The sequence below is a fragment of the Microchirus variegatus genome, assembly GCF_963457635.1.
Source record: "Microchirus variegatus genome assembly, chromosome: 20".
Classification (NCBI taxonomy): Eukaryota; Metazoa; Chordata; class Actinopteri; order Pleuronectiformes; family Soleidae; genus Microchirus; species Microchirus variegatus.
The window spans coordinates 9,309,898-9,452,521 of record NC_139821.1 but is presented as its reverse complement, the minus strand read 5'-3'; the positions used below and the strand labels follow the sequence as shown (position 1 = coordinate 9,452,521).

Below are 142,624 nucleotides of genomic sequence, written 5' to 3'. Positions count from 1 at the left end.
AGTCATTTGCAAACCTCAGAGCCCGCCTCCTGCTTCCCTATTGGTCGTTGGTTTTCTCCAACTCGCTTGCTAATTGGCTGATTCAAATAAAGAGTTTACTTTCAATTATTTTCAATGAACATAAAGAAAGAATTAAGCAACATCAAGAATAACAGTGGGATCTAAATGAAAATATTTTTATTTTCAGTGACAGGAGCTTGCTTTGCTTTCTTTTGAGCTTTTAGTGTTCAAAGCTTTACCTTGAATGTAAAAGTTGGTAAATAATAAAATGCCACGCTGAAAAACAAACTATAGACTCAAATTGATCCTAAATAACTCCAAAAGACTGTTTTCCAAAGGCCCAGTGTGTTCAAAGGTCAGGAGTTTACTTCTAAAGTAGGAGGAAATGTTTCCTCCATCTCTTAAAGGGACACTGCGTAGTATTTATGGGTTTATATAACCCAAAATCCACTTTTGTATACATATTATGTGCTCCTGCATTGTCTAGTCGCTGTATAATATTTTTTGTTTCATTTTCGTAGTGTTTCAAAAAGTCATGTAAAATAACCTGGTTGCGGGCCGCTGTTGCATTGCCACGACGCCATGTTTCTATGGGAGCCTGTATAGACAAACCCGAGAGAACAAATCGAGCGCCGAGACGAGGCTGAGAGCGGATCTTTTTACGCGTTTTGAATGGCGGTGCACGCATATTTTACAGCGGATAAAGGAACACCAGTACCTGACCGTACGCCCGCACACCACGGAGAAAGGCGACGAGGACGACATTTGACCGGCTGAGGATACCGTAGCGCTCAGGGAAGGGAGGGGGTGAGCAGAGGAGCAGTTCGTTGTTGCAAATTTCAGCCTCTCCTCTAGATGTCACTATAAACTACTTACTTCACCTTTAAGTGAAAGACGCAAAACTAAGATTTTCCCCAGCTGTAGTTCAGAGAGCTGTCTTGAGTCCGGTGTGTAGTTGGAGTTGAGATCCTTACATGGCAAATACAGTAGTTAAAAATCACTGAAAAAGCTGAAATAATGTATAATAATCAGTTTGGTAGCAGAGATTAACCCTGAAATGCACAAATCATTTCCTCAGCTTTGGACATTATCCAATCATGTCTGTTTCCCATTTGGACAGATAAAAATATACAATAACCCAACTTCATGGATGTCCACTATCTTCTTTCTAAAAATGTTTTGTGTATTTTGGAGGGGATGTCACATACGTTGCACAGTGTGATTAGATCTCAGTATGATCTCAGTGAGGACACTGGAGACAAACTAATACCAGGGGAGAACAATAAATATTCCACTTAGTGGAATAGTATTAGTGGTCTGACAATGTTTGACTCACGGTAAAGTGTAAATAGTGTTGCATTACTGCCTTCTTCTTATTCCTTATTGTTGTCTTTTATGATATCCTTGTTATACCAGGCTTTGTATTTACTACGTCACTTCTACATTCAGTCCCCCCACCCCCACCCCCCGCTCTATCCATGTATGCTTATTTGTTTCTAATGTGTGCTTTGCTGCCCACTGTACCTTGTAAATGCCACAGTGTGCCTGTGCGGAGAAGAAAAAAAGGCTCTGGGGCAATCGGCAAAAGTGCGGGGGCAGAGCAAATGTGCTTCAAAGGCTGTCAAAACTATATTATATGGTTGATCCCTGTCCAATTCACTTTCACAGTTCAACAGTTACTGTATGTTAAAGCTGGAAAAAAACAAAGGGACTCAAAGGCATATCCTCCTGCCCATGTTAGCTCGCACAAGAGCTCTTGTCTTTGTTTGTGTGTGTGTGTGTGTGTGTGTGTGTGTGTGTGTGTGTGTGTGTGTGTGTGTGAGTGTGTGTGTGTGTGTGTGTGTGTGTGTGTGTGTGTGTGTGTGTGTGTGTGTGTGTGTGTGAGTGTGTGTGTGTGTGTGTGTGTGTGTGTGTGTGTGTGTGTGTGTGTGTGTGTGTGTGTGTGTGTGTGTGTGTGTGCGTGTGTGTAGGTTGGGGCAGTGGTCGGGTCATACAAGGGAACAGCTAAATACACTGACCACATAGGTCAGATTTGACACACTTTATTATTCATTCACTGTCTGTCCTCAGCTGCGCTCAGCTCATCTGTACTCACACACACACACACACACACACACCGTCCCCTAGGTGCAGTTTTTACTGTGCATATGCGCCTGTGTGATGCACAAATGTCAAGAGCAATAACTGGGATGTCAATCCAAATTCACCCTCTTCTCCTCGGTGTTTAGCAGCTCGGGAGCTCCGGGAACAGACTCTCTCTCTCTCGCTCTCTCTCTCTCTCTCTCTCTCTCTCTCTCTCTCTCTCTCTCTCTCTCTCTCTCTCTCTCTCTCTCTCTCTCTCTCTCTCTCCACTGAGTTTATATGTGCTTCTTAACTTCTGAAAGTCCACCTGTGTGATTCTTGCCCTCAGCATAAAAATGTTCCAACCCAGTATTTGATTCAGCAAAGTCCAACTCAGTTTAAATCAAAATTCTGTTTAATTTCAACACTAAAATCTTAATCACTTAAAATATTAATGGTTAATAGCCTTGTGGTAAAAATGGTAAAATGATGGGATGACGCAGTTGTCAATCCAGAATGTAAATTGTTGTCCCTTCATTTTATGCCATTATTTAATCTCCTTCCTTTAATCCTAGTCCTCATAGTTATTCAAATCCATTCTCAACTACTTACTTACTTTTACTTTTGACAGTGTAGTTACATTTAAAAAAAATGATTTTGTTATAATGTATATGAGGTGATAATCACGGGCTGAAACAATTAAGTCTTTACAGTAATAAACACATTTTAAAACTAAATAGAATCAATAATAATTACTTCTGAGATCAGATTTGTTATATTTTTATTTTATTCTTACTGTATTTAAGTGTATGTAGGCTAATAAATTTAATTAATTAATTAATAATCAGATACATAAAATCCAGTGCAGCCTGAAGACTTTGTTTTTGGGAACAAACTCTTTCTCTCTTTGTCTGATATGTACAACAAAGACATACATGTTGTTTGTGCTAATATGACACACTAATCTGTTTTTCTTTTTATAAAGCAACTGAGTTATAGTTTTCATGTTTCGGTGATTTTGGGAATGTTTCCAAAATCACTGCTGGGCTTCTTACTTCAAAACTGGGCATACGCAATGCCCCAATTTATTTAAAGCTGTTCCAAATCAACATCACGTGCAGCCTCTTCTCTCTAAAGCTGCCCTCTCTGTACAGTTTCATGGGTGTTTGTGTGTGTGTTTATGTGTCAGGAAGTCAGCGCTATGATACGAAAAGGCCTTGTAATGCTCGAGCTGAGAAAATTGCCAATTTCCTCAGTGTTCACTGTAGACAAAGCTTCTCTTGGGCCTTGAGCTAACACATATACATCACATAATAACCCCAAGTTACATTATCCTTTACAGAACAAAAATATTGAGTTTAATTTATGAATTTCTGTGTTAAATGACAAATAACTGTATTGACGTCCATTAATTTAGACCAGTGTTTTTTAATCTTTTTTGAGCCAAGGTACTTTTTTTTTTCATTGAAAAAATCACGAGGCACACCACCAAACAAAAATCTTTAAAAAATGATACTTTGTAACCTATATTAACAATTTAGTAATTCTTATCAAAGTGTCTTGAATATTTATATCCATATTATTTGCAGATAATTCATTATTTGTTTTCAAAAAATGTTTTTAGACCAATTAGGTGAAATTGGATAATTTCCCACGGCACACCTGATGATCTTTCAAAAAAAACCCACTGATTTAGACAGCCTAAACCAAGTGTTATCACTAATCTTATACCCAGATAATGCCTAACCCTAACATCAATCTAACCACAATTCAAACCTCAGCCCTAAATTTAAACAGTTCCTCAAAAATGAGGTTCTGACCAGGTTTTGGTCTTCATACTAGAAAAGATCATAAAAAGGTAACCACCTCTTTAACACACACACACATGCACACGCACACGCACACGCACACACACACACACACAAACACACACACACGGACAATATGTATAATTACATGTTTGTTTGCTTTACAACTTTGCTGATTATTTAATCAACACAAATCTGAAGAAGTATTAAGATGTTTTATGATTAATATATATAAATTCTACTCTTCGTTTTCCAAACTTCTGCAAACTTGTAGCCTAAACGCCAGAAACATTTCACACTGCGAGGAGATCACTTTGTAGGATGTGTCAATAATCTTACCTCCTGTTATGTACTGTATCTCCACAGATGGATCTTGCTCACAAAGCTCAGGCTTATCCACCCTCTAGTGACTGCAGACCAACATTGCAATTACACCACGGCAACGTAGTTCTTTGGAGGCAGCGCTCCCTCCAGCTCACACTGACATTCCTACGTGTATATCCTCCAGACAAACGCTAGACAAATATATCATGATATATCCATTCACCAGCCACACTATTCCAAGCCTGAGAAATGACAGAGAAATGCAGGAAGTCATTGGAACATAAACAAGGCACAATGGAGGAAGCAAGGGTCAAGGCAGCACTTCCTGTTCCAAAACTACCTCTGTGTGTCTTCAGGCAGAACTGAGGCAGCAGCAGTGACGCAGTGGAACTATTGTAATAATCAAGCATCTTGTGTTATATATTTACTTCATCGCAAAAGGCTTCTGTGTAACTTCTGTTTAAGAATAGATCAACTGTGGTACTATTCCCTGCTTTATCTTTATCAGTTATTAATCACACACATTTTATAAAATGCCAAAACAAAGTCCTTATCACCCAAAAAGCATTTAAATTAAATACTCATATTACAATTTGACATTGTCAATAAAGTGTATATTTCACACAGAACCACAAATGTATTCTTATTAAACGTGTGAAGCAAAAGCTTTATATCTTTACTTTATTGGAGAAAATGGCACAAATGATATGAGCAAAGCACAGACGTTATTGCCGACATGACACCATCACGCTGCAGCCAGCTTTCATTCCCTGTGTCTTCTTTTAATTAGTGTTTTTGCAGATTAATTCGACCTGAAAGCATTAAGGGGAAAATAAAAGTCATTTAGGGGTTATGAAAAACCCTCCATTGTCAGATGTCCAGTTGGGATTTGATTCACGTGTGGATCGCAGCATCTGGCATCATTATTATACCATATCATAATGAATTCATAATCTGGTATTACTGAAGCATTTGGTATTATTCTCAACTTCAATTACAGTAATAGGAGTGTAATGTAATTTTTGAAGGGTTTATTATTTTTGGGATGCAAACTCATCTCATTGTCATTTTCACACGGTGGCAGCTTAGCTCCAAAACTCCATAAAATCCACTTCTCGTTTCATTTTGTTTGTAATATGCTTCCATAAATAACCTTTATATATATATATATGTGTAAATAAAATCAGTATGTCTCTTTCGTTTTCCTGTTTCTTTGCAGTCAGTGCATCAGTGAAGCCCACACAATGCTTACTGGTCCAGTCAAATGTCCTACCAGCTATTCAGAGAAGATACAGTATACATCAACATTTAGGAGATGAAAGTGTACATGAGAATCATCTCAACAGACTTAGTGTAGTGTAAACAGCAACAGCATATGTATCTTAATAGTCTATCAGCAGTGGTGAAGGGAGAAAAAGCTCGTAGGGATTTAGGAGAGAGGATATGATTGCATTTATGTCCCATCAAGCAGCTTGCTGAATCCAGGGGGAAGCCTAATATATTTCTGTATTTGGTCTCCAGCTTACATCTGTCTGCTTATGGATTTATGACTTCAAAACTATTTGGGGAAAAAGACGCCTCTCGACAAAGCCAGTGACTAATGACTAAAGCCGACAGGGATGGCAGGCAAACACACACACACACACACACACACACACACACACACACACACACACACACACACACACACACACACACACACACGGATAGACATCGTGACAAGGCTCCACGACAAGGAACAAAGGAGAAAAAAAAATCTGACACATTCTCTCTGACAGTAGGATAAAACTCACTCACCCCTCAAGCCACGCTCGCACCAACACACTCGGATAAAATTGACTTCTTTTTCTGTCACACACTTTTTCTCCACAAAAATGCACATGATGTTTTCCTCACGTTACAATAAATATCTTCTGTCCACATGGAGAAAAAAAACGAAATATTAAAATCTAACACTAAGTATGTTCATCAATGCTAAACATGGAGGTGTGGGTAAACTTACATCTCTGTTGGAGCCAGTGACTGTGATGGATTTGTGACAGGGTTAACGCAGAGAGCAGTTTGGCTCCAAACACGGTTTCTGAGTCCATAAAAATGTAACGCCTCAGATTTATTTCAGTCATAGTGTTGGATTCACGGAGTCATTTTCAACAAATCCTTCCACCTTCACCTTCCTTTAGCAGCCGTGGTACCAAATATTCAAGTATCCATTTATGTGTCACACTAAGTTTCTGAATGTATCAAGTTGTCAATAAATTTAAGTTTAAGCTCTTATTAATTTAATGACGACATATGTCATTTTTTAAATTGAGAGAGAATCACAGTTTAGGACTGGAAAGGATTTTATACACTGGATTGAGATTTGATGAAAGGTTAAGCCCAAGCTCATTTAGACATGGTAGGTTAATGGCATTTGTACGGTGGCCCTGAGGTGCAAAACACAAAGGCAAATCACAAAACACAAACACAAATCACAAACACAACAGAAATCAAAAACACAACACAAATTACACAACACAAATGCAAATCACAAACATAAATCAAAAACACAACACAAATCAAAAACACAAACACAAATCACAAATACAACACAAATCAAAAACACAACACAAATTTAAAAACGCAAATCACACAACACAAACGCAAATCACAAACACAACACAAATCAAAAACACAACACAAATCACACAACACAAATGCAAATCACAAACGCAAATCAAAAACAAAACACAAATCAAAAACACAAACACAAATCACAAACACAACACAAATCAAAAACACAACACAAATCACTCAACGCAAATCACAAAACACAAAAAAAACACTTATTAGAGCTGCTGTCCCATGTTAAAGTGCTCACTACAGTTAGCCCCAGTTCAAATCCCACCTCAAGCAAAAGACATTAACATTAAAGCAGTTTTCTACTTTTGTGTTTGTGTTGTGTGATTTGGGTTTCCGTTTTGAGTTAATGTTTTTTTTTGATTTGCGTTTGTGTTTTTTGATTTGCGTTTGTGATTTGTGTTTTGTGATTTGTGATTTGTGTTTTGCACCTCAGGGCCACCGTAAATTTGTAAGTAAATATGTTTTAAAGTGGTAAAAATAGCGTTGCAAGCACTTATAACACTAATATGTGTCACGTTGTTACATTTGACACATAAGCAGAAGTATCACATTTGTTCCACTGAAACATAATGATTAGTAGCTTTTAAGGTTGACTGATTGCGAGTCGAGTTCATCCATAATACAAATAAACATAACACCGTACTGTACATGGAATATCGATCCTGGGCAGAGAACATACATACTGCACAAGTATTAGGGAGGGAGACTGATGAGAGAAAAAAAAAAAAGATAAACAGTAGGAGGTGGAAAGGTAAAGAAGATGTGGATTGGTGGTGGTGGAGGGCAGATCATGTTCGAGTGGGACGTTTAATCCCTAGAAGCCTTGTGACAGCAGCTGTTCTCTACAGAAGGGGACAAAGGGATGCTGAACGACACGCACACACAATTATACATATACACATGCTTATACACATGCTCTGTGTCACCCCGGGGAAGTGTGTGTGTGTGTGTGGGGGGGGGTGGGGGTAGGGGGGGGGGGGGGGCACTGCCAAATGTTGGACCCATTTTCTAACACCCTGGACGATTGCACCAAGCATAAGGTAAATGTGTGAGAATGTTGTTCGTCACTCTATTGTGGCCACTGAAGCTGTGTCGTCAGCTGATTAATGAACAGAAAGACACACTTTTTATTTATCCATTTCATGCTGCAACACAGAAGTCCCTGGATGGTCTGGGGGAGTGAATGTTATGTCTGGTTTGTCGTGCGGTGTGGCTACATGTGCATATATACACATACTCCACTATGATCCCCCTCCCCAAAAGTCGCAGTTCGTCACTGCATCACATGGCAGGGAAGTATAAGCTGACTTCAGCCCCACTAGTTCGAGCTACACTATTTTTTATGAAGACTAAAACTGTTTTTGAAGTCTTGTCCCTTTTGAAGCCTTTAAAAGTCTAGTGCAGAGGTCTGCCAACTTCAATATGAAAGGACCCTTGTTTTTGTTGCCTCTACACCGAAATAAAATGAATCTGGAAAATCCGCAAAATTAAGATAATAACACTGATAACTATTTTTATACCGGTATACTATATCTCAAAGAATGAGATTTTGTTGCATTCATGAAATTTAAAAACAACAAAAGAAAACTGTTGACATTTCGTTGCTGTTTATACCAACATCTTATAAAGTGGTTGTTGCTTTGCAGAATTATGTAGACATAGTCCGTCAATTGTTTGTGTAAAATGAATGAAATCAAAAGTCTTTGAAATAAACAAAACAATATTTGGATTTTATGTAGTCCATTCTTGAGGAAAAACCTGCCTGGCATAAGTCTTTGGATCCAAAGGCAGACAGGACTCCAAATGTGTATTTTCTCATGTGCACATTACTTAATATACCCAAATGTCCCAATCGGGGTACCCTGAGTGATTTCACGTAAACACGTTAAACGAAAAGTGAAACTCAAATAACTATATAACTAATTTACATATTACATATCATATGTCGTACGGAACCGCTGCATAACTCACTCGCCGCATTTCTTGATCCAACACACTTCATACAGCTCGAATGAAACCTGAGACGCCGCTGTTTATGAGATAAAAGCCAAAGAATAAAGACAACAGAAATCGGTTAGCCGCAACTGTAAAATTAATCTTACCACTGATGTTTATCCGTGAAAAGTACTTCCTGTGTTACACTCAAAACATTCCGGGCATCTCTAGCTGAAGTACCGACTCAAGGGAAGCATTACCCTATACAAAGGCAGCAACGAGTCGCGTTACATCCGGGCTTTCTGCTGCTTCTCATTGGATAACAAATCTGTCAATCAAAATTTCTATTGGCTGTAAGGCAGCCAATGAGCTGTCAATCATTCATATATACCCATCCCTCGCTGAGATACAGACCAACAAAGAGAGACACAGCTCAATCGAGCTATCTAGTGTTCATCTTTGGAATGGAAAATATAAAGAATTCTGCAGGAACTTTGAAACAAAGTCATAAACTATTTTATTGAACACTAATAGTGATACAAAGGCGAAAAAAGTAGTTTAATACATGAACAAATACAAAAGGCACAGATGTTTCTAAATTGTGACAAATGAGACCTCGCCTGTACTATCTGTACTAAAACCTCTCTAATTTTGTTCTGCTTCTTTGCAGACTTGATGTTCACATGTTGTACTTTGATTTGATTGCATGATGCATTCATCTGTATCATTCAAAAGAGATACTCATCCTGAAATGACCTCTTTTTTTTTCAGGCAAGTCTGAATTCTTGCCTGAAGGAGCCACAGGTTGCAGACCCCTGGTCTAATGTGTGAGAATCAGTGACATCTAATGGTGGGTTAAGGTTTCAGATTTACAACAAACCACCAAAGAACTGACTGGAACTGACTGAAAGGATTTATGTTATTTACGCCTTCTTTTTAATTGATTTATGCATCAGATTTCATTCTGATGCATTTCTTTTGTTGCATAGTAAGTTTCCATTTTGACAAATGCATATCTGTTCAGGCTGCTGTAAAGACATGTCGGCCTCCATAAGCAAGGCCCCTGCACTAACTGACAATAAACAAAAGGGGCTTTAGGCTGGGTCAAACTTTTTTATGTCCATGCGTCTGCAGAAGCCTTTCCACATTGGTCCACATGGACCCTACATGGACGAATCTGCACACAACTCCACTTTGATTCCATACAGACCAGCAAAATATCTAGTTTGTCTAAAAATCTAGTTTGTGTATTTTATATTATGACTGATTATAACTCTCTTGATGCAGAAAATGAATAAAATAGCAAAGTTGAATTAGAATTCACTAATAGGTTGTGTTCATTCGTTTAATTTGATTTCTGGGGTAAATAAAAATGTGTTAAAACACAGCTGTTTTAGCCATTTACATATCATAAACTGGGAAACTGGAGTTCATACAATAAATGAACGAAGCAAATATAAAGCTTAAAAGTGGGTCTAAAAGAGAGAAATGTCAGAGAAGCACACATGAAACTAGACACACCCATTCTCTGTCTGGCTGTACACAGTATATTTATATCTTGAGCACTTATTTGATCGGACAATAATCAAATAAATAAACTGCTGAAATGGAGACATTTCCAGCTTCCGATGATGTATGTTTGAACCTGAGAGGATAGATGAGTACAACTGCAGTTTGTTGAGAAAAAATATCCACCACATGATGAGTATAAGCAAAACAATAACTTGTGAAGTCGCATGGTGTTGCTGTTGTGTGAGTTGTGTGACTCAGTGTAAAGACCATGGTTGTCTCACACTTGTCGGCAGGAATGTGGAGCACCTGGAGCAGATCTCTCTGAAGCTCTTGTTATAAGTATATGAGAGTTATGTGAAACATTTCACCTCGCTGAGTAAATTTCGAGTGATGTCGTTGCCCGTCTGCCTCGGCACCAGGAATGCGGCTAAAGTGACTTGAGATTCTGAGGACAAACAATCACAAAACACGGGTTAGAAAAAAGGCAAACAAACCACCTTTTTTATATCCAGCCTTTTTTTGCATCACCATATTTATTTATTTTTAACCGAAATGCATTATTTTTATAACCTTTGTGCACCATGACTAATCTGTCATCGCTTGTTCCCTTTAAAGGTGAGGGATTTATTGTCAGCTGAGACATGGAGGTGAGGTCATGGCATATCAGAATGGCGCACTTTGTGACAATAGCCATTGTTCCTGGGACCGACAGGAAGTGTCTGCATGGGACTTCCTGCAGCAGATAGAGTACCGCTGTCTGCCGGGCAGAGAGGTGTGTGTTTGTAAGCTGGCTGTATGTGTAACTCTGATAAATAAATGTTTTGTTGCTTTAGCTGATATCACCTTCTGTTTTGTTGTGAGTGTATGACGTGCAAAATTCCGCTCTTTTACTTGTTTTTTTCTTTAATTAGTCTGAACCAACTGTAGGTAAACAATAGCAGCAAAGTTAAGAATTTTCAATAATTTTTTTTGTATATTTCCAGCTTCCAAATTTTACTACATATGGTTTTGCAAGAATAGGATGTTGTTTCCCCTCCTTCACTCCTAAGCCTGAGTGGGTTTTATTTAGATTTTTTTTCAAATTTGATTCAATCTAATCTAATACATAAGAATGTATTATCAGATATTGGCAAACACGCCAAAGCCCCCTGATATGAGTAAAACAGTGGGCTGTATAAGCTGCTACCTCCTTGAATTCTATGCTTGCAGCCTCTTTTTTATGTTTATTTATTTTGCACAATGAAGAATGACATATCTTCATCTGCTGATGAGTAATATGATGTTAATTTCACGACAAAAGAGACTAAATGACCTCTGCAGTTGGGCACAGGGAAAAAAAACATTTATATTGGTTTTAGTAATCAGCTAATCACTCCCGAAATATCAGCATATCGGCTCAAAGTCCAGTATTGTATGTCCGTAATATATATTTTGTGTCTGGTGAATTATTTGCCTTGTTTTTGAGAGGTTAAAACAACATATATGAAGGCACACATTGGTGACTTTCTCAGTAATGAGATACATTTGGCAGAGAACATTTTCTGATATAAAATTAGTTTTGAACACTAATTAAAGAGCTACCATCTCTATTTTAATGATCATTTTAATTATAATCATCGATTTGCCAGATGGTAGGACAGAACACATCTCTGCAGCAAACATGATTTCACTTTGGGTCTTATTGGCAGTCTGCATGTGTTGCAAATCCATCTCCAGTATAGGTGCATATTAATAATGCACCCTTAAAATGACAATTTAATCACCCTTTGTGTTGAACGGTTGAATGACAGCGACAGTTAAATCGTGCTTTGATCAGGGTGTGAAATATGGCCGAAGAGGAGATCATTAAGAGATCTAACAGGCCGATGCAGAGAGGGTTGCTGTGATTCTGATCAGGTCCATAAACCCTGTACGCCAAGCTGAAAAGTTAATAGAAAAACACAATCTGCATGACAAAAAAAAAAACCTTCTTGTGTCTAAAAATGTTTCCATTTAACAGCTACAATATCATAGTGTTTGATACTTTTCTGGCTGACAATAAGGCCTTCCCTATCTCTTTTATTCTCACTATCGCCACCCGTAAAATCATAAGCACAATCAATTTTGATAATGCTAGGGAACAGCAGTGGAAAAATAACCATCTTGATTATTCCTTCCTCTCTTTTTTTTATTTTTGCTATTCTGTACTTTCTATGCCTTTCCAAGGTAATGGTTACAATTTTCTCTTTTCAGTCTGACTCAAGGCCTCTTTTTCTCAGTCATTGGTGAAATGTGGAGCTGTTGTTGTTTTGTTTTTTTTCCCCTTCTGTCGTTTGGTGCGGTGCTGAAAGCCTTTTGACCCACAAAGTAGGGTTTTGTTGACAGATTGATGCTTTCACACAGTGACATTAGCTGAATCGCTGGTGTTCAGAGGCCCATGGTGCCACTCTGGAACAAATGCCCTGGAATTTTCTCAAATAATCCCCCTATGTACCTGCCTGTGTGTGGTAGAAAATGGAAAGCATCTATCTTTATATCTTTCTGTCAGTCTGTCAGCCTACCTTTTACTAATTGTTATCTTTAGCAAAGGGGACAGAGGGATGGAGGTGCAGTAACCTTTGACGTGAGCTGCAAACGCGAGATACAGATGAATATAGGGTGGAGACAGGAGATTTTGCAATGACAGCTGTTTTATTAACACTTGGGGACATGGCATTACACAATGACAAGTTAGAGAAGTAGAATGGGGGAAAAAACTGTTCAGAATAATAATATGTTACATTTATAACCACAAAGGTCCAGATTGGTAAACTTGCAAACAGCCACACCAAGAGGAAGTTAGAATTCAGCCATTGTTTATTTTTCTGTATAACTTCAAAGACCTGTGAAAAGCTGTAAACCACAACCCTTATATAGTATCACCTTATAAAGTTTTAAAAGCCATGGTGTTAGCTGTTAGTTGCCTATTTTAAAGTACCATTCATTCAGAGTTTGCAGTCTGAGTAGACATTTTGTGACAACAAGATGTCTGACTTTTTAAAGTGCCAAAAGTAATAAGTCCTCCAATATGTTCATCAGGTAGTTGCTAATTCTGCCAAGGTGCCGTTTGGTGTTGGACAGAGTCGAAGTGTAAAAAAAACAAACAACCTTCTGCTGTGAGAGAGTCAACAACATTTAATTTAAGTTGTAGGTTAAACCAAAACAAAACAGGCTCCAATAGACGTATTATAATTTAATTGGAATAGCGTTGATCATCACCTGCTTTTTCAGTGATCAGCACTTTTTTTTTTTTTTTTTTTTTAAAGATGGATGCACTTCCTGACGAAGCCCTCCCATTTTTCCAGGCTTGGGACCAGCACTAGGAACACTAGCGGTCTATTTAGAGTGTCCAATTTAAGGTTAATTGGACAGACCGGGATAAACTGACAGAGAGGAAATCAGAGACATAGACCTTTTATTGAGACCTGCAGTTAAATATTCATTCATAAAAATGTCTACCTGTGTGCGCTGAAATACATGACGGCAGGCTTTTGATGGCATACTGTATTTGTGCTCTATTATTGATTTGGACATTTTCAGGTCAAAGTGCATTAAGAAATGTAATTAAACATTTTGTTTGATCGACATTCAAACAGCTATCCTCTCTATTTTAATTATCATTAATGCACATTAATAGTTGATTTCCCTGGTAGTTGGACAAAACAAATGCATGCAAATTCACCTTGCACTTGAGAAGACTGCTTTTATGTTTCATATTATGCAGTTTACATTGTGAATTCACATACAGTTTTGGCATATTAATAATGCATTGTTTTTTATTTTGTATTATACATTCTAAATACTAAGGATCCAGAACATCTCTGTGGATTTTTTTAAAAATTATTTTATCCATTCATTTATTGTTTTGAGGATCAAGACTTTGAGTCTGACTTACTGCTCCACACTTAGAAATAAGGGTTCTAAAAGGGCTGAGGTTCTACCTTGAACCATTTGCTTCTGAAAAACCCTTTCTTCAGGAAAGGTTTTTGTTTTTTTCAAGGGTTCTTGGTAGCACTAATGGTTCCAATCAGAACCATTTTGATCCAGAGAACCCTTTAAAACCCCTTTCCTGAATAAAGGGTTTTTCAAGTGTTCTTGGTAGCACTAATGGTTCCAATAAGAACCATTTTGATCCAGAGAACCCTTTAAAACCCCTTACCTGAATAAAGGGTTTTTCAAGGGTTCTTGGTAACACTAATGGTTCCAGTAAGAACCATTTTGATTGAGGGAACCCTTTAAAACCCTTTAAAAGGGTTCTCCTATGAGGACAATTCGAATGGTTCTACTTAGCACTTTTATTTCCAAAGAGTGCACTACAGGAGATACTACACAAGCATTTTGTAGCGTTGGGATACATTTTTGCCCCAAAAGCAGCAGCTTTCACATGACACTTGATTCACTCAACAACATTTATTTGTGCAGCTTTATGTCCTCATAATCTGATTGTCAGGTTATGTGTTTTGGCCTTTTCACCTCGTATGAAAACCTTCTAGGTGTGAAATGTCAGAAGTGAAACAGGAGCAGGATCATCGGCTCCAAACATCATGGACACAGTGACCTCAAACTGCATCATCAGTGTGTCATTACAGTACAAAGCAGTGAGGGGACAGACTTGTGTTTTCAGGTTCTGACTGCAGCCAGAGCAGCCAGACTAATGTTTTCTTTACGTACACATGCAAGGTATTGTCAAGCCTCACTGGCAGTCGGTCACAGCTGAGGGGAGTTCACAGGGTCCAAGACCTGCACCGCCAACCAACCCCCCTCTGCCCAAACATGCACGCACACACACACACACACACACACACATACACACACACACATACACAACCTTGTCAAAGAACCCTTTGTGTGCTGTTGTTTTTTCAGGGGGAATACGCTCTTTATTCCTCTCTGGGGAATATAAAGCAGCGATCACCCAATAGCATACACGGAGAATTTCAGTCAAGCCCGCCACACACACACACACACACACACACACACACACACACACACACACACACACACACACACACACACACACACCTATGCTGTACAACAACAATAGTACATACTATATGCTTCAACACACATCTGTGTTTGATTTGTATGCTTGCGTGTAAAAAACACTTCCGTGCACATTTAGAGACAGGAACAAAAGCAAACACACACACACAGACAGACACACACACACACACACACACACACACACACACACACACACACACACACACACACACACACACACACACACAACAGGTCAATGTGTTTCTCTGTGTCGTACATTCATACTTGGCAAGTGGGTGATGGCTCTGTTGTTTAAGTGACCTGCAGGAGAAGTTATGTGTGCTTAATTTATACATCAGGAAACACAGCTCACTTTCTCAGCCCCCCACCCCCCGTTTTCTCTCTCTCTCTCTGTCACACACACACACACAGTCTGTGTGTGTGTGTGTGTGTGTGTGTGTGTGTGTGTGTGTGTGTGTGTGTGTGTGTGTGTGTGTGTGTGTGTGTGTGTGTGTGTGTGTGTGTGTGTGTGTGTGTGTGTGGGGCACCCGTTGAGTGCTGTGCTCTCAAGGGAATGGGAACACAGCTGAGAGTAAATGGCAATTACTGTGTTCAACTGTTTTATCCACGCTCAGAAGCAACTATACATTTCCAATTGCACAGAACATCATTAAAAAACACTTAAACACACACACACCAATACAGAGGCACGTGTACGTACACATACACACACACACACACACACACACACAGACAGAGCGAGAGACAAACACGTCATGCCTGTCATATCGTCATTTACTCAACTACGATAGAGTGATACAAATACTGGCAGACATATTTCAATATTCCGCTGGAGCATTTTATGATATCTGATTAGCAAATGATGGGAAAGGCTTTCTCTCTCTCTCTCTCTCTCTCTCTCTCTCTCTCTCTCTCTCTCTCTCTCTCTCTCTCTCTCTCTCTCTCTCTCTCTCTCACACACACACACACACACACACACACACACACACACACACACACAGTTGATACACTCATCATGGTCACGGAACTCTGATGATTTGTGAAGTCTGCTCTGTCAAGGAGGAAGAGAAATTAACTTGTTACCTGCAAGGCTTCAGTTTAAAAAAAAAAAAAAACTCACATGCATTGGATGACAAATAATAAATAATAAATCATCAGAAAATATAAAATGATATATGAAGTATGAAGTGTAAAAAAGGAAGGAAGAAAGAAGGAAAGTTTGCAACAGAGACTGAGAGAAGCGGAGGCTGTGGTTGGCTACGTCTTCACTTTCCCCCTCAAGTGAAAAAGCATTTATGCATACGACAGCCATGCAAAAGTCTCAAAATTGACAAATAATGACACAGAGGTCAACACTTTCAATTGAGGATAACAATAAGAGCAAAATATGATGAAGGTACAAGAAGTGGGCCTATTTGAAATCATTAAAAACTCAATTTCGGAACATTTTTTTATCCACGTGTGCAAACAGTCACGATGTACTGCTGTTTGTTGTGTTTATGGTGTGTGTGAGAGGATTTGAAATTTGAGAAGAAGACAGCGACGGAGAGAGGGAGAGTAAACAGACAGAGAGGAGAGGAAAGGTACCTTCCCTCCACCTTAATGTGAGCTGGCATTTGACAGGAATGTGTCAGACTTGTGTGAGTAATGAGAGAGAATGACTCTGTTTGTGTGTGTGTGAGTGTGAGTGTGTGTGTGCGTGTGTGTAGCTGCTGCTGTGGTAGTATGTGTGTTGTTACTCCGCAGACAGACAGACAGTTGTTCCTGGGCCAGTTGGCTGCCATGATCGTTGGGCAGAAACACTAAAGTGGTCAGTGTGAACTGGGTGGCACTGTGTATTAGCATGCATGTATACACATATTATACGTGCGTGTGTGTGTGTGTGTGCGTGCGTGTGTGTGTGTGTGTGTGTGTGTGTGTGTGTGTGTGTGTGTGTGTGACTCACTCCCACCTGCAGGGGAGACAGAGCAGTGCCAGCCGCCCGGCCTGGAGAACATTACTCACCGTCAGGACAGACGTCTCCTTTTGATACATACATACACACACGCACACACACACACAACATTCATACATACAAACATCCAGCACTACTGAATAATAAAATGTCCTGTATTTCAAGACAGAATGTGCCCACCTAAGTTGGTACTTCATCCACAGGGACTGTAACTCAGGTTTCAACTTTTAGTCTTATTTGTATTTCTGTCTCTTATTATCAATGCTTATTTTGTGTTGTTTCAAATAGGAGTGACTGGCAAGGTAAGAATTTCTTAGCATGGTCTAAACCACTGTGTTTGTTTTATTTTATTGTTATTTTTACTGTGCACAAGACAATGTCATTTTTGCAATAATTTTGTAATCTAGTATAGTATCAAAACCATGTGTTGATGGCATTGCAGTGGCAAATTAAAATCAATTTGTTTATAATCATTTTTTTAAAAAGAAATAATTCTAGACATTGCTTCACTGATTGTGACACAATAATCAACAAATAACATTGCATTTTATGTGAGTTATTCTGTAAAATCTATATAAAAATATATATATTATGCTTTACTTCCTTGTCTGGATTCAGATTTTGCAATATGAAACGGTTATTTTAATGAGAAATTATCAAGATTGTAGTATGTGCATAAAATTCCCATTCACTCCGTTACAAACACAGATGGTCTCTCTTTTTTACCTGGCAAATCTGTCATCGACCAATCTCTGCCCGTACAAGAGATGCACTCTGATTGATTTATTAAGCTTCAGAACATATGCTTACATCAGTGAGTGAACTCACTCTCCCGTATTGTGAGTTTGAATTATTTTTTCATAAATCACATTTAAATTTAGATTCCTTTAATTATAAAGAAAAATAAATAAAGAAATTGTAATGGTACCACAATTTCTTCTTTTTTTAAAAAAAATCCTCCTTTGCCTCACTAAAATCAATCACAAAACCCATACGACCATCAGGGAAATGAGGTATAATAACAGATGTGATTAATTCAGTGTGAAGAGAAAACCCGAGCAGCAAAATGGCTGATTTTCAAAATGAGACTTCAAACACTGTGTGACAGCAGAGCATCTCCATTACAACACGGATGAGAAATAAAACAGCTTTTACCACAAAGCAAATCAGGCTTTGGTGCTGAAGCTGAAACTGTGTGAGTGACACTGATCTCTCTGTGCTGTGCTGTGTGTGTGTGTGTGTGTGTGATCACCATCCATCCATCTATCCATCCGTCCATCCATTTACTCTAAGCTCTTAAGCAGTGCTGCTGTTTAAAAAAAGTCAACCTAAAACTCTGAGCCAAGAGCGATAACATGAGAGGCAGGAGGATAATGTTGATGTAATGTCAGACGCACACAAATGACACCCAGTGTTGCTCTCGTGTTAACAAAACCCATCACGTGTCTGTCTGTCTGTCTGTCTGTCTGTCTGAAGTTATGCGCTAATCTGCTCTTAATCACGAGCCCTTATTTACAAAAAAAAAATATTATACTTTTTGTATTAATGCAGCAGAGGGGGAGGTATGAGGAATGAGGCAGAGGAGGATGATGGTGATAGTGGTGCTGGTGATGATGATTTTGTGATTAAATGATGCCATCGTTGTGTTGGTGGATTAGGACCGGCATGGAAATAGATTAGTTATGCAGAGGTTTTTCATCATGATTGGCATGTCTCCAAAAACTCACTCCACACACTCTCCTCTTTCTTTCATTCCCTCCATCTAACTACCCCTCTCTGAAGCAGGGCAGGCGTTCAGCGCTGTTGTTTGTTGGCAACTAGCACCACCTGCTGGTAAGCAAAGACACGCCATCTATATTTCCCTTACTGTCCTACACACCTTCTTCACGTCAGCTTAAATTGAGAGAAGGATTGTGTATATTGGGACATGGCTGACCAAGAAACAGACTCCCTCTTGGTGTCAATATAGATTAAAACATTTTACTCGGATTAAAAATTTAACTGTCAGCAGCAAACGTGAGTTCCTGTTAGAGAGTTCTTCCTGTTAAAAGGTTTTTCTCTCCACTGATGACGAGCACTCGCTCATTGTGTGAGACTCCTCTCTCTATAATATTGTAAAGGTTTCTGCTTTACTATGTACTGTGCCTTGAGATAATGTGTGTTGTGAATAGGCGCCATTCAAATAAAATTGAATTGAATCGAATGAATTACTCAATGCAATCCTATGTGCAGTATCTGTCTACTTCCATCTAATTCAAGGATGGGATTAATTGCACATTCAGGTAAAAATAAGCACATGGCCTTAAAGCCATTAAAGAGTCCTTCATTTGTTTCTGAATCACTCTTATTATGTCATGTGCCAGGTGTTGCTGGGATCTGTGCATGTTGTTTTTAAGTATAACTAAACCCTTAAACTCCTTTCTTTTTGCAGGAGAAAACCAGTGAACATTGGTATATGTTATAGTTATTTGCTGATCCAGGTGCAAAGTATATGAAATTATACTGCAAAGGGACACACACACACGCACATACGCACACACACACACACACACACACGCACACACACACGCACGCACACACGCACACACGCACACACGCACACACGCACCTGATATTTATTTCCCCCCTGTTTTAAACCAGACAGCTCTATATAGATTGAAGTCTATCAGGAAGTGAAGAGAGTAATGAGAATAACAACGAAGATAACAACGTGTTTTAGAAACCCATTTAGCAGCATAAAAGCATGGAAAGCACTCTCCACCATATCGTATATGGTTTTTAAATCTTTGTAACCACTGGGCTGCATGATGGAGCAATGGTTAGCACTAGATAGTGTGGGTTTTTGATCTAAGCATTTAGTCATTGTGACCAGACAGTTAAATGAGATTCTACTCTCGACGTTTCAGCACTTGCCTTGATCCTCAGTTATGTACTGTGGCCTCATTGTAGAGTTTAGATTCTCTGCCCGAGCCGATATTTGCGGCATCATTTAATGAACGCATCATTTAAAATGGGAGGAGGTGTACATTTACGGCTCACGTATTAAAAAAATTGTTGGGTTTAAATAGGGCTCGTGCTCGTAATTACAGTTAATGTGTTGGGCCGGGCCGGATTCGGACACAACGTGCACGGGCTCGGATCGGGTCTGGCTTGATTTTTTGGGCACGATCTAAGCTCTACCTCATTGGGTGTCTCAACCCAGTGAGACAGGTCCATTCCAGTTGATCAGCCCTGGGTTTGTGTCTTATGGTGACAAAGAGATGTTAGACCCTGGTCAAATTTGGTGGCCCATTTACTATATCCTGTTACTTCAGCTACAGCCACTGGCTGCTTCTCTCAGTGACAATGGGAGCCCCTTAAACCCGAACACCCAATTGGGGGATGGAGAGATTCTTCTCACTGCGTAACCCATTCACTGCATTTCTGGATCGAACACTCCGACACTCCATGTGGCTCCAATACAGCCCATATGGCTCAAATGAAAGCTGAGACTCTGCTGTTTCTGCCGGTCAAAGCAGTCTACGACAAAGCATTACGGAGCTAAACCAAACAATAAAGACAATAGAAATCTTTTTGCCGAAAGATAACTGTAAAATTAATCTTACCTTTGATGTCTATCCGTGAAAAGTATTTTTTTCAGTCTAAACAAAACAAAAAAGTCAGATGGACTTCTCTAGTTGACGTAATGACCCTCAGCCAGTCGCGTCACATCCGGGCGTTCTGCAGCTTCTCATTGGCTAACAAAGCTGTCAATCAAAATTTCTATTGGCTGTAAGGTAGCCAACGAGCTGTCACTAATCCCTCACTGAGATACAGGCCAACAAAGAGAGACACAGCTCAATCAAACCACCTGGTGTTCGTTTTTGGAATGAAAAAACATAGAATTCTGCAGAAACTTTGAAACAAAGCCATAAACTGTTTTAATTGAACAATAATAGTGAAGTAAAAGTGAAAAAAGTAGGTTAATACATGAAAAAATACAAAAGGCACAGATGTTTCAAAAATGTGTCAAATGAGACCTTACCTCTACTTTCTCTACTAAAACCTCTCTAATTTTGTTCTGCTTCACTTAATGATGTTCACATGTTTTACTTTGATTTGTTTGGAGTTTAGAGATTCTTCTGCATCATTTCAAAGAGATACTCGTCCTGAAATGCCTTTTTTTTCAGGCGAGCTTGATGCACTGCACTGATATTTACACATTTTAGTCAATCCCACAAGTGTTCCATTGATTATGACACCCAAAGTATTCAAATCGACCTTGTGGTTACAGAGATGTACTCATTTCATTATGAGTGTGCAATTTTCGAGCAGAGACCTACAAAATAGGCTTACGCCTCAAAGGGTTAATTGCCCTTTGCTGGCCCTGCCCGCTGATTTCCACTTCTTTCAGCAACCTTGAAGTACAACTGGCTCCACAGCACCTACAGTATACAACCCTCATCAACTGGATGAGATTACAGATTAGCATACCGTAGCTTGTTTCTTTCACATGCCTCATTAATTGAATCCTCCAACAGGATTATCAGCTCAACAATGAAGACACACAGAATAAAGATGGCTTTCTGGATTACTAGTTCTGTTACATGATGTTGTTTTATTTGTGCCGTTAAGACTCGGTGACTCAGTGACATTATTGTTCACCAGCAGAACCCTGAGGACGGCAGCAGTCATTAGTTCACAGACAGACAGACAGCAGTCCATCGTGTGGTTACATTGCGTTGTCTCTTCAGTGTTGTATTTCTCTTTGTATAATAGATGCACATGAGTTTGCATCGCACTGAAGCAAATATAAACAAAAATATAAACACACAAACTTGAAATGGGGAACAAAAATAGAATGTCATAACATTTGCTCAGATTCTTGGTGGATTTGTTTATGGAATGATTTGTTTTGCGCAAACCCAGTAGTCCAGTGTCACTTGGCCACTCCTGTTGACTACAATCTCAGATTGAGTATTTCAACTCACGAGAGTCATGGAGCATGGCAGAGTGGTGAATACAAAAGGTGTTTCAAAAACATCATTCCACGATGATGAAAACCTGGTGTTGTCCATGCGTCGCCGGTGTACCACTCTGAGTGAGGCTAATGGTGGACACACACATTATGGAAGTTTGTGAACTTGGATCATCGACCCCCATTGTGCTCTTCCTGCCATTACTCCAGGACTTTTGTTTTGAAATTGATCCCAATGCTCGCAAATTAAAGCCTCTTTATTGATAAAGTTTACTTTTATTTTTGGATAGTTACTCTGTTTTGTCACATAACAATAACTGCAAGTTTTTCTTTGTACGTTTATATTTTTGTTGAGTGTATTTGGTGTTTGTTTGACAGCTATAAAAAAGCAAAGATTCCAATGATGTATGAACATAGTTGTACGTTTGACTTTTCCTCAGAAAGTGTGAAGTTCTGGGACTCCTCAGACCCTCAAAATCAGTGATCAGCAGCATCCTCATCCTCATATGATTATGGGATAAAAACAGAACAGAGACACACATACAGTATAACACTCAGAGTCAACACACACACACATGGTTTGACTCTAATTGGGTGACCTAAAGCCACTGATATCATCTGCTGTGGTGTGAGACCACAATCTCACCCAGAGCTACCGGCGGCCTCCACAGTCGCACTGCCGACAACAGAAGACAAGAGGAAAGAGGAGACGAGGAGAAGAGGAAGGGTAGAGACAAGACAAACGGAAAACAAAAAGCCTGAGAGCAGGAAGGGGAAGAAGAGTCATCAACAACAACAACAAAAACACAAAGTGGCGAGTTCATTAATTAGAATTTCAAATTGGACAAATTCAAGATGACAGCATTGCACTTGTCAAATCAGATCATGCCCGAGCAGGATGAGAGAGAGAAAGAGGCGCACAGCTCAGAGCCAAATAGCACTCTTAGTGGCTGAATGGATGCCATCTCTCTCTCCTTCTCCTTCTCCCGCTCTCCCTCTCTTTACTTCGACTGATAATGCCTACATCCCTCCATCCCCACATGAATGTCACAGCAGCCTTAACAAGAAATGACAATTAAAACATCATTGACGTCTCAAGGCTGAGTGGGAGCGGCCTGCCTGGGTCCCCGCATCCTGTCAGGGAGGGTGTGATGGATGGAGAGAGGGACAGAGAGACAGAGGGATGGAGAAAATAGAGACAATACAGGAGATGGAGGAGCTGCATGGGAAAAAATAAACCACAAGCGGTTTTAATAGAGAGAAAGATGCTTTGGCATCAAATCTGAACTCTTTAACAAAGCCAACGGAGCTCAATAAAGTGAGCTATGAGGATTGATATGTGTATTTATAATAAAATGCACATAGGTTATCAGGGACATAACAAAGTAAACAACCAGGAAGCATATAGTTCACATAATAAACACTCAAAAATAACTGTATTATCAGATCCCTATGTAATTCTGCGCTCAGGAATCAGATTAGAATGTGTGTGTGTGAATGCACTGTAATGATTAAAAGGTTTTGTTATTATGCAAAAACACATTTTCCCAGCTCTCCTAATGGTGTCACATCCCTGCAATAATTCTGATCTCTGTGAGGCATTTAATTGCACAATATTGTTGTTGACATCATTTTTTAAGCTGCATACTTAATAATAACAAGTCGATCTCATACAGTATACATTTTTACCACACACGGTGTGCTCAAGGACTGTCTTTGCTTATTCAGACTCGACCAGTTGTAGGCAGGTTTTAAAGAACAGGGGAATATAAGAATAAAGAAAAAAAAAAGACATGCCTTTATTCAAACATGGTAATAAAACACAGACAGTCCAAAATGGTGAACAATAATCAAAAAACTTGGCAAGGGGTGTCAAACAATCCTGATAGAGTAAAATGATTTGAGTATTTGACAGTTTGTTCCACAGGCTGGGAGCGGCTACCTGCTCAGACTTTTCTCACCACCACCTCCACAACTCACTCTACAGTTGGAGAAAGTAGAATATAAAGATCCAATCTCACACCATAATGATACTTGATAGTTGCTGTTTTGTTCTTTGGAGCGTTTTATTTGCATGCCGGTAAACCAGGATCATCTGCAAGTCCTACCTGCTGTAAATATGAAATATTAATAGAATTTAGCGAAACCCTTGTTTGTTTCGCTTCAGTCGAGTCATTCTTTAAACCGACCGTGTGCATTGTTGTAAACGGCGGGTGGACAATTATTTGTCCAATCTTCACTATTAAATATCTATGAAGCAATAATGAATGTGAGGAAAAGGCTGCCCTCTGCATGCATCATTGTGTTGCGCTGTTTGAAAGATGGGGTTGTCTGCGCAGAAGTGAATCTGAAATCACACTCAACACTGAAGTCAGTCAATAGAAAATAATTCATTGATGAAAAACGAACCAAATATGAGCAAATGACTGTGGAAGGGTGACAAAAACATTGTTTATTTGACATTTTTTATTTCTCAAATGTGTTTGTACAAACCACATTGGTTACAAAAATGATTTAAAAGGGTCTTAAACATGAAATCTGTATTTATCCGTAAAACATTCACTACCGTTCAAAAGTTTGGGGTCACTTAGAAATGTCCTTATTTTTGAAGGAAAAGCACTTTTTTTCATTGACTAGAAGATTAAATGAATCATAAATACACTCTATGCATTGTTAATTTGGCTATTAATGACTATTCTAGCTGCAAACGTCTGGTTTTTAATGGAATATGTACATAGGTGTATAGAGGCCAATTTCCAGTGTTCTAATGGTACATTGTGTTTGTTAGGCTATTGGATGATTTGAAAACCCTTGAAAACCCTTGTGCAATGATGTTAGCACAGCTGAAAACAGCTTAGCTGGTTCTTTGACAAAAGTGCAAAATAAAATTTGAATAAAAATTATTATTTCTAATCTTGTCAATGTTTTGACTATATTTTCTATTCATTTTTGCAACTCTTTTGATAAATAAAAGTGTGACTTTTAATGGGAAACAATTGTATAGATGACCCCAAATCTTTGAACGTTAGTGTAGTAGTTTAACTCAACAACTAAAACTATATTGATCATAGTATACTGTTCAATGCCTCAGTATTAATAAAGGGATCTTTTCATTAATTTTAAAGCAATATAGAACATTTTGGGAATCACATTCATAATCATAAGACCAGAGACAGGTAGAAACATCTTGTGTGGATGTATCCAAGTCCCCTTATAGTTGCTTGGAAACTCTGACACAATCAACACAAAAATTATATGTAACTTTTAAAAACTTATGTTTCTTTTGGGTTTTTTTATGTTGCATTACAACTTAAGTTGAAAGATGCAGTCACAGTGGCTGAGACACTGTAAGTTATTGTGCAGTATTGCATGAGATGAGACGACTCCTGACTCCCTTGCCTACTTTTGTTAATTATTTTGGATATTTGTGTTTTGTCATTAATTAAAGTCTAAAAAGAGCTAAAACTATAAGACGGGTTCACCACCGAGCCATTCTGGCTCTCCGTCACTTTGTGATTACACAAATATTGCACACACATTGTTTACAAGTGAAATATGGCCTCGGTCGTTGCGTGATTATGGTGCACGAGTGTGCACTGGGCTCCTTTGTCACTGCTACACCACGAAAGTCCAGTCACCGACTGTCCGGCCGTACTACAAGAGAGCAAAGGTTGCGAAAAGATCACATGAAGAATCTTTGGTCGTCTAAGGCCTGAGGAGTCGAAATAAATAATTAAAAAACAAATTGTCTACATACGCACTAAAGTTCGCTCGCCTGCTGCTGCTTAATTGTGAGCAAAACACAAATCAAAGATGAAATCAAATATCCCCGAGCAAATCTGCAAACTCAGCCACCAACAGAACACAACGCAAGAGAGAAAAGGCACGGAAATAATAATAAAAAAAAATCAAAACAAAATGTTCCCAATCTATGACAGCTGCAGAGACAAATCCAATTATTTGCGTCTCATGTTGTAAATTTGTTCTAATAGTCGAAGTGAGAAAGTAAATAAATGCCTGCAAAGGGGAAACAAAAGAATGTGATTTCTAATTAACTTGAAAGAGGAACAGCAGGGCGACTTAGTAAACCCATCTTTCATCTGCTGCCTCAGTCCACTCATTTGTTTGCTGCACGTTGTTGTCTTGAAGAAGGGCGGGTGTGTGTGTGTGTGTGTGTGTGTGTGTGTGTTGCTTCCCTCCAAATGAAATGTCAACAGATTTAACAACGCTGCAGACGGAGCACAGCGTTTTCCAGCGTTTTGTCGATTTTATTGTTCATTAAGCTTTGCTGCCGCCCATCAACCCCCTCCTCCCCTCCTCCCCTCCTAAATCTTCTTCCTCCTCCTCCTCTCCCACTTGTTCGAGGCTTCATTTGCAGCATCTTGGCTTTGAAGATCACAAAAGGCTGAGGCAATAATTAGGTTTGTGCAATTACAGCAAGCTTAATGAGAGAATCCAGGAGTTTGTCTTGGCCCTATCTCCAACTCTCCACACTCAGTGTCATTAGGCTGGCAACTATCTCTCTCTCTCACTCTCTCTTCTGCTTCTCCTCTCTCTCTGAGGAGGAGGATGTTGTACAGATAAAGAGGTTGTGGTGGTGGTGGTGGTGGTGGTCAACACACTTGTAAACACACTTCATATGCATACAAGGCATGAATGACGGAGAGCAGATTGGAGTCGACAACCAGAAAGGAAAAAAAGTTCAACGAGAAAAGAAAGAAAGAGGGAAAAAGTTTCAATAGAGGACACACAAAACCAATCCAAATGTACATCTCATTCTTTAATTCTTAAAACCAGTCAACAATATTGGTAAGAATAGTTGGGAATAGCCTTGTGATTAGTGGCGATAGGCAGGGTACACCCTGTTAGCCATTCACTCTCACATTCACACCTACATTTACACAGTGTCCAATTTACCTAATCCTCATATTTAACGATTTCGGACTGTGTGAGGAAGCCGGAGAAACTGGAGAGAACCCACACACACACACACGGAGAACACGCAAACTCCATGCAGAAAGGCCCTCGTTCCGACCTTTGCTGCAAAAGCAAGAGTGTTAACTACTACACCAACCGTGCAGCACCAAGCTTTATCTATCAAGTCCATTTTTTTTTTTTTGAACAGGAACGTAACTTACTTACAATGTGCATACAATGAGCAATAGGTTATATAAGTTGGGTTAAAAATGCTAGCTATGCCAACTAAAGCACTATTGTTCCATCACAACTTTTTTGTCGGGTTAGACTTCGTTTCTAATATCTTGAAAAAAGAAAGAACATAATCATATTTTGTCTAAAATGCTATATCATAGGCTACCGTACCTGGTCTCAAGACATGGCCGATTGTACATTAGACATCCTGCTTCTGAGTTCAACAAATGCACACGTTAACATATATATTTTACAACAGTTGCTAATAACAAAGAATGGCCCTACGATGGCCTGGTGACCTTTTCAGGTTGTACCCTGTCTTTTACCCTAGGGTGTACTCTGCCTATACAGTCTATGATGGCGACAAAATGATGATACCTACATGCTTCTGACACAGCGTCAAGAGCTTTCAAATCCACATTGTTCTGGTAGATGTGAATAGATTTGACTTTGGTGGATGATAGAATAATGATGAGCTTTTATGTTTGTTCAACTGGACAGATAAAAAAAAACTAAACCTATAAAATCCATTTTGGGAACTTAGTAGATCATTTTTAACACAGTTAAAGCATCAGAATGTTCTCTATGTGCCTCCTTTCTTTCCACTAAGCTTTGAACCAGGAAGACACATTATATAAATGGAGCACAGATAAAAAAGGACACTGATTCATCCTGGGCCTTTCTGTTGGGAGTTTGCTTGTTCTCCCTGTGTTTGCGTGGGTTTTTCTCCACGATGGCCTTTTGTCTCTATGTGGCCCTGTGATGGACCGGTGACCTGTCCATGGTGTAGCCCGCCTTTCACCGTGACCCTCGTGTGGAGGTAGAAGACGGCTGTATCTACAGTATCTCAGCTTGATTGTGATCTCAAAACAATAAGAGGCCTGTGTTTACTGTGCACGTCAAAGCAAGCATCACAAACAAATCCATATTCGCAGCTAATAATTGCCTCATTACACGGCACAATAACAGAGAAAAGTGCTCATTAACGCAAATCAAGCTCTCAGCAAAATGTTTTATGAAACCTGCAGTGCTGTGTGCACTGAAGGGCTGGTGCTTTTGAGACCATCTTACCAAATCATTACTCATTACCTAATAAGATATTTCACTTAAAGCACTGTATGTACTTGCAGGGGAAATAATACATGTAATGGGTGTACAATGAACAAGGCCCAATGGGGTTTGCTAAAAAGATCTAATTGTGTTATGTAATATAACCACACAGATAATAGTCCTACCCTCAAAGGATAGACAGTATAGAGAGTGTATAGATAATGTAATGAAACTGGAGATGAGCTCAGTTGAAGTGAATGTTGGTTTTAGGTAGGTAGTCATCAAACTAAGCTCATTTTTGATTCGACTGACGTGACAAAGTTTTCACACTCCAGGTTTTGTCATTTAGACCTGCACCTGCTGCCACCGACACCCCAACTGCTATTTTCTCTGCTGCTTTTCGTTCACAATCGCAGCATTAAAGGCTTTATTTAAAGTCTTTCTCAAAACAGAATCTTCAGGGTGACAAGTGTGTGAAGAACACAGGTGTTCAACCAGCTGTTGCTGAGCTTCAGTAAACATTTGTGTGTGCGTGCATCCATCCACCAACCTGTATATCTGTTAGTTCCTTTGCTATCCGTGAAGTCAACATTGAGTTTTTTCCTTGACATGGGATTTTCAAACTCTAAAACACACACACACAAACACACAGTTTTTTTAATTGATTGATTAAAGCTGTGTTTCTGTTGCCATATGACGCGCTGCTCTGACGTACCTTTCCCTGGTGAGTAATGTGTCCTATCGGGCAGATAACACAGGCAGTGCCAGAGCCAAATATTACTTTGACCTGCTGCTGTTTCAGAGCAGAACACAGCTGCTCCGTCACCTTAAACTCATCCTGGAATCAGAGGAAATGGAAAGCTTTATTTAAAAAAAATTGTATTCATGCAAACTGATTAACTATGTAACTTTCTTTGTTTTGCATGGACTTGTTTTTTTCTGTGTAAATCTGCTCCACTTCTCTTCTTTGTGACTGTTTTTTTTTTACCTGTGTTAGTTAGTTTTTGCCACTTTTATGTGGTTTCTTCATTGTCTCATTAAAGATTCTTTTTGTTTAAATTATCGTGCAGTTGGCACCTATTTAGCAATCTGTGACGAACAGAAAGAAACAACTGTCAGTCATCGATGGTGTTGCTCACTTTCAGAGCCTCCATGCCAACACTCATAACTGAACCAGACTTAAGATTCATTTGTTGGCGTCTAAATTAGTTTTTCTTGATTTCATTTACACATGCATACACTCTCTCTCTCTCTCTCTCTCTCTCTCTCTCTCTCTCTCTCTCTCTCTCTCTCTCTCTCTCTCTCTCTCTCTCTGTGTGTGTGTGTGTGTGCGTGAGTGTGTGTGTGTGTGTGTGTGTGTGTGTGTGTGTGTGTGTGTGTGTGTGTGTGTGTGTGTGTGTGTGTGTGTGTGTGTGTGTGTGTGTGTGTCTCACCCATTTCCTGGTTAGTTCCAGGATGCTCTGTCGAGTTATACCTGGGAGAATGAGACCATCCAGTGGGGGAGTTAAGATAAGATAAGATAAGATAGTCCTTTATTAGTCCCGCAGTGGGGAAATTTCCAGTGTTACAGCAGCAAGACATATAGATAGATATATAAGATGATGTCCTGTAGTTGTAACGTGGCTGTTCTGCCACTAGAGGTCACACAGATGTCTTTGGATAGCTCATACATTATTATTTACACAACATACTTTTTTGATTAACCTACATAAAAAAAACAGACTGGCAGAAAAACAGGATATTGATGTCTACGAACCACCATCTTCATTGATCCAGTGAAGGAAGATGTTCATGGTTCCTGCTTCAGTGATCTGGTCGTCTCCATAAAACCACAGCACTTGCTGACACCCATAATCCACTGCTTCATACTGTGCAAACAGAGCAGATCCATAATTCTTGCAAATATCCACATAACCAATAGTTGTTACTATACCGTCACTTGCTGTTACTTAAAGGTCCAACATGTCCAATGTGTAAGAATTTGTGAGAGTGCAGATTGTAAAAAATGCAATAAGAAAAACATGACAGTGCAGATGGCAGCCCTTGCCTTAAAGCTTCGGTGTGTAACTTTTTGTGTGTTTTTTTTAATTGTTGTTGTTATTATTATTCTGCCTCTGCTTGGTCTTTGTGAACAGAAACACTGTTATATATTATATAATGTTTATGCTGCATCCTTCACCTGAAAACGGGCTCTTTCAAGCAATATTACTGGATTTGAGGGAGCCTTTGTGTTCATACAGCAGCAGCACAGCATTAATCACTTCTGAAACCTGGTGGTACCTTGCTCAGGGGTAGGCCCTTTTACCGGATGGGGACTCGAACCGATTACAAGCCAAGTTCCCTTTCCACTTGGGAAATTATAATCCTTTCAAATATACTCCAACCTATTTGCAGCTGTCTCACTTTACTAGTGCAAAGTTGCTGTTGCCTCTGTCGTAAATTATAAAATTAGTTATATATAAAAGGTGTATTCTAAGGCTATGTAATCTAAATACTTGGACAAACATTCTGATGGGTGATTCAATTTCTACCAATAAACCCTCCTGAATTTGACATGTTTACAGTGCGTGTCCTCCTTTCCAGGCCCGTGTGTACTTTGAGTCAGCCCACAGCGAGATAGCCTCTGCCTCATTGTCAAAGTAAGAGCCCACTTGAGACAGGATCACATACAGCAAGGCATGGCTAGGCTTCTTCACACCCAGAGTGGGCTACCATGGATCGATACGAGACATGTATTGTTTAAATGTACCACCTTCAGCCTCCATAAACCATTAGCACACCTCACAGGCCTCCTTACCTCAGTGCTAATAAGTGTTGGTCTGATGTAGAGACTGGCTGTGTCTGAGCAAGGAACCCAGTCCTGGTCGATCTCTATCAGTCGCCTGATGCACTCCAGCAGCTCCAACTGATCAAAAGCCTGAGGGAGGAAGACAGACATTGTCTGTCCCTCACGCACTCGCCTTTTATCCGGGCATCCATTCATTCCATTCCACTCATCGTACAGGTAGACAAGCTCTTTTAGCGGCGGCCCTGCGGTTCATGTTGAGCATTGGTCTAAAGAGGCGCAGTCGGTTGTCATCCCCACGGTACGCCTTTAACCCTTCGAACAGCTGGTGAGGAGAGAAAATACAAGACAGAGGACGACAGAAATGCATACATTCAAATAAAGACAATTGTAAAAATAACATCTTTATAATCCTGTAACCTGCATTATATCACACTGACATTTCTTCAAATTATGGCTCAGACTCTCCTCTCAGGTCTGATAAATATTCCCCAATAATAACCTGTATGCCATAGTGCAGGGATGAACAGTCAGGTCACCAAAGGGTTTGATGAGTGGAGCCTGCCAGCCTTCACTCTCGCTCCACTCTATGGTCAGCATGTGGTCAGTGAACACAGTTCCCGAAACCAAAACTCCCTCCATCCGGCTTGGTCTTTGGACAGCTGGACAGCTGGATAACCAGGTCAGCTGCCTGGTTACAGCAACAGCAGAGGAGAAAGTGACATTTTAGTATAATATAGAGGGTCTTCATGTGTGTAATGTAAAGCCAAATAACATCCTGCTCTTTATGATCTATAATCTATTATAGCATACGTTGTACTTTTAACCTACGTAAACAATTAATAATTAATGATGTTTAAGCAACACTGACTAACATGATCCCTTTCTGAAAGAGATGCCTCTGACTGGTCCATCATTCACTAGGTTATAAATTCCATTCAGCTGGGATTAGAGTGTCCCTTTATCCTATGCCTTCATGTGCAGAAGGTTGTTTGCGCCATAATCCCAGATTACAGTACTGGGAAGTGGCGAGTGACCACAGTGCAGCACTTTGTGCAAGTGATCTCATAGTCATTTTGTTTCTCACCATCTTTTCAATGTAACATCAAATGTGGAGATTGTTATTGAGATTATCTGCGGAAGATTGCCTGCAAGTATAAATAAAGTTAAAAAATATATATTTTCAACTTGGATGACCTTTGATATCCTAACCAAACCATTTTAGGCTATGGATATTGGCACATGAGCAATAATCCTTTGTTAGCTCACACATAGTCCAATCAGTGTCTGGTCGGGATTAAATGGCGATACAGACATTCAACATCCTTCTGGTGCACATAAGAGCAGTGAAACACGTAAGAAGGTCCAGAGAATTGTTTGTCTTTAAAACGGACATGGTACAGGCTAGAAAGTTGTGTCAAGGTCTAATAAATTTACAATAACTTGAAATTTAATTGTGCAATTGTGTAACAGTGGAGACAAGAGTCGGTACAAAACCTAAAACATCATCCTGATGAGAGCATCTGCATGTGTGTGTGTGTGTGTGTGTGTGTGTGTGTGTGTGTGTGTGTGTGTGTGTGTGTGTGTGTGTGTGTGTGTGTGTGTACTGTTTATATGCGTGTGCACATGTCCACCTTAATCTCCCTGTGAGCCTGCGTTCTACTGCTCAGTCGTCCTGGTAGAAAAACAAGCAAAGCTCCAGCTACTTAACGTGAGCTGGGAAAGTGGATTCTGTTGAGCAGGCTGCACCAGGAGTGGACGCCCTGTCCTTCACCCAAGAAATGACCACAAAATGGAACATCACACTTCACTGACAGAACGTGGGCTTTTACAATTGCTGGGATTTCTTTTGGTGTTTCATCACCGGGAGAACACTGCTGAACAACACAAGGCCGTCCCGTGTGTCGCTCTCGCCAGCATGAGGACAACAGGCAGCCCTGAAATATCTTCTCGGTTGAGTAACAGAGGTGGGATTTAAGTGTCAGGAAGCTGAGGAGTGATGAAAATGCTGCAGCGAGAGCAGCAGCTGAGGGTAGGTGCTGCTCTGTGCCTTTACGTCAATGCTACACATTCAACACACTATAAAATAACTTGCTTTACTACCTTGAAGCTGGGAATTCTGTGATTTGCCATTGGTGTCGTGGACAGGTAGATTCTTCCCTGAAAGCAAGCCAATTTAATTTAAGTATTTGCCAACACTAAATAAGAAAGGAATCACTGGCTTGTCACAACAACAAACTGATGGAAACACATTTATGTGAAACAAATCATATATTCATCTTTATTATGGTTGAAACAAATCTATGTATGAATATATAACTGACAAACTTACTTATATTTACACAACTTATAGACAAACGTATTCCTGCTATTCTTGTCAAACAATAAAGGGAAAGATATTCCAGTTTAAATACTATTAAAAGAGCAAAACACAAACAACAAACATTATCACTGTGACATTATCTCCAACACTGCTGTGAACAGTCTACTGCAGAGGTACTACTCACATTCCCACCACTGAACTGCTTACACTGATCACTTAAGTTGAAACCAGTCCCACTGTTCTGCAGTGACACCAAACATGCACCAGTAACAATGATATCAGGGTCTGTACCATTTATTTTAGCCAGACAGTTTTGTATGGACTACAATGGGAACAGCCGCCTGCTGTGCCGGCTAGATCTGGTCCACAAGATGTCCGGCCTCCACGCACACATAAACATGTTTGGATAAGTGCATTATCACTTTAAAACATTATTTTTTTTAAGCCTTGTGTACTTAAGGTAAGGGGCTTGCTTTGTGGTGTGGTGGCACCTTGTGACCCAAAGAGACAAACCCTCCAGAGCATGTGTTTTGCCTTTTGAAGCATGAGCTTAGTTCTTAGGAAGAACAATCAATATATATGTGACACTCGTCAGAAAGGGATGGATGAGAGGACGAGTCCTCCGTGCACATTGGTCCTTTAGACTGGTCCATCTTTACTCAAGGTTAATTAAAAAAATAATAATAATAATTGCAACCAAGTTCTATGGTAGTTGTGTATTAGTTGTGCACACTGTTCAGGAGGAATACCCTTGCAGAACTGCTTTAGTGTAATGTAGGGAAAGTTAGGACAACTCCAAGAACCCAGTATAATTAAAGGCAAACATTGACAAATTCAAGTGTTAATATAAATAAAATATGTAAACACATGATGTATCAGTCAAAATGGATCAAAGGTCACAAATGCTTTAACTCTCTCACTCACTCAGGGAACTTCATTAGTGCCAATTCCCCTGTCCTCATCATTCACTGCAAAAGCTTCTGGTGCATTTATTTTTATTGTTTTATTTTTATTTTATTTTACTTTTGTTTGTGTGTGTTTTACTCTGTGGATGTTCAGTTACTATAGTTTAAATATACCATAGTGGGGCCATACATTTCTACAACGACAACCCCTGGTTGTAGAGTTGGCTCTTGTGTTTCTCGATGCTATTGTCTCCTTCTCGCCACAGAGGGGCGGTGTTGGCTCGTTTTTAGGTTCGCGTACACTGACTGTGACTTCTTCTCCTTTCACTTGTCTCACGAGCGCCGAGCTTCAAACTGCCCCGTCTGCGCGTGCTCTGCGTTTGCGTGGACAGCGAAGCAAACATTTCACCGTGGAAATATTTGTTCGAACGAGGTTTGCAAGGCAACAGAAAGCATTCAGTCTGCAGGTGGACAGAGGGAATAAAAGAGAGAAGGACAGGAGGTGAGTTATTTGGAAGACTCGTGGTCAGGTGTGGATATAATGCGTGGACTTCACGTTTGGCGCACGCCGACGTGGAAAAATATTAGTTTTGGATGGTTTTATTGTGTTTAAATATAGTCGTTTATTCTGAATGTTGCGTACAATTGTATTGTGTTTTATATATGGTTTCATTTAGTTGTTTTTGTTATAAATTCCCAGTCGAATGCTTGGCTTAATTAGCTCGTCTGTACACCTGGAACTTAACCAGTGACGTTGTCAAATTTCAAATTTTAAATGGCTCCTATGTTAGTATTTTGGCCCTCATTTAAATAGTTACAATTTCTCTTTTGCTTTTCATCCTCTTCTTTTCTGGCGTCCTTCATTTTCCTCTGCTTATTTTGTAGCTCTTATCACAACTTTTGCACAATTGGCCACTTTTTGTCCCCGCAACAAGGCCATTTCAATTTTAAAATTAAAAACAGGAGTCACATTAACCTAATGGCTGTAACTACTTTTCTTTGAGGCAAATGATGATGATGGAAGGTTGTTTTTGCAAGAGGTTTTTGTTCATTTATTTTATGTTTTAAGGTTTACAGGTTGTCTGTAGCAAATTGGTCAACACATTCAGATGAACAGCAGGAGTCTCAGGAATAAACTTGTCTTCATTTTTTTCCCCCACAGGAATAAGTTTGTCTTTATGGACTTGCCAAAGGATGCATGAATTCCTTTGACAGTAATTGCCTTCTTGTTGATCCTAAGTGGCTTAATTTCACAATTCATCCTGTTGAGCTGTTTTATCAACTTTGTATTGTATTTTTTGTTGCGTTTTCGCCATTATAAACTGTAAACTTAATATGCTTGGCTCATTTTTCTTCAGATTTCAGCCTCTCCTGTAGCCAGGAATCCAACTCCCTGGCCCCAGCAGTATGGATTGTTACACGCCTCAGGCAAGTCGTCGGCACAACCCAGTGGACAGCATCTGCCGCAAACTGCAGACTATTCAGTGGCGCGGTGACCGAGAGCCCAATTCTCCCTTTCAGATTCCCAAGCTGTCCTCGAGCAATTACGACAGCCCTCAGTGTGGCCTTAGGCACAACCTGGAGGCCATCCTGAAGAAAGGACCACTCCACAATGATGAGGGGGAGAGGGGAAAGGACAAGGTGAAGGTGAGAGGGATGGGGATGCCGACCTCTGCATCCTCCCAGAGGAGCCGACTGGATCCCTCTGTCCCTCCTTCAGTGCCTTCAACCCCTGCGTGCACCCCTTCTATGCCAGCTAACGTTACATACACAATCACTAGCACTCTGGGAGAGAGGAGAGGAGCAGATGGAAGTGATTTAAGTCGGGTTAAGTCATGGCAGCGACATTGTTCAACACCCACAGGGCAAGCCAAAGATTCTCCTTATTTTACATTCACAAGAGGACCGGAGTCTGTGCAGTCACAGAGTGAGAGTCCGAGCATGAACCCGCCTCTTTCTCGGACCTTCACGCCAAGTGATGGCACCCCCTCTTACAATGTCAATTTCTGCCCTGCGGACACAATGAACTTGACAGAGTGCGAGCTGCCCTACCCTGCTCTGGTTGTCAAAAGACTCTCTATGGGAGATGGAGGTAAGTAGGTGCAGCTGCTGCTTAGCTGGGATGTTCAGGTTGTTACAGACTGACAACACGTAGCATAAGATCCACTTACTTTTAGCCACATCTTTTCGTTTTCTTTGCTGAGCAAAGGGATAATGGGTAACGGGACTGTGTAATTCTATTGACATGATAAGATTTAGACAAGGCTCGTTAGTAGACCTTAGACTAATGCCATGTAATCTCACCAGCAAGAAATGCTAATTGATAACTACATTTTGAGCTGTAGACTGAAAGTGTGGTCTCCTAGGAGGATGTTTTATCTGTTTCTAGCGTTTTTCTATGACCTCAAGTTTGATGTTCTTTTTTTTTAAAAAAGACAAGGCCTCTCATTGTAACTTTAAAATAGAAAAACAATATGGGGAATGCTACTAAATCAAACATTTTTTCCATAACTTTAGGACACTGATAGCTTCATGTATGCCTGGCTTGTATTTTCTCAACTTTAGTTATATATGTATTTTATTCCCATCATATTTTACAATTATGTTATATTTTAGCACAAAAACCTGAACTTGACACAAAGGCTCAGTTGCTCAGACTTTTCCTTCATTTCATTATAAATTGTTGATGAGGTTATTAAGTCCGTCATTGTTTTGTTGTATTATTTTGTCACTTTATAGATAAAACAATGATGGTATGATTATGTAATACTTAAATCGGTTGATAAGAGTTAATCATGTAGCTCTAAGCTTTGCTGCCTCATGTATGCAAGGCCATTGTGCCATTACACTGGTTGCTATGCCTGAAGTTGTATCATGTGCTCATTCTGTTTCACCACCACTGAGTAGAATTTGTTTTTGTGTGTTTCATGTGCAGGGACATCACTGGCCTCAGAAAACAAGAAGAAGAACATGGCAGAAATCAGCCTCATCTGTGAGGAGAATCTGTTGGACGCCGTCTTCTATGCCTGTGACACACAGCGTCGAGGTATGTGCATGCGTGCGCACACATTGTCATTTGCCTGATTCTGAGGATGTTTGTTTTCTTTCACCTCCATAATTTGTTTTCATGCCAGGTTACAGATTCATCTCTTTTTTGCTGTTTTTTCAAGTGATAGGTCAAGGTTCTTTTTCTTCGAGTCCATATTTATGTGCAAAACTTGTAAAATCTTCAGCACTTTTGTCAAAATGTGCATATTTCAGCTTTGTGTTATGTCTGGTTGTGATGCATATGAATAAAGACTGTTGTATGCTATACTAGCAGTGAAGTTGGCATTGATGACAGCATTTCAGATTACACACAGTTGATGTTTTAAAAGGGTATAGTTGTCCAACAATTGATTTTCCTGATATGTGTCATTTTCAAGGTAAAGTGTACGTGTCTCACATTGTGGACTACCTGCGACACACCACCTGTCGAAGCTCGGAGGACAGTGGACTGGATGAGCTTTGCAACATGCTGGATCCGGAACACAAAGATGTTTCCATTGACCTCGGCACTTACCACGCTGTCATGAAGGAGTGGATTGACGACTGCCGCAATAACAGGTAAATGCAGACTTGCAAAATAAATGTAATGCTTTGTTAAAGGACCGTTGTGTAAGCATTTGTGAAGTCTAACAGTGAGACTGCAGATTTTAACAGAGAACTTCTACTCCTGAAAATGCTGAAAGAGCAGAGGTCAGGTTTATAGGCTATATTGCCTTTTAATATATTGATTTATTCATTCATTGGTTCATTGTGAATGAGCTACATGTAAGAGAAAATGTATCCCTTTACCTGACAATATCATGAAATGGCATTAAAGGTCATGTTTTGTCTTTCATACATCTCCATTTTAATTTGGAGCCGTGTTGGCAGAAAGGTAAATGGGTGAGAGCTGGCAGATTAAAATGTGATTATAATTTAGCATTTCTCAGTTTGATACCAAATCCCAGAGTTGGAATACAGAATTAGCAAAGTTTGCCCAACATGTGTCATTACAGCAATTTCCTCTTGTGCCATCTTTCCTGTTTTTGTGCTTTCTTTTTAGACTCTTAGAGACCTGGTAATATTTTCCATTTTGTGTTATGTAAGGAGATAAAGTAGGCAGTGTATATATCAAAGGTGAGATTGTTGGTGACCATCTTTGCAATAGTTCTATATTTTCAGGTTTCTGTTTAACTCTTACCTACATTCATTTAATGCAGTCAAAAGCCAAACAAATCGGTGCTTCATTTCCAATTTACAAGGAGAGAGATTGATAGAGTTCAATTAAACATCGTAGTCGAATTTGAACCAATGATCGTAAAACTAACCGATATTGATGTTTTGTGTTGTTTTTCAGTGATGAAACAACAAATGACATCACTCAAGACTCTGTGAAACCTCGAGACTGCTTGTCTGGTGAGTTTCTTTGAAATTGGAACCTTATAGTTTGTGTGCTTTGATTTTACAGTATGTATATATATTTACGCGTGTGTGTCTTTTAGCAAAGAGGTCAATGCTGCTCAATATGACCTCAGGAAGTTTGGAGGCCTTTGGAGGAGACGCATCCAGACTAGAGTTGTGAGTGATGTGTCAAATTGTGAGATTTGTCAGTATTGTATCACATTTAATCCATACAGTTAAGTTGCATATTTTCTTCACTGTGTGTGCATGCTTGTGTTTTTCGCCTCTCAGTGAAACGTCAGAGCTGGTGTATTGTGTTGCTGACCTCCAGATGAGTAACCAGAAGCTGCAGGAGGAAGTGAGGAAGCTGAAGCAAGTGGTGGAGGGCATGGAAGACACAAACCAAAAGCTGGCAGAAGAAAATGAGGACCTACGCAACCAGACCAGAATGTAAGATGCTTTTACGAAATCTGATAAATAAGATCTTAGGACATGGCCCCAAAACCTCACCTGGTCAGCAATAAAGAGCAATACACTGATGTGCAAAGACATGTTGCTACTTTATTTTGTCAATCTTTGCCCAGCACCCAGTGTATTTCATTTAAAAGTACATGCATTTTCAAACCTTTTGTGGTCCTTGTATAGTCTCACATGAAAACATGTACTGTAACTCGCATTGTTTTATTGAATTCCCTCTTTCTTTCATCTTGCACAGTAACCAGCAGCTGGGCCAGAAGGAGAAACTGCTGAAGGATGAGGTGGAGGAGATGAAGGCTACTCTGAACAGTACTGAGGAAGGCAGAGCTCGTGCCTCCGCACACGGCAAACATGTGGTCAGTCAAACCTTCTGCTCACATGCTTTTATTATCATCCATTTCTAGATAAAATCACCTGGCATGTACTGTATTGTAGAACTAAAGCGTTGGCTGTTGTTGACCTCTTTTGGATTTAATAAAAATTATTTATGCAGGTACATATTTTTCAAAGCTCTGGCACCTTGTTTCAAGTTACTTCTTTTGACTAAAAGCACAACAGTGTAATTTTTCTAATATATCAGTGCATGTTTTTTTTATGTTTATTAATTATTTTTTTTTATTTTTAATCTATAATTGTTTTACATGTAAGATTATATTGGGTATGGAAAACATTGAGGAAAATTGTGCAACCTTTGCCCGAGAATATGGAGAATCAGCCTTGTCCTTAAGTATTAAGTACTATGTTGAATATGTTATAATTAAAGTGGACAGAGAGTGTTTGATTTTATTTTTTTATTTTTTTAGGAGAGAGAGAACCAGGGTCTCATTGCCAAGATTGCTTCTCTTCAGGAAGAGGTACTTCACCGTCTAAAAATGTTATCTTTTGTCATTAATACTTTACAGTGCCTCAGTAGTGCTCAACCATTCAGAGACGGCTCATTAGTGGATATTGCCCTGATACATGATTAAAAATACACTACTGCCAAATATGATTTTTTTTAATATATATATTGAAAATATGGTGTTTAAAACAGCATCACTGCTTAATGACTCCTCACAGCGGACCTTATAACGGGTATAAGGGTAATGAGACTGAAAGTTAACTGGCTGAAGTTGTTGATGGAAGTATAATGGCAGACACTAGGGAAAATAATGCAACTCTAATAACTTTAGGGTTATTTTTTATTCTTCAGGTAGACAGAAATTGTCTTGTATCTTTGCTATTGTCTTTCAATAGATGTATCATGATATTGTCATATTGGGCCATTTTGGTCCTCGTCAGTGTATGATGTTATACGTTTGACCATGGAAGTATGTGACTGATTGTGGTAACTCCCCTCTGATGGTTCCTCAGAACTTCAAGGTCGCCATGGAGACGGATCATCTTCAGAGAAGAATAGCAGGGCTATGTGACGTTAATGCTGACCTACAGGTGACCTTTTAGCATAATTGTTATGTTTTCCTCTGCAATATTACACCTGTACTTGGCTTCTTTATTATTCTTTCTTTCACATACTGAGGTTTGTGAGAGGCCAAGGTGGCTACAGTCTCAACATGCCTGGGTTCTTGTAGTAACTCCATCTCAATCATATAAGAACTTCTACCTAAACCAAACATTTTTTTTATTAGAATTGTGCTAACCTCTCCTCAGGTGCAAATCCACTCTTTTGATGCTGTTGTCAGTGACAAAGAGATTGTGATACATGAGGTCAGTGCTTTGTTTTCATTATTCATTTTATGGTTACTGTAAAACTTTAAATTGTTTTATGGTTCTACCTAAACCTCTGCATCCAACTGGTCGTGTTTGCCGTGTCCCCTTTCACAGAAAAGCAAACGGATAAATGAGCTGAAGGCAGCAGTGGAGGAATACTCTGCCATCACAGAGGTCAGTGTTGCGTTACCTCATCTACACGTTTCTCAAGAAATGCTCTTTCATTGCTTGTATATGTGGCTGATCACTTGGATCTTGGGAATAGAAAGCCTAATCAGAGAGGTATCTGCTCTGGTTCTTGCTTGTTTTTAGTTCATGCCAAAGCAGCCATTTTGTTCTCCTCTTAAAAAAAATCAACTCTGCTTACTTTCACTATCTCCCTTTGTTTTAAGCTGAAATCAGGCAATAGTTCTCACTTGCTTCCACACACAGACGGATAAAAAAAATGATTATCCCATACAATAGAGTTGACCTCTAAATAGCTGAGATGAACTGACTTTAGTTTCCTCTGTTGTTGATTCCAGCTGCTGAGGGCAGACAAGAGCAAACTGGAGAGCCAGATGCAGATGATGCATCCTGAACTAGCTGGGTAAGTGATCCAAGAATGACCTGGGGTTGGAAGTGTTTGCGATATTAAATATTACCACATTTTTCTAATTATTATGTTTGCATTTGAATTTTTTTTTCCTCTTTACCTCTCCTGTTTGTCCTTTTTCTATTGTCTCTCCAGGGCTGGTGTGTTCCTGTCAGCGGCTTACAGGTTAAACCAGAGCACCTCAGGATCCCTACAGACAGAACTGGCTTTGGCACAATCACCACTGGGGGTCAGCACTCCCCTGCTCTTATTTGCCCTAAAATACACATAATCAGCAGATCCTCAACAAATAATAGAAACTTCTGGGCACACTGTTGCACATTTGCACTTGTATTCACACTGCACAGAATATATTTACAATAATCGCTTCAGATACAGTAGCTGCAATGTTAAATAATCTAAATATAAGTATAGTGTCCTTGATCTGATTTGCTACTCTGAGAATTTGTATGCACACAAACAGGTGATGATCCATTTCTCCCACAAACTGTTAGGACTCCCACACTCACTGCTGACAATAAACAACACTGACTGCACCTTGCTTTGGACATACTGTTTCATTGCAGTAATAGAGATGACATCATTTTTCATTGATTTGTATTATAAAAAATGTACGGTTATCTCCCACAGACTCCTCATGGAGTTGACCATTTGTCCACGACTATGAACATCACCTCTCCGCTAGATGAGACACTGGACAGAGAGGTGTTTCTGCTGCTGCAGGGACCCAGTCCTGACCCAGCTTTAGAGTTTAAGAGCCTTCTTAACAAACTGGTAACCAACAATGATAAAGCATGCACACAGACATAACCATGGTTTTCTCATGTCCAGTTCATATATGAGACATTTCAGAAGCAACAGTCATATATTTCAATCAACACAATGTTTAGCTCATGTTCTAAATTGTGCTTATTTTACAAGGCAGGCAAAATTGCTCATGTTTCACCTACACTCTACTTTTAAACTAAAAAAGAAACTTGTCCAAGACTGCATTTAATGTGCTTTTTCTGGTGACATCTGATACAAATAATCAGTTTACTGTTCAAAGAAAGATTGTGTTTTATATTCAGTGCATAAAAAAAGTCCATCTTGGCCAAGATACAATTGGTTTTAGCAGTGTCACATACTTTTCATTTCATGTTTCATTGTAGAATATGTCTCTTTTACAGCATACTGTCTCTTTATGTCTTTCAGAAAAGGAGTTTCAGGGAAGAATCCGACTTGGTGGACAACACAGACAATGGTCTTCAGGTCTGATATATTCACACACTTCTACACATGCATAAAAGTACCTCAGTTTTGCATAGTGTATGAATACAGCCTGATTTAACATTCAAAAAGGCTGTTTCAGTTTTTTTTTTTTATATGAATCATAAAATTATATAATCTCCATCTTCCTCTCCCTCCACCTGTTGTGCTCTTTCTCTCTCTATCACTTCCTATCTGCACTTTCTCTCCATCCCTCCCACTATCCCACCTCTCTAGAGGGCTTTCACTTATATAACTCTCCAACAGGCCTCATCCAAACACTGCCATTTAGTCACCGTGTTACGCGATGAACACAACCCACTTCCCTCCTCCCTCACTGCATCTCTCTCTCTGGCTTTCTCTCTTCTCCCCTCCTCCTGCAGTGTTGCCATTCTGCATTCATTAGCCACGTTCTTCCATAAAGCAGTAAACATACCAAATGAGACAGAAATCATTAGTGTAGCAGAGTTGTACGAGTGCAAGTCCATCTTCGGTCGATTTTTCAGTGTACCAGATTGTGAGGAAAGATTTTGTCAGGTGTCGGAACTTTTTGCATGGTGTAAAAGACGACCAGCTATTTAAACTGTGCATCAACGTGTGTCCGTCCATCCAAACGAGCAGCTGACCTCTTGGCCTCATCTTCCCACAGACGGTGCAGGCAGAGCTGGATGCGAGGAGGGCCGACTGGGCCCTTGGCCTGGACCAGCTGGCCCAATACACAGACTCACTGGAGAAGGAGCTGATCAAAATGGCCAGTAACATGAGGAGGTCTCGTACCGAGATCCTCCACCTTTCAGTCAGGTGAGGAGTTTTTTTTTTTGTTTTTTTCCTTTACACTGCCTTTGTATCGGGGGCTTTGTGTGTTAAGAACTGGGCAGTTACAGATATGTAAAGTGAAGTAAGTGCATGTTTTTAGAGCAGAGGAATATTGAGTGCACTCAGTCTTGTGCTGGTAAATTAAAGAAAACTTGACTTGCCGACAAGAAAATATAGTTTTATGCAGTGATTTAGCAGCAGTGAGTTAGTCACTAAAAAGTGAGTATTTCTGTCAAGTTAAGGTAATATTGGTATCATTAAATTAAATCATTGTTAAAGATGTTAGTAGTGAGCCAGAGGTTGAACTTGCATCATTATTACTATGGAAAGATAGTAACCCTAACCTGAAGTTTAGCCATCACGAGTAGCTGGCAAATTCCTGGCCTTCCAAGTCCATGGAAGACTTCTATTCATTAGATTGTTAACATGCTTGCAGAGCTTCCAGGATAAATCCTGTGTAGTCCTGAAACCAGTTATATTATGGTAAAAAGTTTTATAATCACATTAATAAAACCACACTCGGATCTCTACATGTGTTTCTGAGGTGTCGTTTATAGTGCTGGGTTTCACTTGACTAGTCAGTTGTACTGTGGAGGAAAGACGTGTCAATCATCTCGCTCTCAATGACCATAATGGGACCATTTCACTAGGTTTGTGTCTGGACCATATCTGGACTCCAAACTGACTATGCGTGAATGGGTTTTCCCTGTGCTGTATGTGACCGTTTTCATGGAGACGGACATCTCCTGCAGATATATAAGAGATCTGATGTGGTACAGAGAGGGAGAACAGGTCAGGATATCCAGCTGGGATTCACAAGCTGGCTTGTCAGGGTGAATTAAAAAAACAAAGAGGGCTAGTTGTAAGTGTTCAGAAAAGGTATGTGATACAGAGTATTCAGATTAAGACTGGACTCTGCCAGGGTTGGCTCTTTGAAGTGCACATTTGTGAATCTGTGTGTAGTCTGGGATTGGGCTGTTGATATAGTGACTCATTCTACATAACTGAAATAAAGGAATCTTTACTGTGCCAGTTGGAGAACTGGTGCTTGTCACCCTGGGCAACAGAATGGGACACTGCATGGGCCTGCGGATTGGGTACAGTATGTCCACTATGCTATCATGCAGGCTCTTTATAGATGTGTTTTTCTGACTCGAAGTCCACTTTGATTATTTGTTCACTTCCACTGTAATTAACCTGACAAAAATACTAATAACATTGTCTTGTTATTTGCAGGGTGCAAGAGCAGGAGAACCAGAAGCGACAGCTGGGTGAAGAACTGGAGCATCTGAAGACACCCCAGGACAACAGAGAGGTCTCATGTCAGACACCTGCACCAGATGAAGAGGTGAGAATGGGATAAAGGTACCAACATCAGAACTAGCTGATACCACTGTTCTTAAGGTGACCGTTAAGCCTCAGGACTTGCTCTACATTGTTTGCTGGGTTTAAAGTAAAATCAGCTTTGTGGTTAATTAAACTTTAAAATGAATATTTTATATATGTATATGTGTGTGTATATACAAGTATATTTTGTAAGTTTGTTTGAAGTGCAAAACGGTGAATGTTCTGTCCATGCTGGAGTCAGATGCAGCAATACACCCACACAGTGCTCCTTAACACAAACATGCAATTTACATCAATAATATGTCAGCTTTGTGCTGATGTGAATAAATTTGCAGAAGAGGAGAGAGGGAGAGGAGAATGTTATTGAAAAAAAGACTATTGTTTTTAAAATGGCAAACTTTCAGATTCTTTGTAGTTTTCCATGACAGGCTTGTTGGTAAGTGGTCAGTACTGTGAAGTTTTTGTTAGGCCACTGTGGTTTACAGAATGAGATTCGTCAGAGGTTTTTCTGTGTTTTTATTTAGCCTGCAGATGGATACTTGGACTGGGATGAGGAATTTGCCCTCCAAGACTTCCTGAAGAGTGAGCTGGCAGATAGGAATTGCCAGGTTCTGCATGGAAAACCTGACGGAGGACCTGAGGATAAAGGGACTAAATTAACAGACAGAAGTGAGGAGGAAGATGGGGTTGAGCGGTGGATGGTGGTGGATACTGTAGGAGAAGGAGAGGAGAGGGACACATCCACTCCTCTGTCTGCTTTCTCTTTGGGGGCCAATCCTGAACAGGGCATAGCGGAAGAGAGGCCAGGTGAGTGTGAACATACTGTCCAGATATTTATTCAGTTTTTATATCTAATTTTACGATGCATCAAAATTATCCCAACACTAGCTTGAAACTCCTAGAGCAAGGCCAGGCCTAAATATAGGTTAATCATTTTCTAGCCCTCTTGTGACCCCAGTGCTCACCACGTTTTCAGCTTTAGTAACTCTGTAGGATTACTAGTGCTAATAAGTCCTGGCCTAGTGCAACAACAATGTTACAGGCGTGAATAATATTAATGAAATTGTTTGACTGTACAAACTGTAGACAAATTCATTGAATAACTGAACACATGAATTGCATATGCTCATATTTCATGAGGTATGCATTTAGTATTGCTGAAGATAAACAGGACTGTCTTAAAATCCTAAGCTAAGGCAAAATGAGATGTCGATAGAGCGACGAGAAAATGCACATTACTGGTGCTAAAGTATTTTTTGTGAGTGGATTATCCCTCTGTAATCCACAGCAGTCACAGGGCACTCAGCCACCCTTAAAGTACCACTACAGTGCTCACTCTCTGTAAGAGCACACACATACCCTGAGGCCATTGGAAGCAGACCCCTGCCTTCTATGGTTGTTGGTCTAAGGTTGTGTGTGTGTCCTCTTTTTCAAGGTCCTTCTATGGCCAGGTGTAAGAAACCATCTGAGTCCATGAAGTGAGCTCAGTAATCTCTCCATTCCTCTCCGAGCCTGCATGAGTGGCTGTCAAGCAGAGACAGAAAAGCAAGAGGGCAGATATGGGCGTAACTCTTAAGCCATGCATGATACCTTAACCCCTCTATTCCTTTTTTGAGCACATATATACCCCGGAAGATAAAACTAAAGACTTTTGTCTTTTTATGTCTTTTCTTCCCTGATCTCCTCTTCATTCATATTTGCTTTTTTTATGTCACACAGCTACTCCAGTCTGCACTGAGTCAGAGGTGATGGGTCAACCTTTGCAGGTATGCTAAAATGTGTCCTGCCATCAAAGTGTCTGTATTGTGCCTGGCTGCAAAATGTTTATGTATTAACCTTGCACTCAATATGTTCCTTTATATTTTATTAGGTATTTTGTGAAAATGGCACATATTTAACATATTGTATTTAAACACTAAAAAAATATGGATTTCTATCAATTTAAAGAGTATTCTAAACATTTTCGCTAATATGAGTTCACTACTGGAGAAAAAATGCAACATTAGGTTTGTCTTTTTAGATATTTTAAAGGTCACATAGTGTTCCTATTGCACATAAATGTTAGTTATAGAGGTCTACTTACATATATTAACTTGTTTTTATGGTCAAAAACCTCCTAGTTGCTGTAAACGAGCCGATTGAAATCCTCTTTTCTGACGCTTTTCGTCAGTCGCAATGTTTCAGAGTGAACTTTCACCCCCAGAAGACAGTCTTGTCATTGGCCTGTACTATTCAGCACACCAGCTCTCAGAAGCGCAGCTCCCCCCTCTGGAACGGTGGATGCACTGCTCCTCATTATAAAAACATTGTTTTAACAGTGTTTAAAAATAGCTTCGTCACGACTCCCCGCCGTAGTCCCTTTTATGACTTTGACCCGGAGTCTGATTTTTAGTGTCGATCTTTAATCTACGTCTGTTGAAAACTGATAGTTAATTTGTTGTTGCTGTGATGATGAATTTCATCTAGGGCAGTGTTTCCCAATCCTGGTCTTCATGGTCCTCCAGACTTTTGCAGAACTTGATGACGAGCTGACCATTCCCATTTGAATAAGGGGTGTTGAGTAGGGCAACATCTAAACCATGCAGGTGTCCCTGAGAAACAGGATTGGCAAACGGCGAACCACTGCTCTGTGCAGGTTACATATTTAAACAATTGAAGGACAGTTTGTTGTTTTAAATAAGATGCTAACTCATCCACGATGATTCAACAACTATTGCTGAAGTTCTTTTTTGTTGGATGCTGAATCATGAGCTGCTCAGCGGCCAACAGGATGTGATTGTATGTACTAGGGGTGAGAGACTGCATGTCAACAGGAAGCAGGACAGTACTACAGCTGCTCATCTTACCTTCCTTGATTTATGAAAGCTCAAAAAATATTTACTTTGGCATACATAGCTTTGTTGTTACGGGAACAGAACCATACATGTCCTGTGTAGTTGTGGGAAGTTGTGGTTTACAGTTGTCATTGGGGATAAGACTGAGACTCTTTATGAATAAGAGTTCAAATTGAGGGTGAAACCTGCTGGTCACATCACAGTGAACAGTGTAGACTGTTATCTCTAACATACTGGGAAGTAATGACTGGAAGGTAGGAATACTTGAATACAATCTGTCCTAATGTATATTGTCTGTGATTTATTCCTTTTCTTAATATAAATGTAGTGCATGACATTGCACAGATAAGACTATCCCTGCTCTTTCACTATGCTCCTCCTCCTCCTCACCTCCTGCACTCCATCTCTTTCTCTTATTACCATTTGTCTACCAAATGGCTCTTCACACATAATTAGTCACAGGCAGCAGACTGCTTGCTTGTGCAGGAGCTTCCATATACTGTATTTAAGATGGTGAGGGACCTAAATGTTACACTGGTGTAAAGAGGAAAATTATATAAACCAGCATTTTTATTTTGTCTACAGTAATTCAGCATTAAATTACCATATCTTCTATAAATTATACTGCACATGACAGGTCTGTAATCTTTTCATTTTGACACTTTCTAAACATTCTTCATTCCTCACTGTTAAACTTTGTACATCTGCTATTCCTGCAGCCAGTGTGAACATGTTTGTTACTGTCCTGTGATGTTGACAGTAACTGAGGGTCTTTGCAGCATCTCATCACTGACGGGGCAGATGCTCTGTGTCAGCTGTTACGTTTTTTTTAGCTTTGCGTTACGCAATGCTTCTCAAAGATGTGTTTATACTGCCTGACTGCAGGCCTACTGTTTAGTGCATTGTTGTTTGTTGCTAATTTGACTTTCTTTTGAACATTTATTATTTTGTTTTTGTGGGGTTTGTTTCATAGGAAACGGCAGCAGTGCTATTGAGCGCCCACTCACAAGCTGTCAGCTTTAGACACCCAGAGGCTGAAGCTCTCCCTGATCCATCCCACTCGGAGAAGAGTAAGACCTCCGCCTCCCCCACTCTTGCTCTAACTCGTGCTAGATCACTCGCTGTCATTCTGTTTCTCTTTCTTATTCATAGACTGTCAGCTGTTTAACTGTTTGCATTTTTGTTTTTGTATTTGCATTACTGCTTTTAGTATCGTATCATATCATATCGTATGGGTCCAGATGTATTAATTTGTGTATAAACTGATGCTGCGAATATAATATATTTTAAATACTTAAACCAATGTATTTATTTGGAGAGCATGTAGAACTTCTGTTTTTATAATCATGGAAAATGCAGGAAATTGTACGAGTTACTAGTTATAATTATTGTGCTACTAAACATGTATGTAAATATTTAACATTGCTCTTTTCTCAACAGATGCCTCTTCAGAAGTCTCTGAAATGACAAAGAATTTGTGCAACTCACCTGAACAAGAACAAAAAATCACACCTGGCAACACCCCTCCCTCACCAGCAGGCATGGTCTCTCCTGCTGGTACATTCCCTGGGCCAGATGAGACCATTGCCAATAATGAAAGGTAAAGGGTTGTAGTTTACAGAACAGTGTAACTTATCTGTAGATTTTAAGTTGGTATCTTACCTATATCTAGTAGTCACGTTTAAAGTCACCTTTTGACTTGTCATTTCCCTATGGCTTGGCCTCTTTTGCTAATCAAATAGATTTTTTTTTTCACTGTGGGAGGCGTGTGCAGAATAATGAGCATCTCTGCTGCTTTGCATGGGCACGGTCCACCTACAAAGAGACGAAAGCTGTTCTTTACCTCTCTCTGTTTCATAATAAGATAGTTTTGCGTTCTTAGACAGCAAGAGAGCGCATGTAAAATAAATGAAGAAAGGATAGTGCATGAAAGCTGAAGTTTTACATTTGGGGTCAGCAGTGAGCCGACCAGTGAGGACCACAAGGGAGGAGGAGAGAAGGAAGGCAAAGCAGACTCGAGCACAGGAGACATGAACTGCTTTAAGGTTAGTACCAGAGGGAAGTACAGCTTCCTCTATTTTTTGTAGCATTACCATCCCCTGTGCTTCCTCTTTATTTAATCCCCTTCGCTCTCTATCTGCAACTTCCTGTACATTTTAGCTGAGAGAGAGAGTACGGTGTGTCTCTCTCTGTGCGTTTGTTTTGGGTGAAATTCTGAGATGGAGTGGCCTGGGATGTAAAACTATTGGAACAATCAGAGAATCAGGTGGCCATTATTGTACCAACTGCTCCAGCAAAAGGAGTTTGAATTCTGTTGCCAATTGAGGCAAGTACAATATTTGCTGCATAATATCAAAACATTTACATGCTTTTGGTATCACTAAGTTGAGTTGCAGTGCTACAGATTTTCTATTACGTTAACACAGTGCTGCATGAAATAGTTCACAGTAGATCATTTAACTGGATGTTGAAATGAAATGTGTGTAATTAAATAAACGTTAATAAATAATTTTGCTAATATATCTTTGATCGATCACAGGCAACTTTTTTTAGTGCGTTATACCTCAGCACAAATTATGCAAGATACAAAGTGATGAGTTACTTGCACATCTATCGAAATGATAAAAACAACGGTAATGCTCCAAACCCATTATCAAAGGAGTGGGCACATTGGAACATTTTAAGTCTGTGTGAACCATTAATTCTGTGTTGGCCATTTATTTTTGTCAGAGATGCTGTTGCTGTAGTGTTCAAGTCTAGTAGTGTCTATTGTATAAACAACTGTATAGCCTTTAACACTGGGTACCACCTGTTTAGCAAGAAATTAATGTGCAGGCAGGCTTTATCATATCTTTGAGAGCCAATAATGGGGGTTTTCATTGAACTGTACTGCCATACAATGCTTTATAACAAATTATGATACCTCAGCTTATTAAAATGGAATGCTGGATAATTACAGTCGAGTATAACTGGTTTAGTGATTAAACAACATTATACGGTTAAAAAAAAATGTGCAACACATTTCCCAAACATGACTGTGGTGTTGGCTTTGCATTATGTATTTTAGATGAATTCACAAGATTTGAGGACTTGGAAAACGTTTTTAGTTCTTGAAAAATGGCTCCCCATGGAGAATTGATCAAATTAATGAATAATGTTTTGGATACAAATCTGATGCTGTTAATGTTGCTTTGAATAGTAGAGGTTACTGAGCAACATCCAGTTTTATTTCTCTTCACTGTTGTTTGACATATCTGAGGTTTTGTATGCCATGGAATAAAAAAAGGAAGCTCCTCTCCTGTTATTGCGCGAGTTTAAATGCGGTATTATGTAAACTTCTTACACCATATCCTATTACATTATTCACCTTGTTCCAGTCTGTGCTCGTGTTCAAGCAATAGGACTGTGTATGCACACTGTCCGCCTCCACTACTCATCATTGTGCCAATTTTAACGTGTTCTCTGAGCACCCTTCTCAGCAACACACACACGGAGAGTTCCATGAAGCTTCATATTATATAAAGAATCGGCCCAGTTTTTCTGTTCCACACTCTGCACAGCTCAGATATCTCACTGCCATGGGACAGGTACTCCTCATGCATATACACGTATATGTGCATGTACCTTTTTAATCATTGACCATTTCTTGTAATGTGGGACAAAGTGTGCTGCAAAGCCACCTGTCTTTTTCTCACAGCCTCCCTCCCTCATTCTCTTCCCTTTTACTTTTGTCCATCATCTCAGAGCCTGAGCCTGGACCAGCTGGCAGACAGATCAGCAGCTGGAGATACGTGAGTGATTGACTTTTGACTGGTGGCTTGAAAAACCTTTTGAACTTTTGATCTCTTCATGTCAAAAATGCCTTTTGTTTCAGATCTAAAAGCCACTTTTTTATATAAAAAGACATGATTTAGGTTTATTGATTGTGTGTAAAGCTGCTCTGTATGCGTTTTCCAGCTCAAGCCTACTACCTGTGTTGGTAGAAGAGGAAGAGGGTGTGCTGGACCATTCAGCTGAAGTTCCAGGAGAAGCCGCCAGCATGCCAGGTAAAAGACTATATCTGTGTGCATGAAGGAGATGAAGTGAGGAGCTGATATTTCTCAGCTGCTTGTTTGTTTGCATTCTTACATCGATGTGTAACTTTGACCACCCACACACCAACTCTTCCTCCCAGATACAGACCGGCTCAACAGCAGCAACTTATCTTGCAGCAGCTCCTCTCATTCAGGACCAACCTTTACACAAGCCGGCCAATTGGGGAGTGGCATGGGCAGTGTGACCTCTGATCCCTGCCAATCAGAGGACAATGCAGCCAGAAAGGACTTTGGCAAAAATAAGAGGGAACTGGTAAGACCTGTTTTACTCTACAAATTCATTATCCAGACTGTTTCAGGGGTTTTTGTGTGTAGATGTTTGTGTTTCATGATTAATATATTGTTGGCAGTCTGATTATCTACAGTTGTTTACTCGTTTTATTCTAGTTTATAATTCCAGTTTATTCGTGATGGGAGTATTAAAAAATAACAGCTTGCTGCAGTTATGCGATTCTGAAGCAGTGGATTTTAAAACAATCCATACAGGATTTTTATTTCAGTTATTGAGAGAAGATAACTTACTATGTACAGTAATAGTAACATTACTATGCAAACAAAGGAAAAACACAGTTTGAACCTAAATTTAATGAATGAGTGAAATTTTAGGTTTGTGGTGAATTGAGCTAGTGTTATTAATACTAAATTTGTTGAACACCCAGGAGATAAAATCATTAACAGCCAGCATGACTTCATGACCTGAAAAGCAATGCTGTCTTTCCAGCTATGTGAGTGCGTGCATATGAAAAAGTGTGTGTGTGTTTGTGGTTTGTGTGTATGAGTGAGCAGGAGGAAGGGACAGCTTCATTTCAGCTCCACTCAGAATATTATCTTTCAGCGTCTCTGTATCCTTATTATTTTAAGACCGTTGAAGCAGAGGGAGGGAGCAAGGAAAGGGAGTTGTTTGCATTTTTAGATGATATGTGAAAAATGGAGGGATTAGACATAAAAGGAGAGCAGGAGGGGGAGAAGGAGCAGGAAGAGGCAGTAATGTTTGTCCGGACCCTACAGGAGCTGTCTCACAGCATGGTGGCCGTCGAGGAGCACAAGGTTCAGGAGGACCCAAGTGAGGACGGCATGACCAATGGGAAGGAATGTATGTATAATGTTTTCATGTTATACTATTATTATACATGGTAATATTGGAATAATTTTCAAATGATTGGTTATAAATGGTCCCTGCATTCAAATATAAAGGGTCATTATTCCCATGATACATGTGCTTGTCACTTCTCTAGCTGAGCCTCCAATTATCTCTGAGTCCAGCGACAGCTTCAAAGAGGAGCGTAACAGGTAAGGCAAATGTTGAAATCCTTAATCATTTAATCGTTCATGTGTGAATGTATGGAGTTGTCACAGTGTCCTAACTTTTGTCTCTTTATCTGCAGCCTGTCACCCACTGATAAGGAGATTGAGGTACATATTAATTACAGCTGCAGCCTTCCAGATTTTTGTTTTGGGAAAAGTTTGTTTTAAAATCCACATTTTAAATCTGAGTTGTACCATGTTTAGTAAATGTATCACCTAAATGCTACTGGTCACCTTTTAAAAATAATTTAAATCTCCAAGCATAGTCACATTGGTTTTGAGTGGGACATAATCAAGCAAAGCTATTTGTCAAATGCTCCTCTTCGCTTGTTGACTTAAATGCCACATTCAGTGCTTGTCCAATATTAACTTGACTACAAGTCAAGTGTTTTTCATGTTTTCAGGCAGAATTCCAGCGTCTGGCGCTGGGCTTCAAGTGTGACATGTTCACACTGGAAAAGAGACTCCGGCTGGAAGAGAGATCACGTGACCTGGCTGAGGAGAATGTCCGCAGGGAGGTGTCCAGCTGCCAAGGCCTACTGCAGGTCAGTTTTATTTTTCCAGGTTTAATTTCATTTACTGTGTTGGAATTATGTGACAAAATGTGCAGAGAAGTCAAGCCATGCCAGGAATGGGTAGTGAAAAGTGCCATAAATACTGCTTTAACCTGTATAAGCTGTTTGGTTTTTTTTTCATACATGTTTCACATAAAGTGATTGAGAAATAATTGTTCTATATGGTCTTTGTAGCACTGCTAAAACGGCAAATCTAATGGTGGCCTGAGACTTTAGCACAATATTGTATGTATGTTCTCAGTCTTGGTTCTTTTCATTCCATGCAGGCTTTGATTCCTCTGTGTGAGGATGAGAACCAGTCCATGGAGATCATCCAGAGACTCCAGAAGAACCTTGATATCCTCATCCAGTCCATGACAAGGGTATCCAGTCGCTCTGAGATGCTAGGAGCTATTCATCAGGTGGGCATCTAACCTGAGTTTTTGCTGTGATAACAATAAAATCAATTGTGATGTCTTGACTGATGATTATTAAATGTGAATTTTGTGAATGTCAGGAGAATCGCATTGGTAAGGCTGTGGAGGTGATGATCCAGCATGTGGAGAACCTGAAGAGGATGTACACCAAGGAGCATGCTGAGCTGCTGGAACTGAGAGAGACACTGATGCAGAATGAGCGCTCATTTGGATCACAGACTGAAAGAGGTTACAAGTGCAGTACACAGACGCATGCAATATAGATATCTTCAATACGCAAACAGTATATGATATACTTATGTAAACATGTTAATTAGTATGTTCCTTTTTCCAGATGACTTCCGTGGTAAGAAGCAGTCCTCATCACAGTACTACAAGGTGAGCTGCATGTGATCTCATTCTCCATAACTCAGTATTTGGGTTAATTTGTGTTAATTATGTTGATGTGTGACAACTTTTGTTTTACTATACTCTTATTTAAATTGACATTTATTTCCCATGTATCCCCTCACAGCCAACAGCCCGACGGGTCAGCATAGCAGCAATCCCCCGATCTGGTGGAGGCAACATGCTCTTTGACACGGTGAGTGAAACTAAACAATGTCTTACTGATCCACTTCTGAGGGTTCTAATGTTAATTGGCAGATAACCATATATTGGACAGCATAACTTTATATATGGTTATATGCCTATTAACATAAGTTTTCATAACGCTGTTTTAAAATGAATCCACACTTATGTTTAAGATTATCTTAAACATTCTTCCCTAAAGTTCTGATTGACGGAAACTTTTAGAAAATACTACTATATCTTAAGTATAACTTTCACTTTCAAATGAATATTTTTGTTCATGCATTAAGTCTTGAACTGATCTTTTCCAACACAGTCTAAAACACAAGACGGCATGGAAACAGAAATAGAGAGACTGACCAGACGATCCCCATGGTAGGTTTTTATTTTACATACCATCTATTTATGAACGACCGTTTGCCGTTACATTATAATATGTGTATATCAAGTTCATACACATGCAGACTATAGTATTTTTCTTGCATTAGGAGGACCACAAAAAACTGTTTTCAATAAGCATTTCATCCATTTATTACTTTATAAAAATTACAATTCACTAATACATTAGTTTGTTTCCTTTCTCAATTGATACATTGCTTAAAGTCATTCATTGTCTGTTAATGGACAATAAGAGGAATTATAAAGTTTTTACAAGTGATATGTGAATCCATCACTGAATTAAAAGGCAATTCACATCAATAACATAAAACAGTCAACAATACACTAGATAAAAAAAAAAACATATTGGCATGTCTACTTACCTATATGTTGATAAAATTTGTAACATCATTGCTGCTTTTATTGTCCACTTAAACAAATAAGAACATTGTAATTTGGTCTTTTATTAATACAGTAATGTATATTTTGTTACCATATTAGTTTTAATCAATTAGATATTGATTTGTATTTTTTACTATGCAGTCATTTTGTAATGAATGAAATGCTTTATTACTATTTCGGTGACGTGGGGTTACAATCAAAGCAAGAAAATTGTTTAAATGCCTTTTTAAAGTGGTACACTATCGGCTGTTGCCGTTTAATTCAGGCCACATTCAAGCTGTGCCATGATGTGTGGGTTGTTGTTCTTGTTGTGCACCTATGTAATAATGGTGGTTTACAGGAATGTGACAGGGAAGAACACGGCCCGCCCTCCATTAAAACGCTTTGTTAGCTCAGCGGCCTGGGTTGATACTGAAGAACCCTCTCTCATGATGAAGGGGTAAGAAATACCATGGGGAAGGATAACGCGCTGGTTGTGTCGCGCAAGCTCGTTCACCATGGACACAGATGCATAAAGATGGCTGCACTCTGGTACGACACCATGTCTTGGTGGTGGACAATTTCTCTAAAAACTTTGCGGTTGATGTTATCTGGGATAGATTTTTATCATTGTTAAAATACAGACTTTTCAAACTGGGCTCAAAACAAAGTTCTGGCAGCCATCTTATTGTAACTGCTCCATCCTCGCTTTGAAGTATTTATCAGATGCATCCTTAGCATTTTCATATCTAACTCTTTTTTTGACAAGCTAAACTTGAGGCTTAGAGGATATAAATCCATGCTCCACATATCTGAAAGTTTGGGACCTTGAAATTTTGGATCATAATATAGCATGTACAGTATTTCTGGGAATCTGATCTATCAAAACCTGTGTACAGCAGGGGAATTCAAGTGTTCCGGGGCATCTGCCTGTTTGTTTTTGCTGCAAATGCATGGAATCTACATGTGCACTTACAGAATGGGTTTGGTTATGTATTCACGCTTGTATTTGAATGTGCAACTGAACAGTGTGTTTGTGAATGCCTGACCCACGCGTGCCCACAGGACGTCCTGCAACACAGACTGCCAGTCAGAGGACGAGCAGAAGGAGGAGCCAGTGGCAGAGAGGAGGAGGTCCAGTCTCAGTGAGCTGGGCAGCAAACTCACCTCCTTCATTCTGCCACTCAAGACGTTAGTTCAGCCAAATACCAACCACTAGCCCACTGCGGTACCAATCTCTACCAGCAAAGCTAAGAGGCTAGCTGCATAGTGGAAGAGTTCATCATTTTGCCATGCTGAGGTTCCAGTAGCTAACTGCATGGTCATTTTTGACATCAGATATTTGATTTATGTGGTTTTAAACAGCCATTTCTCTGATGTGTTTACACTGCACCTCAGAGATCACATTTCCATGTGTCTTCACTGATATCAGTGACCAAAGCTTGGAATCTTAGCAAATGTGGCCATCATTGCTCATACTGTATTTTTAAATAATCTGTTGTAAAGTTAGATGAGCATGTGGAAACTCTTCAATGATGAAACTCTTTCATGATATGGGTCTGTGCAGGACTTGCTTCTTCTTTGCTCCAGCAGCTCAGGGGCTTGTAATCGTGTTTATGCAGCGATTTTCACTGTAAGGACCAGAAATAAAGCATTTCCTTCAGCTTTTACGTGGATTTCAAATCGGTGTCAACTTGCAAAATCATACTGGCAGCTTTGTAATTTCACGCACAGATCTGAATTTCTGTCTTGCACTGTGCAAAGCATCAAACTGATGACAACTGATTTTTACTGGGATTCTGTCATTTACTAACATGTTCAGCCACCTTGGTTTTACTGTACTTTGACCGTTTTCATTTTTGTGTGGCAACTGAATCTTTTGTGTAAGCGGATCATGTGGTGTTCTGAGCTTTCCTTTCCTCTTTTCCTTCCTTGACGTTGCTCAGGAGTCAGGATGAGCTGTTTGTTATGCTGTAAGTGTGAAGGAAGAAGAATTCAAAGTAAAGTACTCTGTCTGTCCAAACAAAACAAATGCATGCAAAGAGCCTGCATTTCTCAGGTACTGTAGGAGTGTCTGACTCCATCATAACTGACTGGTGTTTGTTAGCAGTGCTCCTTTTCTTGATATATCACACGCCTAAATTGTCTGCCGTCTCTGCCTAACCAGCCATTAACCAAATCCCCTTCCATGCCAACTTCCATTAACTGGACTGCTGCAGCTTCTTCATATGCTGATGCTGTGATTGGTTTTGAAATGGGTGCTTAAGTGCACTTCATTGATGCTAACCTCGGATTGCACCTAGGGCTGAACAATTCATTATTTTCAAATTTGAAAAAATGCAATTGGCAAATTGCAAGGCTGCAATTAAGTTCTATTTTTTATTGTAAGTGCTGCAACAATTGGTAATTGATTACTAAATGAGTGCCACCTATTTCGAGATCCTTAAATGTGTGTTCTGATTTATTTATTAACCTTTAGTACATTTTGGAAGCGGTTCATTCTTGCATGAGTACAGTAGTTAATGTTTTGATGTAGTGTATGCTACAACTGGTTTTGAATCTATAACAAATATCTAACTGATGCTCAACTTTAAAATGTATTGCGAATTAAATCACAGTTGCAATTTCAGATTTTACCTTGAAAGTTCAGCCCTAATTGCACCAAGCCACAGCTCACTCACCCCCTGCATTGGATATGCTGCCAATCATAATTTTGGTATCCTTAGCCACACTCTTGCTTTTTTGATAATTTTTTTTCCTCAGTGTCCAGTGTAACATTTCTCTTCCCTTGCCCTTCTCCAGTCCAAGCCCTTCATCCAGCCCTACATCTACAGACCCAGGAATGGCCCAGTCTCTGTCCCATAGCCTGACCTCTTCCAGAGCAGCAGCTGTAGCCAGAGGTGGCAGGGGCCTCTGGCTTTGGTTGGCCTTATTGTTGGTTTTGGCAGGTACACTCTGTCCATTTACAGTCCTAAAACACAACCTATTCTCAAAGTGGAATTGACTGTAGCTAAAATAAACAACATACTGTTTTGCATACATTTCAATACAGCTTGCCTGGGTTTGGATAATGAGTTTGCGTTGTCATCTGCAGGTCTCTTGGCGCTGCTGGCCAGCCTGGTGATGCAGCCAGCAGTAGATGCTGCCCCCGTGGGGACTGGAGACTCCTGGATGACCATCCAGCAGCTGCTGTGGCCCTACGCAGGGCTCCGGCACAACGGGCAGCCCCCCGTCTAGTCCTGTAAATCCAGGGTTGATGGTCCTATCGCTCATTGGCCTTCTGCAGAGATTGTGCACTGGGGTGATGATGAAGAGAGGGCAAAACACTACTCCTGAATGGATGTTTATTGGTGCCTGAAGACTCCTAAAAATTAGACTCTTTAACAGCACTGGTCAGTCCTCAGGGGAAAGTTAACCCTACAGAGGATTTTATCACATCACGTTTGCTTAAGTAGTCTGTGTGTCTGTGTTAGAGCAGATGCAGCTGGTAGTGACCAGTGTCTTTTAAAGTCGGCCGGTCCCAATCTTTACCCCATTATGATGCAGTTTAAAGTATCAGTGCTGTGGACAATTACCAACAAGGATCCACCACCGTATGTCAAATCATGCTTGAGCAACATATCTGACGATGCTGAACAATCGTGTCACAGCTCAGTCAGGATGATGGCACTGGTCCACAAAGTCAGACAATGGGCCATAGTGCACTTCTTCACTGCCAAACATCATGGACAATGGCTCTGATTGTGTCACATGAAGATACAGAAACAGACTGGCAACTTTTATAAAGGAAACCTTTTCATTCCTGTTAAGTTTTAGTCTATAATCACTGGAAATATAACTAATTTTAGGTGTTTTTTAAGTGTTTTGAAATCTATTTATAAATGTTAGAGCTGTGTGGAGACATAAGAATATGTGTTTATTTTTGTTAAGTTGTAATTTAGCATTGTTACAGGTTTAACACCAAAGGTTTTGTTTGTTTTTCCTCTTTTTCTTGCTGTGGTGGTCTACTGTTCTCACTACACTTTTGTATGTTCCAAAGAGGATGCGTGAATTTTTGCACAAATAAAGTAGCCTATTGTACAATAAAAGACGTGCTTTATTTGTATCCAACCTTGCATTTATGAATACATGAGGGGTCTGGTGGCACAGAGAAGATTCTGCACCGTGTTGACAAACGGATAATTGGATTCTCTGCTCCTTGCTATGCCATCAGTGCTCATGTCGTCCTGGAGCATGTGGATAAAGGTTGAATGCAACTCACTGCCAGGATAATGGTCTGGAGAGAAAGCCTCACTCTTCTCTGTAATCTCCAGCTTCAGGCTCATCTGAGCTCCCAGCAGGTAGAGGTGCCACAAGTCCTTTGGTACAGGAGCAGGGCCATGGTGCTCACACGCCTGCAGAGAGAACAGGGAAGACCAGGGAGAAAAGAGACATTTCAGGTCTGTCCGTTGAACCATGGCCAATAACTTTACCGTCAACAAGAAATAAATCATGTCTTCCTCATTCTAAAGAGATTACATCTGGTCTATGCTTTGCCTTTAAGTGTGTAAATGTCAACGGAGCCCAGATGGCACGGTTACCTCCTGTCTATGGTGCCGATCTTATCACTGAATGAATATCTAATTACTCTTCCAGTGTGGATGTGGTGGCTGCAAAGAAGTTGGTCATGCCACAGCAGGAGGAAAAAGGGGTAAATTGTAACAACGTTGCATCTATACAGTTTGTAGTAAGCAAAATACCTGCATGACCAGATGCTCTGCACTACATTTGGCGTTCCACTTGCTCCATGAGAAAGCACAGGCAGAGGCGAAGAGGGCCATCTGTTCGTAGGCAGCATGTTCAGCAAGTGGGTCCTAAAGAGGAGAGAGAGAGAGAGAGAGCACTTGTTTGGTTTTATATTGGCAAATGTTGGACTGTGATCTGCTCAAGTTTACAAAAGTGTCTGTGGTAAAGGTGGGGAATCGAAAGTGGACCCACACTGTTATGAAAGCTGATATTGCTTGTCTTGCTTTGTAATGGTAATTTGACAATGCCTGATAAACTGAGGGTAAAACATTGTTTTGCTCATTTAAGTTTCTGGGGACTTATAATACAGCGTGTGATTCCCCTTTTTTAATTCCTGTGATTCCAAAGCTTGGAAAACAGCACTTTTTGATCTTATTCAGGTTCTTTTATTCTGCAAAGTAACCAGTAGTAGAAGATGACCTTGCCACAGGTGCTGACATATTTGTCAGTGTACTCATTCACAAAGATGTTGATCCCTGCGTTGAGCATTTCTCTCTGCAGAGCAGGGCCGCTCATCCGCTTTCCCAGGAGATGAGAGAGGCCTTTCTCCTGCTCTGACTGCAGCATGCATTGGTCACCCTGTCATTACAGTGAACACAATCATTCCCAAATTAGGGGGGGATTTTTTTATGCGTGACTGTGCAGCACTTTCATGTTTCTCACCTGGATTGTGATGTTGAGATCAACAGATGCTCCATTGACTGTAAAAACAGCAGAGTCTGGGCCCAGTGGCCTGAGTTCCCAACTCTGGAAGGGAAAGTTGGCATAGGTTTCCTGCACCAGAACAAACGCTTGGAAGGCGTCCATTTTGAAAGAGATCTCGGCTTCTTCTTCTTCCTCCTTGTAAGACACATCAGTGATGCCGTCCATCCTCCACTGCTTACCTGGAAGACAAGGACAGCTTTCATGACTGACACTGGAATAACTTCCAAAGCCCTTTGTAAACTACATCATGTAATAACACCGCTTTAGCATTGGTATATTAATAGTGGCATCATAATAATAATGGGCCAGCATTGCTTCCACACAGCAAAAAGTACAGAATATTACATAATGTGGCAATATTACTTGAAGTGATGTATTACATTATTACAAAGTTACTCCAGCTGTGTGAGGAGTTTGTGCATGGTGTGTGTCCCTGTCTGTCTCACCTGCAGCATCCCAGCGAGCCACTTGAGGTGTTTCCAAAAAGACAACACAGTTCGGGAGCCTCACGGACACAGTGACAGGAGGACAGCTGATGGTGTCATTGTCATCTGAGCTGATCTTCTCCATGGGGTAGCGAAACACTTGTAACCCCGTGTCCAGCAACTGCGGAGGATGAAAAATAGAAAATATGGAATAACAGGACCTGGTGGATGCAGACGCTGAAAATCTTTTCTATTGACCTGTCTAATTTCCCAGCTGTTGACATGGTGGGCTTGTGGTGGGAGGTGGAACACGTCAAAGTAGAAAACCCCACCGAGAGGCGTGTACTCCATCAAGTCCACCACCTGGACATGTCCAGTGCTGTCCACGACTGTGACGTCCTCTGAGGGAGATGTCAAGTCCCCTTCGGCTGAGAGGGACAAAACGCCATCTATACTTAGAAATAAGGGTTCCAAAAGTGTTCTTCAACAAGGGCTGAGGTTCTACATGGAACCATTTCCCGAAGAAGGGTTTTTCAAGGGTTCTTGCTAACACTAATGTTTCCACTAAGAACCATTTTGATTTGCTTTTAAACACTTGTCCATTGAGAACCCTCAGGTTTTCGGTTAGTTGCCTTTTAATTGCCCCAAATGTTAGAACAAGACCCACAGTCTTACCCACTTTATTTCAGTTTAGCATGTGTTACTCTTGGATATTTTACTTTATACTTAAATTATTTACTTATATACATTTTTGTTTTGTTCATTCATTATAGTCACTTTCATTCTGATTCTAATTTTTCGGGTTTGTGTTTACATTTGAAACATGACTGAGTGTTTGGTTTCAGGCGCCTCACCAGACAGTGCCTCCATCTGTGTCTGTATCTGACTTCCTCGTCCTTCTGCAGTCTGGGCACTGCTTTTCCTCGACTGATGACTGGCTGCACTCTGTCAAGTAGAGCGCATGTGCCGCAAGAATGAAGGCATCACAGTGAATGTGGGAACCCAACAATTTGAACACTTCAATCCAAGGGTTACCCTAATACAGAATGTAAGTGTGTCCTGTATATACAGTTCTTTTTACAATCTTTCAGTGATTGTGAGCCCTTTTTCATTCCTTTTCTTTTACCTTCCTCCCCTCTACCCCGTGGATGGATTGCACCTCCTCATCCACTCTTTGCTGCTGAGTCTCATTGTCATCCTTCCCCTCCCTGTTGTCCTCCTGCTCAGGTTGACCCACACCTGATGGAATCTCATCACCCCCTGAAAGACTTCTGGGACCAAACAGAGGAGGAAACACAAAAAAATAAAGCACAATGCCATCATTATAGTCAAAGAAAGTGTGGTAACAGTGATATCATTTCAGACCTGTGGCTTTGTGTGTGTATTTTCAGGTGAGTCATCTTGGAGAGCGAGGTCAGGTGGTCATAGTGCGTGTGAAGAATGCGTACAGCAATGTCACTGACAGCCAGCTGTTTTGGAAGCTCAAAGCCAAAGCCGACCTCTTCAAAGTTTAAACCTTTAAACCTGGACGGAGCGGTTAGACATGGAGAAAACCTTTCTTTCTATTATTTGCCATCATTTTTCTTTGGATAGGTATCCATACCTTGGATTCTTCTCGAGGTTGGCCCACAGACACAGTATGATGTTTTCATCGTTCACCACAGTCTGCATGTTGCCTGTTTCAGTGTCAGTCTTCTCACTGGCCCTCTGTCACCAAGGAGACAAACGACAGCAGCAATTCCAAAAAGTTATTCCACATGGAGTTTGCAAAACTGCTTCATATCATGCAAACCATACACAATCATGGTGTTATTATCGCTGCTGAACAATTTCCCTGTACTCTGGTTACAGAGTACTTCACAGTGTGAGCACATATATACACATATATAGTACTTCTCCTACCTTGAGGATCTCCTCAGCAGTGAGATGATGTTTAGAGTGGATTAACTCCTGCAAATTCACGAGAGCCTCTCGGTACTTGAGGGCCTCTTGTGGATCTGTGGCATCTGTGAGCAAAGCTTCCAGCTCCTTGACCAGCTACAGGGGCAAAATGTATACATGGGCTCATATTTTTCAACATGAGAGTTTAGCGTCTGGCTTCACTCTATCCTATTATCACCACTCTGTGTGAAGTATTACATATTGGTATGATTAAAATACCAACACATATGATTAAAACATTAAATACATAGAATACAGACCTGTAGAGCGAGGCCACATTGCTTGAGCACAGGTGTGATGCTGACCTCTGGGTCATCTCTCCATAAGCTGATGTATGTGTTAATATCCTGCTGTACTGCGGGGTCAGGACTACCATCACAACCCACATACCTCTCCCACTGTACAGAATAAACATACACATCCTGTTCAATGTTGCCACTGTCAAGCCTTATTTTGCTTATATTCTGTTGGTCTTAATGTGGATGTGGACCAAAGAATGATCACATGATATTGTATTGATGCTTATATGAAACATTTGATCATTGGTAGAACTCAGACAAAAACAAACCTTGGCTTTCTCCACAGCTTCAGCTTTCCATTTAGTTACTGCAGTATGGTTTTCTTCCAGTAGATGGCGTAATTCACTCAGTTCACTCTCCCTGCACTCTCTGTCCTGTTGGCACATGACAAGCTTCAGACACTCCACACACCAGAGAGCATGTGCTGTGTGTGTGTCTGTTTTAGTCATGAACAGGAGTCAGATAATCCTCACTTCACGTCACATGACTGACTTTACCTTTAATTCTAGTCTTTGCCGCTCCTTTTCCTTTCTCTCTCTTTCCAACCTTTCTTGTTCCTCTTTCTCTGCCTGTAGACGGGCTTCCTCTGGGAAGCAAAAACAAACATGTGCTCATTTAATTTATGAACAGTGTCTGGTAAAAACATGTTATTTACCCAGGTTAACAGCTGAATTTGAGTCCGCTTAAAAGGAATATGGGCAGATCTCTGACAGGGTTTTACCTTCCTCTTGCAGCCTCTTCTCCTCTTCCTCTTTCTGCTGCTTCACCTTCTGAGCCTTGGACAGTTTGCGTCCCTTATTGGATGACTTCAGACCATCACAAGACATAACACATAGTTCTTAACAGAGATGCAGCACCGGTTTATTAATGACGTCACATGACTGACATTGTCATTTGTCCCCCTTGCCATGCGACTCTACGACACATATCTAGGTGTTCAGGGATCACGATCCCAACGACAGCCTGTGCCTAAGTCTAAATCATAAAAACTAAGGATATTTATCCTTTTGCACAATTTAACCACACTGTCTAACCCATGTTTTGGGTAGTAATCTGCTTATTTATTTTTATGTTTTTCATCTGTTTGCAGCTATTAGTCTTTAAAGTTCTTTTTTTTAGTTTATGTTTAGGCTATATTAAAGGTGCCATATGTAAGAATGTGGCCAAAAACGGTTACTACATTCAAATTCAAAATACCGAGGTCTTTTAGGTTTTGTTTTCAGAAGTAACTGGCAACCCGTGGTTGCTCGGCAGTTGAGACTCTACTGACTGCAATGATTGGTAGACGGCGGTAGGTGGCGACACATGCCAAAACATGATTTCAAAACATAAACATGATTTGCAGTGTGCAAAAAAAAATTGTTTTAATGAAAATATTTTGGCTGTACTGTTGTTGTTGGTGAGTTCAGTTTGTTATATGAACATTATTCCTGAGTCTCTGTGACATATTAGGAGGATTTTATGATCGGTTGCTATAGATTAATTACATAATGCACCTTTAAATTTCTCCTACTAACAGTTAGGCCTTTTTGCTGATGAAACAAGTGAATTCCACTGATGTAGGGTCAATAGAGTCTAATCTAATCTGTATAATAGTTAGTCTAATTGATCACAGATACAATTACGAGTTAATTATGAATATCTAATTTGGAAATGACACAGTTTACAGACAAAACAAAAAGACTCACCATGTTCTCGTCAAACTCTAGCGTCTTGGTAACCATAGCTACGCGTACGCATGCGCAGTCGTCTGTTTTCTTTTACGGCACAACACGAAAACGATTTACGGCCTGGTGTGCGCGGCAGCAGGACTGTCCAATGTTGTACAGTGAAGGGGAGGACAAAGTGAAAGGGAGGCGCCTCTGCACTGTAGTCTGAGTGTAACTACCCTGCTAGAGCAACACATGTAAATATGAATACGCTGTTTAACACTTTTATGTGGTCGTGTTTTGTGTGAAGTACATGTAAAAAACGCTAACAAATAAGCTAGCTAGCTAACTGGCTATTGCTCCGGTCACGCACGCCCACTGCTGGTGTCGTTTATTGTCGGAAAATAACAGTCTGTATTTTTCTAACTCCTGCACTCACCACCACCATAGATGGGGGATATGTTGAGCAGGTTGAGGACTGTAAATGTTGTGTCATCTCGATAATTTCGCCTCCACGTGTGAACAGCAGCAAAGTTCTTCTTCTACGGAACCAAATATGACCTGGAATTAGCATTACAGATATCTCGTCAGTATGACTAGTCACATTTCAAGGTCGAGATATCTACAACTTCATTCTTGCTATCTGAAACTTGATTCAAGATATCTAAACAGGACATCTTGAACTTGCATTATGACTCGTCATAATACAGTTTTAGATAATATATCTGAAGCTGGACTGAGAGCTACAGATACTGAATTGTAGATATGTATAACAAACCCTATACACATGAATGGCAAAAGTAGATTGAATGTCACTAGTAAAAACCACATTACTGGTAATATTACTGATATTATGGACTGTAATTATGACTGTGCAGGTATCATTAGTGAATATCATGCCTAGTGATTAAATGTTAAAACGGCTTATCATAAGATCAGCTCCTTATTTTTCTTTTTATTACTGCTCCCTCATTGAAACAATGCATGCTGGTTTCACTCCATCAGTCTTCACTATAGGATCCTCCTACAGTCGCTACCTTTAAAAACTATAAAAAATAGACACAACGGTTAGCAGACTGGAATCTTCCCATTTTAGATGATGTTTTTTCGTAACTTCTATGACCCATTGAATTACCCTACAAACTGATTCCAAATACATTTTTTTAAATTTGAATTCTCTTGTTACAGGTGAGTGGAAGCCCCTCTCTTTCTGACATGGCCAACCCTTTGAGGGGAGAGGTTTTCAGATTGTACAAAAACGTAAGTGCACATGCTCTGTGACAACATACACAGTACCTTAGTATCACTCATTAAAGCCACTCTCAATAAGAACGTTGTGAATTTCCATTACTGGGTTAATTGTGAATGCAGAAATTAATCAATAATATGTCACATGAGTGACTTGAAAAAGTGCAACAACATACAGTTCTAGAGATTTATTTAGAGGTGCAACAAGCCTGCCTGAGATGGCAGTTGAAGAAACCAGTTACTTCAAACTTCAGAAAACAGCTCACTCTAAATTGAGGCAATTCAAAGTACAGTGCATATGCATTATGTAGTGGCTGTTTGTCAACACAAAATACATGTTCAAAATGAATCTAAAACAACTCCTATTGCACCCTGGGCAGGTAGTGTTCTAAAGGAAAGCTGAATGTCCATGCTGGGTTATAATGTAAACAAAATAATCTATAATAGACAAACCATTCTATTAACTACCAGAATTACCTGAGAACTAACATTAATAAATAGCTCCAGCACATTATATTGATATATATTTGACCATTGTTATATTGATATTGAAGAAAATAATATTACAATATATAAGTACTTTTTTGCGATGTTCTTTATTAACAGTGCATTTTATAAATACATTAGTAACATTGATTCATCTGTTCTCGCTAACACAAACACAACACCATTAAGGTAGATTAGAGACACAGGGTTCCATCTGTTTATCATCCTTCTACTCTATTGATAATAATAATGTAACGCTGAGGTTTTCGTCGTCCTTTAAAGCTGCTGTATGCTGGCCGAGACTATCCCAAAGGATCAGCGTATTTCAGAGAGCGACTGAAGTCTGCCTTCATGAAGAATAAGGATGTGACAGATCCTGAGAAAATCCAGAAACTGGTGGCCCGGGGCGAGTTTGTCATCAAGGAACTAGAAGCACTTTATTTCCTCAGAAAATACCGAGCCATGAAGAAGAGGTATTATGAGCCTGAACATTAATTACGTACACATATAAGCTTCCTGATATAGACATCAGCGAAGAAGCGTATGACTGAATTATACGATTAAATTTATTTTGAGTGTATATATTTGTAATACATGGGCTAAATAAATTTTTCTTGAAGAGCAAATGTATGTGACTGTGGATCTGCAACAAAAAAAACCTGTGATGTCCTGTAAATTAAGTAAATATTTATAAACAACCGGTTTTTTTCAATTTTTTTTGTCAAACTCATGATCTGAAGACTGAAGCACAAAGATATATATATTTTTTTTAACTTTTAAAATAAATGTTTATTGGCTAGGTTTTTGTCATGCTTAGTTCAACAAATTCAACAAAATATGATTTATCAGCAATAAACTTTTATCTGCTAAAACACATTGTGGGTCCCCACGTTTTTGCCCCATTTGTGTTTCATTTAAATAACATTCATACGTTGTTGTGATTACCACAAAAAATGTTTTTACAAATTCAAATGTATGACAATGAGTAATATTTAAATACTTAATTTAAATTAAGCCACCATTTACTTGAGACTCGCGGTTTGTTTTTTTTTGACTGATACTCTTTTAAGTCAGGAATTGGTCTTATAAAATATCTCACACATTTGTTCTTGTTCAGTGGGCATGACTGATAGGATGTTATTGGACATGGATATTTGTTCTGGTTTATCCTGAACAAGTATCAGGATAATCACAGTATCTGTTTATCCTGTAGAAAGAAAAAACAGAAACTGCTGAATAAAATACATGTCATTTTGTAATTATATTATATAATAATAAGGGTAAAATATATTTAATATTTCACAATAGTGACTTGAAAATGTCCAACTCAACAACATAAAGTGACTTATTTTGAAGTGACACATGGGGGAGACATTGCATTGTTCCAAGGCCTCATGATTCATAATGATATTATTTAATATTATTTTAATTCACTTTAAATGGTTTACTTAAAAAAGTATTTATCTTTAGTAGCATGTGGCATTTTGTAGATTTTTAAAGCGGACCTAGACCGGAATTTCCTACAATGTTTTTTAGTGTGTATCTGCGTCATCACCTTGTTTAAGAAGCCATGAAGGTTCTAAACAAACAGTTCAGCCATTGCTGAGAACGCTGTGTTTTATTGTAATCTCAGGCTCAGCGAGATCTCTGAAAAAACCCGGTCCGGTTACGTAAACACCAGTTCTCCGGAACAGCAGATCGTCCTGGTCCGGGCACTAGTCCGGGCACATCCGGTTGCGTACATTGAACCGCAGAAGAAGAATAACGTCCGTTGTGGAGCTGTTTCACGAGCGACAGTGTCTTCTGACTCTGGGTCTGACTCCGGGTCAAAGTCACAAAAGGGACTGGAGTCGTGACAAAGCTATTTTTAAACACTGTTAAAACAATGTTTTGATAATGAGTAGCAGTGCATCCACCGTTCCAGAGGGGGGAGCTGTGCTTCTGAGAGCGGGTGTACTTCCGGGTACTGGCCAATCACAAGACTGTCTTCTGGGTGAGAGAGTTGAGTCTCAAATCTCGCGGCTGGGCAACACCGTCAGAAAAGAGGATTTCTATCGGCGAGGTTTTTGACCATAAAAACAAGTTAATGTATGTAAGTAGACCTCCATAACTAACATATATGTGCAACAGGACCACTCTATGTGACCTTTAAATAAATACATTTTTGGTAATTTTGTGCAAAGTAGGCAACTTTTTATGACATTAGTTTATGTTTCCTCTGTATCCATGTAAGCTCATAGATCAAGAAGATCAGGAACTGCCTTCTGTTCTTGTTTACATTTTAAGGATAATCATAAAAAAAACCTATATATATGTATATATAACCTATATTGTTGGCCTTGTCAGCCTACATCTGAAAGAAATACACTTTGCCCTAAAATACATTTGTGTATTTTGCTATTTCATACAACAAAAGCAAAATGAACACGGAGAAGCCCAAATTAAAAAATGCTTTACCTCAGCTGGGTTGGCCAGCAGTGTGTGTTGGATGACATGAAGGAGGCAGTCAGGGACATGGAGACAGGCAGAGCTGTCATGGTGCACCCACCAGTTAAGAAGTCCTTGGAATTTCCTTTATGCCGACTGGCCCAGGCGTAGTAAACCCCTATAAGAGTGGACCCCACCAAGACGAGAGCCAATACCACATAGTCTGCAACCTCAAAGTCTCCTGACATTTTACTACTGAGGAGTAATTTATTCAGAGTGTACACCTTTAAATCAGAGAGTCCTTGATGAATGACTGGAAATCTTCCAAGAGGGAGTGGGTTCTTTTTATTATTTTCTTTTAACACACACACTAATCTAACTGGCACTCTATTTCCTCTATTTTCACTCTATGTTCAGTATTATACTGTATGTGATATCAATAAACAGTGCACCTAACTTAAATGCCGGGATTTATGTCATCAGGGTATTTAATGCAGTGTTTGGTACTTTTATCCAGTGCAGTGAGAGCTGGACAGAGTCAGACCATCAGCTTATCACAGTATGTTCCCTGTAAACCAACAAACATGCACTCCTTGGCACTAATGGCAATATGGGAGAAATGTCATATGTACAAAAACGGCAGAACTCGAGACAGGAAGGGTTAAGTGTCTGAACTTATTTGTAAAATAATCTTCTGTACGTTTTTATTACAAAGCATTTCAAGAATGGAGCTTACAGAGGTCAGAGGTCTTTACAGCAAAGAGAAAAAAAAACTTTTTGCCTGATTCTTGAATACATACGTGAGCATGTTAGGGTCAATCTGCTACAAATTAATAGTTAGTTTATGTCTGGAATGTGTTTCTGTCTCCACTGAAATACAAACAATCCAGTGCTTGTTCATATGCAGCTACAGAGTATTAAACACAATGTAAACAATTTGAAAAATACCCAAAACATTTTATACATTACAAGAAAATTTAAACCACAAATTGAAGTTTCATCTCAGGTGGGAACGTAGCTTTTGGTTAAGTCCAGCTCAACATCACAGTACGCAGGATTTGTGTTGCCAGTTTTTTTCTCTCCATCTTTTGTCAGGTCAAGTCGTTCTGTTCGTCTCATGACCTGAAAAGTAAAGAGCACAAAGCAGGAGTCGGCATGCAGCTCTTTACCGAACATGTGATACTGATTCGCTGCTGCAACACTCACTCTGCCTTTGAAGAACCTGAGCAGGTAATAAAGAGTTGTGTCTTCTTTCATGAATGTGAGTCCTGATTCCACCTGCAGGGACCAGCCTCCTGAAATAAACACATGACATCATCTTCAAGCTCAAGACAAATGTTTCCATGAACAATGTAAAAAAAAAAGGATTTGATTGATATTTACCTGTGAAAAGGCTGACTATCAGCCCCACGCTGATAGCTGTTAGGGTTCCAATGGGACTGAAATAAAGGTAGGACACGGAGTACCAGCTTTCTGCCAACGCTGGTCTGTTCAAAGACAGAGAAGAGAACATTTTGAGAAAAGAATGTACAAGGAGTGGAATCTTGTTCTCTCAGTCAAAATTGTGACAACAAATCAAATAACATCTCCTCATGAAAAACTCTCATCGAATAAAAAAAAAGACAGGTTTATACAGATTTGATACACAGTCCAATAAAAAGGATAATAAAGGTCCAGTGTGTAATGTTTAGAATGGTTTATTGACATAAATATAATATACTATCCATCTTTGTATAAGTGTATAATCACTTAAAATATATAAAAGAGATTTGTTTTTCCGAGCCTTAGAATAAGCCTTTTATATGTACAGTAGCTATATTTCTATAGCTGCCTGAACACTGAATATTCTGCAATCTTCGAAATACTATTGGATTCATTTTCTTGTGGTCTGTCCTCTTGCAGACCTCTGTGGTGGTCAGAGGGTTTGTTCTGTCAAGCAGTGTCTTGGGTTGTGTCTGCTGAATTTATACTCAGCATACTCTTAGAAATAAGGGTTCCAAAAGGGTTCATCTACAAGGGCTGAGGTTCTACCTGGAACCATTTGCAACACTAATGGTTCCAGTAAGATCCATTTTGATCCAGAGAACACTTTAAAACCCCTTTCCTGAATAAAGGGTTTTAAAAGGGTTCTTGGTGGAACTCTCCAAAAGGGTTCCAGGTGGAACCTTTATAAAAAGGTTCTACCTGAATAACCTATATATATACCTATAAATAAAATTGGCTTGACTTGACTTGACAAACCAGCCAAATAGAAACTCACTCCTCAAACAAAGAAAACTGGCTTCACCCACATAAACCTGATGCGTGTACAGCAGAAAGAGTGGCAGTGGAGAGTTTTGCATACATTTGTCCATCCTTTCTGGTATTGTACTCTGCAGTCTCACCAATAGATGTCACCGGACCTTTAAATATTGCCAATCTAATAAGCAATTACAGCTATAGTTACACACCTGTCACCAAGGTGGTGCGCTGGGGTTGTGGTGATGGAGCTTGGTTGTCTTGGCAGAGCTGTGGAGGTCCAGTTGAGGCTGCCGGGGCTGGTGAAGTTACAGCCCTCAGTGGTCAGAGAAAGAGGCCTTGTCAAGTCATGAGTGGGAGGGTGTATCTGGGCTCCAATGCCCACCCACAGAGACAAGACCAACCCTGACACAACACCCGACAAAGCTCCCTGGAAGACATTTTAATCACTAAATGTGCAGTGCAATGGGTTGTGCACAGGAGTAGGAATAACTAATACTTCATCGACATCATCTACAGCAGTATGAATTGAGTCAACATGAGGATGGACTTACTTTGGAATTGGCAAATGGACAGAGGATACCCAGTACGAACAAGCCGAGTAAAGGACCTCCAATGATCCCAAATATACTGATGGCTGCCTACATAAAGAGAAATACACCACTTAAGTTGTAGGGCTGATTCCTAAAGCCCATGAAGGACTTTTTGAATCATCAAAAATCACAAATGATGCATTCTTCAACAAGTTTCATTGTTGAAGGTCCAGTGTATAACATTTATACGGTGTTATCAGCAAAAATTTAACACACTGCCCATAAGTATTTTTGCATAAGTATACAATCACTGTAAAATATAATTTGTTTCCGTAGCCTTAGAATATGTTGTTTATATGTATAGGCAACGGCCTTTTATGGAGGATGGCATCTTGCGCCACCACGTTGCTAAAAAGACGTGATCAGATCAACTTTTTGAAGGCCACCATAGTTTACTATGACTTGTTTCTATTTGAAGTCCCATCATTAAATGTTACTAATGTCATGGTGGATTAGTGGTTACCAGTGGTAGGTAACAGCTTTGCCTCACAGCAAGAAGGTGTTGGGTTTGGTTCCCGGTCTGGGACCTTTCTGTGTGGAGTTTGCATGTTCTCCCCGTGCATGTGTGGGTTTACTCCCACCATCAAAACATGATGGAGGGTTCACAGTTTCTGTTTTATAACAGTAAAGATCCCTTCCTTCCTCCCTAATTGTTACACAATGGACCCTCAAACATGACACAATAAAGGAGTAAGAAAACATCCACTCTATACCTGCAAGATCCCTCCCATCAATGACGACAATCCAGCCATACCAATGCATAAAGCTCCATATCCAAGACCTGCAAATATAAGTGATTTAAATCTTTAATTACAACTTAACAGCATTACAGTGGAGATGTTGTACACAGGAACAATCCACTCCACTCACTGAGTCCTTTAGAGATCCAGGCCAGGTGTTTCTCAGACAGGTTAGTGTACGGTTTAATCAGATCCTCCACTGTCACCGCAGCCAGAGCATTGATGCTGGAAGACACTGTGCTGGGGGGTTGATGACACCAAAATCACATACAATATACTAAGCTAATATACTGAACAAATAAATTAGCAATGAAGGAATTAGAAAACTGTACGATTGTAAAATCTCTGGGGGTTTGTTTTTTTTGCAATAAAAACAGTAGTTAAGAGCACGCACTAGACTTTTCAGTCTGTGAGGAGCATCGGCTGAGAGAAATAAATGAAATGTGAAGAACTGTATAAACCTTAAAGATCCACTATATGCTGCTGCAACAAAGAGTCCAGGAAGGCCAGGGTAGTCCTGCAAGATGTCCATCACCAAATATGGCATCAGCTGCAGAAGAAGAGGGAGTTGACAGTGGTACTCACTTATAGCAGAGCTACATGGTGTGAATGTTTTAGATGTCAAATCAGCCTCTCGTCTAAGTCTGACCATCATTAAAATTAAGATTTGAGAGTAAACCGATAGTTGAATGTTTAAACTGCCTATCACATGAGCACAATTACCCTTATTTCAGGTTATGAGCCCATCTCATCCCTAAGTCACCGCCAAAGTAGTTCCTACCCATCTTAACGAATCTTAAGCATTTAATGCCCCACAGAGGTGTAAGAAGTACTAAAATATTGTACTCAAGTAAAAGTTCCAATTCTTTGATGAAATATTACTCAAGTAGAAGTAAAAAGTAGTTCATTTGAAATGTACTTTAAGTAAAAGTTACTTAGTTACTTTGCGTGGGGTGTGAGGGTAGTAAAAATATGACAAGGGGTCAGAAATCCACAGCATGACACAGGATGTTACATCACTTTTGGTGTGCGCCCTCTATGTTCACGCGCCAGTGCTGGTGCTAATCACATCATCATTCGTCTGGTTCTGGTGTATTTCCCCCCTGTAGGTCTTCATTGTGCTGAATTTTAGGATAGGATTTATAAAGTAACTAAGTACAATACTTGAGTCAATACATACTCAGGTAAAATACAAAATCCTGATTTTAAATTGTACTTAAAAATACAAAATACACACAAAAAAAGTATTCTGTACAGTAACTTGAGTTAAATGTATTTTGTTACTTTCCCCACTCTGAATGCCCCCCGAAACTATGAACATCATACCTGATCAGGAGCAGAAACCAGACCAGCTTTCCATGGGTCACAGCTCTTATAGACAGAATAAAGGCACATTCCTGCAAAAACAGAGGATAGCAAGATGGCCCACAGGCCTAACAGGTTGACGTACAGAGATCTGAATAAGAAAAGAAACACACAGAGCTGTGAATTAAACATTCTTTCATTTCGACAAAATGGAAATATCAGATGCAAAAGTAATGTTACTGGCAGAGAATCTTTAAGAGCCTGTCATTTTGGTAAATGTACCACCCTTTAATACAATATACTCACACTCTGGCATGGGTGATGCTTTTACAGGAGATGTATCTCTGGACCTGGGACTGGTTGATCCCATAGATACTGATCCACACAAATGTCCCACCAATGGTTATGGTCCAAAATGTGTGTCTTTTTAGAGGGTTTGTGTCAAAGCTGGTGAAACAAGAAAAAGAGGACAATAAAGCTAAATCAGTCCTGTAGATCAGAGATTGGATCGTCCATGTTGAAACAACTCCTAGTTTATAATTTTTATATAATAAAGTTTCAATGCAGATTGTCTTCATAAAAAAAACTGATCAGATTCAGAAAACACTTATTAAATTCTCTGAACTTAATCTAAAATATTCAGTCGGAGAACCTTCATGAGATGCATGTGGTATAATATAACATATAATATATGATATTATATGTCATTTATGAAAAAGGTTCTTGTCATGACAATCATCTTCTGCTCCTGCATTTTGTCTAAGTTTAATCTATAGTTCTGCGGTGTCACGCAAGCCTGAAACTTATATATTTGCACTGATCATGTCGTCATACTCACTCCCAAATATCGAGTCGCCCTCCTTTTTCTGAATCTGAAATAATGGGCAGGATTCCACCTTGTACGACCACAGACCTGATGATAACAGACAAGAAGCCTGCAAGCATGACACCAAGCTGAGGGAGAAAATGTATACCTTTTGTTTTTTTCATTTTTTTCCCATTATGTTATTCTAGTATCATGCTACATAGATAGACCATCAACTGTAATATTATTTACTGTAGTATTATTTCAACATGACAGTCTGCCAGGACTGAAAAGGTATTATATATAAGTACTGTATCCATATGAAGTGGATATGGCAAATACAACTATTTATTATATATTAACTTTACTTCTTGCAGCAGCCTACCTGAAAGACATCAGTCCACACCACCGCCTTCAGCCCACCCTGTTACAATATAAGCCACAAAACTGTACATTACAATCCCAAGATTAAAACCATAAAATGTATGAAGAAAAAAACCTTGTGAAGTGATTTTATGGAACACATACCATTGTACAGTAAAAGGTACACACCACACCTGTGGAAATGACTGCACCCCACAGATCCATACCAGTTACTGCAAAAAGGGAAGAAGTGGTCACACACTGGTCACTTCACTGAGCAAAGCAATGCAGCTTCAAGTGCCCTCATAAAGTAAAGTAGGTGTGTAACATTAACCTGATGTGGAATGAAACCAGCATACCTTGATTTAAAGCTAGAGCTGGGGCATAAATGACTATTCCAGTGTAGAGAATCTGTAACAAAGGGAGATTATAGTTAAATGACACACAAGTGGGAGACTTGTGGTTTGACCGACAAAAGGTCAAAGCTCCGTAATTATGTGTTGACTTGCTTCTCACTCACCGTCTGCACAATGAAGAGCACAGTTCCCAGAAGACGGGTCGCTCTGTTGAAACGTAGCTCCAGATACTTGACAGAGACATGACATGGACAGAAAAGACACTTTTTTAAATAGTCTAATGTCAATAGTTTGACTGTAACAGACAATTATATTTAAAGGTTGCGCACTATAATTTAAACTTTCAAAACGAGACTACAACAATGAAATGCTTTCAGGAGCAACTTGTATGCCAACCTTTTACATGCAGCAGTCAAATGTCTCGGCAAAACTAACATTCAAGATTGCATCAGAAAACCAGAAAACCAATAACATGACACACAAATATATAGAGACTGTACAATAAGTTAGCACATAATCAAAATCCTAAAATAATCTCACCTCATATGTGCTGGTGACAGCAAGCCGGTAAAAGACTGGGAGAAAGATCTCAGATGTGATCACCATGGTGATGATATAGGAAAGACCATAAAATCCAATACTGGCTCCATAGTGGTACACCTAAGCACCAAGAATGGTATGAATTAAGGTTCTCTTTGATTTTGTCTGAAGTAGACTGAAGGAAAGAGTTCATCTGGGCAAGAAGAATGTAGAAAAGTATGTAGTTTGGATATTTCTATAGATGTGATCGCCCTTTGTTTGTGTTCTTCTTGACCTGAAAAATTAGCAGCTGTTTGTGCAGTGAGCATATCTCACCTGCACAAAAAAAGTTTTCTTGCACCAAATAAATACACCCTCCAAGTTGAACTAGACAAAAAAGACTTTTTTTTTGCATATTTCCCCTGGGAATCTGCTATGACCTTACCTCGGCTGGATTTGACAGCACAGTGATGGCTGACATGAAGCTGGCAGTCAGGGACAGGGAGACAGGCAGGGCTGTCAGTTTGCGTCCCCCCATTAGGAAGTCCCCAGAGCTTCTCTTGCCCCTGTCCGCAAAGGCAAAGTAGACCCCGACACCAGCCGACACCAGCAACATGCAAGCAAAGACCACATAGTCTGCGATCACAAATGAGCCTGTTAGTGGAGATCCCTCTGACATGTTGGCAGAAAACAGAACAAAACCAGAAATAAAAGTGTTCCGAAAGTTATTCAAACTGTCTCATGTGTTCTGATATACACACACAGATATAGACAGTCCTCTGTGGATGGATGAATGGTCCTCCTCGTCACTCAGTGCTGAGCCAAAACCAGGACAAGAGACCGAAACCTTTTAAGTGTGTGTGTGTGTGTGTGTGTGTGTGTGTGTGTGTGTGTGTGTGTGTGTGTGTGTGTGTGTGTGAGAGTGTGTGTGTGAGAGAGAGAGAGAGAGAGAGAGAGAGAGCATTCCAAGCAGGTACATACAGTATGAAGTCAACAGAATGAATTGTTCAGCTAATCACAGGATAATCATCAGTTCTTCACACACCACACACACACACACACACATACAAATTCTTGCCATCCTTTTAAGGACTCTGCATTAACCAGTCAGTGCCTAATCCTTACCTTTACCTAACCACAGTTCAAATATTAGCCCTAAACATAACCAGTTCCTCACAAATGCAATTCTGACCACTGGTCCTAACAAGGTCAGTGTTTATGCCAGAAAAGGTTCTAAAGAGGTGACCAAGAACACACACACCCCACAACAGCAGGAGCACATAAAGAACTTATACAGGGTCCATTATATTGTCTAAAAGAGTAATTGCTCATGGATGACATGCCGGCATATTTGACTTTTTCAGTAAGTCTTACAAATGCATGATTAAAAAAAAATATGTATGGAAGCTTGTTCCGCCACATGGAAAAAAAAGAATGAACACCCAAGTCATAGTAAAGTCATGCTAATTCATTATTATGCGATATTAAGTCATCCTTTTGAGATAATATCCCATAATTATAAGATGCTGTCATAATAATGTAAGGTTTACAAGTCGTTAGTTTATATATTTTAGTTAAATTACTAAAAAGTTAGCTATTTACACATTTATATTCCTAATTATTATTTGCATATGTTCAAATACTGAAGTTACAGCAGCTTGTTTAACATTCTTAAATAATTAGCTGAATCTGCCTCTGTAGTTCTGACTCACATGTACCTGTCTAAGTCCATCCAGCTTCTCAGTGGTTGCTTCAGAGACATGTGATGCATAAGAAGGAAGTAAACAGGAAGTGCTGTTGTTGTGGAGAGAACAGTAAAGTGCTGCTTAAGAAAATATCCAACTTCATCTGGCTGTTTATTCATATCTAGAGTGACCCAACCACCACACATCGAACCCTCACGTTACAATAACATGTGCTACGACATAATATAATATGTCGAGATTATGACTTAGTTTCTCAGAATTATGAGGTGTTAGTCATAATTATGAGATCTTAAGCCATGATAATGTGATGCGATCTCATAATTAAAAGACGCTAAATGATAATTATGAGATACTTTCTCAAAATAATGACTTAGTCTCTCATAATTATGACTTGGGTTTTACCTTCCTTCTTCAAAGTGGCGTAACCGGGCTTCCATTATGATAATGAGAATAAGAGATGTTTAAAATATATATTTTAAAACTTAGCTTAGCTGTCGTTTGTTATGTATTCAATATTTGGCAAATAGTGATATTTTGTGTTGCTTTTAGGTCTACAAAACGTTTCTTGTTATTCGTTAATTGACTATATTATTGCCAGTCATTCAATAGTAGATGCACATAACCACAAATAAAAACGAGACGGCGTTAAGCCTAAAACGAAGAAGGAAGTACGTATGGGTCTATTCTCTTGTCCTTTTGCTTCTCTGGCGTCCACCACGCGGAGAAAAAATTACCCACAATGCTTTGTCCAACATGGTGGCGTCCTAGTGTCGGCGTGTGTTTACAGTTGTAACCTCGGAAAAGAGAAGAAACTAAAGCGTATTTTTTCATGAAACTTTAATCACATGTTTATCTCTGGAATACTATCCGACCTTTGTCAAACAAGGAAGCGAAAATGAAGATTAAGTCCAAGTCTTCGTATCACAAATCAGAGAACACGTACAGGGTGAGTGTCCACAAACACGAGTGACACAAGTCTAATAATTTTCATCGTGTATTATCACTTAAATCTTGCAAGTTATTAACAATGAAGTGAAGGACTAATACTAATTTCACTAGCATACATCAGTTGATTAAATGTGACACGTTAATGTCTTTGACATGTACGTTTATATCCCTGTCCAGAGTCTTAATTTTCACAGTACGAATTAAATCACTTGGGCTTTTAGTTACAGCAGATTAAAAACTAATCTCTTAGCCTGTCTCTTCTAGTTTCTCACTTTTGCAGAAAGACTTGCCAATGTAAACATCAATGTCATCCATCGAATCGACAGAACTGGAGCTCTAGCTGAGGCAAGTACAGTCAGTCATCTCTTACCATTACACCCACATATTACATTAAAGTCCTCTGTTTTCATGTGTGGTAATAAACGTTGTTCTTTCGATACAGGAGGTAGAAACATACTTTTCTGAAGGGCTGACAAAATGGCGAGACCTCAACTTGACAGAGAATTTCAGTAAGTGTACAATAATAAAATGCCATGTTGTTTGCAGTCTAGTCGCCTGTGATCAGTGACATGTTAGCTTATTTTTGTTGCACTTCTTGACCTGAAAAATTAGCAGCTGTTATAAAACCAATGCCTTTTCTTTTCAGCAACATTTTTGAAAGAGGTATCCAACAAGAGCCAGTCATTCAACATGCTGGTTTTCCATCAGAATTTGATAGTGGAGTGTCTGAAAAAGCATCTGGCTGTACATAGCAGCCTCGCTTACCAACCACTTCTGGAGTAAGTGTTTTCACAGAGTAATTACTTGTTGATCAAATGAAAATAAGCCCAATGGCAACTTTTTTGCAGATTCAAAACCACAATCTAAACAGTAAATGGCACTACATTAAGTGATACAACTCCTCCTTTCTCCAGCCTGGTTGTTCAGCTGGCCAGAGACCTGCAGACTGACTTCTATCCTCACTTTCCTGACTTTTTCATTCTCATCACATCACTGCTGGAAACGAAGGACACGGAGGTCTTGGAGTGGGTATTCACCTGCCTCTCCTACCTCTACAAGTACCTGTGGAGGCTCATGGTGAAGGACATGACCAACATCTACAGGTGAGAAACAAGCTGGAGGATCACTGTATGGGTTTTACTGCTGAATCCTTTCTCTCTGCATCCTGTACACATGAATGTGGTCTTAGAAACCAGGTATCTGTGTACTCCTCAGATTCACTGTATCCACCCAAATTGGATTTTGTCACACCTCTTTTATTTCCTGCACCACCACTGATGTATTGTTATGTAATTTTTGTGTCCGCACCAATATGAAATTAAAAATGAAATCGCATATAAGATTGCACACAAATCACATTTTGGTTTACATTTGCTCTTTCTGGCCCACAGTTTGTACAGCACACTGTTGGAACACAAGAAAGAACATATCCGCAAGTTTGCAGCAGAAAGCTTCTCATTTTTGATGAGAAAGGTGGGTGACGCGTCTGTTGTATTAACTTCAAAAAGCAATTCTGTTTTTTCTTCCTTGTAACTCTCCAGAATTTCTTACTCCTATGATGAATATAATTTTAATGAATACTATCATGTCTTGTGAAAGCAGAGTCTTTGCAGTGGTCATCAGTGATATTTCCTCCCACAGGTTCCTGATCTGGATGCCCTGCTCACTCATGTATTCTCAGACCTAGAGGAGCATCCTGATAAGGCAGAAGGAGCAGGTCAGCTGCTGTTTGAGATGTGCAAAGGAGTCAGAAACATGTTTCACTCCTGTTCTGCAAATGTGAGTTGTTGTTTTTTTTGTGCTCTCAATGTTGGGTTGTTTCACGTATGATGTAAAGCAGTTTGCTGTGAGAAAGAGCTGTCTGTTTTTATTCAACAGTAGTGATGGTGTACAATATTATCGCTTATCTGGATTGAAAGCCCTTACAATAAGTTATCGTGGTGAATTTCAATTTTCTTGTTAATCATTAAAGATCATCAATATTTCCCATGAGAGACTTAAAAACCCTATCATCGCTCACTGTACTGGTGATATATTTCTTAATGTGCCTGTGGCGATCTGCATCATTCGTGACATATTATTCATCATCTATGATCTTATTAAATAATTTTTCACCTGCGATGTCCGAAGGCTGCACCTGTTTAAGAATCTGAAAAATATGATAGTAAAACAAATTTTTTCAGTCATTGCAATAATATTGTCGCATAATATAACGAGAAAAGCACTCGGAGAACGCAGACCTCCGCCAAGGCAGCTCAGTGCTTACAAAATAGTGATTAAAAATAGTACTAGCGTCTACGGATCATGCCCAAAGTTTAATCACTTGTTCCTGGTCCCATTGCGGACATTTCCTGAATATTTCGTCCAAATCCGTCCGTGTCTTTTCGAATGTTGCTAACAGAGAGACAGACAAACAAACTCCAGCAAAAACATATATCTCCTTGGTGGATAATAATGCACATAGTATATTTATGTCCATCCATCCATTATCTACCGCTTTATCCTCCACCAGAGGGTTGCGGGGCCTATCTCAGCTGAGGCGATAGGCGGGGTACACCCTGGACAGTTTGCCAGTCCATCACAGGGCCACATATAGAGACAAACAACCATTCACTCTCACTCTCACACCTATGGTCAATTTAGAATGACCAATTCACCTAATCCCCATATCGCATGTTTTTGGACTGTGGGAGGAAGCCGGAGAACCCGGAGAAAACCCACGCACACACCGGGAGAACATGAAAACTCCTTGCAGAAAGGCCCTTGTTCCAAAGTTGTCCCAAACGGGCCTCGAACCCAGGAACCCAGGTCTTCTTGCTGCAAAGGCAAGAGTGCTAACCACTACACCAACCGTGGGCCCTGTATATATATATATATACATATATATATGTATATTTATGTGCATGGTATAATTACTTTTAAAATTGTCCCATGCCTATTCAAGACTGTAAAATGGTCATGTTAGAGTAAACTGAAGTTTATTTTCTGTTTCTCTTTCTCTCCAGGCTTTTCCTGTGGCTCTGCGCAAGCTCGGCCCCACAACCAGCCCAGGAGCCGCTCTGCCCTGGGACACCGTCAGGGACGCTCTGGATCACATGGCCCAGTCTGCAGCCAATCACGTTGATAAAGAGCACCTCCTGGTTTTATGGGAGTCCATACAGGTTAAAGCAGTGCTCAGTGAAAACATGATGTGTAGATTTACTTTCTGGCTTACTTATTCACAACAGTGTTGTCCTTCCCCTCAGGCTAGTGTAGTGGAGGTCCTTGGTGTCATGGAGGAAAAGCAAGAGGAGGCCAAGGAGACAACAGAGCAGCTGGAGAGGCTGTTGTTCATTCTCCACACATTGGTGTCCCATAGAAATGGAGCCAAGGTCACCAAGCCGGAGGCGGTTTGCCAGGTAACAGGAGGAAATCACAAAAAAAACTTTGACTTTGAATGCAGTAGCTTGTCCATTTCAGTATGTTTCCACCATCTCACTGTTGTGTGCCTCCAGACGGTGCTGCGACTGATTCAGAGCTCAGCTCTGTCTTTGCCATGTTGCCGCCTGCTCCTTCAGATCATCTCTTCTTTGCTCCTGGGGGAGAATATCAGCCTATCCAAACCACTCATCCAAGAGACAATTCAAAAGGTTAAGGCTATTTCAGAGTCAGAAATGTGTGTGTGTGTGTTTGCCCGACTACTATTTTGACTATTTCCCTTAACAGGTGTTTGGCAGCAGATTTGACCAGGACCTGATCATAGAGTTCACTAAAGAGATGTTCACCATGAAACAGTTTGAGCAGGTGGGTCCATATATTCAGTGTTTTCCTCTTTCTGTGTCTCTCTCTCTAACCCTGACACTTACCTCTTCTTCCTCTCACCTCTTCTTCCTCTCCTCTCTTCTAGTTATTCCTCCCCAGCCTACTGCGCTTCGCTGTTGGTTTGTTCAGTCACGGAGATGCTCTGTCTCGCCACTCTGGCCTGGACGTGCTGGTCAGCCTGATCCTTGCTAAAGCCCCGCCCCCAACAGACGGCTCCATGGCCTTTGAAACCTACCCACTGCTCTTTACGGGACAGAGCACAGGGTGAGAGATAATAAAGTGTTCAGGGTTCCCATGGATTGCTGTAATTGTTTATTATATTATTTTTTATAATTGTATATTATGTAGTCATTGTTTTTGAATTTTGTCCCAGAATAAAGTTAGGCTCATATTTAGGTCAATGTTTCCCATCCCCGATGTGCCCTTGTTTGGGCCTACGCAGAACAAACGTTGAGTTGTAATTACGAGCGTTGTTGTGGGCACTGTACACTGTCTCTCTCCGCCATTGACATGAGATTCCATGCAGAACAATGAGCGAGTAACATTAAGCAAGAGAGAGCAAATTATATGATCAAGGACAATCACTTGGCCAGATGCAGAGCTTGTTGGAGCACATTTGGTCCTTGAATTTGAGGGATTTGGACCTGGAATGTCCTTGAAAGAGACCCAGAGTGTTCGCCTGTGAGGAATCTGAGTGAACAGTGAAAAGTCTCTGGTTGTCTGACTCATGCAGGTGAAAAAATTGCCTTGAAGTAAAATGTGCATTTCTCTTCCTGCAGTGTGACATCAGAGCAGCCAGCTGTGCCAGAGCTGGTTCTGTCTCTGATCAAACTCCCCGAGGAGCAGAACCAGACCATCGCTGACCTGTCTCTGCCGTGGTCCGCCCTTGTGCTGCTGCCACACATCAGGTAAAACACACACACGCACACACATCTAGTGTGGTGAGACTTTTAGGTTTCTTGGGTATTTTGTCTGAGAGATTTACCCGTACACTTAGAGTCAGAAAAGTTAGTATATTATTTTGGATAGAGAAATGTATTGGGGAAATGTCAGTCATGTTTGAATCCTGTTTAAGAATGCTTTAGTTAAGTGTTTGATAAACTAATATGAGAAAAAAAATGACATTTGGCTTCTAATTGTTCATTTAAAATAGGTGAACTTTGCTTCCTTCGCCTCACATTCACTTTTATGCCTAGATTTTTAAAAGCTGACAGATGTCTTTATGTTTATTTTTTCTGAAGTATTTAATGTACTGTTTTTTTTGTTGTTTTTTTAATTTTCAGACCACTGGCTGCGGTTAGTGTTGTTCCTGCTGTGAGTGCTCTCTTAAACCACCTCCTGTGTCAGATTGAGGCAGAGAAACTGGGGAAAGGTTTGTGATGAATTGTGTTTAATCTTGGATTATTTGTCAAATATTTAAAGGGATTGGGTTGCAGGAACCAAATGGAAATATTTAGAATAACTAGATAATTATTCAAAGAATTAAAGCTCTATAGTTCTTAACACTTAACACACAAGTGCCACATGAAGATTAAAATTATAATTCTGATTGATACCAGGAAAACTTTAAATGCTGACAACTGGTTGTTTTTTTATGACATGGAGATTTTTGAAAACTTCATCCAAAAACAAATACGTCTGTTTTTCTCTGGAGTTTACACAAACAAAGTTTTGCATTGAATGTGAAGTTGCTTTTTTTTTTCTTGTCATTTCTCCTCCAGCTGGTCTATTTGTAGCCAGACAGGCTCTGAGCTGCCTCCTCTGTCTGGATGGCACTGCACAGCTTCTCTCCCTGGTCACTGTGGACAAGATCACTTCAATCCTCAAGTAAGCACTGTGTAGCATCCTTGTCCATTGAGTATCAAGAGTCGTATAACAACACATTCAACAATACATCACTTTTTTTTTCTCTGTGTTGTCTCACTTTATGATCTGCTGCTGTTAATACAGGAAGTTTCCCAAAGACCTGTCTGCTTTGCTGCTCGGGGACCAGTACTACACCCGCTTGTCACTCAGCGGTGTTTCAGAGCATCTGTCCCACAGTGCGCTGCTGGAGCTCTACCATATGCTGCACATCAACCTCTCCTCCAACATCTCCAAGGTTTGTCTCCAGTAACAGCAGTGGCAAATTGGATCCCTTAAGATTTATTTACAATTGTCACCCAAGCACAGAAAACCCGCCTGTCCTTCTCCTAGTCTGAAATGTAACATTTGTGTGCACCTGGCAAATCATTTTAAGTTATTAAAAGAAGGTTAAATATATAGTTTATGTCCATTGTCTTTATTTGTATTAACTTTTTTCTTTCAGATCCGCCTTCTAACTTTAAGGATCCTCACTCAGTTTGAGGCAGTGCTTCCTTCACAGCCTCAGGTACTGCTGTCAGTCCAGATTCTAGCACAACTACCACAATAGAGTTATATAATATTAAACATAAGCTTGTGTTCTTGTCCAGGGTGAGGAGAACATGGATGTCCAGCCAGTGTTTGCATTTTGCCTGCAGGCAGAGCTGGTGCCAGCTTCAGTACAGGACTACAGAGAAAAACTGCTTCACCTCCGGAAGCTGAGACACGACCTGGTGCAGCGTAACTTACCACAGGGTCCACATGGCTCCTTCCAGCAGGTAGGATTGACACTGAATGGTCCAGTAATCAAAACTCATGATTTAATTTAGGTGATATTCTGTTTTAGAGCACCAATGGAAGGATAGCTTTATCAGCAGAAGACCTGCATTTGCCTTGTGTCCTGATTGTCTTTTAACCTTGTTAAGCTAGCTTACAGTGCACAATGACATATTAAACATACCACTTACATATTTAATTAATTAGTTGTAATATGCTACCTATATCCTAAAATGGTGTCCGCCATCCTAACAGCAAACAGAATTATTTTCTCCCAATGTATGACAAAGAAAAGCATAAAAGCTTGACATGTGAGATGCTGCAGCAGCTAGTGTTTGACATTGATATCCTTACATTAAAAAGATTACCAGATTAATTCATTAATTTTTGAGGTATACCAAACTAATTATCACACCACCTTTTTCTTTCAGGTACCTTTACGTTACCTCATCGCAATGCTGTTCGTCAACTTCAGGCCACTGTGGGAAGCAGTCATTGAACTGATTGTGTGAGTATATACAAATCCTGCCAAAAAATAATGAGCTGAAAATTAAATCATGCATTTACTTTTGATTTGACCTAAAGTATATAATTCAACATTTCTAACCATTTATTATCGGTGTTTTATTGTATGTATTACATTTATTTTATTTCACAGAGCTTATCACTTGTCTAGTGTTTGGAAACATTGCACTAATTCATTTCCTTCCTTCAGGACCCATGCCAAGGGTATGGACAGCAAGGACTTCTGGGCGGTCTACCATGAACATCTGGAGATGGTGGCAGGGCTGGCAGGTACAGCTCTCTGCTGGGCTGCTAGATTCTGGGGCAATAGTGGCAAAAAAAAATTAGGGGGGGCTACAGCGATTATTTTTGTAATCGATTAATCTGTCGATTATTTTCTCGATTAAAAATGTAAGAAAGTGTTAAAAACATTGATCAGTGTTTGTCAAACTTGGAAATGACGATGTTTCAAAATGTCTTGTTTTCTCCACAAACCAAAATGATTGAGTTTTAATGATTTCTTTGTTATGTGGAGCAAAGAAACAAAGAAAATATTCACATTTAAGAAGCTGAAACAATCTGAAATGTTGTTGTAATAATGAAAAAAGCTTAATTAATCGATTAAGCAATTCATTGTTTCAGCTTTAGCTGTATTAAACATGTATTGTGCAAATATGGTCGTGAAAATGAAGTCACTTTATTCTGCCTGTTGTAGAAAATGAATTGCAGGAGAATGGCGATGACGATGGTGAGGATGAAGAGGAAGAGTCCAGTCATCAGAGTGAACCGGGCTGTGACGTCATTGAAAGTGGGGATGTGGGCGTGCTGTTCCTCGAGCAGTTGAAGGCGGCCAGTGACTCGAACGACAGGACGGACTTCCCTAACTTCCGCAGCCTGCTGTGGCGCGCCATGGCCCAGTTTCCTGACAGAGTGGAACCACGCAGCCGAGAACTGAGTCCTCTGCTGCTCAGGTTTATCAAGTCAGTGTTTTAAATGGTTTTTGATTAACTTTATTGATTAAAAATTGCATGTATCTGTGTAGTATGGGGGTCCTTATAATTTTTTTTTGTTTTTTTTTCATCAGGAATGAGTTTTATTCTGCTGACCTACTGGTAGCCCCTACTCAGGACCTAAGGAAGAGGAGTGATGCTGCCGCCTCAGATGATTCTGGGATGGAGGAAGAGGAGAAAGATGAGGATGAGGAGGAGGATGAGGAGAGAGGTCAGCAGCAGAGGAAGACGCTTTCAAGGAAAGCTGCTGCAAAGTAAGACATCGCTGCAACCACATTACCAGCTATCATTAGCTAGTTACATTAATGAAGTATTTAGAGGATCAGTCTCCAAGTAGTGAGGACTATGATGACCAGTGGGACCTAGGCTGTTAGCTTAGTGCTCTTTATGACCTTGTGAAGTTGTTTTAATGAGATTTCATTTTCCTCTCACAGACAGCTGATTGCCCATTTAAGAGTTTTTGCTAAATTCACCAACCCTCGTTCTCTCTACCTGGAGAGCCAGCTCAGTGATCTCTATAACCAGGTAATCCAAACACAGCACATTCACCTGCACATTATTAAACTGAACCAGTTTCAGATCTGCTTCATACTAGCATTTTAAGTTCATTTTAAACATACTGAAAGGTTGAGTAATGGCTCAAACATGAAACTAACATGAGTATTCCTCTCTGTTTTCAGTTGCTGTGTCATCAGGACCAGCATATTCAGTGTGTGGCACTGGAATGTCTTCTCACATACAAAGACTCCAACATTGTCCCATACAAGTAAGAAAACCACCATAATTACTCTAATAGATAGCCAGGAAAACATGTTGGATTCCTGTTGAAGCAACAGTCTCCGTTTGTCTTTTTTTCTCAATGGGATCATTGTGAGTGTCTTTGATAAATTACAGCTGTTTTCATTAAACCTCTATAGTTACAGACAGGAATATAAACCTCATGGCTTATCTCTGCTCTGACGTTATGCCTTCTACTCTCTGTTATCAAGCTATCCTCTTTCAGCAAATGCAGCCATGTTGCAGACAGATAGGTGGTGCTGACAGGGCAGTATGTGTGGCTCTTTGTTCAGCATGTCACACTGCCCTGGTTTCTGGACAAGAGTTATTACTGTTGTTCGTGTTATTTCCATGTCCCAACTGTAGTCCAGTATGTTTATGGTTAATTTGATATGAAATATATGTATATGATATCTTTAACCCCAGTTTAAGTGTCTGTCCTGATATTTAGCCTTTGAAAAAGATGTTAAATCACTATGCAACCACTGTAAGCCATTGTGTGTGTGTCGCAGTGTTTCAACCTTTGTTTGTGTTTGTTCAGAGAGAATCTTGAGAGGCTCCTCAATGACAAACACTTCAAGGAGGAGATTGTCCATTTCAACATTTCTGAGGAGACGGGAGTTGTTGAAGCGTCACACAGAGCAAGACTGATCCCACTGCTTATGAGGTACTTAACATGGATGTGTGCGGAAAAGGTTCTGTTTTACCTCCTCATGGAGTCAAACATTTTGGAAAATTAGCTTATTAGATCTTTTCTTTTAGATGAGAAAAGTGATAACCAGTCTCACATCCGTCCATTCCCGTATCTCAGTATTAACTTTTCAAACAAATGTGTTTCCAAATATTCCAAACATTTCTTTGAACTTGCTTGATATCGGTTTGCTAATTTTGTGAGTATTTTTATTGGACTAAGAAAAACACTGATTGGTTACATTAGCCGAGAAACACACATTGGACCGTTTATAGTTAAGCTTATTCTTATCTTATTGTGTGCAGGAAGTGTTTAAAATGGAGGATTGTGCTTTTGTACACACATTGTCCTCAGCCAGTCTGTCCCCTTCATCTCAATTATTTACTGAAGCTGCTTTGTGTTTAAAACTAAGAAAAGAAAAAAAATATATGTAATTATAATTATTTTGCTTTATTTTGCTCTTCGTCCTAGAGTCCTGTTCGGGCGTCTGCGCAGTAAAACGGGCAGTAGGTTCCAGGGAAAAGCCTCTTCTTCAACCCGGTCCTCCATCATTCTGCGTTTCCTGGCAGGTTGCCAGGCTGAGGAGCTGGGAATGTTCATCAACCTGCTGCTAGAGCCCGTCAACCATCACAGTCAAGGTAGAAAATCAAAGACTTCCATAAAAGATCACACAAAAACGCATCGTCCAGCATATATTATTTACATACAACAGTTAATCGTGTCAATTTTAAGTTTGTTTTACATCTTGATTTCTCGTTAAGATATCGTATGAAGAAGATGAAAATGGCAGAAGTTCCCTTGTCAGTGTTGCCTGTGCTGTTTCTTCAGGATCTTGTCTGGCGTCAGTGGAGAGAGCAGTTGCTGAGACAGATGTGGGTGCCATCCTGCCGCTGGGCCGTCAACACAGCCTGCTGAACATCATCCATGTGGTGATTCAGAAACTGGCCCACCTCATCCACATCTACCTGCCCAAAGTGCTGCAGATTTTACTGTGCGTCACTGCCAATGTGTCCACCGTCCTGGACAGGAGGGACCAGGTAGCAACGAACATGTTTCTAATAATCAGATTTTTGTTATAAGATATACATTAGCAAAGCGACATTACAGCAGCTGCAACATCCATCGTCTACCACTTTAAGCCTTGTTTATACTCGCCGCAGTGTAGTTTATAGTCACCATAACGTGCCGGGAGAGCGCCAAAAATGGCGTTATAACCTGTGTCACGCCAGGTGCGTGAGCTCCAAAAAGTGTTGCGGCACTAGGGCATGAACCTCTGAATTTTTGTAACTTTGTTGGTTGTGGTGCGCCGACTCTTCATTTTCAATGGAAGACTGGCTGAGCAGGTCTGCTTGTACACGCTTTTGTATGACTCTTCTCTCTGAGAGTCACATGACCTTATATTCATGGAAGGAGGTTGTTACCACGTTACAAAAAGACGATGGTTTTTGCCGTAGGACGTGGAAAAAAAAAAGAGGGAGATCACTTGTGTAGGGCAAAAGACAAGCCCACAGAAAGAGTGGTGACCCAGGGGGAAAAGCCCTCCCGGTGATTCTGGTGGATTATGGGATGTTTCGTCCTAATACTTGAAACACAGAGAGACAGACAGTCATTTTGAGACCAATGTAATTCATATGCAAAAAGTTGTTGTTTACTACTGTTGCTAGGCAGTGGACGTTAACGTACGTTGACGTTTTTCAAGTTGAATATTTTGGTTTTGCGTCGAATACTGCAACGAACAACACGCTGAACACGCTGAGTATAAACGCCTCCGTACATACTTGTATGGTCGCGCGCCGTCTGCGGAGCCCTGTGCCACGGCGTCATGCGCAAGTTAAAACAAGGCTTTATCCTTCACATGAGGGTTGTAGGGCCACCAAAGCCAATCCCAGTTCACACAGGGTGAAAGATGAGGTATACCCTGGAGACACAGAAACGATCAGCAATTCGCTCTCAAATTCATACCTATGGTCAATTAAGAATTAACCTCTGAATTAACCTCTGCATGTTTTTGGACTGTGGGAGGAAATGCACACACAGGGAGGAAATGCAAACTCCATGCAGAAAGGCCCTTGGTCCGATTGGGTTGTGAACCCAGGCAACAGCACTAACCACTACCCTAAAGTGTGCCCCCATCAGCAACATGAGCTTTTAAGATGGCTCTACAGTGCTACTTTAATGTTTAAATTATTCCTGTCTCAAAATATACCCTAAAATGTACACATAATGTATGACTCACTTTGAACCATCAAGTAGAAAATTCCAGTGAAAGCTGGGTGTGTGTACACAGCAGTTTGTAAGTGAGGTGTGTGTCAAAGTATAACATTGAGCTTATATGAGCATGCATTATAATGCTCATAGATACATTGTCCATATTAAATTCTGCCTCTTTTGTTTACAGCTGAGGTCAGGTTGCATCAGTCCTCTAAAGAACCTCAGGCGACTCAGCATTTTGAGGATCCACGACTTTTTTGACGGCTACGACTTCTATAGCTTCACCCCAGATGAACTGGACGCTGTATTCCAGGCTGTGGTGTGGCCTCAGGTACGTAAGGCAAACAACTGGATTTGTTTCATTATCTTTGTTCAAAGAATTCTCCTAATTTACATTTTGTTTTGTTTTGCAGGTGTGTCGTCTGCCCACAGAGAGCCCCTACTCACCAACCCCTCTGCTTAAACTGATCCATGTTTGGTGCAAAAATGCAAGGTCAGATTCTGTCACTTTTCAGTCACATCGCTTATTAATCTATTCCTCATACCTCCATCAGTGTTCACCAGCAAGAGTTGAAGTAAATATAGGATTTGTTTTGTCTTCCTGGTTCAGGTTCTTCCCTCTTCTGGCCAAGCAAAGACCAGACCATCCACAGTGTGGCGTCCTCCTGAATGTCTTTTCCCTCCTCTCTGCCAAGAATGCTTCCACTCAGACCATCGCCATGGTTATGGACATCGTTGAGTCTCTAGCTACAACTGAAGACTTTGTTGCCTCAGAGTCAGAGACAGAGCTTAGCGTCAACAACTGTGTGTTCCCACAGCCTGCAGAGGGCGCTGTTATTACAACAGGTTAGAGGAAGCCGGCTTTAAATTAAATATTAAAATACATTTTCATGTTGTTTTTTTAAATCCTATCAATGTTTCGTTTCTTAATCTGCTGTTGTGTTTCCTGTAGCTTCCTTATCTCAGGGCTCCAGACTGCTACTGCCTCACATCTCCACTCTGCTGAGGTACTTCAGCAGCATCATACGCAACACTGACAGGCTCAAGAAGAAGAAGTTCAGAGTACAGGTGGCCAAGGAGCTCAACATCCTCTCCAAGTGAGTCCATGGTTAACCGGCTCTTTTAATCTGAGCAGATTGTCTCGCTGTATACTAGAGGTGTTCTAAGAGTTTTACAAAGCAGTTGTTTGAAGTTTACTTAATTTTATTATGTATTTATGTGTTGCTTTCTCTTTGCCAGAGTCAGCCGATTTGTGAGCGACAAAGATCAGAGCTCAGTGCTCATCAGCCTGTTGCTGCCTTACCTCCAGAGAGGCCACAACCCACAGGTAAGCCTAATAAATTAGAAATGTTGGAAAATGATCTTCGACTAGTATTTGTTCAATGTATTATTTAGTCTACCATTCCCAGAAACAGAGAAACGATTTAGCCATATTAGTGGAACTTTTAACATATCTGTCTCTGTAATTTACCGCATTATGTGCTTGTTTCAGGAGACAGAGATCGACATCCTGGCCACCATACAGAACCTGCTGCGTCAGTGTGAGCAGCCCTCTGCATTCCTCTGCCCTCTCAGCAAACTCTTCTCCGTCATTCACAACAAGCTGCCCAGGCAGGCTCTCACCAATGTCTTCCAGGTACAGATTGTAGTTATTTTAACTTGTGAAATACTGGATACAGGGATCAAAAGTAAGCTTTAAGTAACTGAAATGTGCCACTGAGCCAATAAGTTTTTGGCGGCAATTACAGACAAACAGTGCAAATATCTCCTATGCATATCCTTAGTCCCATTCTTGAAACAATAACAAGTAGTTTATGCAGATAGACACCATTTGCTTGTTTTAGGCTGCAGTTAATTGTGTTAGAAATGTAAAAAAAAAAAATGATGTTCCTAACTATAAAACTAGGAGATGGGTGTTGCAGATGTAGGCATATGCTGTTAAATCCAGACACTTGAATAATGAGTACTTGACATGCATTTGTAGCTTGATAATAAATCTCTGTGCTGCTCTGTTTTCAGACCTTGTCAGATATGGAGCCTTCCCTCACATATATCACTGACTTAACAGCAAAAGTAAGATCATTCATGTTCATATTCATATGACACAGTGCTATTCATACAATAATCTCTGTGGTTAGATTCACCTCCTTTGCAGTATTAGTAACGGCACAAATTGGAACTGTATCCTGTTCATCTTCTCCAGCTCAATGCATTCGACAGTCGGCATTTGGATGAGATTTACTTTGACGTGCGTCTGACGGCTTTCCAAGAGGCCACCAGGCGTGTCAAAGACATGCAGACTCTGGACCTGGACTACATCAGCACTATCATACACAACTGTTTCCATACTTATGAGGTAAGGAGATTAATAATACAGATAAACTGTCTAAAAGCAGAGGTCTTCAACATTTATCATGTCTAGGACCCCCAAACTAATGGAGAGATTGAGCAGGGACCCCCTACTATATATATTGGATAAAATACACTTGTTTTTATATGGAACTGGGCCTAGTGCCATGCGTAGATGTACCGGTACATACACTGCAATACTAAGCTATTCAATATAATACACAGGCTCATATATTCATGTGTATCAGCAATGTCTGTCAATTTCATGGTATTCAAGCATACAAACGTTCAAATTGATGCTCCGTAACATAAGATTTTAATTATCTGTCTTTCCTTGGGTACAGATTGGCGACATGTCACTGGCAGACAACGCCACCTTGTGTCTGTCTGCAGTGATCACGCAGCTGGAAGCAGTCGGACCTGGAGAAAAGCTCTACAAGGACATCATTCAGCACACCATCCTGGACGCTGTACACAAGGGGCTCCGCAGCAAGACGGAGGTACTCGCACCTCCTTCAAAGAGAGATTACTTCACACATTCAGGCTGATGTACATTTTCAACTCAACCCTTTACTTTTCACAGAGCGTGCAGCATGATTACACCACTGTGCTTGCCTGCCTGGTGAAGACGTTCCCTTGCAAGAAAGAGTTCAGAGACCTGGTGCAGCTCGCAGACTACAATGATCCTGAGTCTGACTTCTTTGAGCACATGAAGCACATCCAGGTCAGAAACAAACAATGACATCTCACAGCGTCTTCTTCTCGCCTCCTTTATCTGACTGCCGTGAACAACTAGCGACAAATGTTTCTGTGTTTAGATTCACCGTCGGGGTCGTGCACTGAGAAAGTTGGCCAAGCAGCTGACCGAGGGCACAGTCGTGATGACGTCTCGCTCCATGCAGAATTACATCATGCCGTATGCCATGACCGCCCTGTTAGATGAAAAGATGGTCAAGGTGACTTGTTCAAACTGGTGTAAAGATAATGGCTTTTATTGTAGAATGTGTGATGACACATTCCTTTTTTTAAAGAGACAACTTTTAAAAATTGTGCTTGATACTAAAAATACATATTACCATGTTGCAGCATGAGAATATGATATCAGCTTCTGTGGAGGTGGTTGGCGCAGTGTGTCGCAGGCTGACCTGGTCCAAGTACCTCTATTACATGAAATACTTCATCCACATCCTGCAGACTGCACAGACTGAGCAGAAACTGGCTGTCAAGTAGGGCCTTTCTCATTTCTTTGCTTTTCAATTACAATTTTTTGACTTTTTAGTTCTTGTCTTTGTAATTGAAGTGTTTCATAGAAGTTTTTGTCTCCTCCTTTTCTTTTCTCCCTTTCCACCAGTTTGCTGGTCACAGTTCTAGAGGCTTTCCATTTTGACCACCAGACTCTTAGCAGAGAAATGGAGGCAGCTAAGGCCAGAGAAGGTGAGTGACACATCAGATCTTTTCTGCATCCTGTCATATGTTGCTCCCACATTTGTAGAAATATTTGACATGGATGCACATCCTGGTTAACCGTATTTAAAGTAAATTCTAAATTAAACCACATACAGTATCTGGAGATGGGATAAATGGTCCCAGTGCATTTAAAGGAGTTTGATTTAATTCAGGGGCCCACGGTTGGTGTAGTGGCTAGCACTCTTGCCTTTGCAGAAAGAAGACCCGGGTTCCTGGGTTCGAGCCCCGCTTGGAACAAGGGCCTTTCTGCAAGGAGTTTGCATGTTCCCCCCGTGTGTGCGTGGGTTTTCTCCAGGTTCTCTGGCTTCCTCCCACAGTCCAAAAACATGCAATATGGGGATTAGGTGAATTGGTCACTCTAAATTGACCGTAGGTGTCAGAGTGTGAGTGAATGGTTGTTTGTCTCTATATGATAGGCACAGCAACCCCCGCAACCCTCTGGTGGAGGATAAAGCGGTAGATAATGGATGGATGGATTTAATTCAATTAATTTTGTCTGAACTTTTCTCAATCTTGCTTAATTTTTTGTAATTTTTTTCAACAAGCTGCAAATATCACAGTCGACGCAGATGAAATGGATGAAGCTGATGACTGTGACTTAAGCGATGATGATGATGATGAGGAGAAAATGGACATTGACAGTAAGGCGGCTCCATCTGATGTCCCAATGGAAATGGCCAATGATGGTGTCTCAGAGGAAGTGGTCACCGCTAAAGCCAAGGCACCAGTGGCTGTTAAAGCTGCTGCAGTGGCCAGTGGACTGCCACAGAGCAAGGAAGAACTAGAGACTCTGATCAAATCCATCCACCAGACTGTTAATGACAGCGTGCTGCCTCGCCTGCACAAGTGTCTCACTGCAAAGGTACAGACTGCACACACAACTGATCCGCGGTAAAGCTCCACTCCACAAAATCCAAGCGGCACTGTAACAGTAAAAGGTGTGTCCTCTAGGTGAAGCGTGATGAGGAGCACAAGGCGACAAAGTCAAAGGACGTGAAGGAGGAGGAGGTGGCGAGGATACCGATCGCATTCGCAATGGTTAAACTGATGCAAACTCTTCCTCCAGACATCATGGATTCCAACCTGCCTGGGTACGTGTGTGTTGCTAGTGGATTTACACTACCGTTCAAAAGTTTGGGGTCACCTATACAATTATTTTGTGTTTTCCATTAAAACTCACATTCGTATTCATTAAAAGAGTTGCAAAATGAATAGAAAGTATAGTCAATACATTGACAAGATTAGAAATAACGATCTTTATTCAAAATAATAATTTTGCCCTTCAAACTTTGCTTTCGTCAAAGAACCAGGAAAACTGTTCTCAGCTGTGCTAACATAATTGCACAAGGGTTTTCTAATCATCCAATAGTCTTCTAATGTGATTAGCAAACACAATGTACCATTAGAACACTGGAGAGATGGTTGCTGGAAATGGGCCTTTATACACCTATGTACATATTCCATTAAAACAGACATTTGCAGCTAGAATAGTCATTTACCACATTAATAATGTATAGAGTGTATTTATGATTCATTTAATGTTATATTCATTGTGACCCCAAGTGACCCCAAACTTTTGAACGGTAATGTATTTAAACATATGAAAATCTCTGCATGTAGCCCGTATTTTTGCAGTTATTAGTTTCCAGTGTTGTCACAAACAGGCATGAATCTGTTTTTGCTGTATGTATTTTCTCTGTCGTGCAGAATCCTGATTAAGGTGTGTGTGGTGCTGCGGAACCGCTTCCAGGAGGTTCGTGATGTGGCAAGAGGGACACTGGTGAAGATCATTGAGGCACTGGGGTACAGATACCTGCAGTACCTGCTCAAAGAGATGCAGAGTATCCTAGTGAAGGGCTACCAGGCAAGAGCGCACACACACACACAGACACACACAAAAAACACTGTTTGGAAAAGAAGTGCTCATTATGTGTTTGAACTGTTTGCTGTCCTTCCTTCCAGGTCCATGTGCTGACATTTACAGTGTACCAGTTGCTGTCTGCAGTCAGTCCAACGCTAAAGAGTGGTGACCTGGACCCATGCATGAGCATGCTCATCAGTGTAAGAACCTGTCCTCTTTCACGCTACACTACTAGAGTAGTCTCCCACTTGTCAAAATGTTAAAGATGGAGTATCCAGTGTAGAGCCCTGATTAACATTTTCAGGTATTCATTTATATTTATCTTTATCACCTATGTTTTCTCTTCAATGTCGGTTAGATCTTCAACAATGAGCTGTTTGGGGCAGTGGCCGAGGAGAAAGAGGTGAAGGGCATTGTCTCTAAGCTTATGGAGGCTCGACACAGTAAGAGCATGGACTCCTATGAGCTGCTAGCTCGGTTCTGCAGCAGGGAGAGCATCACCCAACTCATACTGCCCCTGAAGGAGGTAAGGGAGTGGTTCAATTCATTTGAAAAAAAAAAATCATGCTTTTGCTGACACAAGTCAACCTGGAGTGACCACTGTTCTCCTCATTCCTCTTGTATCATTCTCCCACCAGATACTGGAGACTTCATCAAGTCTTAAGGTCTGTATCCGGGTGGGAGCTGTGCTGCGGCGACTGGTCCTGGGTCTGCTTGTCAATGTAGGAATGACCCCTCAGGACATCTTACTGCTGTGCCACAGCCTGATCAGCCAGAGTCTGCCACTGCTCACAAAGAGAGACCGGTACACACACAAGCCCAGTGAAAAATGCAGCAAATCTCCTTAATGCTTATTTCCATTGACTTCCTATGACACTGTACATATGTATATGTGTGATTTTAGAGATAAAGCGTCTGCAAAGCCTCCTCCTGACCCCAGGCTGCCCCCTCCCAGCTGTCTTCTTCTGCCTCCGACCCCAAAAAGAGGAGGACGGAAAGCTCCTGTCAGCAGCCGAACCAATATGCACATCCTGGTGGACACTGGCCTTAAGGTACACATCGCACCACAGCTAGTCATCAGTAATTTCGAGTGTTTGTGAGCTGTCATCATATGAATCCATCTGTTCTCTCTCTCCAGCTGCTCCACCTGAGTCTGAAGAAATCCAAAGTGACATCATCTGACGCCTCGGCTCTGGAGATGCTGGACCCTTTCATACAGCTGCTGCTCGACTGCCTCGACTCCATGCATGTCAAGGTACAAGTTGACATCAAATCTCACAGATCCCAATAGAAAAATAAATCCTGAAGCAAAGGTCTTGAACATCATAGATGCATCTTAAACTATGACATACTGGTCATATAACTTTTAATCCATCCATTCTCTTCCCTTCCAGGTGACCACAGAGGCTCTGGTGTGCTTCACCCTGTTGCTTAAATTCCCTCTGCCGGCAGTGAGTCAGAACGCCGACCAGCTGACGAAGAAGCTCTTTGTCCTGTTGAAGGATTACTCAAAGGCTGGAGCTGCCCGTGGGGAAAACTACCATCTGGTCCAGAGCTGCTTCAAGGTAATACATAAAACAAATGTGCACACATCATCTATCAAATCTTCCTTTTTGTTTTTGTTCTGTTTCATCTTAAGTTTGGAGTCAAAACGTAACAAAAGTAATAATAAAGCTCTGTGTTCATCTCTCAGGCTATCACCACATTAGTAAAGAATGTCAAAAGCAGCAACATCTCTGAGACACAGTTGCAAGTGCTGTTGGGATACGCTGAGGAGGACATCTACGATCAGTCGCGCCAGGCCACTGCCTTTGGTTTGCTTAAGGTAACAAGCCTCAGGATCAAATCTTTGTCGCTTATATTAAAAATTGTCGATTATATTTTAATTTTCTCTTTGTGTCTGTCTCATTCAGGCGATTCTGTCCAGGAAGCTTGTAGTTCCAGAGATGGAGGAGGTGATGACCAAAGTTTCCAAGCTGTCCATTACTGGCAGCAATGGCATGATCAGAATCCACTGTCGACAGGTACGAACACACAAGCTCCGCTTTTCCTCGCCGCTGCAGACTGTTGAATAAAGAGATGTAGGCAGTCAGGAAACCGTGTTTATGTGTTGCAGATCTATCTGAGGTACCTGCTGGATTATCCACTGGGGAGGAGGCTGAGAGGCCACCTGGACTTTGTGGTGGCACAGCTGCAATATGATCACGACACAGGCAGAGAGTCTGTGCTGGAGATGCTGGCTTACATATTCCAGACTTTTCCTAAGGTGAGCTAATTACACCTCGGCTGTATGAGATTGTATATGGAAAAATTACAATCTACCATTGAATAGACTAACATATACACTACTGTGCAAAAGTTTGATGTCACCTAAACAATTTTTGTTTTTTACTTTAAAAGTCACACAAAGTCACAGTTGCAAAATTAATAGAAAATATAGTCAAGACATTGATAAAATAAGAAATAATTATTTTTATTCAGAATAATCATTTTGCCCTTCAAACTTTGCTTTCGTCAAAGAACCAGCAGAACTGTTTTCAGCTGTGCTTACATAATTGCACAAGGGTTTTCTAGTCATCCAATAGCCTTCTAACGCGATTAGCAAACACTATGTACCATTTGAACACTGGAAATAGGCCTCTATGCACCTATGTACATATTCCATTAAAAATCAGACGTTTGCAGCTAGAATAGTCGTTTACCACATTAACAATGTATAGAGTGTATTTCTGATTCATTTAATGTTATATTCATTGAGAAAAGTGCTTTTCCTTTAAAAATAAGGACATTTCTAAGTGACCCTAAACTTTTGAACGGTAGTGTATAATATTGGCCTCACTCCAATGGCTACCAGTACGTTTTAGAATTAATTAAAAAATTCTCTTATTTGTTTTTCAATCATTAAACGGTCTGGCACCTCAGTATCTGACTGAACTGCTGCACCTACACACTCCAGTCAAAGCGCTTAGGTCGGCTAACCAGCTACTTTTAAAAGTCCCCAAAACAAAGTCAGAGACCAGACCAGACCTAACCTGTTGAGCATTTTAAATCTTCTTTAGAAACCTACTATTACTCCATGGTGTTTAACTTTGTGTTTTATTATGCTCTGTATAGTTTTTAAATGTTTTATATTGTCATTTTGTACAGCACTTGGTCAACCTTGGTTGTTTTTAAATGTGCTCTATAAATAAATTTGAGTTGAGTATTGATTAATTCATAAAACCTACTGTAACATCTACACAACTTTTTTTTTTGGCCGTGCAGAAACTGCTGTCGCAGTACTGCGGTCTGTTCTTTGCCCCACTGGCCTTGGTCGTGGTCAATGACAACTCGACGCGGTGTAAAAAAATGGCTGCCTTGTCCATCAAGGCCCTGCTGACCCAGCTGGACATAAACAATCACGACAACTTGTTCACATTTGTCAACACCTGGTTAAATTCAGAAAAGGTACGAATAATCATCTAGGACAAGTTTAGCTGCAGTGTTGTGACACGAGATAACCGTTTCCGTCCTCCCCAGACAACCCTGCGGCGTCTCGGCGCTCAGATTTGCGGCCTGTTCGTGGAGGTGGAGGAGGAGAAGTTTGCCCGTCGACTGAACGACCTGCTGCCTCTGTTGGAGAAGGAGATCCACCCCGACAACTATGACGACGTAAGTGTCAACACTTGTGACGCTGGAGTTTGAGATGTGAGGAGGAGGCTGCTCTGTTTTTAACTCTTGTTTATCTGACAGATTGAAGAGGAAGAGGATGAGAAAGGAGCAGACAAGCTGTTGTTCATTTATCTAACACTCATTACCAAGCTCACCAAGCACTGTGGTCTGCTGGAGATCAAAAAGCCTCACGACACACTCTCACACATCTGGGGTAAAAACCTAACGTGTACACAAATGGCACAAATAGCATTTTCGCAGCAGCACTCACTTCAAATGCTATTTCTGTCCTGCAGATCACATTGAAGCCCACCTGCGGTATCCTCACTGCTGGGTGTGGCTGACCGCCTCGCAGCTCTTTGGTCAGTTGTTTGCAGCCCACCAGGCAGAAGAGCTGGTCACCATTTGGAGAGGAGACGCAGCAAAGGCTGAGTCAGTAGTCACAGCCTTCATCACCGACAACCTGGACAAGAAGGTGAGGCTAAAGACCCCTTTTTACCTCTTTTTCCTCATTGTTTTAACAAATTAACATTTCCCTTTTTCTGTCATCTAGATGAGAGAGTTGGCATTATCGCTCTGCCGACAGCTCCAGTCAAAGTTCCTGGACATGGCATCAGGAGAGCAGGTGCGCAAACTCTCTACTGCCTCTCAGTCAAGTCAGTTAATCCCACTGATTCACTTTGACTAAAAGACGTGGGTTCCTCTGTCCTCAGGTGATCAAGAACCTGCTGTTTGTCGGCAAGGTAATCTACCTCATTTCCCCCGAGTCTGATGTCGCATCCCCTCAGGATGAGGTTAAAGAGGTGGAGGAGCAGAGCGAGAATGGAGAGGAACTGGAGGAAGAAAGAGAGGAGGAGGAGGAGGACAAGGGGGAAGAGGGTGAAAAGGAAGAGGAGGAAGAAGGTGATGAAATGGACAAGGATGACCGTCCTCCTTCTCTGCTGTGGTTGATGAAGAAGCTGTCTCTGATGGCAAAGAGAGAAGCAGCGCACACTCCCAAAGTTCCACTAAAGGTAATCAAAGAGACGAGCAGTGACATTTCCTGTTCTCCGCTTCATAACAAATTAATATCCTTGTACTCAAACACTTCCTAGTAGAAACTTAATACACTGACTCACTTTTGTACTCTATGTGCAGCCTTGACAGCATATGTTATAACTGTATGTGGGCCCAAATAATTCATTTTGCTTCATTTACTATACTGCACTACTACTACATCACTCCTTTTATTGATGTTTCTCAGCTTCGAATGGGAATTTAGGAGGCAAACCAATTTAAATTTCACAGTGCATTGTGATTCAGCCACAAAGGATATTGTATTCTCAAAAATGTTAAAACTAAAAATGTAATATCCTTTGTTCTCTTTCCCTCCACTCTCTCCCACAGAGAACATGTGTATTTAAGTTCCTGGGAGCAATAGGCATGGACCTGGGGAAGGAAGGTCGACTCGGCCCCTACCTGACCACAATCATCACTCCCCTGTACAGAGAACTGGACAGTACATACGCAGAGCAAGGTAACTGCTTCCATGTTTTAATACAAACCTGAAAAGACTGGCACACATCTCAGAAAACAAGAAATTGTCCACTAACCAAGCTGAAGCTGAGTTTGTTTTTGTCAGTTTATGCGAGTGTTTTTCAGGGTTGCGTGGACCAGAGGTTGCGCTAGACTTTTTTGTTGTCTGTCATTTTGACTGACAGGGTCATAAAAATCCTGTCATAAGCTATTTTTACCGGTCACTTTAATTTTTTAAATGATAATAAATATTAAATTGCATTTAATTTTAATTCATTTTTAATTAATATTCAGTCCAAAAAAGCTGAACAAATAATCCACACCGTGGATACACACATCAAGCAGAATATGAAGAATATGTAACTTTTTCTTCGCAGTAACAAAAACATCTGACTGTGGCCCCAGTAGCTACATATGAACAATGAATAGTGAAATATGACCCAGACACCTCAGCCAGGAGAACTCCTGCTCCCACTGAACTCTGTACTCCCGCCTCACCTCCTTGCTGCCACTTCCTTGCTCCACCGAGGACAAGGGCTGAGTTTGTCCTTCATCTTCATCCATCCCTCTTTTTTCACCTCTTTTATCAACATCGTTATTGCGCTTTTTAAAGAAACTTCCAACACTCAACTGCCGTGACATTTTTCGTCTTTTCTACTTTTCTTCTTCTACAAGAGCCAATTACTGTAATATGCTCTTCGCCACCAAGTGGTCAGGGGTGTGAATTGCAATCTGTCAAAATGACGGATGGCCCTCAGATTTCTCCGTCGCCGTTTTAAAAAAAAACGGTCAGTGACGGAAAATATTCGGTTAACGAGACCCCTGGACACAGAAAACCGATCGCCAAATCAGATCTTTCTCACTTCACTATGTGCTCCTAGATCAAATTTGATCTGATATGTAGCCTTGCAACATGAATGAAGCAGTCTTATTAGATCATCCGTGTCTTATTACCCACTAGTTAAGACTGTGAACCGTCAAGTCTGATTTGAAATCCGACTTGAGAAAAGTGGCTGATAATCTAAACATAGCTTCCATCTCTTTCCAGACCCCACACTGAAGAACCTGGCACAGGAACTGATAGAGCTGCTGAAGAGACAAGTGGGGCTAGAGAGATTCTCTCTGGCCTTCTCTGCTGTACAGAAGGAGTTTTCACAGCGGCGAGCAGCGCGTAAACGACACAGAGCCATGCAGGTGCGACACAGGAAACACACAAACACAATTAAATGCACTCACTCACAAGAGCAGCAGCTCTGTCCTTGGCAGCCACTTTATATTTGTCCTCATCTCTCTCTCTTTCTGCTCACAGGCGGTAGCTAACCCAGACATCGCTGCCAAGAAGAAACTCAAAAAGCACAGGAACAAAATTGAAGCCAAGAAGAGGAAGATCGAGTTCCTACGTCCCGGATATAAAGCCAAGAAGCATCGGAGCCACGCGCTCAAAGACCTGGCCATGGTGCAGTGAGACGTGTAGTTTGGGATGAAAGCTGAAGAGGTGACTCGGTCAAGGTACTGCTTTCAATTCAGCAGGCGGTCGAGTATAACTCTCACATCATGTTACAAAGACTTTTTACGATTGTAATCATGAATTTGTCAATTGACAAAGAAACCATTTTTGGGCCAAGAAAGAGTATGTTTCTTGTTTTAGTTTGCAGAGTGTGAACATGATATCACTGTTAACATATTTGTGCTTAAATTTATATCCCATACAGATGAGAGCATTTTGTAATTAAACAAAATTCACCCTTTTTACTGAAGAATTGGTTTGGTAGTCTTCCAGTTTTAGAAATGAAGAATCAAGAGTTTTAACACAGTGGTTGTACAATCACTTGATATCAATCTTTACTGAGAATCATTTTCACTGTACAAGCAGTTATAAATATGTCACCATAAAACTTTGAGCATATAGTTAGTGTTCAGTAACTAAATTACTAATATGCCAAAGCTGTTCAATTCAATGGATTCAACAAGGAGGAAAAAAAGACTCTTAACCATGACAGAATTTAAAAAAACAAAACATTAACGACACAAGTAGAATTCCATGTAATTTCTTTTGTCTGACTAAATTACAAAAACAGCTCGTGCTGCAGTAACACCTGACTTAAGGACACAGATATAGGGAAATGCATTGTTGGTCACTTTGAAGTCAAATTCTTTTTAAATTGATTTTTTAAACAACATTTTAACCAGGTCAGCTAATAATTTACAAGCCATGTTTTCCAAAGTTGCTGTTATTTTCTGCACTAAACATGAACATGAAGCATGCTAAAACCAGTAGCTGCTTTCACTGATTCGAGTTGTTAATTTTGGTTGTTGACTTCCAATGTTTGTACTTTAATGAGAGGATTCTGCCTCTTGATAAATCCATAATTTGACTGCTATTAGCTTTAGCTCAGTGGTGCAGTGTCCAGTGAAGAAACTTGCGCTCAGATACATTTGACTTTTTCCACTTCATTTACAATAACTTAATTGCTGACACGGTTACAAATGGTTACACAAAATCATCAGTTTGTCCACAGACGGCATTCAACTATCAACTGACACTTGACTGCATTTCCTAAATATACAAAAATGTCCATCATCACTGCAGCCCTAAGGCTCTAAAAATCTTCAACCTTGGACATGGCGGTGTGTGTGTGTTTGTGTGAGCACAGTCCAGGCATTACTGCAGCCTTCGCTTGTCAGTTCAGAAGCATGGAAGGCATTTGGAGGAATTGGCCAACACTTCAGGTGGGTATAACGACAGGAAGAGAGGAAAGGAGTGCAATCAATGGTCCAAAGGGAAATGAGACACGGGGGAAGGGGACTGTGGTCAGTCGCAGGGCGTCGTGTAGATGGGTCCAAGGTCAGGAATATATACAGAGAAGGAGGGCCAGATTCACTGCCGACTCTTCAGGGAATCCACCAACCTGCAGGGACAGATGGAGTGAATAGAATTCAGCCTAGTATCTACAGGTTTAAGGAAGCCAATTAACCTTTTCAAGGCCACTATGACGACCCTGAGTGTCTTGAAAGGCGCCTTAAATATAATTTATTATTATTATTATTATTATTAATAAATGTAAGACTGTTGGATTCACAAAATGTGCCCCCCAATTAGCATGGTTTTTGTAGTAGTGCAATTTGTCTCATCAACCCTTAACATGTTTCCAGTAGATGAAAACGACTGTATAGGCTGAGACATCGAAGTGACCTTCATATCTGTGCTCAATCCCACTTTATGTGCTCGTAGCAGCTTTATTCGCCACAAGATAACGTTTCACCCATTTTTTTTTATGCTCTTAATCCTTGTCCCTATCCTTGTTTATATTTTGTGTGTGCTTTAATGATAAAGACAGCTCATTCCAAATCCACATCATGTGGAAAAGGCAAAACACTATTAACAAATTTTTTCAACAAAGATTTCCAAAGACAATATAGCAATCTATTCTGTTGCATCTTTGGAATTTGTGAAGAACTTTGAATGCCAGACTTAAGGATTAACTGTAGTTTTTAAGGATCTGAACACCCAGCAGTAAACGGGGCAGACGACATGTGCTACACATGAATGAATAAAAATATTCAATGTACAGTGTAACAATGTTTCATCAGTATTCTTTCGGTCACTACGTCAGACCCCCATTACTAACGTACCTACTCGTATTTACTGCAATAGCACGCAGAGTAAAACCTACCATTCCATCGCTTCGTCCAGGCCTGTGCCCTTTGTGGCCGAGGTCTTGAATATCTGCCACTTTCTGTCTTTAAGGGCAGGAAGGCCCAGAGAGTTTGCCACCTCGGTGGGAGTCATGGCCTGATCCATATCCTGTTTGTTTGCAAACACCACCAAGATGGCTTTCTTCAGCTCCTCTTCCTGAAAAAGAGATACAGTTACAGAATGACACAATGAAAGCAAACATTTTGAGATTTGTTTTCCCCTCAAACCAGCAAGTTAGTAAAGTATTTGGTTTCAAGGTGGTGCATGTCATCTTTCATTTAGTCTGGATTTCATTGGATGACATAAAGCAGTAGAAAATGGGACTTGGTCCCGTTACCTCCAACATGGCCACCAGCTCAGACTTGGAGATGCCCATTCTATCGCGATCGCTGCTGTCGACGACATATATGACTGCATCTGTGTTTGAGTAATAACATCTCCAGTAGGGCCTGTGAATCAGAGAGGGGGGGTACATCACAGAGCAGCTGAGCTTTGATCAGACGATCAAAAGACAAACACAGAGACACAAACTTAAAAGAGATAAATTTAGGTTAAATAAACAATGGTATCAATGATCTGATGTGAAAACATGATTTATCTGTACTCCCATCTCCTGAGTGCTGCTGACTGAGCAAACATCAGGTAAGAGCTTTCATATCCACTCGTTCACACCTGGTAGCTACAGGTTTCCACTTCTACATACCTGATGCTGGTCTGTCCTCCCAGATCCCACACCTGGAACTTCAGGTTTTTATATGTGACTGTCTCCACGTTGAAGCCGATCGCTGTGTGAAAACAAATCCACATGCAGTAAGGGAAGAGGACATTAACCAGATTCTCTACACTGTTTTATGCAGATGCACACGGTAAGCTCTGTAATTACGTAAAACCACCGGTAAACACAGCTTTTTTTTGTTAATGTAAATCTCAGGATATAACATTTTAGGTGTTTTTGACAGAATTGGTAACATACTAAAATACTGTGTTTAGTGGGTCTGCTTAAATCTTTCACTATGAGAGAGAAATATTGGTCATTATTCATGTTAAATAATTAATACTGGTGTTTTGTCTTTTATAAAATGTTGACCAAAGGTAATCCACACACATGCAAATAAGCATGCCAACGACAATTTACATAGACACGTGAAAGCGGGTATGTTATCAAAACCACTCCCCTGAAAAGCAAACAATGAGCAAATGTATATAGTCACATAAAAAGTGAGTTGAGAGATGTTTGTGAATCCTGCCCACAGACAACTCTGAGTCATTATTCTTGTGATTTAGGAAGCATTTTCTGATTCTGGTGGCCTAAACATTTGTTTTCTATTCATTCACAAACCAACTATTGGTTTGTTTGGTCAGTAATTAGTGTTGCAGAAGGGACAATGGGAAAAAAGTATGTCAGTCAATTCTCTATTGGCTCTAACAGAATTTGTTGATTTAGGGCCAGTTAAACTCGTTTTCCCCACCAGACTGCTCCAGTCACATCAAAGAAGAATGTTGACAAGAATGTTTTTTGTCTGTCAAGTCTGGCAGCATTTACCTGCAGATTTATATTCAAATGACTCAAAAATAGTTGTACAGTTCTATGAAAACTAAAACAGTGTGTGAGAATAGGGTGGAAATTAGAAAACAGACGAGAACAAAGCAGTACGTACTGGGTATTGTCGTCACCACCTCTCCAACCTGTAGCCTGTACAGAATGGTTGTTTTTCCAGCACCATCCAAACCAAGGATTAAAATCCTCATCTCCCTGGTGCCAAAAAGGCCAGAGAAAAGACTAGAGAAGAATCCACCTGGAGCAAAACACAAATAATTGGTCCAATGTTGAGAAAAGTAGCTTTTGATCAGTGGATCGAAAATGTATCGTTTATCACCTAATGTGCAATGTACTGCATCGATCTGAACTACGATCTGGTTAACTAAGGTTTCACCTTAAAGCTGTGATAATGTATTCTGGTGCATTATTGATCGTTTCAAATTTCATAAACAGAAGTAATGCTTACTTTAAATCTTATATTGAGCAAGTATGAAGAGGTTAGCTTAGCTAAAGTAGCCAGAACATGAGGGAATTGCATAGGGAAAAAAACACAAATTGTGAAGTTATACTGACTGTGTACTTGCTTCTAACGAGTAGAATATTATAGAGAGGAATAGTTGAGTAGAAACATATTTATTGTGAAATTATTTACACCAAAACTCCCGTGGATGAAAAATATGGCAGTCGCTGAAACGAGTAACGACAGCTAGCTGGCTGGCTACAGTCAGTGGACGTTCGGGGAAGCGGAGAAAACGTGCCTGTATTTCACTATTTACACATTGTTTCGGATTCAAAAGGACAAATAAATGTATATATTTTCATCGATAGATTATTAATATACTCACCCATGTCGTCAGGACTGTGCTCCTTGTGTGAGAAACGCAGGTGCAGTTGAGACAGAATCCTTCTTCCGTGTGGTTGACGTGTCCCCGAAATGACGTCATCAACACGCTCTTAGATTTTATGCCGCAGCTTTCCACTCCATCAGAAGGCCTATTTAACTGTCAAACATTTTAATCACGACAAAAACATATGTTTGAAATACTTTCAACAACATATCATAGATGGATGCTGTCTGAGATTATATAAAGAACACAGTACTTTATTAAATGCTAATCTATTACTCGAAAGTGCGACTTGTGGAAAAAATCTGTTTCGACGCTATGATGCGGGGCGCGTTCAAGAAGCGAAATCGTATCCGTGTTCTGAACTGTTCCACGGCTTTTCTGAGTGAAGGGACGGAGACAGTTGCTACTGAGTTGTTTTGAATGCAACTCGAATTTAGTCGAAGGAGTAGCCTTCTCTGAGCAGCATCAAATTTATGACCACTCACCACACTAAAGGTGGATGTGAAAAGCTGCTCCTCGAAACCTTCATTTGGTTGCTGATTGCAAATGTTCGGAACAGTTTTTAGAACAATGCGGGAACTGTTCTGAGCGAGAATTATTATCCACGGATGGACCTGGTGCCTGTCGGCTGAGACATCATATACAATCCACGGCCAGACTGACGAGGCGGGACAGCCGACAGGATGGTGGAGCGGTCGGACCGAGCCCCTCTGCTGGACTGGGAGGAGGTTCCGTCCGCGGAGAAGCCCAGCGGTACAGCACCGGTGGCAGCTCACCCCAAGGAGCGGCTGTCGAGCCCCTCCAACAGCCGCGCCACATCAGGATGCAACGCGCCTGTGTTTGGGTGGAGCAGCGGTCCAGGAGGTCCCAGGTCTGTCTCCGGCTCAGACGTCTGCAGCACCCCGCCCACGACCTCCATCACCCCGGCGGGCACGGATGAAGGGCTGTGTCCCGACAAGGAGCAGCATCTGTCGGATATAGGAACGAGGGAGGCGTCTCTGGAAGACAGGATGGTGACATGGGAGGAAAAGGACCAGATTGTGTCGGTTTTTGTTGTCACATTCAATACCAGATCAGGTGGGGCATCACATTTTTACAGCATATAATCATAACTGTAATCATTCAAATGATATTAATGTGTGCAGAATAAGGGAGACTGTTATGGTATGGTGTACAAGACAGAGGAGGAAAAGACTGGACTGATAAAATCAATACATCCTTCTGTTTGACGCCCTCAATGATCCAAGTCTGCAGACTCCCCTCCTACAGGTGTGGCTTCTCCTGACCTGGCCATAAGTTTAGAGACATTATTAAAAAGGCATGTCATCCATTGTAGTGTAACTACAGAGCAGACATGGCAGCAATGACAGGATGATGAGGTTTGTGATCTTTCAGTTTGTGCTTTATGCACAGCAGCTCTATGCATTTTTAATCAAGGTGCATTTAAAGACAGGATGAGCCCCATGTGAAAAAGTAGAAGAGCAAATCAAGTCACACACACTATAATGAAATAGAAGAATCGTTGGGAGAACGGCTTCCTTGATTTCACAGGATAAGCCTGCAGGGTGGAGCTGGACACTATCGTTTTACAGATTGGTACATTAAGTGTGCAAAGTCACACACACACACACAGTCAAAATAAACCTGTGGTGCTTGGTAGAATGAACAAAAAGTGTCCTCACATTTTGGGACCAACAACTGACGCGTGTGCTTGTTCTGCTTTTTTGTCAGATTGACATAACATTCAATATTTAGTTCTTTGAATAAATATGTCTTCACTGAAAGTATATACCATTTGTGTGTTGCATACTGTACGTTAGACTAGACCAGGAAGTATTTTTTTAGAATAGAATAGAATTTGGAATTGAATTATACAGATATACAATTATACAGCTTTGATTGAATATATTAACTATTAGTATGCATGTTTTAAGTGTTAAATTACTTGAAAAAGGAGACTATTTGTACCTCGGGCAAGGGCCTTACTTTATGGAGGCAGCCATCTTGTGCCACCATGTGCCACTCCATGGGGTAAGAAAAAAGATCATCTTTCTTGGTTTCTCAGGGAAAAGGGAGGGGTCCTCCATTTGTTACAGTCTGCAGTCTCGTGATTAGAGGTCACTTAATTCTTACACACTGGACCTTTAAGATAAAAAAGTAAACCATCCAGATTTTCTTAACCGGCAGTGATGGCACACAATACCTTCAGTGCTGCATAATACCTACAGTCAGTCACAGCTGTCAAATGGACTACAGAGTGCGTTTGGTGACTTTTAGGCTCATACAGACCTGAAATTGAAACTGACATACAGAAACTCCACAAACTGATACTTGTGGCTAATGATTAGGTTGAAAAGCCACACGAGCCGAGTCATTATCTCTGCTCCTATCGGAATGTATTTGCTCAGCTGTCGCTCAGGCGTCACTTCTCTACAAACTAACGCATAATGATTTTCAGGGCGCTATTGTGTCATGAAAAAAAGGAAATGAAATGAGTCGAATGCATATTCACTGCCTGTTCCCCGTGTCATTGTGTGTGTGTTTTCTATTATTGCTGTCTCATTTGTGTGTGTGTGTGTGTGTGTGTGTGTGTGTGTGTGTGTGTGATAGGAAATATGCTGGAGTGGTGTCTGCCTAAAGACATGGACCTGGAGGGAGTGGAGTTCAAAGCCATCGCCAGTGGCTCCCACAGAGTCACCACAGACTTTATGTAAGCATATGTGTGTGTGTGTATAAGTGCATAAAACCAAATGGATGAAGCTAATTGGGAGTATTGGGGTTGCAACCCTGCCTTTTCCTTCTGCCAGTACAGCACAACATAGTGTTGCCTGGCAAAAAAAAAAAAGAGGGCTAAACTGGCAGGATCCTCATGCCTTCATGTGTCTGCCTCTCTTTCTCTCCACTGCACCAACAGCTACTTCCGGAAAGGCGGCTTCTTTGGCCTTGCCTGCTTTGCCAACATGGCTGTGGAGAGCACAGTGGAGAGGGGGGCGAGGATGAAGTCGGTAGGAATCCTGTCTACTTCCTACACCTTGCTCTACCGCTATATGAGCTTCCTGGAGCACCAGGTCAGGTAAGAGCAGCTGGTTTGTGTGATATGTTTACAGGGTGTGGTCTGCTGATATAAGACACAGACGCTTCCGTCTGCTCACCTGGACACACGTGTTAATCACATCGTGGCACGCACTTCATTCCCATTGTCTGTTGGGGAGCTTTGCGTTGACAAGAATCAGGGAAAATGAGCCTATTTCTTATTTGATATTTGTCAGTAAACAGTGGGAAAATTCAGGTTGCGAAACGTCAAAAATGGCACCAGCCCCAGTGGGATGCCTCACACACCACCTCGTCTTTTGACCCTGGTGTGGACAGGCCTCTGTAACTTCAGTGTAACATCTCTTTTGTCACACTTCCTCCTCTTGAAAGCCTCCCTTTCTCTCGGCTTTCCCTGATCCTGCTTCGTTCCCACACTCTGGCCTCTAAAGGAGAGCGATCATGCTTCTTACTCATCACTTCCCATGTAGCTTGTGCCAGATTCCCTGTCTGCTGACTGACATGGTGGCAGTTGTCTGTTTCTTACATAAAGGAGGTCTCTTTTGCGCATGAGGTAGATGTTAAGGAATTTATAGATGCTTCCTTGTTTTCTTCATTTCCTCTCCTCCTCTCTTTTTCTTATTTTGAGCCCAATATCCGTCTTCTCTTGTTGGGACGTCAGACTACAGAGAAAAGCTTATTATTCTCAATATTTGGCACATGTGGCTCGTTTTTTTTACAATCCTGTGTGTCATAATGTACTCTCAATTTATTTGTAAACCGCTCTGATAGAGAAGGTGCTAATTATGTCAAACAGGATTCTCCTTCAGGATATTTTACTAATGTGACCAATGCATAACCATGAAATCAAACATTGAAATATATGGAATAATTTAAGTCAATAACTTATCATATAAAAAACCCAAAGCAAACCAAATATGTTTTTAATCTAGTCTGTGGATGTCGGAATGTATGTGTTTCTAAGATCTTAACATTATTTTAACATAATTTTATTCTGAGTATAAGCTTAGATATAAAAAATCGGCTCATTTAAATGTACACAACTCACAGTGCCGGACAGCTATTCGGCTGAATAGTTTATGTAAGTCTGTGCATAATATGGATGGTCGACTGCTCAAAGACATTTGAAGACTGTTTTATGATTGCATGTGTTTGATATACAGTAAATAATCATGTATTTTCAAATGTGTTGGCCCTTGGCCGGCTTGTGGTTTCTTTAGTAATGTTTGTTTAGAGTGTATTAAGAGGTGTTTTTCATGGCACTACCGGTCACAGTAGCAAAAAGCTGAGCTGTAAATAGTCAAATTAAGGATGGCTGAGTTCCATTTAGCTACCCTTGTATCTATATCTATATATAAGGTATCCGAGTGCATGCACCTGTGCTTTTCCTGCTAAAACAAGTCACAGTGTCTGCCGTGCTTTTTTTTTTTAGTCTTCATTTGGTCATTATCTCTTATGACATCATTGAATTGTTATTTTATCTCCGTCTTCAGGCTCCAACTCCACTCCCCAGGCCACTACTCCCCACTGGAGGCCTTCTACGAGGACAAGAGGGCACTGCTGCCCCCCAGTGGAGACGGTATTGTTACTGCATGTCCAGCCAGTGCCTGGGGAGCTGCTATCAACCACAACATGCACCCTGAGATGAAGGTAGGAGATGTTCCATGTTCCATGTAGATTTCAGCAATGAGAGCTGTGCTCAGCTGAAGTGTCTTACATGATATTACACGGTAACCGTATGTGCTTGTGTGTGTGTGTGTGTATTTGTGTTTGTGTGAATACCTGTGGACCAGATCACGCACCCGGCAGGCTGTATGTCCCAGTTCATTCGCTTCTTTGGAGAGCAGATCATGGTGCTGTGGAAACTCGCTTTGCTCCGCAGACGCATCCTCATCTTCTCCCCGCCGCCCGTGGGTGTGGTCTGCTACAGAGGTGAGAAATGTGAAGTGAAATCACAAGAGTTTGAAGGAATTATTTGACATTTGATACAAATAATGTGTGTGTATGTGTGTGTGTGTGTGTGTGTGTCCAGGTATTATTAATGTTGTGGGGACCTAAATCTGTTTACACAGTCACATTATGGGGACTTGTCTTCCTTATGGGGACAAAATGCCCCCATAGCGTAAATCACTATATTTTAAGGTGAAGATATGTTGAAAGTAAGGTTAGGGTAAGGTTAGGTTGAGGGTAGGGTTAGGTTGAGGTTAGGGTTAGGGTTAGGTTGAGGTTAGGGTAAGGTTAGGTTGGAGTAAGTCTCCAGCAAGGGTTAGGGTTGGGGTTACGGTTAGGGTTAGGGGTTAGGAGTTACTTACATGGTTAACCCCATGTAAGTAATGACCCCTGAATATATGGAAACTGTGTGCGCGCGTGTGTGCGTGTGCGCTCATTTAAAGGCAATTGATGACCTTTTTTAACAGGTAAAGTTGCATACAAATGCACTGTTTTATAATTATCACTTTAAAATGGCAATGTAACCAAATCGAAGCCACAAAAAACAAACAAATTCTGCCTTTCGTTCACATCTGCAGTCATATATCATAACAGGAGGTGGATGGATGTATCCGTCTGGCTTTTGAACCCGGGACTCTGGTTACAAAAAGCGCAATTTGCAATTCGCAGGAGCTAATGTGGATGCCGTGTAACTGAAACCGATTTTCTGCCCGTCTCCGTCACGGACCGTGCACGCGCTTTATTGTGAAGGTGGAGCCAGAATAAGTTTGCTTAGTGTAAAGACTGGTCACAGGCTGCAGAAGCTCACTATAATTTGTACAGAAATTGATTGTGAAAGTGACATTTTTTAGTGTGGACCTTTAATCACCATGCTATTGTAATGGCTTCACATTGGACAGTCACAGTCTAAATGGTATTGATCTATTCCTTTAATTAAAAAACATAAAAATGTCATGGGGCCTAAGAATTACTGATATCTAATGGTGAGACTGTAACAAACAGGACTCCTACACCTTCTCCTCTATAGTAACTATAGTAGCATCTGCATACTAGAAAGGATGCTTTTTTCTGTTCAGTTTGCAGTGCAATATGGTGGCTACTGTTAAGCAAGGCCCTTGTCTAAATTCTTACAATAATTACATTTAATTTCTGCCAATAATCCCACCTTAAAGATCCCTCCTATATTTGAAATTATCTGGGTTTGGCATTAACTAAAAAAAGATATTTCCAGGTGTATCCATGTTAGAAAAGCCCACACATTATGCACATCTTGTTTTCCTCTGTTTCCTCTCCCACACTCATCCCATCATGTCTCTCAGTGTACTGCTGCTGTTGCCTGGCAAACATCTCCATCCCTGGGGTCAGCACTGCCGTGCCTGAGTTCCGCCCCTTTTTTTATGTTAACGTGGCTGACATCAGCGCCCTGGAGAACGAGCTCTCGTATGTAGCATGTAAGTGACTGCTGGAAACGCACTCGATATTTGAAAAATAAAAAAAACTAATTTGAAATAGGAATTTGACACTTTCTGTGCTATTTTTGCATGCCCAGGTACTACTGAGAAGATCTTTGAGGAAAAGAAAGATCTCTATGACGTGTACGTCGACAATCAGAATGTAAAAACCTACAGAGACGGACTGAAGCCTCTGCTGCGCCTCAGCACTGCAGACCGGGAGAAATATCGCAAGCTCACGGAGCAGAGGTGCGTACAACAACGCTTCACTCTAATTATCGTGCGGGAAAATGAGCTGTTAGAGCTGTTTTATTAATGTATTCAATCAGTTTCTGTGCAGCCAGAGAAAAGCACGTGTTACTGATCACATTAAAACGACAGCTCTGTCCAGTTCATGTAAGTCAGGACAGTGTGATAGTGGACACCACAAGCTAAATGGGACTCAGCCATCATTAATGTAATCATTAACAGCTGTGGTTTTCCTGCTGTGCTGGTTCACCATGAAAAGTCATATTTATCAATTCCACTACGATAAGAATAGAGGCCAACAAATGCATAATTTCCTCCTGCTTGGTTTATTTTATTAAACTAACTAATATGTAGCTTGTTTTTAGGATATTACCTTTTGAAAAGTAAAACTTATACCTTGCTTGACTACAGATCTGTTTCTTGAGATTTACTTTAGTAGGAACCAATCTCTCACAGACAGTGTAAGTCCAGTTTTGGGTTGGTTTTGGTCTTTTCATATTTACAATAACTAAGATATGGGAAAACAAATTAACCTGTAAAAAAAAAAATGGAGGAAGTAGACCATCATCATCATCTTCTTTTGTATTTCTTCCTCTTTTTTTAATCATATATAGACCTTTAGATGTTTAGTATGGTGGCTAGGGGTTGGGGGGGAAATAGATTCACATAGGAATCGCGATTCTGAATTGATTCATAAACTTCAAAAATTGATTTTTGAAAAAAAATATATATTTTTTTTGTTTTTGAAAAACCACATTAAACACCAGTTTGTGTTATCTGTGTACAGTTTATTTGTGTAACTTCTGTGAGAAAAAGGCAGTGTGCTTAAGCTTTTATTTATGCAAGTTATTTTTTTGCACGGTAAGTAAGTTTTTATTTGTGTTGAATGAATAAATGTTAAAGGTGCCATATGTAAGAATGTGGCCAAAAACGGTTACTACATTCAAATTAAAAATACCGAGGTCTTTTAGCTTTCGTTTTCTGACATAACTGGCAACCTGTGGTTGCTCGGCAGCTGAGACTCTACTGACTGCAATGATTGGTAGACGGCGGTAGGTGGCGCCACATGCCAAAACATGATTTGCAGACTGCAAAATATATTTTTTTAATGCAAATATTTTGGCTGTACTGTTGTTGGTGGTGAGTTCAGTTTGTTATATGAACATTATTCCTGAGTCTCTGTGACATATTAGGTTGCTTTAGATTTATTACATAATGCACCTTTAACTTTTGTCTTAAGTTTGCCTTTGTGTGATCACATTGTCACATTATCTTATACAAACTGTATTGTTTTTATGCCATAATTTGCCTTAACGCACTATGCATTGTATCAATTTTTGAATCGCGAATCGTATGAATCGAATCAGTTGAATTGAGAATCAATTTTGAATCGTGAATCGTGACCCTAAGAATCGGAATCGAATCGAATCGTGAGCCACCCAAAGATTCACATCCCTAATGGTAGCAGTGAATTTACCATCAGCAGGAAAAGCACCTTAAAAGATGGCTCTCTGTTCAGTGACCTGTCAAAATGTCTAACTCCACTGACTCAGAGAACAGACAGAACCACCATCATTAAAACTTTATGTTACATATCCTGGCTGTAAAACTCAAACTGGTTCTCTCAGGCCTGTAGGTTTTTGGAGGAGACTGTTTTAAGTGTGTGTGTGTGTGTATGTTTTTGTGAGTAGGCAGATTCTGCTGTACTCTCAGGAGGAAAACGGAGACTGTATTTCCAGTGAAGAGGATCTGTTTATTCTGTGAGTATTTAATCGATCAGTGGAGCTCGGATTAAACACTTGCAATAACAACAGTTTGACGGCAGTCGTGCACCGCTCTCTTCTCACCTGCTCTCTCAAACTTTTCCAGGTTTTTCCTGGAGCAAAACAATCGGATATTCCAGACCCTGAGTGAGGTGGCAGGGAGCCCCGATCCCATCTTGACCCAGGAAAGTGTGCGAGCAATGGGTCTGGATCCTCACGGGGACAGGCTCTTCTTGCTCCACCTGTTGGAAATCTATGGCTATGACACTCTGCTGGTGTCGGAGCAGCTCTGCTGTAGCTGAAAGAGGAGACGGCTCGTCCTCTCTTTCTGTCATCACTGCTGATCTTACAAAGGAAGTTGATTTGCCTCGAGCCAACTCCCGATGCTGCACTACTGGCTTCTTAGAGTCTTCAGGACTGTTTGAGCCTCCAGAAACTTCTCTGGTATAACTTATTTTTGTTTTACGTCTCTGTCTGGCTTTTGTTGACGAGAAACGAGAACAGTGAGCCTCTCTTGAGTTTAAGCTCTGCTTCAAACACATTCATGGAGATTAACTCACATTTGAGGTGAATATGCCACTCTGAACTTTAGGAGCAATTCATGAGGAACTTGGAAAGTACTTGGACACGTAATTTAAATGATAGAGCAGACTTCACTTCATGTGAAGTTTGTGGTTTGGAGATTTTCAGTGAACAAAAGCAGGTGAACTGGTGATAATGTGTGAGAGTGGCAGTCTTTCTGTAAATATTTTTGTTCCTTTGTGTGTAATGTGTCAGCGTATGTATGTATGTGATATGGGGTCCAACTCCCTGCTGTGTTGCTATCATAGTATCAAGTGCTGGATTTCCCATTTCAAGTCTCTGCAGCCGAATCAGGGCCTCACTTCTTAGAATGTGTGGAAACACAGCTTTAAGATCAACGTCTGTAACTACTGCTGTTTTGAATGGGAAATTACCAGTTGATGGATTTGGTCTATTCAGCATTTCCATTAATGGTCATGACTGATGATCATGTATTTTGTTTGTGCTGAAACCAAATCAGATTTTCTTATCGTGTCTAAAAGGCCTGCCTTTCCGAGGAAGCTTTTAAACAATTGTCGTTTCTCTCATTCATAGACACAAATCAGATTTGTTTGACGGCAGGAGATCTAAGAAGAAATAGGATTAAAAACAATGATATACCTTTTAAGATGAGCCTATTGTTGAGGGACACTCCAGCAGCACATGTACTCTAACGTATCTTTAGCTCCTTCAGACCTAAAGCGGCTATAACTGATGTTTTTGGACTGGACGACAATGGGGAAAAGATCACCTGTGGTAAAAATCCAACATTCAACCCTATACAGAACTTCACAGGCAAGTTTCGGCTCATTGTTCAGCTTAAACCACAACCTGAAGGTGGTTTTTTGGTTCAGTCTCATTGCTCTCACAGTTTTCAGCTAAATACAGTGTGTTGAATTATGAGCAACATTCAAAGCATTTAACAAATATGAGACATTGAAAGCTATAGTAATGAAAATTTGGCTAGCGTTTGCAAATGGTTGCATAATTACAAACCCACATGAAAAACAGTAGTCGTAGCCTTTTTTCTGTTCAAGTAGCCAGTGGGTCTTTCACGCAATACTGGATAGATAGCACACACAATTAACAGTTAGTAATATAACTTTTGGCCGATAATTTCTAGGAAGCTTAAAAAAAAAAAAGAAAAGTTCTGAAGAACATTAAAACCAGCAACCTCTTCCACATTACACCCTTATTTTGTCTGTTAATATGAATTCACATGCTTATTTATGCAGATTTTAGACGTTTCTCCCTTTTGTGTGACATTTTCAGATTCTGCCAGAGGGTGTTCATACATCAGGTATAGTAAAAAGAAGTAATGTGAAATATTGAGGTTTGTGTTCAGGGGAAAGTCCTTTGCACTTTTTACTTCTTTTATCACTGGGGGTAAATGGTGGAAATACAGTAAATCTGAAAAGTTTTTTTTTTTTTTCTTTTTTACACAATCATGCCACCGCATTCAGTTTGGTGCTTTGGTCATGTTCTTATGCTGTGAACAAGTTACCTTTTCTGTTTCTTTTGTATTTGGTTGCTTTGTGTTGTTCAGATGCAAATGTTTGACTGTAAATATTCAATTACTGTAACGATCTGTGAAGAAATGGGATCACCTGAATGTGTTTTCTGAGACAATAATGATCCCATCGACCCTGTGCGTCACTGAAATCCCCCAATCAATCCTCACACGTCCAACTGTACGCTGTAAGAAACTAAACTGAAGCATATTTTCCATGGTGCTCCAGACATCCTGGCACAGAGTAAACATCCTCGTAGTTGAAGGTCCAATTTCATGTTAAAACACTTTCACTTTATTTATTTATTTTACTGTAAATCATCTCTGAAATAAAGTGCACAGCCACTTGTGAAGAAATCATTTCTCAGTTCTGAATTTCACTTCTAGATTCCATTCATTTAAAACGTGGTTCAAAGCAACATCTTTTAAATCAATTCGCTTGTTACACGTGTTGCGTCTTCCACAGAGCCTCAATCCTCAGTCGTGGTTTCCTTGTTGCCATTGCAGATCAGATCCGCTCTGCTGGAGACACTTCCGTTACCGACGCGACCATTAACGCCACATCTGGAGTCATTGGTGGTGATTTGAGAAGCAGTCGGCGAGCATGTCGGCATCCTGCCTGTTACAGCAACTTTCAGAGCAGCCAGCCATCGCTGTTTCAGGTCCAGACTGTCGCAGGTGAACAAGTGGGTGGTTTTCGACTGACCTAACCTGAAACATGGCTGACCATGCAGCTCCTGACAGGAATCCTCCACACTGCAGCCCACCAGAGGTATGCTGAGCAGGTGCTTCACATCCTGGAGATATAATGAGAAGGGGATGAGATAGCTATAGACTACACTAAGTAAATCCCAAGCGTGTACTTGTGCACAAAAGTGCTGAAATATTTAAGTGAAGTTTCCTCTTTCCCCCCCCATATGCGTGCATGATGTCAGATGCCGACTATTCTGCATGTTGTGGCAACATCCGTGTACGACTTACACCATGTGCCTGAACCTCTAGAGACGACTTCTCACCCAAATAGAAGTGAATTACAAACAGAAACCATTTCGTTTAGCATCGTTACCCCAAAAACTTGCATATATAAAATTAGATTATAGGGTTTATAGGAGACAATTCTTACCTGTGGGTCAGTGTACAGGAAAAGAACTGGAGACTCAGCCTTTGTAATAACACACCACATGTGTTGCCAGGTCTTGGGTTTGTCACCATAGAGTAGGAAACCACTCACGACAATGTCGGTCACTGGAGATGCTTCAGACTGGGAGAAAAAGCATGAGGAAAAGATGTCTTTTATGACTTCCTGAGTGCTCGGCTAAATATAATACTGTACAATTTGATTTCCAGTGTTTTTCTGGCATAGTATAACAATGTCAAACTTTGAAAACACTTGGCTCACCTCCACCTTGTCTCCCCTCTGACCGGTCAGGATGGAGTAACAGGCTTTACACACTTTGTTCAGCTTGTTACCGTCATACTCCAGAGCCACTTTGTTGTCTGAACACTTCCAACACACCACCTAATGATCAAAGACACCAGCGCTGTTGAGAAATGTCTTCTTGAGCTCATGTCAACTGACGCTTTAATGCGCGTTTCGTCACTTACGCAGCCACAGGCACGGCAGTGGTGTCGGCGTCTCGTGAGCGCGTTAAAAGGATCCTGACATTTCATACACAAGGACACCTCGTTGTCTCTGATCCAGCGCGGGGCTCGACGGCCGAGTTCCTCAGCCTGTTAAATATGTTCACGTCTTTCAGAATGATCCATTCAATCTTTGCATGATCACTTTTCCCCCAAATGTATATTTAAAAAAAAATAACAAAAAAACGTACTGGTTCTAGTTCTTCCACATTCACCTCCTTGGAAGCCAATTTAAAGGTTTCATTTTTCTTCTGAAACAAATCAATAGCTTCTTGAATCACCTGGATAAATGAAAGATGAAACAATTAAAATTACTTTCTTTTTTAAAAGAAAAAAAAAACATTGTGCAGGACTTAAAAGTTCCCTGGTACCTTAATCCACTCGTCTCTGTCCTGTTCAGTGCTTTTAAAAAAAGCAGAAGAACAAAAAAATAAATTTTAAGTGAAATGCAGGTTATTGCATTCAATCTACCCTAGGAAGTTTTATATAAAATACAGCCATATTCTCAGGACACAGTATCTTAATCTACTCATTACACTAACTATGTTAACTAAAATATTACTAGGCTGCAAAATCATTTGAAATAGACCAGGACATTTAGTCCTCTCTCAAACACACACCTGGCCTGCAGCTCAAGAGTCTTCTCCTTCCCAGAGACCTGAAATGTATATAGGTGGTCTTCATTGTTGGTCTGCTGCACTTGCATGCATTCCACTCCAATCCTACACCGAACAGTAAAACGCTGGCCAACGAGGCAGAACTTTGGAGTGCAGCACAGCAGGAAGTTGTTGAACTGTGGAGAAAATGTAATCAAACATTTAGGGAACTAGGCCAGTCTGACAGATACAAGAAATTAGACAGGTTATGGGGCCATTGTCTCGACAAGAACACAACTCTGCTCCGTTTCTGTACATCAGTGCTCTCACCAGGAACAGGTGTCTCTCCATGGCAGATGCGTTCCTGGCAGCGAGCTTGAGCAGACGACCTTCCCTGAGGAACTCGTTGGTTGGATTGACCACTTCCTCCTCTCCGACCATCTCGTAGATTTCCAGCAGCCGCTTCCTGTTCTCCTGCAGGCAGAGACATGGTAAGAAAAGTAGTAGTTCACAAATGTAAATGCAGTTTTGTGTTGGATGGATCACATGATTACACACAAATCATGTGAAAAGTCATTTTCATAATAATTATTATTATTATGAAAATGATTCAGAATGGTAAAATGATGTGGTAACGTACACCTTTGTGGATGGCGCTGTTTGAGTGGATGGCTGCCATGGAAATGGTCTCCAAAGACTCTGTGGAAGGACACAAAGGGAGCGTCTCATACAGACATAATGAGCTATTATTATGAGATATAGTGGATGTGCAGTGTAGTACACCTACTGTGAGCAAGCTCATAGTCTGGATTTTCCTTGGGCAGTTTTTTCAGGTAATCCCTCAACAGCATTTCATAGCGTGGAACCCTCTGGACTGGTTCCAACATGTGGTGTTGTAAGGTCAAGCTGCCGCACGCCTCCTGACTCTGAGCACAGTATATAATTAATTCTGATGTTCTGTACAGAGTTCTGTCATTTGACTTTGTGGTAGAGCCTGACTGATATGGATTGTTGGCGGGCCAATGGTGACACTGATATCACCCATCCATGCACTGCAGCTGTATACAAACAAACGCTCCCTCAGTCAGGTCTGATAGTATTACTTGACAGAGTCAGCTTTCAGATGCAAGCAGCATTAGTGTTGAAACAATAATAGATTACTAAATTAATCGTCAACTAGTTTGATAATCGATTCATCGGTTTGAAGCTTTTTTTTTATGATAAAAACAAGATTTCTCATCGTTTTAGCTTCTTAAATGTGAATACTTTGTTTTTTTTGCTCCACATAAAGAAATCATTAAAAGTGAATAATTTTGGTTTGTGGACAAAACTAGACATTTGAGAACACTGATCAACGTTTAACATTTTCTGTCTCAATTTATGTAAAAGGTAAGCATATATGCACAGTACTGATCGCCGTAAACATCTGAAACTATTATAGCAAAAATATGAAACAGTAATACCATTACTTGCAACACATGTAAAATAAAGGTTTGGATATTGCACATATCTACCAACATAAACAACACCATTACATCTAAAAGCTCATATTGTCCTATTTTTATAGAAAAACTGATAAATCAGTCAGACTCTACTGCACAGGAATACATAAATGGTGTTGTAAAATCTGGTGAATGCATCTTACCTGTATTTCCTGGATGATGTTTCTGAAGGTAGAGGAGCGTTCTGTCCAGATCCTCACCAGCTCCATGGCCTGGTCAAAGTTCCTGACATAGTCCGCATACATCCTCAGGAAGGGTGCGTGCTGCAGCAGAACGTGACCCAGGCCTGGTCTCTCACTCCTAGGTGAAAGTGGGGAAGTAAAAATTGTGTGAGGGTCAAATGTTACTCTCCCTCTGGATTGTTGTTGTGTGTTATAACGAAAGCCAACCCACCAGTGCTTGATGCAGGTTTCCAGGTCAGGCAGCAGGAACTGGCTGTGAAACGAGTAGATGGAGGAAATGTTGGAGAAAATATTTCTTATCACCTCAGCAGGAAATGAGCCTCGACCTGCCTCCTCTGTTAGACGCGAGCAGAACACCTGTGTTGGGAGGCAAAGGCATGGCATGTTTGTTAGTTTTATCTTCTTCTTTTTTTTTGCAAAAAGAGCACTGACCAACTCCTGTTAAAACACTACAGACCTGGTCTAGCAGATAGAGGCGAGCTACATAGGCTCTTTCTGTGTGCAGGAGTTCCCTGGCTATCTTATACAATTTCTGCTCAGGGTTCTCTTCAGGGTTTGGCTCCATTTCACCTCTTTCCCGCTTCTTGTCCTCCTCATTTTGTTCACCTACAGGATCCTTGTGAATCCTCTCGTCTTCCATAGCAGCCCTGTTGCACTGGCAGGGAAACTTGGCACCACATTCCACTGGTAACATGCCTTGTTCCACTTTGTCAATCACTCTCTTCCCATTCACTACTGGCCAATCTCTGCTCTGCACTATGCCATTAGTTTGTCCTTGAGAAAATCCTTTGCCATCGCTTGATAGGTGGTCTTCATCTGTGCTGTGATTGACTCTTTGGATGGTTGGAGCATTAATGATGATGGCAGGCCCACTGCTGTTGGACGATTTCAGCAGTTTCAGTGGAGATCGATCAACTTTTTCATTGGAACTTCTGCAGAAATCAAAAGGATTAATGATTATATATTCAAATAATTGACAGAAGATCACTGCAGTCTAAATGTTGTAGATACTATGGGGAGATATTTAGGTCACTGAAGTACAGAACAAAAGATCAAATACCTGCTCTCATCCAAGTAAACAATCAAGTCGGGTACACTCAAAGATTTTGCTGTCATTTTCTCTTGTCTATGTGTCTTGCCACTTGGGATTCTGTGCAGTCCCAGCAAGGATTTAGAGTTCTTGCCAAGGCTGTAGCTCCCCATTTTCTTCTGAACAGGACTGGGGGTCCGCAGTTTTCCCGCGAGAGGACTACGGTTTCTTGGGGATAACTTGGCAGGACTGTGTCCTCCCTCCTTAAATGGGCTACAGCTGTAAATGCCTCTTTTGCCTGGGCTTGGAGATCCTAAAACTGGACTGCTTGCAAGTCTTGGAATCCCCTGAGCTTGTCTGGCAGGGCTGATATGTGCTGCAGATACTCCATTCAAAACAAAGCCCCCTCCACCTCGAACAGGACTAGGGGAGTTCAAGCGGCCCTGTGCTGGACCGACAGAGGAAACAGAAAGTCCATAACATCTGTTAGGACTCTGGTCAACATTAACATGGCGGGGTCCTGAAGTGGGACTGTAGGCCGGATGTTGTCCTGTCCTCACCGGAGGACTCAGGAGGTGAGCTGGTTTAGGAGGTACTGTAAATAAACAACATCATTTGTTATGAAGTTCGGCTAATGTGCAGTAACATTACATTGTTGTACATGCACAGGTTTGACAACGCAGTGAAATCAAGCAGCAATAGACTGGACTTTAGCCTACCTTGTGGTTTTAAGGGAGATCTTTTAGCTGGACTTGTTTTGTTCTGGTCTTCTGCACACCTTGGTTCTGATCCACAGACTTTGTCACAAGTGTAGCCACAGCTGTATGTGCCACACACTCCACTGCTCACTAGGAAAAAGACACAGACTGTTACTATTTCTATTCTATTATAGTTTTGAAGTTTTTTCCCCCTTACCTGCAGTAGAACTCCATAGTTGTGTTTGATAGTAATGTGTTACTCGTATAAGAAGGTAAAGCCGTAAAGTTTACTCCTGGCTTTACAAGCATGCAACAGATGTGTCATGAGGAAAGGGTCAGTGCTTACTTTCTCAATAACACTTCTGCTTTCTCAGTTCTGCTTTTTCGTCACAGAGCCTATACCCTTTGCAACAACATGTTAGCATCCAAGAGACAAAATACCATTTTAGGTCTATTGCACAGGGAATATTGAACTGAACCTCAACTTAAAAGTCACAATTGCAATGGATTTTGGAATACTCAAAATATTATTATAGCGTGGATTATAGCATTATCCTAGCCACCCACTGTCTGTTTCACACTTTAAAAAAAAAAAACATTTATCTATGTTAAATTGACAGACATGATGTGTGGTGGTGTTCTTGTCTTACACTTGGCAAAATAAAAATAAATGTATTTTCCTGGACTTACCATAGATCAGCTGCTATTCTCCCAACTGCAACTATGTGTTAAGCCTTGATACTACTGAATATCGCATCTAGCAGTATTGAAACAAGCATACTCATCAAATGTAAATAGATGGGTCTGCTGCTGTGTGTCAAAGTGGCAAACACAGGTCTCACAGTCAAAGTCCAGGCTCAATCAGGGGACATTGATTTCTGCACTGTATTCTAATACACACACATGAATGAGTCATGTTAATGGCCCCGTTTGTTGCCCTGGTCACCATCTTTTTGTTTTATGCCATTTGAGATCTGACCTTCAGATGTTACTGCAGAGCAGGGGCAGGCTGCATTCTAGAGGGCCACATTGATGTGAATGAAGCAAATTAAAGGCCACAGGTAAAAGGTTATGAAGGTTAGGGAATAAAAATCATTAAACCCATCTTTATATGCCAAGTAAAAAGGCTGTAAAAATCCTGTGGCTATTTCAAAGTAAATGTCTGGCTGTGTTTCACTAATTAAATGCCATTAATGTGAAGGTGTAATAATGAAATGTTTGGTCTGTGTTTGCAGTTTCTTCACGTTTCACCACATCAGAACTTGAATTGGAGGCCGTTTCTGATCTTCGCTCAGATCACAAAATTTAATATCACAACTGTGTGCCGTCACTGCCGAGCAAGAACCAGAACATGAGGTAACGGAGAGGATGCCGCGGGCCGGATAAAACTGGATGGCAGGCAGGCTCTGGCCCCAGGGCCTTATGTTGCCCATATGTGCTGTAGCGTCTACAGTAGCATCTGAAGATTCAATTACATGGGAGCCAATAGGAGCTTAGTTCAAATAAAGAGGAGTTGGGCTCCCGTGAAGGTAGTAAAATTGTACATCTGTAGGGGTCGTTACAATATAATAATAAAAAAACATTTTTAATTGTTATTTTAATCACAAATACAGTTGTCATTGTAAAGAGTATAATTTACATACAGAAACATGTTACAACAAAACCGCCAGTGACAGTGACAATGACTGCACTTCCCCACCGCGCCACTGTGGGGCGCTGTAGGATAATACGCGCCGTGACTTTGTGCTTGAACCAGCAAGATAGTCAAACCAAGAGAACCAACAGTTGACTCAATTTAAATTAGAAAAGTAGCGAAGAGACTATTATGCCGCCGAAAAAGGGCACTGGTGCCAACGGGGTCTACAAACCTGGATTATTATTATTTTTCCCCCAGAAGGAATAAAAACAAAACACTTCAGCCGAGAATACACCTGCTAGCATTAGCTTAGCTCCGCTCTGGGAAATGATGCTAGCTCTGCTACGCCACCTGGTGCTGCAGGATGTCGACAGAGTATGACTGCTACTGAAGTGGAGACACTATCAGTGGAGGGAGAGAAACCCCTGGTTATTTCTAATAAATGAGAATGGTCTTCGTGGAGTTCTTGTCTGCAAGGTAGCCAACAACTGGAGTACATTCAGCGTATACCTGTGTCGATGGAACTGAAAGTATCCCTGCAAGCGAGCTGGTAGCTGTGTTGATGTCTATGGTTCAGCACTTTTGGCCGAAAAGAGCTCAAAAAAGGTAAGAATGTGGATTTTATATTGTCATACATTTGCATTAATTTTGATTATTTTTAAAAGAAATTTGTATCAGAGACCCCCGCAATTATCAAATTATAATTCAAAGCTTTCATTCGTTTGCCCCCTCAGTGACTATGTGTACATGGTGAGGTGAAAAATATTCCAATATTAACCTGATTAAGACAACAGTAAAAATAAGGCAATCCCTACTAATAAGGTCATACTTGGAATAATGAATAGTTGGATTGAGACGTGTGTTGATATTATGATGTCTGGTTCTTTTTAAACAAACTCTTATCCATAATTCCACAAACTTAACACAAGCACAATTGCCATCGCAGCCTTAATAATGATGCCTAATGATACCTCACCTGTCTGTGAGACACAGTCCACCTCAGCACCTTTGACCTTCCGTCTGACTGCCACTCGTCTGAACTCCTCCGTCTCTCTATTGCTGTTCAGAGTCAGACTGTTCCTTTTCTTCAGGTCAAACATTGTACATCAGCAAAAAAACTAAACAGAATACTGAGGCTCCACTGTCCTCACGCTGTTCCACTGATTCACGTGCCTCAATCAGCGCCACTAATGTTCCCGAGCTGCCACTGATTGACAGTCGCACGCAACCAATCAAATCACACGCTCACCCCTGACGGAATGGTCTCATCTCTACCATCTATTTTTGACCTGTGATCTGTGGCAACTGTTTTAACATTTAAAGCTAAAAAGTGGGAAGAAATTAGTGCCAGTACTCCCCTTATCCATATACTTATCCAGTCATTAAACACAACATTCTGAAAGTGTTCAGTAAATAAAAGATACCAGAAGATGTTAGTGATGTTCACAACATCTATTTATTTAAATATCTATTCTATATTAAAATAACTAGACTGGACATATGTTACACATTTTGCCTTGTATATTTAGTTTATTCTGAACAATTTTAACAGTGATTTAGATACAAACACTTCTTGTTTTGACGCTCGTTTCTCCATGGTCAAACTATCTGAAGCTTAATTTTAACACCCTCCTTACAAAGGCTTTTTATGATATAAAGCCTGTGATCCAACGACTCAGGCTGATTTCTAGTGGCACTGACATCCGGTTTTCAAATTAAAACACTCTAAGTGCATATTTGAAAGCACATTGATTATGAAAAATAATGTTATTGCTCAGTCAGTTAACTTTCATTAGTTATCTTAACTTCCTTAACAGGTCATCTTTAAAAAAGTGCCACTGTGGAACATTTCATTTTGAATGAATTAAAGTTATTAATTTGAAATTCTCTAAACTTTCTCTTAAACTGTACAGTAAAAATGTCTGATTTTACAGTATGCTAGCAGTCATAGATGTACTGCACACAACCTAGTCAGTCCTGGTCAGAACTTGTGGAAATTTCTATTTTTATTTAATCTCAAAGTTGTGTGAATATGTGACTTTGAACTCGAAATGTAAGTACATCAATGTGCTGAACACAATGTTTTCGTTCTCATTCATAACTTTTTGGGAATGCTCTCTAAAACATGGATGAAAGGGTTTTTCTATTCAAAGTTATACTTTCAAACGTGCACTCAGAAATATGGTGAAAATTTTAAAAATGTGGCCCTTTGTTTATATAGAATGTATTTCTAGCTGCCATGAACTGTGGACGGGAGTCTCTGTTTGTTTATGAACATTAAAGAAACAAAGAAAGTTTTGAAATATTTAATTAGAACAGACCAAGAAAAGCCATTTCTTCATTGTGATTGGTCAAAATGCCGAAGCGCGGCAAAAGTGCATGGGTTCGAATCCCACCTCCGATAGACACTGTAATGGGCTTCTAGTTCAATATTACTGTACATGAGGTTTTTTACTGTATTTTTTCCCTCGCTCTCTTCCCCACTGTTGTACTGGTAGGAAGCACTAGGGGGCAGCAGAGACCAGTGAACTGTCTGGACTGAGTGAGCAGCTTAGTTCATAGCTAAAAGTTAAATGTAGGGTAATATGTGAAATATTAAATACATGTGCTATGTGTATTTGCTCAGGCGTTGGTAAAAAGAAGTCCAGATCCCAGTAAAAGCAAAGGTAGTATCAATTTATTAAATGGTAATTCATTTCTAGTTTATCAAGTAAGTACAGCAAGTGTCTGTTAAATTGCACCACAATGATGTTAGAGACACAGCAGGGAGCAGAAAAAAAACAATCATGATTCTCCATCAGATACATTAGTGTTGAATGAAAAGAAATGCAATTCTCTCTGTTCTTCATCTGTCACTACAGTAAATAGTTTATGTATATCTTATCACCCTACAGGAATTATTTTGTGGCCAATACTTATTTTACTTATTTACTCAGCTCCCATGATGCTTTGAGAGGAAATTAGGTACTGGGGAATGTGCCTCAACCATCTAATGCTTTCTCAGTCCTCCGATTCTTGGTTGATTTGTGACTGAGTCAGCAAATATTTTAATTTGAGAGACGAACTCCAAAATCTGACATTTAACTATTTGTCCAAGGGAAAGAGGTAAATATACCAAGCAACTGGGGCTCATTTTACATCACGCTAAACTCTAAGTCTTAACAGTTTTGGTGTTCCTCCAAACAAGTCAGCAAAGCAGTGAATTTTGCACATATAAGGAATGTCAGAACAGTCAATTCATAAAAAATACAGTAGGCGGCATTCATAAGATGACAATAATCTCATAGAAAACCTGTAAATCATTGTAAATCATTTAAGGCATACAAGATTAAAGCCTAATATAACAGTGCAAATAATTTTGGCTTTGAGGGCTTTTTAGTAAATCCATCTGAGAGCAAAATATGGTCCACTCCATGTGTCAACAGGGTTTTCATTTAGTGAGTATGTTTTTTTATATTGAGAATGACTTAAACACAACGTTGCACCACATCACTTGTGATGCTGCTTTCTGGAAAGTCATTCCATTTCATCGACACATAAAAAAATATTAGTTACACGCCCAATTCAAGACAAATTCTTCATCCAGTAATCGTTAAGAAATGCATTTTCCAAACTTCCAAGTCCTGTGTGGGAACACTATTTCTACAGGTTATTACTCCTCGAACTCTTCTCCTGTGCTTCATTGTTTCAGGACAGGGAGCTCCCTCGGTTTGAAGAAGGCCTGAACCATCCCCATGGCAAAGATGTAAACTTTAGCATCCACCACAATTTTCTCTTTCTTCATCAGATCTGCACATTCAAACAAAACAAGTGTGTGTTATTGTGGACGAGGAGGGTCTCTTTGTTGCCCTAATGGTAACTTGACTGAAAACGCAGAAGTCTCACCATCTATTCTCATCTGGAATTCATCAAGAGGTAAATGAATGACTTCGACAAATTCTGGAAAGGGAAGACAAAAGCATTGTGTAACTGTTCACTTGATAATAGTAAGAGAATATTTCAAGAAAAACAAAATCTAACTCACCTCCATCACCTATGGAAGAACACAGGAGAGGAGTATTAGACTTTGTTGTGTCAAACATTTACATTTCACAATGCAATGTTTTCACAAAGTTATGTATTAGTTGTATCCATGAAAACACAAAGTTGCAATTCTGAGATTTTTTACTCTGGACTTTAGATCTTCCAAAACCTGTGTAAATAAAAAGCTGATGGGATACAAAATGTTTGCAGATTCTCCTAAACTTGTTCACAAGGTCACAAAGCATTGATCCCATCAGGTTTTTTGAGCAGTAGAATTAATGTTTGAAACTTTACACGGCCGCTTCTTTGTGTTTTCAGTCATACGGGTTAGGGTTAGGGCTCATTTTTTGAGTCGTCTCACATTACTGGCACAATGTTACTGTTCTGTCTTGTCAAAATACATGTCACTTCCTGTGTCCAGTGTGAGATCTAATCTCAGCTACACTGAGAAAACACAGAGAGTCATGTGAAGCTGATAGGCTTAATCAGCATTGTGTGATCTCGTTTGACAACGCACCAATGATTTGTAAAGTTACAGTTTTACATGTTTAATTAGAAAAGTGCCTGGACGGCTGAATGTCGCCAGTCCACTCACCGAGCTGCTGTGTTGGGTTAATATTCTCTATGTCATCTCCATTGATGTTGACCATGACGATTTGGGTGGTGCAATTAGACAGCCCAGGGTCCAGACAGGTCACTACAAACAAAACAGTATCATTATAACACCAACAGCTTACTTACAATCACATGCAAGACTTTACACAGTCACTTTAACTGTAGTTCCCAGAAATGCATACCAGACCCCTGAACCACTCAAACAAACACAAGAGATAACAATGGAACCTGCAGAAGAAGCTAACACAATCAAGTGTCCACAGTGAAATGATACCTGGAGTGACTCCTACTACTTCGCCTTTGTAGCCGGTTTCTTCCTTCAGCTCTCTCAGGGCAGCAGCCTCTGCCGTTTCACCTTCATCAATCAACCCTGAGCACAGCAATTCCCATCAGCCCCAGTGTGTTGTTAAAAAAACTAAAACTGTGTCTCAGCTCAAGGGCTGCCTCGTGTGGAGGATGCAGCTTATGCAGCCCATGAGGGCAGGGTTTCCTTCATCGGCCACATAGACAGTGTAGGCTGAACTAAAGTGAGACGGTCCAGAGGGATTGATCACCAACAGCCAACAAAGTGCACATTTAGATATTCAATGGAGTTGAAAACATGTGTTTTGTTTGAAAACATTCAGTTCATCCGGCAGAATACACTTGTTGGGTCTTCTTCGTTGCTTGGTGTCGGAAAAACCACATTTGTTTGAGCCAGCAAAATGAGACAGCAAAATGAGACAGCCGAGTCATGGTGCATTAGCATAACTAAGCTTCAAATTTAAAGAGGCGGCTCCTGAATTGAGACACAGCTGTCTATTTGGATGAGTTTCATGAATTGCCGATCCACGATCACAAGTGAGAAACAGTCTGACCTGCAGGAAACTCCAGAGTACAGCATCCCATTGGAGGACGAAACTGCTTAACCATCACTACAGAGTCTTTGTGGAGCGTCCGCTTCAGGAGTGCGATGATTCCCACACCTGCATGTAAGTTGTGTTACACCCAAACAACTCTAATAACGTGTCAACAAATGAGAAAGAAACTGACACTCACCATCTGCTACTGTGTTGGTTTGCCTTGTGGTCCTCTTCACTGTCTCCCAGGTTCTAGTAGATGAAAAACGGGGGATGAAAACACCACCAATGGAGGTTGCTTGGATTTTGAAACTACGTTAGTGAATGATTGGACTGTACCTGGTGTTTCCAGCTGGGTCCATGTATGTAGTTTTCTCAAGTTTCAACCAATTTCCTGTTGCCATGAGCTGGAACACAGAGCAGCATGAGTACTCTGAGCTGAGGTGGCCTCAAGAGGCACTTAACACAGCAAAATCATGCAATATCACATAACTGTGCAGCTGCTTTACAGCCACACTTATGGTTTTAAATGTGAATTTGTACTCACTTGCAGGTGAAACATTTGCAAATTGATGGTTGCAGTCGAGTACATTTTACTGACAATAAACACTTAGTCTATCAGTCCACCTGGACCTTTTGTCCAAAGTTTGTGTTCTTTTTGATTCTCACGTGTCTGTTCATTGTTTACTGTATGTTCCGAGGTGGGGGTGTGACTTGGATGCCCATTAAGTGGAAAATGATGATGGAGACAAAAGAAAGATCGCGTGAAATGACAAACATACCTCTTCTTTCATTATGTGTGGAGTTGTGGTCACTTTGGGTTCCTCACTGTTGCTCATTGTCGAAACGTGGACGACTGGAAATGAATGAGAAGACGGGTTAAGTTTTCACGCCACGGCCCCGGTTTCTGGTCATGGGTTGCCCAATTAGCAACTGCTACAGCTACTCAACTCCGACCAAGCTGAACGCCGCCTGTTACTCTTGCACATAATCGCTGTGTCACGATTTACAGTGGCAACAACATTTTTGAAAAGGTGTGTTTAAAACTTTACGCAGACACGATCATTTTTTAAAAATAAACTCAACTCACGTGAAATAGCAACCGTTCGCTAGTCAGTGGGAACAAAGATGTCCAAAGGCACTGATGTGTCACTCGGCTACCACTTCCGGTTACTGCAAACCTCACTTGACTCGAGTTAAAAAAAATAATAATGCAATTTATAATTGTTATACATGCATATATCGTCCCTACCAAACGGAAGTGCTCCCCCTTTGTCCAAAGAAAGTATGTGTACGATTATGTTACACTTGGAATCTATTTTAATCGCGTGTTGTGGTTGAGGTGGACGTTACGTCTGTACCTTTAAGGAATACCGAGTGACAACTCCTGTTCATATACGATCTCATTTCAGCGGAGTTTACTTTGACCACGCCCCCGTGTGCACCGCCAAAAAACGTCCCCATTAGAAAACACACATTTATTACTTAGTGTACGTAATAAAAATAAACATTCACGTTTGATATTAATGGAATGTAAGTACTTTAAACCCATTTCTTCCTAAAAATGCGGTATGTGTGATAGAAAATAGTATCGAGAGAGTTATGAAAATATCAGCGGTTCGGAAGATATTCACTGATGGACACTTTTCCATTACAGGATATTGCAGCATGAAGAAGGAGCAAGTTGTTAACTGTCAGTTTTCGGTTTGGTACCCGATATTCAAGAAACATACTATTAAAAGGTAAACAGCTGCCCCTTGTTTGCATAGGCAGGATGCTCTTTTATTCTGTTGCTGCCCCATAACATATTTAACCACGCAGCTAATAAGAACCCAGAGACAGAAAGATCAGGATCTGTAGCCTGTATTTTTTCTTCCCATGTTTATTACGGTGTTAACGTACTGTTCACTGTCTTTTCTATGCAGATACCTTCTCAACCCTTATCTCTGTGTTGGTCGTTGTTATCCGAATAATTAATTTCTCTTTTTCTTCAGTCTTATTCTCCCACTGCCTCAGAATGTAATTGACTATTTGCTGGACGATGGGACACTGGTAGTCTCTGGGAGGTAAGAGACACATAAACACACACACACACACACACGGACATATTCACAGCTTTTCTTTAGGACACTGCATTAACTATCCCTAACCTTAACCTAACCGCAATTCAAACATTAGACTTGAGCTTCAGCAGTTTCCCCCGAAACGAGGTTTTTTCTCATTAAGACCAGGTTTTGGTCTCCATGAGAACTACTGGTCCTGATGAGGTCAGCGTTTATTATGAATTGATTACTAAATTAATTGGCAACTGTTTTGATGATTGATTAATCGGCTTTTAAAGAAAGTTTTTAAAGCTTCTTAAATGTGAATATTGTCTGGGTTCTTTGCTCCATATAACAATTAAATCATTAAAACGGAAACATGTTGGTTAGTGGACAAACATCGTCATTACTAGTTTTGGTAAAAACTGATCAACATTTTCTGACTTTTTATGGACCAAAAAATGTCTCGGTTAATCGAATAAATAATAGACAGATTAATTGATTTTGAAAATAATTGTTAGTTGCAGGCAGCCCTAGTGTTTATGAAATGTTGTCATTGTTGAAAAGTTGTGCTGCACAATAATAGGAAAACATGTAATATTATTTAATCTGACAACAGTAAAGATTTCTGCCTTACTTTATACAGTGCATTGCGATACTTTGTGTTGTGATGCGCTAAAACTGAATATATTTAATATATTACTTGTAACATAAACAAATATATAGGTATACAGTGTTAAAATCATTACTGTTTGCTGCCAGTGTAGACCTAGATAAACACATGCATGCATTTCAGTCAGTCTTTGTGATATGTACGTATTTGCTATATTGCTGGTTGGTATACATACAATGTGCACTGGACTTCATGTAGTAAGAGACCAATTTTAGCTCTATTTTCATGACAAAGTAAAAAATTATTTGCTTACTAAATATTAAATATATAATATTTGATGTCTTACATATTTCTGCACTGATCATCATATTTGTAGTTTCTTCATCACCATTCTCGGGCGGGTGGGAGACAGGTTACGGGTTTAGATTATCTGAGCTGTTTTCTAATGTGTGTCTAATGAATGGGTTAAATTCAAGTCTTGTTTGTTTCTCTGGTTTCTCTTCTTCAGTGACCACAGCACACAGCAAACGCACACTAACAACAACAACTCTGACGCAGAGGAAGACATTCAGGTATAAACAGAACAGAAAATAAGGTGGTTTTTTAATGGTTTTGTTGTTGCTTTCGGTTCAGAGACAGAAATATGATCATTTATCCAAAATATGTTGTGTATTTTAAAGTATTTGCATTTGTTACAAGATGAGGAAGATTATCAAGTTATGTCAGGTGCACCTTTTTTACATTTAATAATCTTGGATGTGGTTGTGCAATTATTTTATTTGTGAGTTATTTGCATGCATTGCATTTAATCTTCTCTTTTATTTAATGCTGGGCCCTGAACTGTCCTCAAGTGGTCAGATGATGAGACAACCACCACTGTCACAGTAAGTACGTCAGTGGTCTCTTGTTAAAATACACTCTCTGGGTCTTTTAAACCCTCTGCAAATGTGTAAAGATTTTTTTTCAGCCAACGTGCTTGAACATAATTATTCCTCTTCACTCCCATGATGAATTACTGCTCTCTGCAATGGAGTGTGTTTATTATTTAATTGAATTATTTAATCTATTGTGTTGTCCTCATCTTCATGATTTAATAATGCAAGGATGATTGTGTCTGCCAGGCTCCTGAGTTCCCAGAATTCACCTCTAAAGTGCTAGAGGCAATAAATGCCCTGGGCGGCCGTGTCTTTCCCAAACTCAACTGGAGTGCTCCTGGGGTAAGAAAAAAAAAAATCAGAAAAAAATAACACTGCCCTCAGCTTTTTAAAAGGCTTTTTTGCTCTCCTCAGCTCAGCCTTACATAACCAACTGTCGCTCTCTATCTCTCTCTCCTCCAGGATGCTAATTGGATTGCTCTGAACAGCTCCTTGCAGTGTCACAGCCTCAGTGATATATTCCTGCTCTTTAAAAGTTCAGATTTCATCACCCACGACCTCACACAGCCGTAAGTTTGGTGTCCAACAACATCGACACACATGTGACTTACTTTGCTTTTCCTGTAGGTACAGTAAATATTCAGACTCTTTCCCTTTACTTGGAGTTGGGGATTGGATTTTCAATGCATAAAATAGAATGTTTAGCTTTTAGCTAGTTTTGTCCCCTCTGCACTTTTTCCCAAAATCACGATTGAACGATTTTATAATGACAATTCGTTCAATGCACTAATAAATATAAAAATAAATATTAACATATAGTAGAAAACCTTATGTGCGCCCTCTGCTAGATTCCGATGGGTACTAGTATGCGCTTAGGAAAACATGCAATGAAGTTGCTGAATATTGCGTTGACGATATCACTCAAGAAAAATTAAGAGATACAAATTAAAGTGTTTGTTTTGTTATGTGTTGATATACAGTAAACAATAAGATTCTTTCGGAAATGAAAAGAGGAGTGAAGTTGACTGTGTTTGAGTGAGTGAGAGAGAGAGAGAGAGAGAGAGAGAGAGAGAGTGAGAGAGAGACACAGGACTTAATACATGGAGTCCTATGATGCTTTTTGTTTTCTCATTAGCTGCACTGTGTAGACGCTCTTAACAGCTCAGTTACATAATTTGTACTTTAATATCATGAATAATAAAGGACGTGCCCACTGCTGCACTACTGTGTTACCCTGGTTCATGGAGGACGAGCAACAATGTGTTTACATGTGCTGATTTCAGCCTTGTTTTTATGTTTTGAGAAACAATTAATTCATTGTTTACCGGTGTAAATGTTCACTCCACTCCATGTGTGTGTGCTCACATAAAAGGGTAGAGGAGAGTAAATGATGGAGAAACATGCTAAAAACACACAAAAAAACAAGGAAACTGTCGGCCCATTAACTTAACATCCCACGTTCAAAATAATATAGAATTTTGAATAAAAATGTGGTTAGAATGTCAGATTTAAGACATTTTCTGACAGGTATTGTGATTTGATTTGTGATATGCAGCCCCATTATTTACATATATGTGGACATGTGTATAGATGTATGTTTAATATGTATTGTATATATAATGTTTGAAAGCAGCTGATCAGTTGCCCAGCCAAAGCTGAGACATCAGCCCCAGATAAAATGTCTGGAAAGGCCAGGACTCAAAGCTGTAATTACTGCCATAGGCACTTCTGCTCTGTGCTGAATTCAGGACATGAATATTTAATCAATAGATTGATGGGCAAAAGAGGCAATTTTATCCATTTTAAAGTCCACAAAGAATAAATTAGTCTTCAAAACTTTATGAGACAATCAACGTTAGCAAATAGCCAGGTTTGCTCAGGCTCAGGCTGATGAGAGTCTGCAGTGAAAATGCCTGTGGAGGAATTATTGCGATGTAGATTTATGTCTCGCGCTTCTCCGCCGTGTACGACGAACATTTAACTCGCTGAATGATGTAGTGCAGTGCACAGCCTTGGGAAAGCTGTTTTTGTGATGTATGCTCGTGTATTGGACTGGAATGGACTTTTTTTTTTTTTTTTTTTTTTTAAACCTCAACTTTGAAACTCAGAATTTCAGAGTTAGTGGAGTAAAAGCTCCAATTGTACCCGTGCTGCTGATTTTGTAATTTTAACACACTTGTGTTTGCAGATTTCTTCAGTGTAGTGACAAGGATTCTCCTGATCCTGTCATCAACTATGAGGTATTTAAAACATATATACTGTATGAGGCATTGTTACACATGGTGTGTGAAAGTACATCTGTATGTATATTAAAGGGATAGTTCTGGTTCTCTGGAGTGGGGTCATGTGAGGTAGTTACATAGTTAACATTCACTCTGCCTGTTCTGAGAATCAGCTCAGTGAAAACATGGCTTGCATTACACAAAGATTCTGAATTAAATCTATGCTTGCTTAAGTAGATTTTTTGATATTTTTGAATTGATATTTTAAAATGTATTAATATTTACTTATTATCTCGGTGTTAAACAGCCTTTTTCTTTGGAAATTTAAGTTGTGTTGCTTTTTAAGCTGCTCACTTCTTGCACCAAAGTCAATAGATAAATCTAGCGATTGTACATCACACAATACAATAGTTGATGATCCAGTGCCTCCATGAGTTTTTTCAGATGTGTCATTTTGTGACCTAGGATTCTGAAATCCTTCGTGCAGATTCACCACTGACCAAGGACGGCTGCAGTAGTCCAGAAGTTTATCTATTTTAATTGACTCTGGTGCAGGAAAATGAGCAATATATCCCTGTTTGACTCTCAGAACAGTCATATGTATGTCAGTTGCTCTGACATGTAAATACCTTATGCAACCACACAAACCTAAGGTCATATTTTGCAACATTTGTACACCTGGGTTTCAAACATGGATTGAATCACACGTGTTTTCTTCTGTCGTCAGCTGGTCCTGAGAAAGTGGAGCGAGCTCATTCCCGGTGGAGAGTTTCGCTGCTTCGTCAAAGAAAACAAACTGATCGGTAATACAGCGCGATAATAGTTTCAGCCAAGTGTTTTAGACACGGTTGTTTTCAAATTCACATTCAGGTCATCTGACTGACGGTTGTGTCTTGTTTAATCTCACAGCGATTTCTCAGAGAGACTACACTCAGTATTACCAGCACGTCCTGAACCAGGAGGAGCAGATCAGTCAGGCCATACAGGACTTCTTCAGCCAGCACATCCAGTACAAATTCCTCGACGAAGACTGTGAGCAGCGCCACCTTCTTTTCCCCCCTTCCTCACACCTTTTAACAACTCCATTTTATGCCTTTCATTTATGAAATATATATTGTTGAATGTGTCTCAGGCTGATCCTCCATGTCAAAACAATACTAAACTGACAGTGTGTCATTACGTTAAACGGAAAAATCTGAACTATGACATCAATATCCAGACTTCTGATGACTAAAATCCCTCATTGAGTCAGGCTGCATAGAAAGTTTTTTATTGTGTCACCTTGATTCAAATGACAGATTAAAACTTGCTGGAAGCATAAGGGACAATATAAGAAGACAACTCCGCAAAATATATAACACACTCTCTCTTGTTGTGTTAAGACATTTTGATCAATAAATGTGACATGGTGTGCATTTTTAATGGCTCAGTCAAAGGCAGGGAAGGCTTTGAAGGAGTGTATTGTTTTTGCTCTGAATTGTGATTTAAAAGTTTAATTTGACACAGTATTACCAGCTTCTTTTTTTTTTTTTACTTCGTATTGATGAAACTCACCACGGTTTATATAATTCTGTCTCTTTTGCAGTCGTGTTTGATGTCTACAGAGACAGCCAGGTAAGCACTCTGATGAATTCTGTCTGCGAAAAATCCATTGTCAAACACGCTGCCCTTGCAGACTGTTAAGTTTGTGTGTGCGTGTGTGTTGCAGGGGAGGGTGTGGCTGATCGATCTGAACCCATTTGGAGAGGTGACAGACTCACTGCTGTTCAGCTGGGAGGAGCTGACATCTGGAGGAGACGTCTCCCAGCAGCAGGTCAGCCATCGGCAAACATGTTCATTACAGAAAGTCATTCATTTAAAGGACAAGTTAAACTAGTTCCCTGGTGTCCTAATGAACATGTCTGTGACATGCTTTGGTCAAAATACCTTAGCAGTTCAATCACCCTGCCAAAACAACCCTTTTCAGAGCGCACGGTTTAGTAGTATCTCTTTTTAAAAAATTAAAAAAGTAAAACGAAACTTAAGGGACAGGAAATGAAATCAGCCACAGAGACTACTGGGAGCTAACAGCAGTTATTATTTGGAAAAGTGATCATTTGCAGACTCTAGCAGGCACATTGCCGTCATATATAACATGTATCCACTGGACGGATAAATACTCTGAGGCTGGAAGTTTGTGTAGAACTCTGTGCTGCACTGTGGAGCCAAGAACAGAACTTTTTGCAGACTTTGCGGACTTCCGGTTTTCGGATACCGTTGCCCTCACCAGCACTCTTGTGTGTTTTACGGACAAAGCGAAGCTCCGCGAGACAACAATTCCAGGAATTTAGCGCATTGTGACGTCCCAGTGAGTGCGGAAGTCAACATCGTGTGTTTTATCTCCCGTACTTAGACTGAGGAGGACCACAAAAACATGAGTGAGTCATCTTTTTTTGCGAATTGATAGGACCTCCAGAGTCCCAATTATAAGGATTTAAATTATTAAAAAGTTGATTTTGCATAATATGGGACCTTTAAACACAGAATACACACAGCACATTGAAGACTTGAAGTATGTTAAAGGTGGAGTTAAACTGCTAAAAATCTCTTCTGTTACTAACCACCTTACCAAATCTGAATGGTTTTAAAGGTTGGTATGTGTTTAAAAAAGCCAAACACACACACGCAAACAGGATTGTGCAGCTCTTCTTCTCAGGACAGTGCATTTATTTGGCCAGTCTGAACAACGTGAGGTTCTGCCTCATGAGGACCATATTTTGGTCTCTATGGGTGCTTTCAGACCGACACGGTTCTGGTTCTGGCTCTGGTGTCATTCTGGAGCCTCAGAACCTTGGTGCTTTCTGGCGAACCACCCCATGTTCACACCAGTTTAAGAGGAACCCATGTGGGGAGGACGTTAATCCGCGTCACTCGGGTAGAAGTAAACGCAACACCTGCAAAATCTCAATACTTCCTCTACTTTCCGCTCATCTTCAGAACCCAGAATATCACACGCTCACTGGCGATGTCACGGTTCGCAGGGAAGAACCAGGTATTTCTTGTTTCCCTTGAGAACCAAATCTTCCGGTACTGAGCGTGTTATTTTTTCAGTCTAAATGCACCGGCCAGTTCAAATTGGGTTTGGGAACCTCAAATGGCACAGAGAACTGCCGGTGTGAAAGCCCGATATGTTTACTGCTGATCCTGATAAGGTCAGTATTTATACCAGAAAAGGTCCTAAAAGGTAAATAAAATCCTTCTCACACACACACACACACTTTAATAGGGCCCAACGTCTGCAAACATCACTGATTGTATTCTCAACAAACATGTAGAGAAGTGACATTTTCACCATTTTGGTTACTGTTTAATGACACACTGAACACAAATACAGAGCTGCTTCAACTACAGTCTTCTCTGCTTCATTTTCACATCTTTATGACTCTTAAATGAAGTGGCAGAGCCGTTCTGTGTGGTTTTGGATCCAGGGAAGACATTATAGTCAAACCGAAGGCAATTGTGTAGGAGCAGGTGCAGTGACTTTACTTTACAAGTGAACCTTTATAAAGAACACTGAGGGTTTTTATATTAAGAGAAGACTGAGAAGAGAAAGTGTTTTCAGTCTTTACTCCACACTTGTAGTGTTTTTCACACATTCTCAGCCACTGTTTACCAACATGTATTATGTGTGAAGAAGAGAATCTCTGCATTTAAAGAGTGAAAACAGTTTCGGCTCTCTGTGTGTGTGTGTGTGTGTGTGTGTGTGTGTGTGTGTTTGTGTGTGTGTGTGTGTGTGTGTGTGTGTGCAGGAGGCTCCGGCGTTCCGCCACACCACCAGTGAGGTGACGGTGCAGCCCAGTCCGTGTCTGAGCTACAGAATCCCGAGAGACTTTGTGGACCTCTCAACTGGAGAAGACGCTTACAAGCTCATCGACTTCCTCAAGCTGGTATACCACGTTCAAATCGTCAAAGTGTTGTTGAGTAGTAGTCAGTCAGCCACATTTTTTTATGCTTTTTTGATCATTAACGCCCAATTTTTATTATTTTGAAACGTTAAATAAATGTAAAAGTTCATATAGAAAGATGAAATGTCAATACAGACACAAGCTATTAAAAATACATGCAAATAGATGGTTAAACCCAGGCTTTGTCCAGAGCTCGCTGTATTTCCTTTATTTCATACTACTTTATCTTATTTTATTTTATTAGCACCTTGGAAAAATATTTATCAGCAACAGAAGTTCAGAAATTCAGGGTATATCCACTCATTTTAGTGTGACAGAGGCTTAGACGCACTACACTGAGAGAGTATATTCACTCACAGTTGCTTTAACAATACAACATGAGCAGAATTAGAATTCAGTTTACTACTGAGATCGAGGCTCTGTCTTTACAATTCCTCTCCCTTCTTTTAAATTCCCCAGAAGAAAAGCCAACAGGAAGAGTCTGAGGAAGAGGAGGAAGAAGAGGAGAATGCTCCACAGTGAAAACTGTTCCCCTGAATCCTGAAACGTAGCTGCTAGTGTACGAAGAATCCTCCATATATATATAATGCTTTCTGCATGAAGTGACTCTTAACCCTCTGTCCTTCTGTTCTCTTTGAGCTTTCTCGTTGAAAACTATCACCAAGTTTCTCCTTCTGCCTCTCTGGTAACCGTGTGTGTTGTATCTGAGGCGTCTCTTAATTAGTTTTTCTTTTTTTTTAATCATGGCGTTAAATTAACACATTGTGTTAAAAGGCTATTAAGGATTCATTTTCTGTCACTGTTTTCCCCTTCCTCTAACACTGCTGATGGCCATCTTGCCAGTCATTATGTGAGAGGCCTCAGCAGTCTCATAAAGTTTTGGTGTAATATTATTTTTAAGAGGGGTGAAAAAAAACCAACACAATTTCATAACTGTGTATTTGCGTATACGTCTTCATTTCTGCACAACTCCTCCTGGATTTAAACGGCACAAGTGTCACTGTAACTGTGCTGGGTGTTGTGTGTCATTATGGCAGTGAAAGACTTCCCTATTTAACACTTAAAGCTGTTTATGACTTGGCTCCATTGAATTTTCTTCTCTTCGCAGCCGTCCCTGCCTCTCAATCTCCCACTACCAATTTCCTCTGAGCACTTTTGACACTCATTGCGCCGAGTCGCTCCGGGCACTGCTCACAAGTCCTGTTTTCCCATCATGCATTGCTGTAAAAGAAAAAAAAACCCACACCATTAAATTTCTTTGTCATGTATTGACTCGGCTGTCAGTCTGGTGGGTGTAGTAAACTAGCACATTAGAAATTGATTGCGCTTTTTACGCCCAGAGCTAAATGAGCTGTGTGTGCTCGGTGCGCGGCAGTTCATTTTGGGTTTGTATTATTTATTTTTTTCTCCTTTGGTAGAGTGATAGAGCAATTACAAGTGAGATGGAAAAAGCCGGTGCGATGCGAGTTATGGTTCCCCCGACCGGAACATTGCGGACGGGAAATGGTGTACAAGCCACATATTGTGGGGAGTGTTTCATATGAATCATCATTATGAAAATGAAGTCTCACTGTAAACACACCATCAGGACCTGGAGCTGGTGTCCTCACTTAGCCTGACATGACAAACAAGCTTCACTTCTGATGTCTGTACGTAGAGTTTGTGTTTTTGAAAGACAAACGTTCAAATCGGACCAGTGTTGTGGTCATAGGGTGATACATTGGCTGTCGGTTCAACTTAATGGTCAGTGAGAGGTGTTTTTGTGGCTTTTTCCAAATCTATCTCTTATAATTAGTGAAAAAAAGTATAATCTGAATGTAATCACACACAGTATACAGTTTATATAAAAGGTGGTGGAAGTCTTGCTGGTTGAAGCTAACCAGGAAGCAGGAATATATTTAATAGCCACTCGGAGGCAAACTTTGTCGGTTGCAGTCACTTGTTCCAGCTCTTCATCAGTAGAACTTGA

The 142,624-nt window shown here is 40.4% G+C and overlaps 11 protein-coding genes across 11 annotated transcripts; 5 read left to right on the top strand and 6 right to left on the bottom strand.

The window, feature by feature from the left end:
- Positions 1-25,810: 25,810 nt before the first annotated feature.
- On the bottom strand, positions 25,811-33,314 carry bcat1 (branched chain amino-acid transaminase 1, cytosolic; the record flags this gene model as incomplete). Its single annotated transcript, XM_083906795.1, is given in 12 exon segments — positions 25,811-25,849; positions 28,947-29,021; positions 29,112-29,234; positions 29,830-29,926; positions 30,149-30,291; positions 30,964-31,104; positions 31,194-31,313; positions 31,399-31,506; positions 31,684-31,718; positions 31,721-31,802; positions 31,804-31,872; positions 33,285-33,314. Coding segments are annotated over 12 exon segments (1,062 nt in total).
- Positions 33,315-35,816: 2,502 nt separating this feature from the next.
- lrmp (lymphoid-restricted membrane protein) lies at positions 35,817-58,820 on the top strand (the record flags this gene model as incomplete). Its single annotated transcript, XM_083906793.1, has 39 exons — positions 35,817-36,501; positions 37,345-37,455; positions 37,835-38,015; positions 38,794-38,852; positions 38,939-39,014; positions 39,129-39,287; positions 39,553-39,670; positions 40,118-40,168; positions 40,668-40,745; positions 40,965-41,021; positions 41,139-41,198; positions 41,549-41,613; positions 41,755-41,848; positions 42,250-42,393; positions 42,814-42,870; positions 43,517-43,668; positions 44,920-45,031; positions 45,555-45,837; positions 46,750-46,796; positions 48,838-48,934; positions 49,305-49,464; positions 49,825-49,909; positions 51,609-51,655; positions 51,822-51,910; positions 52,039-52,211; positions 52,967-53,051; positions 53,194-53,248; positions 53,344-53,371; positions 53,668-53,808; positions 54,105-54,239; positions 54,335-54,482; positions 54,589-54,632; positions 54,769-54,837; positions 55,141-55,199; positions 55,945-56,043; positions 56,649-56,774; positions 57,530-57,556; positions 58,386-58,531; positions 58,678-58,820. The coding sequence occupies 39 exons, from the start codon at positions 35,817-35,819 to the stop codon at positions 58,818-58,820; spliced, it is 4,545 nt and encodes a 1,514-aa protein (XP_083762919.1).
- Positions 58,821-59,701: 881 nt separating this feature from the next.
- dnai7 (dynein axonemal intermediate chain 7) lies at positions 59,702-65,462 on the bottom strand (the record flags this gene model as incomplete). The annotated part of the gene is made up of 16 exons (XM_083906792.1): positions 59,702-59,977; positions 60,323-60,436; positions 60,789-60,947; positions 61,032-61,252; positions 61,520-61,679; positions 61,757-61,926; positions 62,353-62,443; positions 62,625-62,769; positions 62,864-63,022; positions 63,102-63,205; positions 63,401-63,535; positions 63,700-63,837; positions 64,008-64,112; positions 64,236-64,324; positions 64,460-64,544; positions 65,427-65,462. The coding sequence occupies 16 exons, from the start codon at positions 65,460-65,462 to the stop codon at positions 59,702-59,704; spliced, it is 2,187 nt and encodes a 728-aa protein (XP_083762918.1).
- A 60-nt stretch (positions 65,463-65,522) lies between these two features.
- Positions 65,523-67,805, top strand: lyrm5a (LYR motif containing 5a). The gene is made up of 3 exons (XM_083906979.1): positions 65,523-65,644; positions 66,576-66,647; positions 67,404-67,805. Exons 2-3 carry the CDS (start codon positions 66,603-66,605, stop codon positions 67,614-67,616), a joined length of 258 nt encoding a protein of 85 aa, XP_083763105.1. The 5' UTR covers positions 65,523-65,644; positions 66,576-66,602; the 3' UTR covers positions 67,617-67,805.
- A 2,745-nt stretch (positions 67,806-70,550) lies between these two features.
- slc5a8 (solute carrier family 5 member 8) lies at positions 70,551-77,146 on the bottom strand (the record flags this gene model as incomplete). Its single annotated transcript, XM_083906791.1, has 17 exons — positions 70,551-70,670; positions 70,755-70,843; positions 70,932-71,035; positions 71,999-72,216; positions 72,341-72,427; positions 73,093-73,160; positions 73,250-73,359; positions 73,581-73,669; positions 74,446-74,575; positions 74,731-74,871; positions 75,263-75,378; positions 75,615-75,653; positions 75,758-75,825; positions 75,952-76,003; positions 76,113-76,178; positions 76,489-76,608; positions 76,913-77,146. The coding sequence occupies 17 exons, from the start codon at positions 77,144-77,146 to the stop codon at positions 70,551-70,553; spliced, it is 1,851 nt and encodes a 616-aa protein (XP_083762917.1).
- A 1,919-nt stretch (positions 77,147-79,065) lies between these two features.
- On the top strand, positions 79,066-103,042 carry utp20 (UTP20 small subunit processome component; the record flags this gene model as incomplete). Its single annotated transcript, XM_083907351.1, has 61 exons — positions 79,066-79,119; positions 79,386-79,466; positions 79,564-79,630; positions 79,768-79,900; positions 80,036-80,224; positions 80,513-80,594; positions 80,763-80,900; positions 82,127-82,282; positions 82,367-82,519; positions 82,616-82,750; positions 82,827-82,904; positions 83,008-83,186; positions 83,702-83,830; positions 84,206-84,294; positions 84,644-84,749; positions 84,873-85,023; positions 85,231-85,293; positions 85,376-85,543; positions 85,973-86,049; positions 86,257-86,336; positions 86,761-87,025; positions 87,130-87,309; positions 87,490-87,580; positions 87,736-87,821; positions 88,374-88,499; positions 88,995-89,161; positions 89,352-89,560; positions 90,922-91,065; positions 91,148-91,227; positions 91,345-91,580; positions 91,687-91,831; positions 91,974-92,061; positions 92,227-92,370; positions 92,754-92,807; positions 92,938-93,090; positions 93,428-93,583; positions 93,667-93,807; positions 93,902-94,039; positions 94,170-94,309; positions 94,435-94,517; positions 95,096-95,412; positions 95,502-95,641; positions 96,258-96,414; positions 96,513-96,611; positions 96,770-96,937; positions 97,050-97,216; positions 97,316-97,463; positions 97,550-97,666; positions 97,806-97,976; positions 98,105-98,236; positions 98,325-98,435; positions 98,528-98,677; positions 99,676-99,858; positions 99,931-100,062; positions 100,144-100,276; positions 100,359-100,537; positions 100,616-100,687; positions 100,776-101,075; positions 101,449-101,578; positions 102,626-102,771; positions 102,887-103,042. The coding sequence occupies exons 1-61, from the start codon at positions 79,069-79,071 to the stop codon at positions 103,040-103,042; spliced, it is 8,439 nt and encodes a 2,812-aa protein (XP_083763477.1). The 5' UTR covers positions 79,066-79,068.
- A 392-nt stretch (positions 103,043-103,434) lies between these two features.
- arl1 (ADP-ribosylation factor-like 1) lies at positions 103,435-107,734 on the bottom strand. The gene is made up of 6 exons (XM_083907203.1): positions 107,660-107,734; positions 106,933-107,070; positions 105,978-106,059; positions 105,612-105,723; positions 105,252-105,430; positions 103,435-104,486 (listed from the first exon to the last, which is right to left on the bottom strand). Exons 1-6 carry the CDS (start codon positions 107,661-107,663, stop codon positions 104,456-104,458), a joined length of 546 nt encoding a protein of 181 aa, XP_083763329.1. The 5' UTR covers positions 107,664-107,734; the 3' UTR covers positions 103,435-104,455.
- Positions 107,735-108,345: 611 nt separating this feature from the next.
- On the top strand, positions 108,346-116,428 carry LOC310941448 (DENN domain-containing protein 11-like; the record flags this gene model as incomplete). The annotated part of the gene is made up of 9 exons (XM_083906626.1): positions 108,346-108,739; positions 110,273-110,372; positions 110,577-110,735; positions 112,207-112,363; positions 112,507-112,645; positions 113,983-114,114; positions 114,213-114,363; positions 116,055-116,123; positions 116,233-116,428. The coding sequence occupies 9 exons, from the start codon at positions 108,346-108,348 to the stop codon at positions 116,426-116,428; spliced, it is 1,497 nt and encodes a 498-aa protein (XP_083762752.1).
- Positions 116,429-118,667: 2,239 nt separating this feature from the next.
- On the bottom strand, positions 118,668-126,582 carry LOC310941603 (FYVE, RhoGEF and PH domain-containing protein 4-like; the record flags this gene model as incomplete). Its single annotated transcript, XM_083906789.1, has 16 exons — positions 118,668-118,994; positions 119,321-119,458; positions 119,588-119,716; positions 119,803-119,928; positions 120,030-120,119; positions 120,210-120,240; positions 120,459-120,631; positions 120,765-120,908; positions 121,075-121,133; positions 121,222-121,360; positions 122,080-122,236; positions 122,330-122,475; positions 122,576-123,050; positions 123,179-123,743; positions 123,868-123,996; positions 126,459-126,582. 16 exons carry the CDS (start codon positions 126,580-126,582, stop codon positions 118,668-118,670), a joined length of 2,952 nt encoding a protein of 983 aa, XP_083762915.1.
- A 1,597-nt stretch (positions 126,583-128,179) lies between these two features.
- nudt5 (nudix (nucleoside diphosphate linked moiety X)-type motif 5) lies at positions 128,180-132,078 on the bottom strand. The gene is made up of 9 exons (XM_083907240.1): positions 132,050-132,078; positions 131,742-131,815; positions 131,299-131,366; positions 131,159-131,211; positions 130,978-131,085; positions 130,395-130,490; positions 130,101-130,202; positions 129,368-129,421; positions 128,180-129,271 (listed from the first exon to the last, which is right to left on the bottom strand). Exons 2-9 carry the CDS (start codon positions 131,796-131,798, stop codon positions 129,162-129,164), a joined length of 648 nt encoding a protein of 215 aa, XP_083763366.1. The 5' UTR covers positions 131,799-131,815; positions 132,050-132,078; the 3' UTR covers positions 128,180-129,161.
- A 528-nt stretch (positions 132,079-132,606) lies between these two features.
- On the top strand, positions 132,607-141,921 carry cdc123 (cell division cycle 123 homolog). The gene is made up of 13 exons (XM_083907370.1): positions 132,607-132,701; positions 132,954-133,025; positions 134,123-134,186; positions 134,466-134,498; positions 134,736-134,831; positions 134,952-135,058; positions 136,678-136,729; positions 137,439-137,514; positions 137,621-137,743; positions 138,297-138,325; positions 138,420-138,524; positions 140,500-140,637; positions 141,115-141,921. Exons 1-13 carry the CDS (start codon positions 132,628-132,630, stop codon positions 141,175-141,177), a joined length of 1,032 nt encoding a protein of 343 aa, XP_083763496.1. The 5' UTR covers positions 132,607-132,627; the 3' UTR covers positions 141,178-141,921.
- Positions 141,922-142,624: the final 703 nt, after the last annotated feature.

Coding starts and splice junctions, on each gene's coding strand:
- lyrm5a (XM_083906979.1), top strand. CDS start 66,603: ATGGCCAACCCTTTGAGGGGAGAGGTTTTCAGATTGTACAAAAAC. Junction 66,648..67,403: donor TTTTCAGATTGTACAAAAAC/GTAAGTGCACAT, acceptor CGTCCTTTAAAG/CTGCTGTATGCTGGCCGAGA.
- arl1 (XM_083907203.1), bottom strand. Junction 106,060..106,932: donor GGTGGTGACGACAATACCCA/GTACGTACTGCT, acceptor GTTTTCACACAG/CGATCGGCTTCAACGTGGAG. Junction 105,431..105,611: donor AGCTGGTGGCCATGTTGGAG/GTAACGGGACCA, acceptor TCTCTTTTTCAG/GAAGAGGAGCTGAAGAAAGC.
- nudt5 (XM_083907240.1), bottom strand. CDS start 131,798: ATGAGCAACAGTGAGGAACCCAAAGTGACCACAACTCCACACATAATG. Junction 130,491..130,977: donor TACTCTGGAGTTTCCTGCAG/GTCAGACTGTTT, acceptor TGCTGTGCTCAG/GGTTGATTGATGAAGGTGAA. Junction 130,203..130,394: donor AGTAGTAGGAGTCACTCCAG/GTATCATTTCAC, acceptor TTTTGTTTGTAG/TGACCTGTCTGGACCCTGGG.
- cdc123 (XM_083907370.1), top strand. CDS start 132,628: ATGAAGAAGGAGCAAGTTGTTAACTGTCAGTTTTCGGTTTGGTACCCG. Junction 137,515..137,620: donor CAAAGAAAACAAACTGATCG/GTAATACAGCGC, acceptor TTAATCTCACAG/CGATTTCTCAGAGAGACTAC. Junction 138,326..138,419: donor ATGTCTACAGAGACAGCCAG/GTAAGCACTCTG, acceptor TGTGTGTTGCAG/GGGAGGGTGTGGCTGATCGA.